This window comes from Equus przewalskii, chromosome 7, assembly GCF_037783145.1.
Source record: "Equus przewalskii isolate Varuska chromosome 7, EquPr2, whole genome shotgun sequence".
Lineage (NCBI taxonomy): Eukaryota > Metazoa > Chordata > Mammalia > Perissodactyla > Equidae > Equus > Equus przewalskii.
In genome coordinates this window covers 90,440,192-90,584,370 of record NC_091837.1, presented here as the reverse complement: position 1 = coordinate 90,584,370, position 144,179 = coordinate 90,440,192, and the positions used below count along the sequence as shown (strand labels likewise).

General features: G+C 43.5%; 3 protein-coding genes and 1 long non-coding RNA gene across 5 annotated transcripts in view; 2 read left to right on the top strand and 2 right to left on the bottom strand.

The window, feature by feature from the left end:
• DIPK1C (divergent protein kinase domain 1C) overlaps positions 1 to 7,380 on the top strand; it is a 21,480-nt gene extending 14,100 nt beyond the window's left edge. Inside the window, exons 3-5 of one of the 2 annotated variants that reach the window (XR_011542119.1) lie at positions 134 to 298; positions 4,540 to 5,157; positions 5,569 to 7,380. Coding sequence is in view for 1 of the 2 variants with exons in the window: in XM_070627901.1 (XP_070484002.1) it covers positions 134 to 298; positions 4,540 to 4,758 (384 nt within the window). In the remaining variant the exon portion in view is untranslated. Of the gene's footprint in view, positions 1 to 133; positions 299 to 4,539 lie in introns of both variants that reach the window. The other variant, XM_070627901.1, reaches the window with a different exon arrangement.
• A 2,731-nt stretch (positions 7,381 to 10,111) lies between these two features.
• Positions 10,112 to 13,552, bottom strand: LOC139084604 (uncharacterized). The gene is made up of 2 exons (XR_011542118.1): positions 12,808 to 13,552; positions 10,112 to 11,671 (listed from the first exon to the last, which is right to left on the bottom strand). It is a non-coding gene; the product is annotated as an uncharacterized lncRNA (long non-coding RNA).
• A 55,113-nt stretch (positions 13,553 to 68,665) lies between these two features.
• On the bottom strand, positions 68,666 to 98,611 carry C7H18orf63 (chromosome 7 C18orf63 homolog). Its single transcript, XM_008536534.2, has 14 exons — positions 98,350 to 98,611; positions 95,078 to 95,246; positions 93,207 to 93,285; positions 91,354 to 91,410; positions 87,082 to 87,193; positions 86,451 to 86,492; positions 84,260 to 84,336; positions 83,172 to 83,281; positions 82,229 to 82,325; positions 82,029 to 82,114; positions 80,638 to 80,821; positions 73,110 to 74,129; positions 72,832 to 72,921; positions 68,666 to 69,798 (listed from the first exon to the last, which is right to left on the bottom strand). Exons 1-14 carry the CDS (start codon positions 98,417 to 98,419, stop codon positions 69,736 to 69,738), a joined length of 2,256 nt encoding a protein of 751 aa, XP_008534756.2. The 5' UTR covers positions 98,420 to 98,611; the 3' UTR covers positions 68,666 to 69,735.
• Positions 98,612 to 106,470: 7,859 nt separating this feature from the next.
• On the top strand, positions 106,471 to 141,912 carry CYB5A (cytochrome b5 type A). Its single transcript, XM_008536535.2, has 5 exons — positions 106,471 to 107,754; positions 133,741 to 133,869; positions 135,747 to 135,776; positions 139,879 to 139,913; positions 141,669 to 141,912. The coding sequence occupies exons 1-5, from the start codon at positions 107,626 to 107,628 to the stop codon at positions 141,748 to 141,750; spliced, it is 405 nt and encodes a 134-aa protein (XP_008534757.1). The 5' UTR covers positions 106,471 to 107,625; the 3' UTR covers positions 141,751 to 141,912.
• Positions 141,913 to 144,179: the final 2,267 nt, after the last annotated feature.

Sequence of the window (144,179 nt, the reverse complement as noted above, 5' to 3'; positions counted from 1 at the left end):
CTGGCAGAGCTCTGGGGTGCCCGCAGTCTGTACCTCCTGCACCCCAACATGGGAACCCAGGGTCTGCACAGGCTCCCTCTGTGCTAAGCACCCAGGGTGTCCTTTGGATAACCCTCTGCTGTTTTGGCTACAGGTGGTGGCTATTGATGTGGACATGGCGTTTTTTGAACCTAAAATGAGGGAAATTCTTGAGCAGAATTGCACAGGAGATGAAGACTGCAATTTCTTTGACTGTTTTTCAAAGTGTGATTTGCGAGTCAACAAGTGCGGAGCACAGCGAGTCAACAGCAACCTGCAGGTGAGTAACAGCGGCTGCACGGGCTGGGGCGGACCATGTTCCCTCTGGCTGCCTCTGCCTGCTAGCCCTGTAGCGTCCTGTTAATGTACCTGAAGGTCACCCCTTCTGTGTCACCTGGGCTCCATGGGCTCAGTAAGGTCAGGGATGGTGCAGATGGGGTGGGCATTTGTTCTTCGTTGTCAACCCCATGAGGTTGTTGGCCAAGTGACCCTACGGGGTCTAATGGCTGGAGATCCCAGCAAAGCCCATTCTTGGGCTTCCCCCCAGCTATGGGGGCGTGGATAGCTGTTCTCTCTGGGTCTAGTCTCCGCGTCTACACACACACACGCACACAAAGAATGAGCACCCAGAGGCCTATCCATCAAGGATAAGACTGAAAGGAGTGCAAAGCAGTCCTGAGAAACTGGCCAAACTAGAGAGGCTGCACAGATACTACAGCTGAGGCAGGGAGGGGTGGGGCCAGTGGGTGGTTAACAGAGGGAGAAGGAAACATGTGTCACGAGTCCAGGAGATCAGCGACAAATAGGAATGGATCCTGGGTCCAGGCTTTCAGACTGAGTCTAGAGTTAGGGAAATCCCACCCTCGGTGGGTCTGCAATAAAATCATTCTTTTTCAGCTGTGGGAACAAGGTGATTTTTTCACTAGAGCATCGCCCACCTTGTGACCTCATCCCACAAGGGGGAAGCACTAACACCTGCCCTTTGCAGCATAATGAGAGACTGAGGTTACTATCCTCAATATATAAAGGGCTCTTACAGATCCGTTAAGAGGCCAGGGGGCCACTCACACAAAATTGGCAAGAGAAGAATGTATAACGAATACACAAGAGATGAAATCCAGTGACCAAAGAACCTGGAAAATTATTTAATCTTACTATTAAAAGACATGCAAATTAAAACCCAATGATAATAATTTTTCATTTTTGACTATTGGGAATAGTTGTTAAAATGCTATTAATTAACAGATGAGGCCTCAGGGAAGTAGATGAGTCCATATTGTTACCGTGATTGTAAATTTCTGCGTTTCTCTGGAGTGTGACTCAGAAATATTCACGCTGTTTAGCTGAGCAATTTCATTTGTGCATATTTTGATTATTGCCTTTGAATAAAGCCCTAGAAATGAAATTATACTTTCTTTAAGGATATGAGAAAATATGAAACATTCATTTAGTGAAAAAATGCAGGTTTCAAATCAGTATTCACCATATGATTCCATTTTTGTTAAAGAGTGTGTAATTGGAAAGATAGACGACAAAATGTCCAAAGCAATTATTTATGGGTGATAGGATTACAGATAATTTTTATTTTCTTCATCTTTTCTATATTTTGTAAATTTTCTACAGTGGTTATATATTACTTTTCTAACTTAAAATTCTACTCAAAAAAAGTCCCTGCCTTCATAAACTAACTGACAGATCAAAGGAATAGAATTTTTAAAATTTCAGAAATAGATCTAATGACATATGGACATTTAGTATGTGACAGAGTTGCATTCAGACCAGTGAGGGGAAAGCTGGGTTATATAGTGGATGGTGCTTGTAAACTGGGTAGCCAGGCACAAATGATCAAATTAACTCCTGTTTCACTCCTTACATCAAACTAAATTCCAGGTGGCTCAAATACGTGAAAAATGAAACCCTTAATGTACCAGAAAAAACCTGGGAGAATCTAAACTATCCCAGAGTGAGAAAGGTCTTTCTAAGTATGGAATGAAGCTCAGAGGCCATAAGAGGAACAAATGACAAATTTAATTACCTTAAAAAAAATCCACATGGCTAAAACAAAATTACCAAAAATACGAGAAAATTTTAAAAAGTTAAATGAGAAAATTGGCAAAATATTTGCAGTTGCTCTTACAGACCAGGAGAGTAGAGGACAGAGGGGGCCCTTACCTCCAGAGGCTGAGGCTCAGAGAGGGTCCCCCAGGATTGTCCTGGGCCCACCAGAGCTTCTTCACCATGGTTACCCCTCATCCCAGGGGCAGCATCTAGTGATTGGTCAGTGGGAGTGGGGGATATGCAAAGCCCAGCCCACTGGCCTCGATGAGGAACAGCTCTGTAGGCCATCCCAGCACCAGAAGCTTGCCTTCTCCTGAAGTTCCACGGAGGTGTGGGCCTCCAGAACCTCCCTCAATAAATCCTGCATGCAAACCACCATCTTAGAGTCTGCTCCCCAGGAAACCAACCTAAGCAAGGGGCTCACATCCTTAAGATATAAAGAGCATCTACAAATTAATATGCAAAAGGCTGACAATCTGATAGTAATATGGGCAAAGGATGTGAACTTGACCATTCACTGAAAAAGAAGCACAAATAGCTTTCAACCTGACTGATGAGAAGAAAAATGGAAATTAAACCATTTTTACCCATCGGTTGGCAAAAATGAAAGAGAACTCAAGTTGGTGAGGGCATGGGGGAAATAAACATTCTTGTTGAACGTTGCCAGGAAGGTGTAACTCAGTACCACTTTTATGGGGTGAATTTGGCAATATCTATCAAAACAAAAAAGACGCAAACCTGTTGGCCCAGAACTTCCATTTCTGGAAATTTAGTCACACGTGCAAAATAAAAATGACATATATGTAAATATTTATTTGTTAATTAATTATTATTATTATTTTTGGTGAGGAAGATTGGCCCTGAGCTAACATCTGTTGCCAATCTTCCTCTTTCTTTCTTTTTTTCTCCCCAAAGCCCCAGTACATAATTGTATATCCTAGTTGTCGGTCACTCTAGTTCTCCTGTGTGGGATGCCACCACAGCATGGCTTGAAGAGTGGTGTGTGGGTCCACATCCAGGATCCAAATGGGTGAGCCCCGGGACCCCAAAGCAGAGCACGAGAACTTAACCACTTGGCCATGGGGCCAGCCCCATATGCAAAATATTTATTGTAGCATTGTTCATAATAGCAAAAGTTAGTAAAGAACCTAAATTTCCATCAGTAGGAAACTAGTTAAATGACTTATGATACCTTCATGCCTTTGAGGTGCAGTCATGAAAACAAATGGAGTATCCTTGTACCAACTGGTGTGGAAGGCTCTGCCTGATGTTTGGTTAAAAGGGAACAGCAGCCCTGGACCAGTGTGTGTGATACGCTGCCATTTGTGTAACGTAAAAGGAAAAGGAAATGTGCACGTAGGCTCTTGTGCGGGTAGACTCTCCCTAGAAAGATATGCAAGGAAGTGGTTGCCTCTCAGAGCTGGGAGCTGAGTGTCTGCCTGTCAGGAGTTGGGTAGAGACTAAGATTACCGTCTGTCTTTCCGGATATTTTAAATTTTTGCACGTGAAAATACATTATCAATTCAAAAATGAAATAAGAGAATTTGTTTTTCAAAAGAATCCTCGCCTTTGCGGGGACTGGGAAATGGAAATTAAAGTTATGTGTCCTCTATGAAACAGTGGCTCTGAGAACGGAGGCGTTTGCTAAATGAGTCTAATATAAAGTGGGATGCAGAAAAATGAAGCTCTTTAATTATGCAGCTCCCAGTACAATTCTCTCAACAGGGGGGAAACTATGAAAGATATAAAACAAACAACATGTTTAAACTGAGCGTTTAAGGAGATTTTCACCATTAGTGAATTTCATACCTTATTAGAATTAAAGGCTGTGAGATCGTGGCTTAATTTTTACTTCTGCTCCTAAAATACAACATTTCAAAGGCTCCTTAACAGAGCCTTTCCCTTCCAATATCCCTTTCTCCTGACCCCAAAGTGCTGTCACGTTTGCATACTGCTTCTCACCACAGCATCCTTTGACCCTCAGGACACCCCTGTCAGGCGGCTGTCACTGTCACTGTGACCAGCGGATGGGTAGGAAAGCCCGGCCTCAGCAGTGTGGTGGCAGAGCCAGGCTGGCTGCCCTCAGGCCTGCCCAGGGGCCCACTCCTTATGCAGCCGCGGCTGCCTGTGACTTTCTGCTCCCTTTTCTCTTCAGAAACGTCTTCAGTCCTTTCTGAAATGTCACCCAGCACTTTCCCCATATGCTCTGAGGCTAGAAATGGAATTTTCTACCTCATACGGAGGTGGCCTTCTCCTCTCTGAGGCGGTTTCTTCATGGCGCTGAGCAGTTTAGGTCCCAGAAGGGAAGGCGCCTTTTAGAACCAAAGGAGCTCTGTGGTTCCCCCCTGCAGGAACCCAGGGCGGTGGGAGAAGCACGAGGGTCTGTGTAAGACCCTGTTGCTCCGGAAGCTTTCCAGGATGACCTGCTGCCCTGCACTAACCACTCACCTTCCTTCCCCTCAGGTCGTCTGTGACAAAATATTCCGCCATTGGTTTTCCTCGACCCTCAAGAGCTCTGCCATTTCCTTCCAGCTTCAGCGGCAGCTGCGGGAGGCGGTGCGGGAATGCGCAGACCCGGGGGGCCCGGCTGGGGACCCCCAGAGAGCGGCCCCCAAGGTGTTCTGGAAGCTTCAGCGCCTCCTCCAGGCCTCACTGAGGGAACTGCAGGAGGCGGGGAAGTAGCTGCTCCTGGCCTCCCAAATGCTGGCAGGGAGAAGCGACCTGGATCAATTTCCCCCTCAGCGTTTTACAGCAGAGATGTGTTCACGGTGCTCAGGACCGATCACTGAGACTTAGGGTCTCCTGAGTGTGGGATCCTTGATGGCGAGCCTCCCTCTCTCCCCTTCCGGTGTGATTTGTTCTGGTTTGAAGATACCATCGTGGCCTCTGACCTGTCACCCCTTTTAAAATGACACGAGGGAGGGGGTACAGAGCGTTTTACTTTTGGGGACCCTCCGTCAGTAAACAGCACAAATCCCAACATGCAGTTACTCTCTGAAGAAAGCGTGTGTGCTCGCCTGTCAGATAAGAAAGTTCCAGTTGTTCTCCCTGCAAATCGTTACCACGTTAAAGAACGTGCATGTGAGTGTGTGCACATGAGTGAGTGTGTCTGCTCACACGTGTGATTGAGTGTGTGCCCATGACTGAGTGTGCACACAAGAGACTGTATGCAAGACTGAGAGTTGTGCGTGTGTGAGCATGCATGCCTAAGTGAGCCTGTGGGTGTGAGCGAGCGAGTGTGTGAGGCGTGCATGGGCTCGGGGTGGGGGAAGGTGGATTTTCCAGCCTGGCCTAGCCAGCCAAGAGGAGTTCCCTTTCTTTTGGAGTTGAATACAAGAAAAAAGGAAAGTTGCATCTTTCGGGAGTATAATTTTTACCCGAGAGCACCTGTAAGGACAGCTCGTAGGGTTTTTCATTTTGAGGAACCCGTTGATTGGATGGATTGTGCTCTAGGCGCACGTCACCACTTACCATGGCACATCTTCCTTCCAGCGGGAAATTGTCGGTTTGGCACCGCCGGGTCGTCTTGCCACTGAAGGATTCACAGTCGAGCAAGCGCCGAGGTCGGCAGTGATACAGGCAGGATCGGAGGCTGGTGCCTCTGTCACTGAGTGAAGACCCAGTCACTTGGGCAGATTGGCGTATCAGTGGAGTTCCCGAGGAAGCCTTTCTGCAAGGGACGAATCCTGAAGGAAATGACCTTCTCGTGGCCCCGGACAGGCAGGTGAAACCGCACCCACCAGGCATCCCCTTGGAGGCAAGTCACCTCTGCTCCACCTCCGGGACACAGTGAGTGCTCACGGGATCACCACGGCCACCTTTTCAGAATCACACTCAAGGGGAGAGAAAGAAGGATGCCGAGAGAGGCTGAGGACATGACGTTGATAGTTTACAGATCGGAGAAGACAAGTTAGTCTGAAGTTTTAAAAAATCACAAATCGACAAATTCCAAGCAATTTCTCTTTTCTTGCCCAACCCCGTTCTGATCCAGACAAGGGGAGCTGCCTTCTTAAGTTCGTTTGGCTGCATTTCTCCAGGCCTCGCAGGGGGTCTGCCCTTGGCTCACGCTGAGGGAGCACGGTGAGGGACGGAATGATCTCAATTCTGTGACCCCTGAGCACTGTCGTTTGAAGGCCCACAGCGGCCTGCTCTTCCCACCCCTTCACGCATCACCGCTGGCATTTTTCCACATGACTCTGAGTTTCCCAAAGGGGCCCCTCTAATCATATATATGAACCACTCACTTTGCATTTGTGTTCTTTGGCAGGAAGAAAAAAAATCCACGTCAGTCACTCTTGTGGTAGAAGTAAATTAAAACTAAAGTTCGGTGCGCTGGCCTCAGACTTCTGGATTCTTTTTTTTTTTTTTAAACTGAAGAAACAAATGACATATCCAGGACATGACCAGAATGTCATTGGCAAGCTATTGCTGTTTCTTCTCCCCCTGCCCCACTTTTTTTCTCCCCCAACCCCCCCAGTACATGGTTGTATACTTTTAGTTGTGGGTCCTCCTAGTTGTGGCATGTGGGACGCCACCTCAACGTGGCCTGATGAGCAGTGCCATGTCCTCGCCCAGGATCCGAACCAGAGAAACCCTGGGCTGCCAAAGGTGGAGCGCTCAAACTTAACCACTCGGCCACGGGGCTGGTCCTGGACTTCTAGATTCTAAAAGAAAAGAGAGTTGGCTTCTGTTTACTGGCGGAGGCCCTGTCGTTTTCTGCCGTGGCGAGGGTCTCACTGAAGCTCAGGACCCTCCGGTCAGGTTTCCAAAGACCGGGGTGAGACAGGGGGCAAGGGAGGGTGGAGGGGGCGGGCGGCAGGGCCTTTGCGGCTTGTACCTCCAGAACAGTTGGCTTTTGCATTGTGAGGGCATATCGGACCCCCGCGGGTCGACCCCGAGATTGCAGCCCTCCGTGATGTTGGCCCTGTGCTGCCTGGCCTGTCGCAGAGCTGGCTTCGGAAAGGGAAGAGGTCTATTTTTGTTTCCACCAGAATGGAAACAAATGTTTTTGTTTATCATAGGGACTATGCAGTATGTGATTACCCAACGCAGGAGTGTTTCTATTGCTGAAAAGGAGCGGTTTTATCCCTCTGCCCTTGTGTTTGACCACCCCGTCACACGCACACACATGCACACACACACACTCGCCACTTTCCCATCCTGCCAGGAGAGTTCCCTTTAGGGCCATGTCTCTCAAACTATCTGTGGTAAAGTTCAGTCTTTGTTTTTTTGAAATTTTCAAACCCTTACAAAATAATACTTTCATATAATACAACAAATGAACACTGTTGATTCAGTATTTGACATTTTTAATGTGACAAGTGAGATTATTTCTTCCTTGTCTGATTGAGTACCCACCCTCCCCGTAGGGAGACGTGTCTACCTAAATGATTTGTGTGTTTCGTTGTAAGAACACTCGTGCTAGACAAACACCGCAGAGACGTGTGGACGGGGATCCGGGAGGAGCCTGTGAAGTCGACTCAGCAAGCGCAGGCTGGTCTTTAAGTTTTGTCCAAGTTGAAGCAAGCCATGCTTCATTCCTCTCCAATCCCTCATCAGAAGTCAATCTTCACAATCGATCGTGATAAATTATAGTTAAAATTATGTTTTGAGGAGACAATTCCAGATTTCTGCCGTTTTGGATTACAGTTGACAAACGTCAACTACACAGAAATTTTAGGCGGCTCAGGCCACGTGCTAATGGACATGGGATACTGGAACTGGTCAGCCAGGAGTTGGACGTCCCGGCAATGTCACATGGCTGCAAATGTTTCTAAACTCTCCATTCTCACCTCTTCATAGGAAATGAGTAGTAAGTAGTTTACAGATGCACCTCCTCCAAGAAGTCCTCTAGGCTTGCCTCCCATGGGTGCTGCCCCATGCTAAGCACCAGCCTGCCCAGCCATCTGGGGATGCTCAGAATGGAGGCCCAGGATGTTAAGTTATTGGAAGAGCAGCTATTTTTAAAACTTGATTTGGAAACTGTTCTTTGAGCAGCTGTGGGTGGGGGAGTTTAGCTGGAAATTTCTGAAACCAATGGCCATATAAACCATGATGGTTACTGTGCTGCCGCTCTGCAGTTGGTAAACAAGTGCCATCTGGCTCGTAACATGTGCAATTTGTCCTACATTTTGGGTTCTGAAACCTGTGTTGAAGGCTCTGGTACCCGACATGGCCTCAGTCCTGCTCCTTGTGCTTTTGCAGTGTAGTGTGTCTCATTCCTTGTAGAAATTGCTGAGGCTGAGCCTCATGGGCAATCCTACGGAAGCACGTTAAGAGCAGAGCAAACGCGTCTGCCGGGCCCACTCGGAGTTTCCTGGTGGGCCACCGCTGTGGTGGGAGGTCTAGTTTTTCCTCCTGTCTTTGGGAGGAGTCTCCAGGCTTCAGAAACACACCCCGCCTTCTCTGTGCTCTTCCTCAAGGTGCGCCAGGCTCAGCCTTTCCCAAAGCCACCAGCGTCCGCTGTGCTTCCCCTGGTCCGGGGGCTCCAGGCCCGAATCTGAGATCAGACGTCTGAAGTTCCATCTCGCTAACACCATTTATTGGTTTTGTCACAGGGGGCACGTCACTTAACCCTTCCGTGCCTTGGTTTCCCCATCTGTAAAAGCATCTATGCTTGTAATTCCTTCTCTCAGGGGTCCTGGTGAGGATTAGATGGGGCAGTGCGTGGAAGTCTGGGGCCCGCGAGGGCTCTTTGGCTGTGTGACGTGGGCGGCTTCAAGCCCCAGGCTGGCTGTGTGGCCAGGGGATCATCTCTGCGGCTTCTCTTCCCCTCCCCACTGCCCCCAAACTCCTTCTCAGCATAGGCTCCTTCCCACTTTGCCTAGTGATCTAACGCTGTGACGGCAGTCCCCAGCCCCGTCCCACCTGGGGCCATGTCACGAGGGTGAATCCTGACACAGGGCTGCTCAGCTGGGGTCCTGGACCCACCCGCGTCCAGCGGAGGCAGAACCACAGGGCCCAGGTGTGTGGCTCTTTGTAAAGTTCCACGGGGGCTTCTGATGCTCATCACAGGTCTGGAAGCCGGTCGAGAGCTCCTGTTAGAGGCTGCATGTTTGTGTCCCCCCAGAACTCCTGGTCAAAATTGTAACCCCCAGGCTGATGGTCTTAGGAGGTGGGGCCTTTGAGAGGTGGTTAGGTCGGGAAGGTGGGGCCTAAATCGTGGGATTAGTGCCTGATAAGAACAGACACAGAGGGCCAGTGCCCCGCCCCCTCTCTCCTGTCTCTTGTGTCCCTCCGTGCAAACTAAGAGGAAAGCCCTCCCCAGGAACCAAACTGGGTGGCACCTTGACCTTGACCTTTAGCCTCCAGAACTGTGAGAAGGAAGTGTCTATGGTTCGTAAGCCACCCTGTCTGGTATTAGGTTATAGCCGCCTGAGCCGACTAGGAGGCTTCCGCGCCCAAGAGCTGTGGGCTCAGCAGTGCAGGTGCGCATGGCAGAGGGCCCCCAGGGGTGAACGCAGCAAGGCTGGAGCCGCCAGAGTCACCGACTCCCAGTGAACCCAGAGCAGCCGACGATGTGCCTCCTGAGCAGAGGCGGCAGCGACTTGCTTGCTGTAAATGTCACTGGCCGTGAAGAAAACAGCCGGCTGCTCCCAGGAAATCTGAGTGCAGAGGCAGGGTTTGCCTGCAGGGGTGTTCTCCCCATCACCTCGTTGGCCCCGCATCCTGTGTTTCCCCAGGAAGACGGCGTGCGACTCCCAGTTATCGTCCACACCGCTGCGGGTGGGGAGGCTCTGACCCTGCACAGGTCCGGGTGTCTGTGCTTCCTGGGAAGCTGCGCTCCTGGAACAGCCATTGCTCTGGATGCATTGAGCTTGTTAGAGCTACAAAAAGCCATTTCAGCCAGGGCCGTGGGCAGGGGTCAGGGAGATGCTCCCGGCACGTAGCTGTGGTTAAGAACCTCGGTTGGGGCATTTGGGCTGGCTAGACCCCCACCCTGGGTTTCTTTGCCTTTATTTTCCCCTAATACAGACCTGAGGGGAGCAGAATGCTGCACACTGTAGTTCTCAAGCAAGAGTCAGGACAAATGATCAGTTCTGATTTTTAAAATGTATTAACACGAAAAGTACACAATCAAAGCATTCACAGAGTCATTTTATGGAAAGGAATACACTTACTGGGAATTCCAACTGCCTTGGCAAATGCAAGGTGACTGGTCAGCACACTGCTGGATAACAATGAAATAAAAACACATTTAGAGAACTTTCTGGGGAAAAGCACCATAAGAAACACCCCAGTCTTCATTTTTATGTGGTTCCAAATCTACCAAATGGGTAGATTTTCACAGGAGGTTTGAACTTTTTCACTTTAATTATTTTCCCTCTTTAGTCCCAACTTTATTTTATAGCTGTGTGTCAGGACACACAACCTGACCTGGCATTTGAATTTAAGTCAGCTGGGTGCTTATGGAAGGCTCCTGAACTTGGAGCCAGAAGCTCTTCTGGTTAAGGTTTTGGTTCTCAGGTTAGCTAGTTGTGTAACTTTAGATGAGGCAATTACCTTCTGCCTCGTTTTTCTCACCTGCAAAATGTGGTATAAATGTTCTTCAGGGAACTGAATGAGATAAAGTAGGTGAAAGAGTCTGGGATCTTGGCAGGAGATTAATGCACAGATGCAAACGTTTCCCTCTAAAGTACATGCATTTTAATCCACATTAACATTTAAGTCAGCCCCCTTCTGGCCCACGCTGCCAAGGGGGGCTCCCCGGAGAGCAGGAACAGAGCAGAAAGTCTGGGGGCCTGGGGGTCTGCTGGATGTGGCCCTTTATGGGGCTGGCTAGAGCAGAGCTGGGAGAGGCTTTCGTTGATAGGCATAGAAAGCATCTCTACTTGTTAGTGTTTTAACCCTTTTTTCAGATTGGCACCTGAGCTAACAACTGTTGCCAATCTTCTTCTTTTTCTTCCCCTACTTTTCTCCCCAAATCCCCCCAGTACATAGTTGTATATTTTAGTTATGGGTCCTTCCAATTGTAGCATGTGGGACGCCACCTCAGCATGGCCTGATGAGCGGTGCCATGTCCACTCTCAGGATCTGAACCGGCAAAACCCTGGGCCACCAAAGTGGAGCGTGTGAACTTAACCACTCAGCCATGGGACCGGCCCTTTTTCTTTTTAACTCTTGAAAGGCAGTTTTTCTCTCATCTTTTCAGTCTACTACTGAAAGAACACTTTCTCTAGTGTCAAGAACAATGTCTAGCCCCTAGAAAACACACTGAAAAGTTTAGCTATTTAGGATTATGTTTATGATTATTATTACAACTTCTAAAAAAGCAATATGTACTATAACTACTTTTGAGAATTGGCCCAGACACAGTCCTAAAGGGAACAATGCTACTTTGGATGCAGTCTGGCACAAAGCGGGGTCTCGGTAACAAACTTGAGAGCTGGCAGATCTGACATGCCAACACGGCCATCACGGCAGCTCCCCCTGAACGAGACCGGTTGACACAGAAAACCATGGAGAGGGGTTTCTCCACGAGCAATCCCAGAGCCCAGCTTCCGAACCATCTGGAGCCTTCTTCAGAATGCAAACTCCTGGATCTGGAATCAGGGTCTCAGGCTGCCCTCCTGTGATTCCTTATGCTCCCTGTCAACTTAAAAAGCAAATTTACCAGTTATTTTATCTCAAAATGAATTTATTCGGGAACAGTCAAAAGAATCACAACTTGGGAAGCGCATGCTATGGCAAACCAAAGGCAAATCCGGCAAACAAAGAAGGGAGCTGCTTTTAAAGAGAAAAAGGGGGAGTAGAGAGGGGCTGTTCTAAAGAAAGTCCACTGGGGGAAGGTGACAGTTCAGGGCGGCAGCGGCTTCTCATTGGCCGAGCTGTTGCCGGGTGGGGAAAGAAATCTTCCTCCATCAGTAAAGTAGTTCTGCTTCCTGTGGAAGATGCAAGGTTGGTCTCTTCCTATGTGATATAAGTGATGATGTAAGATAGGTCGTGAGAGCTTCCCCTACAGCCCTTCTGACTCCAATTTAGTTAAGGTCTCTTTAATTAATTTCCACAACGCCAAAAGTTAGAGAACAGCTGCTCTCTAGGTCTGGCTAAGTCCTTCTTCATTCTATGTCTATAATTGTGAAGGCCGTTACAGGTGGCAGGAGGAGGGTCTTTGGCTGGGGTGTGACACCTACAGCTGGTCTTTCCCCCAGTGTGCTCCCATGAGTTGCAGGGAGTTTTTCTATGAAAGATCATCTGTAAATAAAGTAATGGCCTCTTGAGCAACCACTTTTGCATCACAGACATGGTGGTATGACTTCTGTTCTTACCACTTCTACTCCTTCTATTACTTAAGGTCAACTGTCAGGAGCCCCCATTTATCGAATCCTGACTGGTGGTCGGGTAGTGTGGCTGCTCTGAACCTTCAGCTGCCTGTCTAAGCAGAGACAGTGCCATGTTGTCCCAGTCAGTTGGGAAGCGCCCCGTCTGACAGCTCCTTGTCCTCCCACGCACGTCTAAAGAGAATTCCCTTAGCTCATGGTGAGGACAGGAAACAAGCAGTCACCCACCTAGTGTGTGCTTTTTAATGGGGAAATGTTACCCACAACTCCACTAAGATCATTCTAACTCATTAGTCTCTCTCACTTCACCTTTGTTGCCAAAGCTTAATGTACCATGAAAGAAACCTCTGGTCCAGGGCAGGCAGAATTCTGGGACATTTACCAGCCACCACATTTAGAAACACATCTCGTGAACTGCGTGCCCATTTTCAATAGCTATAGAGGGGCTTACCCGTGGATGCTTTCGCTCCCCTTCTTATTAGCGTGACCCACGTCTCATCCCTCACAGTGCTCAAGACTGTTGGTGTTTTCATCCCGTCTTTCAGTGGCGATGATGAGAAACTCAGAGCCACTCATGCCCTTTTGTCTGTTTCTGCTTCAGAGCAGGGCACACCTGTGGGTGTTCTAGGAATATTTGCCTATCAGGACAGGACCTGGCTGGGATCCAGCCCGTGATCTCACCTGCCTTAAGACCGCGTCTTCCAGGCTTAGTCTTCCTGCTCAACTTTCCGAGACCCTGGAGGAGCTCACCAGGCTCCATCCATCCACCGCGCTACAGCTCCTGCAGCTCATTGACCCGAGTCCCCAGCTCGCCTCTCTTCAGACTCGCTCAGCGTTTCAAAACTTCCTTCCTTGCTACCACTTCCCTGCTCTTTAATCGCTTTTCCTTTTATCCTCTCCAGGCTCCCGGCAGGCCTTTGAAGGTAGGCAGAGGAAACTGGAGAGTGCAATCTAATAAGGAGTTGCGTAATTCTGGGAAAGCTACAAAACTCTCCAAATTAGGGCTTTCAGTCAATGCTTCTACTCGCTGTATAAATTCTTGCTTAACTTCTTCTCCTGCCACATTTTAAATTTTGCTGTTTTCTCTGAAATATTTGGCTGAAACACCTGCAAGCTGAGCCTTCTCCAAATCCCACCTGGACTCCAGGCACTTCTTACCCAGGCTGCGCTCTCTCCCAGAGATCCAGGAGCGAGTCTCCCTTGGAGTTTGCAGGGGCCGGGATGCGCAGGCTGCCAGCCTACGGGAGAGCCTCTCTGTGTGGGTGGGAGGTGGTGTTTCCCCGGCGTAGAGGGTGACTCCCTCCAGCACAGACCGTCCTTCATGAAATCACAACGGCCTGCAGCAGCTGAGGGGGTGATGAGCCTCCAGGGTCCCTCCTGCCTCGTGGAGCATCTTGTTCTGAGTGTGTGAATGCAGGCTTTCAGCTCCAGGAAGGCAAACTACGAAGCTTTGAAAAGCAATTCTGATTTACTGTGTTTCTTTAACACTCGGTTTGCACAGCTCGTTGCACCTGGGACTGTGCCCCACGCCCACGTGGCTTTCTAAAGGGGCCAATTTCTACAGCAGCGATTGAGGAAAAAAAGAGGCAAAGAGCGGGAAGAAATGTACTTGAAGAGTAAAGTCAATGCGCTCCATGTTTTTTTTTCTTCTGGTAAAATACACATAACACAAAATTTACCATTTTTAAGTGCACAATTCAGTGGCATTATGCACATTCGCAATATTGTATGACCATCACCACTATCCATTTCCAGATCTTTTTCGTCATCCCAAACTGAATCTCTGGATGTATTAAACAATAACTCCCCATATGCCCTCCCCTACCCTCAGGCACCCGCCATTCTACTTTCTGTCTGTATGAATCCTATGACTCTAGGAACCTCGTGTAGATGGAATCCTACGGCATTTGTCCTTTTGTGTCTGACTTATTTCACTCAACATAATGTCCTCAAGGTTCAGCCATGTTGCGGCATGTGTCAGAACTTCCTTCCTCTTTGTGGCAGAATAGCTTTCCCTTATATGGATATACCACTACCCTATGGTTTTTTGAGTTTCAATCTGGTTCTAGCTCACTTCATGTCGTCTTGGGATCAAATACCCGAGTTGGAGTCCGAGTCCACCATGGGCTGACTGCATGCGAGCAGGGGCACGTCCCTGAACCACCCCATCAACCTAGGATAATTCCAGGTCAGCATCAGGCCACAGGGCCTTCTAGTAAGGGTGGACTCATTATAAATCTTCCCACAAGGTTTTCCCAGGGCTCCTTCAGAACCCCAAGCCCAAACATTCATCCTGGTTTTCCCCACTTTCCTCAGCCCTGAGGTGAAATGAGATGATGTATGGTAAAGCTCTTTATAAGCTCTGATTCCCTCTTTAGACAGATACACAACGCTTCTTCTTCCCTGGCATTCTGGGTGAGCCCAGCAAGGCTGGTGGGATGATGAGGCAGGGTGGGGGCTGGAGGAGGCACTGACCCTGGGCCAGAGGACCAAAGGTGTCCAGGGCCTGAGGGCTGACAAGGTTGACATCCCCGGGTCTGACTGTGAGGAAGACGAGGGGCATGGGAGAGCCCTGAGGGCCCGGACTTTGGTGCGGCTCTGCAGGTGGAGGAAGAAGCAGGTGCGGAGCCACACTGAACAGAAAATGGACGGGATTTGGTGGCCAATTTGGTTGGGGCTGGGGCAGTATTTGGGGACCCCTACACACAACTGGGCGGGGGTGCTGTGGCTCATAAATGAGAGAAGGAGCATGAGAAACAGGAACAGCTGGTGGTGGTACCCGAGGGCCTGGAATGACGTCCGGTTCTGATCCACTGAGCTTGAAGGGCTGTGCGAATCTGGGTAGAGTGGACTTCAACCGTGCGCAAAAGGCAAAAGAAATACAGCAGGAGCTTTCTAGTTTTCCCCAAGGAAAGGAAAGACGGGGGATTAGGATGAACAGGGAGCCTTCCTTGGGGTTAGTAAGGCAGCTCTCTCACGGGAGGGGAACTTTAGTCAGTGAGACTCAGCACCATCGTGAGAAGCTGCATCCCCGACTGTCAGTTATCTCAGGCAGTGACAGAAAGTACCGGAAAGACTTAAGAGCCAAGCCACGAGGGTCTGTCAAAAACAGTGGGCAGAAGGCAGACCAAAGACCTGCTTTGTGTGCTCGTGCGTGCGCGTGCACGCACACACACACACACTCACACACACACACAGGTATAGGGTGGAGAGAATGTCTCCTGAGACTAGAAAGAGAAAGAGGAACAAAGAAATTGGCCATTACTGTCTGGGATGAACTGGACTAGATGCTGATGCCGTGCAAACTTCACAAGAATTAAGCAATTCAGGAGGCGTGTTCTGTATTCTCTCCACTTTATAGGTGAGAACAGCAAAGGTCCACGAGGCGAAGGAACTTGCTCGAAGCTCAGAGCTAGTAACAGCCAAAATTGGGACAAGGTCAGGGTGGACCTCACAGGCCTGTGCCTCCCACTCCGCCACAGTCACGACTCAGTCCCACGGCCACTTAGGTTGAATTAGCAACAGTACACTACTTAATTTGTGCCTATGTGTTTATTTTATTTTCAAACACATACAATTAGTAGCTTAGTAAAACAGGGAACCAAAAACAAAAACCCCAAGTCTTTCTTACCCTCAAGTTGCTTTTCTCTGAGAGCTAAGCGACAAGGATGACACTGAACAAGGGTATGAGTCACCCTGACGGCATGGCTGTGAAGAGAAGGGCCGTGTCCACGCATCCAGGTCTGTCACCTACTGGCCCCTCCACCTCCCAGTTTGCTTGTTTGCAAATTGAGGGTTGTGCCTGCTCTGGGAATTGTTGGGCTGAGTAAGTGCAGAGCCCAGCACGGTGGGTGTTCCACACCCAAAAGTGACAGCAGCCGTCACCTCCTGAGTGCCTACCGTAGTGCAGGATCATTCGGAGTGGGGATGCTTTGCAACCTTGGCTTCCTGCTCATCACAGCGCTTTGAGATGGGAACTAGCCCATGCTGGAGATGAGAAAACAACACGTCAGGTCAAATCGTCCGTCGGAGGTAGCAAACCCTGGGCTGCTGGATTCTCAAACCCAGCTTTGACCTTCGCCTCCACTGGATGGAGATGAAATGCTTCATCAGGTCCACCTACGCGTCATGTGTGGGGCCAACTGTGGCCACAATTCCAGAACTTCAGAGAGCTCCGGGGGGCCTCCGAGCTGACTGTTCATAAATGCTTCCCTCAGGGGGCCTCTCTTACAGCAGGGGAGTCCCACAGTAATCTCCCTCTGTGGGTTCCAGGATATTCTGACTCACAGTGCATTTGGAGGACTGCGATGAATCTGGACTCCTAGGAGGTCCAGGATGCAAGCTCGGAGCTGAGCCACCAGGCTGTGCTGGGAGGATGGGGCTGGCAAAGAATAAAGACCTCAGAGCAGCCCAGCACGGATGACCCAGGTCACACGCATGGCCAAGGTGTGTGTCTGTGGGCTGCTGGCCTGCCTCGGCTCTCCCTCACAGCCATGGTGAGGACCATGTGGGACCTTGCAAAATCATGCTCTTTTTATCTGGGCATCTTGCTCACAGCGCGGTGGGTTCTTCGACGGAAATAAAATGTTATAGAAGTAACAGATCACTGTTGAACTCTAACTATGGGTCAGGCATTAAGTAAACACCTCATGTGTATTATGTCACTTAAGTGTCACGATTCTAACAGGCTCATAACCCAGAGTTGCAGTCTAGGGCATAGAAAGGCCAATAACTTGCCTGATCTCACCCAACTCGGAGATGATGCGTTGGTGCCAGCCCCAGCCTGTCTGGCTCCAAAGCTTTCAGAGACTGAGTAGCAATAATCGCCATACGCTGCTCCTGAGATGATGGGTTCAAACTTCTCATTAGAAAACAAAGGAATGATAGGCCCCCAGTGTGACTGCCACATGGCAGGGAATCATCGCAGAGCCGCAAAGGCTGAGAACACTGTCTTGTGCTGTGCTCCCCAGTCTCAGCTGGCAGGAATGAAATGGGCCGTGTGATAACCATCTCGATTGCTTTAAGGGATATTGGTTCTGAGTTCCCTCCCGCGGATGTCGGGGTTCTAGGTTCCTCCCCAGGCCCTTCGAAGGCTGGAAGTTCTCTCGCTGTAGCCGCCCACCACAGCCCCTCTCATCACCTGTGTCTTCAGCTGGCCCTGCCATCTAACACATCGGACAGGACACAGTTATGCGCTGTGGTCCAGGGAGCAGACCAGCAAGCCCTGGCTGTGGCCCTGGGAGCTCACTGTGCAGCACAGAGCACACAGCCTGGAGCTGTAGCGCAAGGTGCCCGGGGCTAAGATGGGACATGCCCCCGCACGTTGAGAGCATGAAAAGGTGGTGTTGGAATTGGGGTCGGCAGGGGTCGGGGGTGAGGGGGGCCGTTGTCCTGCTGGGATGGAAAAGCATCATCACTCCGAGGGTTTTCTAAGACACTGAAAGAGGGTAGGCGGGAACAGGAGCACGGCCAGGGGGTACTTGTGCGCGGGACTGCGGGGTACACCGTGGAGGCCCCCTACCATCTTGATGGGCCCACATCTCCCCAGGCTTTGTTTGGAAGAGTCTGAGAGAAACGGGGGAGTGGCGCTGTGCACCGGTGAGGGTCCGTCTGATTCTGGAGGAGGTGCTTTCTTTGCAGGAACAATCAATCCCCTCTAGCTCATTAGTGAGGGCCATCACAATCATTTAGAGCAGGAGGCTTTAGCTCCTGCAGATGGCCGTGAGAGGGCAAAGAGGCGAAACTATTTATAAAAACCTGAAGCAGCGTTTACCTGAGTCTCAAGAGCTTCAAAGACAATTTGTTAATCCACGGTGGTGGCTGGGAAACCCCAGCAGACAGGAGCATGTTACAAATGCAGCATCTCCACTAAGAACAGTTTGTGGCCTGGAAAACAAATTGCAATGTTCTGCTTTCCATAATAAAGTAATTTATGCAACCTCTTGGGTGGAAAATGGCCAAATTCTCTTCTTTAATAGTGTAACAATGCATAACTTTAAAAGTGGAGTAGTCTCCATCGTTGTGGGTATTTACAATCCAGTTTGCTAAAGGCAAGAGTGTGTACCTTCTGGCTTGATTCCACTGGTATCTGGGAGCAGGCCTGTTCTCCTGGGCTCCCTGGGGAGGTTTTCTCCCTCTGCGTGATCTGCTGTGGGGACAACAGGGCCTGGGCTGGACTGGGGCATAATCACTTCCAGAAGCATTTCTGTGAAGCGTATCCTCAGGCCAGCGTCTGCAGCAGAGGCCTCTGGTCTCCCACGGGCTCTGTTTCCTGCCCCAGCACCATCATCCTGCCCTCCACCACCCAGGAAAGACGGCCTTGATAAATCCTTAATGTAAACAGCAAGCTGCAGAACAGTGGCATATTACAATTCAATTTTTTTTCATTTTTTAAAATTGAAATAAAATTGGCGTACGACATTGTGTAAGTTTAAGGTATACAACATGTTGACATGATACATTTATATATTGCAACATGATTATTATCGTACTGTTATGTAACACTCTATCACATTACATAATTATCATTTCTTTCCTGTGGTGGGAACCATTAAGATCTAGTCTCTTAGCATACAATTCAATTTTTTTAAAGAAAAAAAATCACATCTGTATATATATAAATATATACATGTGTCTGTATATATACACACACACACAAACACACACACAAATATATATTTAAAACTCTGAAAGTATACACATAACCTATCATGATTATCCCTGAGAGAGTGGGAAGAATGGATATTTACTTCATAAATTATATTCTTCTCCATTGTATATTTCTGATTTTTTGGTAATAACAATTTTGGAAACTGAATATTAATAACTATATATATTTTAAATGTCAGTGTTTCAAAGTTTTCCAAAAGTCACTTTTCAAAGTTTCCCAGGGAAACTTATTTTGAACTGTTAAATTTAATAAGATTATGGGCCAAGGCCTTGGAAAAAAATACAAGCCTATAAAAATCAAGGTTATTTTTACTCAAATCCTTGGTACAGAATGATTCCGTGAGTTAGAAAGCAGAGCGATTCCACTCTCACACTCAAAATATGTCTACCTATCTTTGGATAACATCGGATGTACACTGATATTTGTTTTCACGTGAGGGCTTGATTTCGTGTTTTCTGGAACTTAGAATCTATATTTGAGAATATGAACCTACATAAACACAGTTTCTATGATAAGTATGCTCATTCTGGGAGAAAACAGCATTATCTGAATCTGCTGCTCATTCTTGAAATGCCTTAAAATTCAAGGCACTATTTACTCAAATATGTTGACCGGATGGAATTTGACTTTACTTCTGATATTGCCTTTTTTTATGTTTCACAGTTTTCTGAAGTAATTTATCTCCCATCTTATTTTTTTATGATAAGTAGCCTATAGCCCGAAATATAAGTAGAGACAGATGGTGTGTCTTTAACATCCCTTTCTGTCTCTGAAAGAAGGGGCAAGTTTCTGGTTGCTGCTACAGCATCATTGATCAAGGTCGTCGGAGGTGTGAAGCTTTTCTTAAGACTTTCAAAATACAGGTAGAAAAAAACAGACATGATGGACAAAGAAAGTAGGTTTGTAAAACTTGAAGGGAATTCACCACAAGTATCGTTGGGGTCTTTGATACTTTATTTTGTTTTGGTTTAGTTTTTGATTTTCCTGCTGGAGGATTCTTGAGAAAATATTTTTCCTCCTAACCACGAGCAAAGGCTGTTCTGTAGCGATTTCTCTGAAACCCTTTTTGGACGGAGGAGAGGGGTGACTAAGCACATCTGTGTGGGTCCAACATTAGCTGGTGAGCAGGAGTCTGTTGGAAACGAGCTTGAGCACAGCTGCGTCTTGGCCATACCTTTGTTCTTGGATCCATCTTTGCACTCTGTTCTCCAAAGCTTCCGGGACTGTAGTCTCCCCACAGGGGGGCCATAACGGGAGAGGCGCACGGGAGGACAGGAAGCACCATGTGGTGTCTTGGAAAGTTCATGGCAGGGTGGGTGAAGAACGCTCTACTTGAGCTCAATGGTGCAACTAATTTTCAGGTCCATCGGCCAGGGCCTCAGAAGACAGCTGTTCCTGCCGCTGCATCCCAGGGTCCACTCAGGCTCATAATAAATTCCAACGTGGGTTTCCTTTGGAATGTGTGAGATCCCTGATGAAGTTGTCAATGCAGCATCTCCTCCCCAGCTTGACTGAACAGCTGAATCTGAAGATTAAAACAGGAGGCTCATTTCCAACTAATAAATAGCCAGAAGGTTTAGGAGCCTGCTCCAGGGAAATAGCTGGAATGTGCCAGGTTTGGAGAGAAAAGCTATTATCTTAGCTATCCATTGATCCATAGATCCATCCACCCATCCACCTATCCATCCACCCATCCATCCATTCATCATCTCTATCTATCTATTCTTCTGTCTGTCTATCTATCTGTCTATCTATCAATTTATCTTATGATAGTATTCCCTTAAAAAAAGAAACAGTTTGCACAGAAGTTGAATAGAAAATATTAAGTGAGATGGTACTGTTTGGGGGAAATGACATCCACTGAGACTCTGAAAGTATAAATGACGTGGATTAGCACAGGAATTGGAAACCTTTCACAGTTTCCATGCCAAGTCTTCATAAACACACTGGTGGAGCTGATTAGCCAAAAAGCTTGCAGAGCACTCAGTGTTCCTGGGAGGAGAGACAGTGGGGGTCAGGGGAATAGGGGTGAAGCCCTCCCTGACCCCTCTCCCCATCACGGAAGTCTCCTTTTAAATGCACACACTCCTGTATAAGTGAATCACGTTTCCCCCAGTTTCCTGCTTCTCTCCCCATGTGCCCAGCTGAAGAGGACGGTCCAGCCTCCCAGGCCTTTGTAAGTGGGTGTCTGACAGCTGTACCTGGGTCTCTGTGAGGTAAGGGCAGCAGCCCTTAAGAGAGGGATGTCTCAGAAACGGGTTCATTTCTCATTCTCAGCAGGCCGAGGAGGCATAATCTGAGAAGGTCTGAGGTGGCGGGGCGAGCAAATGCACTCAGCCTGAGATGCGGTAGAGCACGCACTCCTTCGTGGGCATCGTGACCTTGCAAACTGTGGAGTTCTTAGGGAAATGTTTGCCTTCCTCCATTTAGATTTGACTCTGTTGGTCCTCATTGAAGTTGAACTTGGGAGCGTGTGTGCATGTGCATTCATGTTCATGCATGCATGCTTCTGCATGTGCATGGTGTGTATTTTGTGTATGTGTGTGTGCATGTCTGCACGTGTGTGTGTCACACAAGTTGGTACCAGCTCGATGTTTGGAAGCAAAGGATGAGGAGACCTTGAGGGGGCTGCTGAGGGGAGCCCATACAGCCTAGCCTCCTATTCTGTCACCTTTAGGACATATTCTGAAGGCAAGCTAGCAGAGGGACAGGTACTGCTGGGGCAAGAATCGGATGCTGCCGGGACAGCTCTGTGCATGAGGAAAGGGCTGAAGCCTGTGAAGATCTCGGCCTTTTTTGGGTGGTCTTCCCCTGGGACCTATGGGGGTGGTGCCATCTTGTACTGTTGAGAAATCCCCCTCTTCTACCTTGTATTCCCTTTAGTTGTTGTTCTAAACCCTTGGGGAGAATCTTCTTCAACTTCATGTGGCAGTGGTGTAGACAGCGGAGGGCTGGAGTGGGAGGCAGAGGAACAGGCCATTCTTACCCTCTGCTTTGCCTGGGAGAGGACTGTGTGGTGTCGCCAAGGTTAGGATGGGGTTTCTGGGGACAAACCTGAGAAGGGAGGGGTACCAACAGAGGCTCAACTCTAGAAGGACCGAGGGCAACCACTGGTGGAATAGCAAAATTTCACATTTAGAGTGGAATCACCTGAAAACCTTTTTGGCCTACTAAAAGGGGATTCCAACAAGTCAATTAGCGACTGTAAATAACTTATAATGCTGAGTAAATTGCTGAAGTGGCCCACAAAGTCATCCATTTGAATCACCGAGAGGAAAATGAGGTGCTCATAAGTAGTTGCAGAACAAGTCATTGAAGGGATTTTTGTCAAATGGGTCTAAATAAGCTTAGTGGATAATGGGGATTCAGTGAACTAGAGTGTGTTTCTGCTTCTTGCGAGCATTTGTGACCTCTCCATAAAACCTGTCTCGCAGAAACCCGGCCACTTTTGTATCCATGTATTATAGTTCTATTGGCTCCTATTTTTTTTCCAGTGAAATCATACACCAAGTAATTATTAATAGTTCAATGTCAAGTCAGGAGGAAGTATTGATCTGAAGAAAGCACTTTTCTCAATTGCTACCAGCTTTGGAAATTGAAATTGACATTAGCCTTCTAATTCCAAGGAAGAAATAAATGAGAATCAATTAAAAGAAGATTCATTGGGGCCTAAACAAAGAAATTGGTTGGGAAGGAAAAACTTAAAAAGTAAATGAAAAATGGTGGAGACAGAGCTTGGAGCGGGCCAGTGTGTGCCATGAGAAAGACCAACAGTGGTACGAGGCCATTTTGGATGCCTAATGAAACGTGATTGGGGTCTGTCACTCCTTCATAAGGGGATGGTAAGTATCCAACAGTCAAGAATGGGTGCTGCTGTCACGCACGTCAGCTCTGACATGAAGACCTCTTGTTGGAGCTCACTAACTCACGGGTGGAACTCATCTATGTTAATAACCCAGCTCTGGGAAGCTGCTTCCTCCAGCTGGAAAGCAGGATGCCTAGGATCTGTTATGGCAAACTTGAGTGATACGAGAAGTAGACTGGAGCTTTCCTTGGGTCTGTGAAGGAGTTCTGCCGGTCCCGCATTTTGCTAAGGTAGGTGATTTGGGAGCAGTGAGGCAGGAGGGGGCTGTCTCCACGCAGCGCTGGTAGGTGCCCCGATTCCATGCTAGCTCAGTTAATCCCCATGCAACCATCTTCCTAAAACCCGCTGATGACCTCACCACTTTTCTGCCTTAAAGTCCCCATTGCCTTGAGAAAAAGTCCAACGCCGGCTAGGCTATCATGAGTTAGTGTGAGCTTTTAAGAGCCAGTCTGTGTTGAATTGAATCATCCAAGCTCTACATCAAGCCGTGCCATTAAAATCAAAATAGACTTTATTTTTTAGAGCAGTTTTAAGTTCACAGCAAAAAGTAAGAGAGAGAGAGCAGAAAGCACCGACAGTTCCCATGCATTCCCTTCCTCCACATGCACACAGTCTCCGCCTCTAGCACCTTCCCCACCAGAGTGGCATGGCGGCTGTAATTGATGAACCGGCACTGACGCATCCTTATCAAGGTCTGTGGTTTCCATAGGGTTTACTCTATGGGCTTTGACAAATGTATGACTACACGTGTCCGCTATTATAGGATCATATGGAGTAGTTTCACTGCCCTAGTGTAGGAAGGGAGGGGAACACGGGCCAGGTTAAGGATGGGCTGGAAGATGACCGAGGAGGGCAAGGGTGGACTAGGTTTCCTCGTCCTTGAGAGGAGCAGTCTGAGACGCGATGGTCAGCTCCTTTAGGGGGCTGTTCAGATTGGTGGGTGACGGGATGGATGATCACATTTAGATTCCAAAGGCAAGAGTTTTTATCTGTTTGCCTCACTTTTACAGTCCCAGTGCCTGGTGTGTAATTGGTGCTCAGTAAATACCTGTTGAGCAAATGAGCCAGACCTAACCTGGAGAATAGGAATTCAAGTTGAACATGAGGAAGGATCTCCCTGCTCGATTGTCAGCCTCTGGGACTGATCACCAGACCCTGAGTCTGGAAGGGATCCGGCCTCTGGAGGTGGGCGCAATTCAGCACACATTTCTTGAGTGCTAGAAATGCAGGGTGTTCAGAAGTGAATAAATGGTTTCTTAAACATTATCTGATCTAGGAAAGGAGCAGATGTACAGTTAGCTGTGAAAACAGAGTGAGGCGATGCTCTCAGAAGTGGATAGACGCCGAGCAGGCGCAGCAGTGTCTCCTCGGAGTGGGCTGGGCTGAGACTTTCCAAGACAGCAAATGTTCAGGCTCCGTCCAAACTTTCTAAATCAGAACCTCTGGGGGCTCTGGAATCTGCTTTTTTTTTTCAGAGCCTCCCCATGTGATTTTGATGATCAGCTGGGTTGGTCTGCCAAATGTTGGCAGACAAAAATAATCAGGTAGGACGTTTTTAAAAACTGGCTGATGAGGCCCGCCCAGTGGCACAGTGGTTAGGTTCGCACGTTCCACTTTGGCGGCCTGGGGTTCGCTGGTTCAGATCCTGGGTGCAGACCTACACACCACTTGTCAAGCCATGCTGCGGGAGGCATCCCACGTATAAAGTAGAGGAAGATGGGCACAGCTGTCAGCTCTGGGCCAGTCTTTCTTAGCAGAAAGAGGAGGATTGGTGGCAGATGTTAGCTCAGGGCTAATCTTCCTCAAAAAAAAAAAAAAAACGAAAAAAACCCTGGCTGACGCTAATCTGTTTAAAGTGATTTTGGTGTAGTTCTTTGTGGAGGCCAGGGGGCTACCTTTACACCAGGAAGCTGAGGCTGGGTCTGCTGGGCGTGGGCGAAGGATGCTCGCTTACAAATCTGCCCTTCATTCTGCTCAATACTCTGCAATCTGCAGATTAATTCCCAGTTCCAAGATTCCCCTCCACAGAAGCAAATCCCGCATTTCAGGGAGATTAAGCTATCATGGAACACACCTGCACTAGTGTGCTGTGGCTGCTCTGCCAGATTACCACAAACCCAGTGGCTTAGAACACAAACGTATCCCCTTAGGGTTCTGGAGGCCAGAAGCCCAAATCAGTTTCGCTGGGCTGGGGTCAAGTGTTTGTGAGGTGGGTTCCAACTGAGGCTCTGGGGAGAACCCCCTTCCTGCCTCCTCCAGCTTCTGGTGGCTGCCGCCTTCCTGGGCTTGTGGCTGCATCACTCCCACCTGCGTGGTCCCATCACCTCCTCTTCCCTAGTCTAGTCTCCTGCCTCCCTCTTACCAGGTCCCCTGTGGTTCCCTTTAGGGCCACCGGATAATCCAGGATACAGTCTCCGTCTCAGGGCCCTTAATTTGATCACATCTGCAAAGTCCCTTTCTTTTGTGACATAGGGAAGCGTTCCCAGGTTCCAGTGATAAGGACGAGGCTGTGGAGGGGCTCACAAGTCGGCCTACCCCAACCCCAGTCTGAAGGAAATGCAGGCCTGAGGCAAGTGCACTGACCGCCTACATTCAACTGAAACCAGCTGCACGGAGGGATGAGCACCTGTCTGGTGGGAAGAGAACCAGAGCTGAGGACCGGGCTGTGCAGGCTGCGGCTGCCACCTTCTGCTGGACTCCTGGTGGAGCAAACCGAGCCCAGGGGTGGGAGGCAGCGGAGAAAAAGGACAGGAAAGTGCCAGACCAACATCACCTGCTTCTGCAGGGCTGTATCTGAGGTCACTGCTCTGCTTAGTGCAGCATGTGATCTCAGGGCTCACGGGAGAGGATGGTCATGAATGTTTTGGGAAGAGAGACATTCAGCGACATGTTAGTTACGAGCATCACGGCTCCAACCTGTCCACAGAGATGAGTTCTATACACAGCTCTCAAGTTCCCAAAGGAAATGATCTCCACTTTGTTTATTCTGTCTTTTTAACCCAAAGCCACATGGCTCTGAGAAGCTTCATTCTCCTGCGAAGCGAGATTTCACCCACGTGAGCGACCCCGGAACGTTTCTAAGCGTTACAGCTGCAGACGTTAAAATGGGGGCTAGAGGCTCACAAGTCACCAAGAGCCTTTCCACAAGGTCTTTTGGGTGAGGTTGAAAGGAAGGGAATATTTTTTTAAAACTACCTTAAGATTTTGAATAAAACGTCACTGAACTTAAATAACTGTATTAAAAAAAAAGAGACATTCTTTTCCTTAAAGCAATAAGTGAATAATAAGGTTTTTGTCTTTAACGCCAAAGTCATTTAAGATAAAAACTCCTTTGAGCTGCTAATACTTGGAACTGACTTAAAAACGAGCATCCGTGCACCCCAGTGGGAGGGTGTGGGAATGTGTCCTTTCTCCTGCGAGCTTTCCAGAGGGAAAATGAGCTGTGGGGCCGGCCTGAAGCCAAGAGGAGAGCCAAGGGAGGCCACCGCCATCAGGGCCCCTGGAGAGCAGGGCGGGGTCTCAAGGAACCCTCTTATGTTTGTGTCGCGAAGGAAAATGCTGGAGTGATGACACTCGTAACTGTGCCCCTGGAAGGTGGCCTCGTCCCCCCCGCTGGCACAGTCCTGCTCGAACAGAGGAGATTCCATTGTTGTTACCGCTTGACGTGCCACTTGGGGGCTGGGCGGCGGGGAGAAACGCCATGGGTTGGGGCGCAGCCCGGGACCCTAAAGACCACCTCTCAGACCATCGTGGGCTTGAATAAAATGCTGACTCTTCTGCAGCTCTGTTTTTGTTCTGTGAGGCAGAATCTAGTGCCTCCAAAGTTCATAGGGGTCTGAAGGCAGTAAAGCATAGTGCTGAAGTATGCGGTGGGTTCAAATCACGTCACCACTCATGCATGTGTGCCTCAGTTTCCCTGTTTGGAATCAGATGCTGTCACCCCTGAGAGGCACTTGGCACAGAGCCTGTCACACAGCCGGGCCCCCAGGGCTTGTGGCTGTCTGTACCCCAGCACTACTCGGAGCCTGGCACAGAGGTGGCGCTCAAAGGAATGTTAACGCGGTGACTGTGTGACAGCGTTTTCCAAACCCAAGCACTCTATGCATAGAGAGGCGGTGACGGTGTGAGGACTGGGGCTCAGATAACTGTTGACATTCCCAGGGCTTGATTTTCCTATTTAGGAACGGCAGCTCCGACTTTTTCATGGCTACGCTGACCGTTATTATCTTTACACGACACGATAAAACAAGCACCGTTATTTCAACCCAAACTAAGCAGCCATCATCAGGACACCCCCCCGCCCCAGCTGATGCCAGCTCTGAAACTGAGGAACTGATGCTGGGTCCCCTTCCTCTCCTTGCCCCCCGCCTGTTGCTCTGGCTGGGGTCTGGCCTGCCGAGTGGCCTGGAGGGGAACTTGGCGTGGGGAAGACCTGCTGTGGTGCAGGGCCGCTGGAGCCCAGAGATTCGCGCTCGCGTGTGAAGTGACCTGATCTGGGCCTTCCTTCCACGTCCTGGCTCCATGCTCCAGAGGTTTTATCTAGAGAGTGGCTCCATGGCTGGACACCAACGGCAACATCGGAGAGAGGCTCTGGGGTCACGCCTGGCCCTCCTCCAAGTTAAACGGCAGAAATCAGGGAAAGCCGAGGCCAGGCCTCAGGGCCAAAGAGAAAAAATGCGCCGGGCCATCAGAGCCACTGAGAAAAGAGTGGAGGGCTCAGAGGACGTCCAGTTGCCTCCTTAGCAAGGGGCTTCCATCAATACCAGCTGCTCAGCATTGGCCAGGAGAGCTGGGGTGAGGCCCTCGTAGGATTAGAGGAGTCCCACTGGGGAAGACGTGGGGCTCTGCCCAGCAAAGCTGTGATGTGAGTAGCTCACAATACATGTCTACCTGGGAGAAGTAAACATGTATTTTGCAGGGGAGAGAGTCCGTGACCCACTTTCATCCACACACCCCGGTCCCCAGAGTGGTGAGCTTGCACCCTTTGAAATGCTCTTGACGGCACACACAGCATGGAAGATGCACACTGACAGGGGCTGCGCCCCAGATGGCCTGCCAAGGCTCAGAGCCTCAGTTTCCAGTAATGTCAACACCAACCCAGCCCTTCTAACGAGGAGGTGGGCCAGACAACACACGTGTGGCCTCATGGCTCTGGCTGCTCCATGGCCCAGGAGGCCACGGCTCTGTGGGTGCCCGCCTCCATCCAGGACCCACGCCAGCCCTGGAGAAGGCCAAAGGGACACTGAGCCTGATCCCCGGGCCCTCCGGGTGTTCCTCTGGCGACCGGTACCTCTTTCTTCAGGAGAACCCGCGGCCCAGAAATGATTTCTGTCCAGATACAGTTCTGCCCTTCCCCTCCCATCAGATGCGCCGCTTTGGTGTAAGACAGAAGGATGATGAGAATGCCCATCTTCAGAACCCTGTGCGTCCACTTCACGCCCGGTTCCTTCTTTCTAGTCTGTGTGGCACTTGGGTCAGGATGACGCAGAGAAGCCCGTTTCAGTGCTGAGATCTCAGGCTCCACGAGGAGAGGAACTATTCAGTATTTAAGTCGCTGTAGACTGGCCTCTGGAGGACGCCCCAGACAGGAGAGGGAGTGGTGATCAGATGAGGAAATTCTGTCAGGACTTTGTATCCATCTTCATCCACTCGGGCTGCTGGAACAAAACCACAGCCTGGGGGCCTGTCAACAACAGGTGAGTACTTCTCACAGTTCCGGTGGCTGGAAGCACAAGATCCAGGCAGATTCGGTGTCTGATGAAGACCCACTTCCTGGTTCACAGACGGCCATCTTCTGGCTGTGTCCGTACATGTTGGAAGGGGTGAGGGAGCTCTCTGGGAACTCTTTTATAAGGGCACGAATCCTATTCGCGGGGGCTCCACCCTCACGACTAATTGCCTCCCAGAGGACCCGCCTCCAAACACCACCACCTTGGGGGTTAGGTTTCAACTTAGGGACTTTGGGGAGACACAAACATTCAGATGGTAGCAATATCCTCTTTAAAACGTTAATCCTCAAAGCTTCAGTCCCTGGGCTGGTTTCAGGAAGGAGAGACTTCCTAAGACAGAACCACAGCGTGGCTGCCCGCCTTCCCTCGCGACAGGTGCGCCTTCCTGTTGAAAGCACATCTGTGCCCAAAGGACGGGTGGGGAGTGGGTGTTCATGGACCTCCGGGCGGCCTCCCAAGGGCAGGCTTCCCCGGGGGTTCTGGGATCAGAGCAGGTACTTTCCAACTGTTCTGGGGGAGGAGGATTACAGTAAAAACAATAGCAGTGTAGGGGAGGAGGGCATTTCCTCTCCCCAAATGGGGGTTCGTCTGGCCGGAGAACGAATTAAATTCACGTGAGACAGAATAGCAAGAGAAAATTAAACAAAGCTTTATGAGGAACCATGGCCCGGGGCCTTTCTTCCCGAAGGAAGAAAGGGCACCGAAGATGTGGGTGCACAGAGTGGTTATATAGCCCCCAAACAGGGCGTTTCACATGTGATTGAAGTGTCCCTCCCACAATAGTCACAAGATTGCCCTGTCAGCACAGTGCTTGATGGACACAGCAGGTAGTGGTCTGCTATCTCGGTGGGCGTAGCAGGAGGCAAGTCGATTGTCTGGAGCTGGGCAGTCACAGGTGAGCGCAGCAATCAGTTCCTAGCCTAAGGAAAGATGCTTAATCCTGAAAGAAATGCCAAAGTTGGTAGGGGGAGGGAAGTCAGCTACAGGAGGTTACCAGAGAAGCACAATAAAATGCAGATTTTAAGTCCTTGCCTTTGGTATTGATTAAGAGTTTCTAGAGAGAAGGTCATCGCCTTTCTTCTTCCTGGTACAGAGAGGGAGGCACCTTTTACAGATAGAGATTTACCTTACAAATGTAAAGGTGTCCTAACAAAGGGCAAGTTCCGTTCCTCCTTCCCTGTCCCAGTTTATCAAAAGCAATCAGCCTCAAATAATCCTGATGCCAAAGAGACATATCTTGCGGTGGCCAATTTCAGGTCCCCACAGCAGCAACAGATATTTATTAATAATTAGGGTTTTTTTTCCTTCAAAGTCCTTTATGGATATCAGCAAAAGAGGCCTGGAAGGGATCAGTGAAGCCTTTTGGTGCTGTCACCTGTTAGTTGTTGTTATTGCTTTTTGCTGTTATTCACTCACCAGCCTCTTGGGGGGTTCGGTGCGCCCACAGCACTGGGGTGGGGGCACTGAGATCGGGGTCCTGAGAGGGGACCAGGAAAGCGTTCCTGGCATCGGGGCCCCCTGGGGTGGAGGGGGAGGCACAGAGGCCAGGGCCCCTGGGAAGGCAGGGCTGTCGGGTGAAGGCACCCATGGAAAGCCAAGATGAGACCAAGCCAGCACAGGACGGGGCGCGGTGGAGGCCCGGTCAACTGCTGCTGAAAGAAACTGCTGGAGCTGGAATGAGCAACCCTACTCATCAAGGAGACGGCTGGACATTCAGGCCCGGGCTTTGCCCCACTTGCCCTGGGTGACTGGCAGGTCTGGCCTTGTGGTCCCCAGAGCAGGGAGCTAATCGCTCTCCTTAGATGGGGGATAATTGGCCATCAATACTGTCCGCCAAGGCCCTGAGTCAGCACATGCATAATGAGCTCCCCTCTGCAGCAGTGATGGTGGAAGGTAATTAAAATCAATTGCTGGAAACTTTTAAAAGGTTCTCTCTCTCCTTCCTGGCCCCCCTTCTCTCCTTTCTTCCTCTCCTTCTCAGTTCTTCTCCCCTCTCCTGCCTGGCGAGGTCAGGAGACTGTCACGTGGGGACTGTCTGGGGCCCTCCTGCCAAAGGTCTCCTTTATCCTGACTCCCAGGCCAGGCAGTGCCCAACGTGCAGAGAAAACACATCAGTGTATGCAGCTCGGGAACTGGATACCCAGCACAATGGATGGGCCACCCGCTGAGAGCTACTTAAAGCTATTTGGGTCATCAATTAGATCAAACGAGGCATTATAGTCCAGTGAATGGCAGGCTCTGAATAGATGTGAAAACAGCTTTTGCTGGAGTCCCAGAGTCCCAGACTCCCAGAGTCCGGGGGTCAGAAAGGACCTACAGTAGTCCAGTATAATGGCTCAGCTGGGCTGGTTGCTGGTATTTCCTCTGGCAATACCCCTGCCAGGTTATCCAGTCAATGTCTGAACTCTCCTACTGCCTGGGAACAGATCGCCATTCAAGCAGGCCTGTGTTTTAATTGATAAAAAATTCCTCATGAGTCAAAATCAGTTTCCATTTATCTTCTGTCCATCAATCTCATTTTACCACTGAGGCCAAGCAGAATCTCACCTTCCTCTTCCACACTCATTTGTTCAGCAAACGTTTAGAAGGCTCCAGAGTGCAGCAGTGGTCAAAAACATGGAGTCTGGACAGACCTCAGGTACAATTAGCAGCTTTGTGGTTTTCTAGCTGAGGGAATCTGGGCAAGTGACTTAAGCTCACTGGGTCCCAGGCCCTGCCTTTTTACGGAGGAGTTAAAAACACTCCTACTTCAGGAAGTTATGAGAATTGGAGGAGGCGTCTGTGAAGCAGAAGCAAAGAGCAGCTGCCAATTGTTTGAACACTCAGGCTGGCCCAGCCCATGCTGGACACTGGACTCAAAGGAGATGCAGAGACTGCCCCTTCCTTACAGGGCAGGGGACATAGCAGTTCTCAGGCTTGAAGAGGGAACTGCTGGCACTAGGACAGCATCCTTGGGTTTTTGTATCAAGCTGGACTTGATTATTTTATTAATTGAAAATTCCGATTCTGCCCCATGATCTCAGACTTCTGGTCAACATGATGTGGTGGATGGAGCTGATATGGGAGACCTCCCCCTCACATGATGGCCCTGCTCCAAACACATAAAAATGCTCGATGAAATAACAACACAGTTAGAAATTCAGATCAGGCTGAAAATTCCCCAGTGCCAGAAAAAAGGGAATTCAAAGCCATAGCTGAGAACCCAGAGAGAAACTTAGAGGCCTGTGGGGCTCTCAGAACTCTGCCTCCACCTGTAAGGAGGAAGGAGATAAGGCCACAGGTGACTTCTTTCTTCTGCCCATCCCCACACTCAGTGCAGGGCTGGAATTTGACATTTGTTGGGGAGCCAGGGAAGGCTGCCTCATCTGTGAGCAAGGGCAAGAAGACTTTGCCCATCTGACTGGGAGCATGGCTCAGCAGCATGTTCCTCACTCCAGATCATGAATGGAAAAAGAGGCAACAGAGTTCTGGGCCACTTGCAGGTGTAGGGTCTGAATCACACCACCTACGAGGTGCAGAAACTCTGAGCTGAGACATTAACGTGTGAATGTGGTTCAGAAATGGTGAAACCCAGGGTGCCCCTAGGGATGTCCCCACATCCCAGGGCAGGTCCAGGACTGCATTTGGAAATGGCTCATACTGAAGTTGATTTCACAGCCAAATAGCACGTGTCATTTGAAGAAACAAACTGCCACATGACAGTAATCAGATGCAGCAACTGGGATAAAGGACCTCCCAGGAAGCACCAATGACAGAGCAATCTGGAAGAGATGTCAACATAAATATGCTCCAAATCTCAAAAGAGAGGAGAGGCAATGAAACAAGGGCAGGAGGATTTAGAAAGGAATGAGTAGAAATTCTAGGAATAAGAAACATAGTTATTATAATAAAAACTTGGTACATGGGCACACAACAAGCTAGATGTCACTGAAGAGAGCATTAATGAAGTGGAAGATAAATCTGAAGAAGTCACCTTAGTGCACAGAGAGCTAAAGAGAAGGAAAACATGAAAGCGATATTAAGCAGAATAGAAGGCAGAATGAAAACTTTCCAGACAAGTCTACAAGATACATCTGCTGGCTCAGAAATGATCGCTCCTACCCAGGTTCCTTCAGAAGGAAGGAATGCAGAGAATGGGGAAGGTGAACTATTTGAAGAAATAAAAGCTGAGAACTTTGAGAATGTAAGAAAGACGTAAGTCTTCCAGTTGAAGAAGCACACAATGTCCTGAACAGGAAAAATAAAAACAACTCCACATTTAGACTCATCATCAAGAAACTGTGAATATCAAACATAAAGAAAAACAAACTTTAGAGAAAAATAATACATCCCTTACCAGAGATTGACAATTCGACTGAAGACAGATTTCTCATCAGTAATAATAAATACCAGTAAATAAGGTTGAAATAAAATTAATTGTTAGTGTGGAATTCTATACTCAGTTACCTTATCATTCAAGAATAAGGGTGAGATGACAACATGTTCAGTTTAAGATATTTGCCAGGTCAAGCCCTATCTGAAAGAATTACTAAAGTGTGTATCCCGTGAGAAGAGAATGGAATCCCTGAAGAACAATGGATGATACAAACTCAATTTGTTAAAAATGATGAATTTGGAGAAACCTAGAAACAAGGTGTAACTAAAATAATAGACACAAAATAACGTGGAAAATGGGAAGGAATTGGGAATGAAGGCATTCTAAGGGAGAGGTTTTGTTCCAGAAAATAGTAGTGATTTTAACTAAATTTAATTTTGAGCAGGAAGAATGAATTACAGGAAGATTTGATGGAGAAACCTGTGCAAAGGGAGAGAAAGGCATTTAGCTTAGCTACTAAAATTTAGAGGTGTAAAATTAGGAAGTTCAAGTCAACCAAACTTTGTGGGGAGAAGAGCTGAGCTTCATCCTGTTATTAAAATTAGAATTCCAGTATTCCATTTGGGTACTAAATATTCAAATAGGTTCTGGCCACCTGGATGCAACTTAAGGTGAATGTGAGTTGCAATTATTGAGTTTAGTTAAGGAGAATGGCAACATTCATGCTCACACTCCCCAGGGTTTTAGTGGAAGACTGGGGAGCGTACCATGGACTTTTTGCTGGAGGCCGTTTGAAACTGGAAGTCCAGAGGCAACCCATCAGAGAGTAATCCCTCCCCACCACTTTAATGAAGACTGAGACCATGAAGTAGGAAAGGGAGAGGCAGCTGCCAGATGCTGCTGATCAATGACTTTAGTGGAATCAGAGTTAGACAATAAATCACGTACAATATATCCCTATGTCTTGTTTGTCTTCTCCAGCAGTACTGCTTGGAAAACCCCCAGAAACCAGAATCGTCTGGATTGGAAAAGGCTGAAACTACTCTTATAATTCATCATTGCCTTATTGTTCAGAGCAGTTTGATTCAGAGAAATCCAGGCAGAATATTCTGGAATGTTGAGCCTGCCCAGAGGAGCATACAAATCAGGAGTTAACGTTTAGAGGCTTTGAAAAAAATCTGCTATTTAACACTGCATGTTAGAATAGAAATAGAAACCGTAACTTCCCAACCAGGAGAGGGAAAAAAAAGAGAAACTAAAGAAAATTTGATGAATCCAATAGAAAATAGAAATGAAGAAGAAAGGAGACAAATAAAAAGCAAGACAAGTAAAATACAAATGATATGGCAGAAAGAAATCCACACTGTACTGGGTGGAGGTCTGAGCCAATGCAGTAATACAAGAAAAAGAAATAAAAGTTATAAGCATTGCAAGAAAGAAATACAACAGTCATTATTTTTCAGATCATATGATTGCATATGCAGAAAACCAAAAGAATTTATTTGGAAAACTCAAAAGAATTAATTAAAGAATAAAAAGTATGAATCAAGAAATAATTATGATTAATAAGAGATTTACCCATTTTGCCAGAAGAAAGAGATGGTTAGAAAATGTAATCGATAGAGATGCTAGTTATAATAGCGACAACAGCAAAAAATAAAGTATCTAGCAATAAATCTAACAGAAGATGTGAACACCCTTTATGAAGAAAATGACATCATTTTTAAGAAAGGACATAAAGGAGGCTTCAGTGCAAAGACCAAAGAAGTTCATAAATTTGGTGACATATTATCAGTATGTCAGTTTTCCCTCATAGTTGCTACTGCTGTGTAACTAACTTACTGGCATAAAAACTAATCACTATTTTATGCTCACAGATTCTGTGGGTTAGAGTTTGAGGTCAGCCCTCCTCTCTGAGGTGGGAAGATTCATGTCCAAGATGGTGCCTTCCCTCATGGCCTGGCCCCTGGTCTGGGTCTTGCCCTGAGCACCTGCAAGTGGTGTTGTCCGGGGCTTGGACTTCACATGATGGCACTAGGTCCTGAGTGGGAGCGTGAAGATGATATTTGATCCCAAGTTAGAAAGCTCTTCATCTCCGGTGCAAGAACGTTCTCGTTACTGATATTGCATCCATACCATTCAAAGGAAAATGAAGCAGTCCTAGATAGCAAAAGAGCATGTTGTGTTTATACCGCCCCATGTACACAGCGATGAGGAGTGGTCCACCAGTGCTCAGGTACCTGCCTGAATCTCTCCATGGTTTGTTTTCAATTTCTCTCTCCCCCTTGCAGCATGAAAGATGTCTGTGTGTTGTGAAACTAGGTAGTCTATCTTCCTGATTTGCCCAGTTATTGTTTAAGCTACAGTTGTATATTTATTACCTGCCCTGGGAAAAAGACAGCATGCATGGCGTGAAGCAGCTGGAGAGAAAATGACACTGGCATTTCTAGAAAGAGCGTGATGAACACTGTGCTCGCTAATTATAGCTTTGTGGGTCTCCGGATTGCTCCCTCTTTGAGGGGAAGGCGCTCCAGAGAATCAGCCAGGAAGACAAGCAGATGGAAGGAGGCCTTCCCATTCCTTTCCTGGAAATGGAGAAAATGTTTAGGCAGTTGTTTGTGTAATAAGAAGTCCAGAGTTATTGCAAAATTGATTCTTTCTCAGAGGAAGTCATTCGCTCATGTTTCCTTCATGGTTAGGATAAATGTGCATTTGATTTGAGAAAATGTCCTCAGAAAAGAGGACTTAACTTCATATCTTTTAAAACAAAATAGAAAAACAAAAAGGAAACAAGTGGTACAGATTAACTTAATTTTCCTTCAGTTGACCTTTGACTACGATGAAATAGCAACTTTTAGAAATTGTTGATTAGAATACTAATGGCCAATAGGCACATGAAAAGATGCTTAACATCAGTAGTCAACAGGAAATACGAATCGAAATGACAGTGAGATACCACTTTACACGCATTAAGATGGCTGTCATAAAAAGAAAGGAAAATAGCAAGTGTTGGCTAGGATGTAGAAAACTTGGAACCATCATACACTGCTGGTGGGAACGTAAATGCTGCAGCTGCCATGGCAAACGGTTTGAGAGTTCCTCAAAGACCCAAACAGGGAATTGCCATGGGACCCAGCAGTTCCACTCCTTAATATATACTGAAAAGAATTGAAAACAGGTATTCAAACAAATATTTGTTCATAGGTGTTCATGGAAGCATTATTCACAATAGCTATGAGGCAGACACAACCCAAATGTCCATCAATGGATGAATAGATGAACACAAAGTGGCCCATCCATCCAATGGAATAGTATTCAGCCATAAAAAGGAAGGATGTTCTGCACAGGCTACCACATGGAAGAACCTCAGAAACATTATGCTAAGTGAAAGAAGCCAGACACAAAAGGCCCCATGTTGTATGATTCCTCCTGTAGGATATGTCCGAGTCAGCAAATCCATAGAGACAGAAAGCAGGTCAGTGGTTAGGGCGAGAGGAGAACGGGGAGTGACTACTGAATGGGTATGGAGTTTTGTTTTGGGGTGATGAAAAAGTTCTGGAACTCCATAGTGGTGATGGCTACACAACATTGTCAAATGTACTTAATGCCGCTGAATCACACATGTTAAAGTGGTTCAAAGGGTAAATGCATGTAACGTGCATTTCACTACAATAAAAGGGGCTGACTAGAGAGAGAGATGCAGCATTTCTACATCATTTAGCTCAGGGTCAACGCGTGTTCCCTGGACAGGCTTCTCCCGGGGATGGTTGTCTTAGGGCTGGGCTTGTGGCTCTGGGCCGTGCAGCTCTGGTTCAGAGGCACAGAGATACTGCCTTGGGGCCTCGTGCCAAAAAAACCCAAAAATCCCCCCCGCCCAAAGATTTGTTTTCTTGAACTAGAAAATAGTTTCTTGGAAAGAAAAACTCATACACACACAGAGACTGATTTTGGGAAGTGAGTCTTTTGGTAGCAAGGGTCCGTGGGTTCCACAGAGCAGACTGGTTTGAATTGTTAATCATTTGGGGGTGGCCTTTCCAGATGTGGCTGGGAGGAAAAAGTGTGAATTACGCCCTCTTCAGAAGAAGAGAGGAGGTGGGAAGAGAAGGGCAGGGCCGCGAGTGGGCTGGACCCCGCCGGGCAGGAGCAGGGAGGACGAGGGCGATGAGAAGGAGACCCCGAGAACTATGGTGCAGGGCTGGCCCAGAGGCGGCTGCGTGGGCTTCGCCTTTGGAAATCTACCAAGGAGGACGAGGCCAGACGTGGAGTCAGAGCCCGAGGGTGCGAGTCTGGACAGCATCGTCCAGTTTGTGTTCTTTAGTTGTTTCTCTGCAGGAATGCAGCCCCCGTTCACCTGGCAGACTCTCGTTTCTGTCTCAAGACTCAATTCCAGTGTGAGCCCCCGGGAAGCCCCTCAGAGCCCAGCAGCCAGAATCAGCCCCACTTGCCTTTCTGGTCTCGCAGAGCTCCCTGTCTCCCGCTGCAGCTTCGTCACGTTAGTAACTCACGTGGGGATTCTTGGGCTGCCCTTCTTGCTTTCACTCCTCTCCCACCCTCAGGCCAGACCAAGTGTGTCAGAGACCGCTCACGTGGGCCTCAACGGCCATTCTCTTCCTTAATAACAGAATCCTAATTTTATTAAAAGATTTGGTGCACCCTTTTTGCCCTTCACCCTTCCTAGTTCCAGCTGCCTGGGAGGCAGATGTGATGACTGGAGCTTTAGCAACTATCTTGGCTAAGAAGGTGTTCTTCTGTATGGAAGCCACTGCTTGGATAGTGGAGCAGAACACTTGAAGGAGACTGGATCCTGTCATTATGGACCTGTCATACCAGCCTTGGACCGCCTATGGACTTCCTCTCCATGAGAGATGAATACATGTCTATGTCATTCAAGACACTCTTACTTTGGATTTTTCTGTTATATGTAGCCCCAATTGAATGTTAATGATACATTTGGAGGTCTTTGCACCCCCAAATTCCCCCCAGACACCAGAAGCATGGATGAGTAGTGTTGATTTTACTGAATGCTGGAGAAGGATGTTATATCACAAATCACGTCTATTCCTGAAATCGCCTTTCAAACGTTTCTGTTCTTTCTCCAAGATTCTTTTCCCTGTAGGAGCTACTTCATCCCTATTCTTTCTCTCCCATTTCCTTCAAACCTTCTCTTAAGCTTAACCAGCCACTCTCTCCCCCAACCCGCTCTCAAAGTTTTGTCAGCCTGCACACTCCAGCCAGGTCATCTGCCATGCAGGACCAGACCACCAACTGCTCACCAAGTATGTCCTTGTGGGGCCTCAAGTCATTCTTCCACATTTTAGATTATAATTAATGACTTGCATCTTTCCAGCTACTCCACTCCCTCCCTCCCCCTCCCCCCTCGCCACCTCACGTGGTGGCGTTCTGGGGTGCACAGAACTGCTGCATGCTTCTGGGCATCCCCATTGCCCAATGTAGCATCTGGTACACTTGTGGGATGAATGATGGGCAGAGTTCAACTCAATTACACCTGGTCCTCCTTCCTGTTGCCACACCTCCCACTGCAGCCTCCAAAGGAAATGAAGTCTGAGATCTCTTTGCCACATCGGGAATCTGGCTGAACCGTGGCCGCGCCAAGCTGCTGGGAGCTCTTTATTCCTCTTGACCTGCACTTGGGGACCGTACATTACTCCTTTTTGGTTCCCTTCTAAATAGGGTGTGGGACAGGAGGACCAACTTCAATGGGTCTGTAAGCTCCCCATTTTGAAGCAAATGTCTGTCTAGGCTTCATGTACTCCTTGTGGGCTTTGCTCTGTGCTTGCATTGGCTTTATCCCAAACCTCTTGGGCAGTTATTTTTGGCTCATTCAGTGAATGGCTTTAAATCAATGTCTTCTGTTCTGAATGCTTAATATAGGGCTTGTCTGCATGTAGTATTCGTAGTATTATTGGAAAGTGTCCCTTGTTAATAAATCTTTCTGTCCCTAACCCAATTCCTCCTTGCTGGTGCTGTACACGGCCTATTTGCCCAGCCTGATGGAGAATTCTAAGTGGCTTCTTGAAGGAGGAGGTGTTTCTCAGACCCCTTTTCCATAGTGGGAGAAAAGTCTGAAAAACACTGTACTAGAATTCCTACAATATTTAGTCTACCAGGTTAGCATAAGGCCCTACGAGTCGCTAAAGATTTGTGATCAAAGATGGAAGTGAAGGGGCCAACTCCACATTTTGGTGGTGAAGAAAGCCCTTGGGCAGGGCTGCTCACACTGCACGTGGAAACCCGGGTCAGTGTCCCTCTGCTGCAGGTGAGGACAGATTACCGTGCCCAGGCCTGGATCAGGGTCAGGGGGTGGGGGACTCGGGCTGTGCCACGTTTCTCTCGAGTTCTCTTTCCCTCTGTATTGCTTTCCTTTTGCTGCTGTAGCCAAGTTAGCACAAACTTAAGGTCTTGAAACAACATAGATTTATTATCTCACAGTTCTGGAGAAATCTGAAATGGGTCCTATAGACCAAAGTCAAGATGTCAGCAGGATTGTGTTCCTTCTCAAGGCTCCGGGGGGAATCTGTTTCCTTGCTTTTGCCACCTTCTAGAGGCCACCCGCTTTCCTTGGCTCATGGCTCTTTCCTCCATCTTCAAAGCCAGAAGCACACCATCTTCACATCTCTCTCTGATTTCCCCTGCCCTCACATCTCCTTCTCTTTCCCTCTTTCCCTTAGAAGGACCCTTGTGATGACATTGGGCTCACCCCAAAATTCCAAGATAATGTCCCCATCTCAAGATCCTTAACAATCATATCTGCAAAGTACTTTATGCCATATAAGGTAACATTTTCACAGCTTCTGGGAATTAGGACAGTAGCATCTTTGTGGGGCCATTCTTCTGTCTACCATCCCTCCCTGTGCACTGTGACTCCCTGTGCACTGTGACTCCCTGTGCACTGTGAGACCCTGAAGGCAAGGCCTGTGTTGATCCTTCTAGTTTCCACCCGCCCCACCCTACATCCAGCACAGGCACTACATCCACTGGCTGGGTGGCTGGTCAAGCGTTAATTGACTATGTCTGATAAAAAGCTGTTTTTGACCATTGATTTTCCCCTACAGAATGGTGGTGGCATTGTCTTGAGAGAGCCACGTCTCTGCCTCCACCTTCTTTCGTTTTTATTTTGACTTCTCTATTAGCAGCTTCCGTCTCATTTTCACGTTTTGTAATTGCATGAGAAACCTCCAGAACTTTCCAGAGGAAAGGGACAAGGAGGACCACTACCGGAGGGGAAATGTTTCTTTTGGCTCATTCCCCAAATGCAGCTGTGGGGCGAGGCCAGGAGGTAGTTTTGTGGCAGCGGGGCAGTCTGGAACTGCCTTATCTTCAGCTCAGAAATGTGCTAGAACTTCAAATCATTTCTCGTCTGCCAGCTCTTTCCTCTTTTACACTGGGCTCGTTAATATCCCTGTGTTCTTGCCTTAGAAAATAACAGCCCTGACATAATGCTGTGGCTGGAGAGACAAGATAAGCTCAGTGGCTGTTTAGGGAATGTGAATTTTAAGATTAGGAAACCGAAAAAGAACATGTTGCTTGGTGGCTCGAGATTCCCAGCAGGACTGTATGGATGCTATCCCGTCTTAGAGGGGCGGTTTCAAAGTCCAGGAATTTTCTTTAGAAACAAACCCAAAAGCAGTCTCTTTTTCACCTTAAAAGCTTTCTTCCCTTAAATGATTTCGTTTAATTACTTTAAATACAATAAACAGAAAATATGAGGCGGGAGTGGGGATCGCAGCGCACACCACGGGTCCAGTCTGGTGCTTGACGACATAGTGAGACATGAGGGAAGCCAGGTTTAGAAGCTTCTACAACTGCTGAGGTCACTGCACAAAGACACGCCCAGCCCAGCGGTTCTCTGTGGCCTGGTCCTTGCAGCATCGCCTGGGAGCTTGTAAGAGATGCAGGTCCCAGTCCAGACTTACAACTCGGAGCACCATCCTCCTGTGCGCAATCGTGGAGTCTAGTCTGTGCGAGCCCCTGTCATCTTCCCAATGTCTGAGTCGAGAGATTCAAGAACAGGATTCCTCTTCCCATCCTCCCCCCGCTGCGGATACGTGAAATTCCACCCTCAGCAACGCATTCCTTTCTGTGGAGCATCACCTCACCTTTTTAAAATACGGGAGACTGAGAAACGCTTTCACTCAGGGGCCGCCTGCCAGGGCATCCCTGAGCCCAGCAGCTGTCATGATGGCACATGGGAAGGGAAAGAGTCACGCTGTTGCACAGGATGCCTTTTATCACTTAACAGAATACGGCCCTCTAAACAAAATTATTTTAATCTTATGGAATGAGATGAAAAAGGATGAGGAAGTTGGGATTTACCACGTCAGAGAAAAAGGATACAGGCGGTTTGTACCTTCCATGTAGGGAAGTCTACCAGGGTGAAGGGTTCCCTTCCTTGGCTGTTCATGGGGTGGAAAGCTGCAGAGGGTAATAGTTGATAACAGCTCTGTACTCAGCTTTGTGCTGAGGAAGTGCCCCCCTAAATTTTACACGAGCAGATGAACCTGGATTGAAAACTTCAAGAGTTCGGATCTCCCTCCCACCTACAATATGACTCTGTGGAAATTACCTGGCTTAACTTTTGTGGAAGCAGAGCCCCCTTTTCACCAGAGACATGCTGAGAAATAAATATCTTAAAGCACTTGCAAATGCAGGGCGCTTTAAGGCACAAATGCTTGCTAATCATTATTCTCCCCGGGCTCCTGATTTCTCCACACGCCAGAGAAATGTAAGATTAAATTAAACATTAGCAAATACCTTGAGTGCTGCGTTTTTAATGTTGATACATTAACTGCGGCATTTCAAGTTGGGGAACGTGAGACCATGAGATGTAAGCTGGAATGCTAAGTACTCGCCGGCACTCTCCCTGAGAGCTCTCGTAATAGATATGAGTTTAGCAGTGTTTCTTGAGAATGTGCCCAGAGATCTGGAACTGGGCAAACATCTTCCACATCTAAGAAATAAGAAAATATTACATTAGAGTCTTAAAGATCTTTTCTTTCGTTCCTTTTCTCCCGGGGTGGGGATCTGTCCCTCCTTCTTCCCCAGCACGCGTCTGGAGCCCAAGTCGGTCCAGAAGCGAGTGCCTGGTGCTCCTGGGGTTAGACTGTGGGCCTGAGCAGGCTCTGGGGCGGGGAGACCCCAGTACGCAGTCAGGAGGCCCAGTTTCCAGTCCTTGCTTTCCCAGGGCCTCTCTGAGCGATCTTGGGCAAACCCCAGCTGCGACGTTGACTTCCAGGCTCCAGTTACCCACTCTGCACGTGGAGGAGTGGACTTGATCTCTCCTGGCCTCAGCTGTACTGTCCATGACTCCCCCCGACCAGTGGTATCCAGGCACAAACTCCCCACCTGCCCCGGCAGTGATGCAACCTGCACAAGGACCAGGGGCTGCCAGACTGTCAGCTCTGAGGGAAGGATCCACGTAAGCCTTGTTGCCACTGTGTCCTGGAGTATGTCACATAACAAGGTGCCAATCAATATGTCCTGAATGCAGGACCCTGGCCTCCCTGAGCTGGTCTCTCACCTGGGTTAAGTTCAGGAAGGCAAACCCACTTCCGGGTTGGGTGACACTTTGGTGGTCCCCAGCAGTCCCTTTAGAAAGCTGACATCAGTGTGGACTCCTTGCCTTGAGGGCGTTGGTAAATCTGCGAGTGCAAAGAAGCACCGCGCAGGACTGGAGGGGCCTCACGTGCAGAGGCATGGCCAGAGCCAAGAGACGGCGGTGGGTGGGAGGATGCCTGGGGGCACCAAGGAGACAAGTCCTGGGGTCCAAGTTGAAGGGCAAGGCAGGCATGGGAGAGGAAGGAAGTGCAGGGAGGCCAGGAGTGTGGAAAGGCTCAGAAAGGGGCAGGAAGACCCAAGGAGAGCAAGGGGGTGAGAGCACAGAGCATGGATTGTGCCCCAGGCAGGGCCAAGGGGTTTCAGGGGAGTCCGCACCCCTGAGCAGCCACTCCAGCCAGTCGGAGGGCATGTGGAACCTGGGTGTGCCGTCTCCTGTCTTCCGGGTTTCAGTAATGCATGAGGAATAATCATCTGAAGCCACACAATGGTAAAGTGTCACAGTTAATTCACTGGAGTGAGAAGGGTTCCCTTCCTCCCTCTCCCACCCCTGCCTCGCCCTTCAGCTTGGGCACCAGGACTTGTCTCCTTGGCCACCACCCCCATCCCTCACAACATGTGGGAATTTTGTCAATATGCCCACTTCTATATCCCCCTCATATTTTAGCTTGGTGTCTTTGGGATGGTCATGCCCAACTTCAAGGGCAAAAACAAAACAAAAGGAAACAAAACAGCTTTGTGGACATTTAGAAACATTAATGATTTGGGAGATCTCTGACACTTCCTTTGTTCTGCCCGCCCCTCTCCCTGCTCTGGGCATTTTCCTGCTCTTTGTGTGATTGTGGGACACAATTAAAAGTGTTTCACAAACAATGAAGTGCGTTTGAGTTTCTGAAATTATGAGAACTGGCAACCTCAGCTTGTAAGCTCCGTGTAAAGGGGAAAGTGTAAGGCTCTCAACTGGGGTAAGGGCAGGTCCTTACACTGGGCAGGGCAGGGCAGGGGGCTGTTCTGTGCCAGGCTGTGGGGAGAACGGACAGCCCTGTCAGAGGCAGCAGAAGCATCAACTCTGACGATGAGAGGGCTGTGGCCAGCTACGTCACCCTGGGCTGGAGCTTACCTGTGTGCTGTCTCACCTCCCTGTAAATCGGGATGTGTAGGACACGTTTACAATTCCTCTTATAGGATAGAGTGGAAATAAATGTGAAACTTTCATGAAAGAACTCAAAACTTTTTTTTTTAAAGATTAGTACTTGAGCTAACATCTGTTGCCAATCTTCTTTTTTTCTTCTTTTCTTCTCCCCAAAGCCACCCAGTACATAGTTGCATATTTAGTCGTGAGTGCCTCTGGTTCTGCTATGTGGGATGCCGCCTCAGTGTGGCCTGACAAGTGGTACCATGTCCCCACCCACGATCTGAACCCAGAACTCTGGGCCGCCGAAGCGGAGCACACGAACTTAACCACTCCGCCACAGGGCTGGCCCCCTCAGAACTCTTTTGAAGAAAGGTGCTATATTAGTCAGCATCCAAAGAACAGAACCAACAGGATATATACATCCTATTATACACACACACGGAAATTTATTGTGAGGAATATGGTTCACGCAACTCTGGAGGCTGAGTAGTCTCATGATCTGCCATATGCAAGTTGTAGACCCAGGGAAGCTGGTGGTGTAGTTCCAGCCTGGGTGCAAAGGCCTGAGAACCAGAAGAACCGATGGTGTCAGTCCCAGCCCAGAGGCAGGAGAAGATGAGACGAGCTGTCCCAGGTCAGCAGGCAGAGAGAGAGAGAATCCTCTCTTCCTCCACCTTTTTGTTCTCTTCGGATCCCCAGTGGACTAGATGCTGCCCACCTGCTTTGGGGAGGGCAGTCCCTTCTATGGAGTCCACCCTCAGATGCTAATCTCATCCAGAAACACCCTCACAGACACACCCAGAAATGACGTTTAGCTAAGTATCTGGGCACCCCCTGATCCAGTCAAGTTGACACATAAAATTAACCATCACAGTACCTTCAAGAATTTTCATGACAAAGCAGCAGCATAGGACAGTGGAAGTCAGACAGACGTGGTTCCACACACTGGCTGTGTGCTTGCGGGCAGTGCTATCCTGCCTCCTTGTCTGTAAAAGGAATGATGCTAACAGCTACTTGTCAGCAGTCCTGGCCTGTTGGTTATAGGCCAATCTCAAAGTCTACATTTTGACAAAAACTTGTCTTGCTCAAGAGAAAACCTTCTACCTACCAGATCTTATTTTTTTCTGAGCAAGATTTGCGCTGAGCTAAAATCCGTGCCAGTCTTCCTCTATTTTGTATATGGGTCACCACCACAGCATGGCCACCAACAAGAGGTATAGGTCTGAGCCCAGGAACTGAGCCCTGGCCACTGAAGTAGAGGGTGCTGAACTTAACCACTAGGCCATGGGGCCAGCCCCCACATGATCTTCTTCTTCTTTTAGCCCTTCCAGCGTGAGCATGTGCCTTCTGTTCTATTCAGGGTGCAAGGGAATAGTAGTGGGAATACCAGGATAAAACTGTTTTCCCAAACTTTGCCCTTTGCCCTGGGAGGTCCCCTCCCGTTTCTGGCTTGTAAGGTCTGGGCATCTCATCTCGGTTGACATCTGCCCACAAGTGTTGAGGATTCTGGCTGTAACACACGCCGTGGGGCTTGAGCCACGCCCAGAGACAGCACCAATAAGTCATCGGGTTATGCTGAGAGCCATGTGGACCCTGTAAATCATCGAGGGGAAGGGGAAAGACATTCTGGAACAGGGAGGGAGAGTGCCGCTGGGATAAGATGACGCTGGGTTCAGCTCCACAGCGATGAGCACATTGCCTAGTCCTGGGGCAGTTTTCACTTCCAGTCTTGGAAGCTCCTCACATTCTCCAGTTCCACGGATGCCCCGAAGACGGTAAGATTTGAACGAACTGGCGATATCCTGGAACTATTCAATCCATGGTAGTACTATTGTCGTGATGAATTATGAACGCTTTGTTTAGACAACTTCGAGGTCATTTGGATACAGGTTTTCGTTTTGTCTCCTAGTTCTTATTAACATCAAAATTATGTACACACTTAGCGTGAAAGCCAAATAGTTCCAGGAAGACTGTTAATCTGAATTAATGCAGTTTTGCTATATCGTAGCATTACTCATATGAGGGTTTTTATTTGATTTACTGTCATTTGAAATGTCTTTCTCTCTCTTTAATATATTACCTAAGAGCTTGTTATCATGATGACAAGCATCACGAAACACAAATTTTCTTCAGCCGTGTCACCTTGGTGATACAAGTTATTACCCAAGCTATATGCAGCAAGATGTTCACCACAGTGTTGTGTAAAATGGCAAAAACTGCAAGCAACACAAACGCCCGACATTAGGGAGAGATGAGTGAATTATGGAGGGTCCTCACAAGGAAATCTGAGAATGTGGCAGTCATTAAAATTGTCCTCATGTCGATTACACAGGTCACATAGGACACTGGTCACCATATCAAGTTAGGTTGGAAAAAAATCAAACTGCAAGAATAGCAGAACATGATGATGAGAACAATATAAAATGCATATAAGAATAAAAAGAAAACCCACAGACACCATAATAGTTGTGTTGTGGTGGTGGGATTATGAGTCACTTTTTCCTGTTCATTTTCCAAACTGACTGTAATGCATTATATGGCTTACATAGTATTTTACACAAAGCACATATTTACTCAACAAATATTTATAGAAACTGTATTAGATGCTTAACTTGTTCAAAATGGATATTTTTCCCTTAGATAATTCCTGGTGGTTTCATTTAGCAAATCAGAATAGTCCAACCCAAAATGCTAAACCTTCCGCTCTTTGTGGTTTTTATATCTAACTAAAAGAACAGTTGGAACACGCGATAACCAAGAAGCACGCTGTCTGTGCTCTAAGAGGCCCATCGCCCGGTGTGGAGGAAGCGGGTTCTCTCGAGGCTGGTTCACCACAGCCCTCTGCTCCCCAGTGCCCTGGGCGCCCAGGCTGACAGTTTGGGGCCCTGGGGTGGATTCTGTGTAAGTTTATGCACTGCTCCCTGCAGTCCTGGGGCCTGGTTATCTCTGACTGTCTAACAGAATCTGGGTGGGCTGCGCTTGGATTCATTCCTTCTCCTCACTGTCTAGGAACACGGGTGAGAGTCAAAGATGAATTACCGGGGCTGGGGGAGCAGAGCAGGAAGGTCAAAAATAAGGGGGAAGAATTTGTTGGTGGGTGTCAGATGATGAATGGAGGAGGAACTAAGTTTCTTTGCAAGAAGCTGAGCACATGCTTCTTGGAAAAAGCCAATTTTACTACAGGAACAGACTTTGGCACGAATTAAATCCTAAGAAACTGTGGAAATCATAGGCCTGGCCTTTCCTTACAAGGTTCAGACTCTGTCACGATGAAGGGCAGGAAAGGAACAGTAAGCATCGTTTGTATGGAGGGCAGGCCCACCCTGTGCTGGGGAACAGACTTCCGAAGCCTTGGTCTTGCTGCCAAGCTGGGGATGGCAGCTTGGTGTGCTGTGCGTGAACTTGACAGGCACCCTCGCTGGAGAGCCCAGCTGTGTCACTTCCATTGCTTTTCTGGCAGAAAAATGGTCGGTGCCCCCCTAAACTCTGTGCCCAGAGCTCCAACTCCAAATTGGCACCCTCAGACTGAAAGTCAGATTCAGTAATTATATTCTGTTGGGGATTCCCAAACTAAATTTGACAAAAGAAGAGCAAACACTCTGGTTTTAGGAAACACCATCACGAAGGTGCAGGCTGCTCTGATGACCGTTGCTTACGCAGATACACTAATCAACAGAAACAGGAAGGCACCTTCAGGCCTGTTCTGTTGGGACCCGCAGTGGGTCCACACGGCTTGAATTTTGTGCACCCGTTTGAGGTGCCACCCAGCCTCTCTGACCTGTGCTGGAGTTGCACAGCATAGACGGCCCTCAACTCATGCAGTAGACATGTTGTGTTCTGAAACATTGCGTGTGAATCCTACCATTTCCCTCCCCGCTGACCGGATGTTCCAGTTTCTGAATCTGCTCTCGCATTTCCATTTATGAAATCCTGACCCTGTCTCCTAGCGACACTGCAGCCACATGGCTTCAACGGCTCTTTTCCTGCCACCTTGGGCAGCACGTCCATCTGCTTAAACTGGTCCAGGCAGGCCCAGGGGCCAGGGACATTTTCTGGTTCTCTGAGCCAGGAATTTGAAAGGCTTCCCGACCTCTTTGTATCTGGTGCTGATTAACATTCTACTGGCCTCGCCTCGTGGGTACGCCAACATATTTATATCTAACATCTTATTTATAATCTTGGTTAATAAGAAAGATCCGAACACAGGACACAGACAACACAGAAGTGTTTGGAGGACACGCACAACTTCATAGTTTGTTCATCCAATCGCACCTCCAGCCCCTGTCACAAACTGCCCCATTATAGTCCCTTGTCATAGTTGTTCATTCTGAGAACAGGCCTCATGTGGGCTGCAAACTGTCAATAAAAGGAGAGTGGCTGGCTCATTTACACGGTGATCGATACCATGCTTCTTGTGGCTGGTTGAATTAACACAAATAATAAATGACATATCTAAAAGCAATTCATATCAGGATTTCTGAAGTTCTTTTAATATTTGCTCACTTTGTGCTGGGTGCAAAAAAAGTCAAGGACCAGGATCTGCCTTCAAGAAGCTGATGACCAGGGAGGGAGACAACAAGGCTGAGTGAACTTGACATGATGGACAGCGCATCCGGCTCCACGGAAATGAGCGGACACGCGGGAGGAGAGGAAGATTCACAGAGGGACCGGGAGAGAAGGCAGCCAGCTCATCCCTGTGGTCAGAATCAGGGGGCAGGCAGTGGGGGAAGGCAGAGGGAAGAGAGGCTGGCAGGTGAAGCCAAAACCTTTGCGTGATCCCGTGAAAGCTCCGGAGGAGTCGTCCCGGCCGTCAGTCTGGGAAATGGCAATGTCAGCCTGAAGCATAACAAGGGATTGGGCTTGGAGCACTGGACTAGAGATCTGTGAGCCAGTTTGCTGCAATCCAAGTAGAATGTGGTGAGAGTCAGAACTGAGGCAGCGGGTAAACTGAGAGGAAGGAATCTGTCTGTTGTCTACAGGTTATAAATTGATTTTATATACATTATCTAATATGCTATAATTATATACAGCTATCTGTTGGTATGCTATATTATGTACAATACATAATATGTAATACTATAACCTATGTAATATTATACACTCTCCTGAGGCTCCAGCTCCTGAAGGCAGGGACAGTGGGGCTGGTAGAAGCTGCCGGCTTCCCTGGCCCTCTGCACCAGGCGGTCAGAGGCTGGCCGTGTGGGGCAGCAGCCTCCCCCAGGCCCTGCTGGACGCACACAGCTGCCGGCAGCTGCCAGTGCATGGCCCTCTGACGACCGGCTGCAGTTGCCCTCATGATCAGCCAGGAGGGGAGGGGCTGCTTTTCGGGCCACACAAAGGACACAGGCTTTGTCTCTTCCCCTCTTGTCCACCCTGACACCCTCTCAGAGAGCAAGCCAGGAGGGGGACTGCTGGGGGAAGAACAGAATGGCCCCCACTTTCCCCACCACCCCTCCCCCAAACACGTACACGCACACACACATGCACACACACATGCATAGACACAACATGCAAATCCTCTTGGGCCACGGTTCTAGCTGCATTGTGGGAGGAGAGGGCTCTGAAGCAAACCTGAGATTCACATCTTAAAATGAATGTGACTGAGTCTAAACCCAAATGAAACTTTCTAAAAACGTAAAGTGACTTCTGGGTTATGGCCCTGGACTGAGACGTCAATAAGGAAGGCTGCTGAGCGGTGGGAATGGAGAAGGTTGGGCAGCACAACTGGGAGCAGGTTTGAGGTGGGTTCGTGTATAAAGCGACATGTTGAATCTGGTCGCCAGCCTGAGTCCAGAAGGGAACAGAACCGCTGGTGTTTCTAATAACGGCCCATTCGTCACCCACCACGCCCGCACCTCCCCCTTTCGCCAGCTGCCCCTCCAAACCAGTGGGGGCCCCGGCTGACAAGCCCTTAGGAGCAGGCACCTCGGAAACAAGGAGGGTTTAGAAATGGTTTCCTGTTTACTTTACTCCCCAAAGCCAAAGCCAAAGCTCTCGCGACCCTTGAGCCGCATTTCCTCTTCCTCCCTTCTTCCCAGGGTGAGTGCCCACAGCGTGAGGAGGGCACCATGCCTCCGTTTATATTAAGCCGCTTTTGGAGCTGTTTCTGACGAGCATGGCCTTTTTGACCTCGTGCAAGAAGCTCGTCCTTGTCTGAAAACAGTTCCGCAGAAGGGAGCTCACACGCACTTGTTGCCAAGTTAGTTCATTCTCAGAGGGGACCGTGTGACCCTTGTGATTTTCATGCTCTATGGTCAGACAGCAACCACCACAGACCTGCCGGAATGCAGACGAGCTGGGGCTGAGAGGCAGGCCTGGAATGACTTGTATCCAGCCTTGAACAAACACCAACAGTACCATTGAAGGAAGGAAGACAGTCACACTGGGGCATGGTGATGATAACTCCTTGCACGGGGACAACCTTAAAGCTCCCCTCTGCTGGCCTGTGGTCCTGGCCCTGGTTTGTCCGTGTCTTCCAGCTGCAGGCAGGAACACCAGACTTTATCTTTTCCTCTTGCGGCTCTGGGAGCTCACTCGAGTCATTGGTTCATTTGTCCTCAAGATTACTGAGGGCCTCTATTGAGGCCCTGGATTACATTTCAGGTTAACTCTTGCCTGGAATTACGATTCCATAATGGACCAGTGTTCAAAGGACCTTGTACCCAGTAGGCCCTCAATGAATATCTGTTGAATGAGTGACTATAGGATACCGGGGATGTATGGTTCCCTGCTGTTGGCTCCCACTGTTGAAAATATCTGCTTTATGTTTTTCTACACTGTCATCTCTCACTTGTAGCATGACAATATCCACTTTTCTGTGGCTAGAGGGAAGGTGGCAGATGTGTGAAACAAAATCCTTAGAAGCCACACAATTGTGGGGGAAAGGAATTTGAAATGCACGTCTTCCTTCTTCCCCTTACCATTTATTTAAAAAATTTCCTGAATGCTCACTAATTATCATATAATCACTATGAATAAAATCCAAAGCCCATTTAAGGCCCCCCCTCATTGGACCTCAACCCACCAGTATAACCTTAACTCCTACAACTTCTCATCACCTACCCCCACTCCAGTCAACCTGGGCCACTCTCTGCCCGAAAAAGTAGCTGTGACTTTCTGACATCACGCTTGCAAATGCCCTTTTCCCTCTCCTACCCATTTTCCAAGGCACTCCTCAAGCCTCGAGTTCACGGAGAAGTCTTCTCCAACTATCCCAGAGGATCCTAGGAGGCATCTTTGTCCTCTAAACTCCTACAGCGCTAATTATCTGCACCACCCATGAGTCTATATTAGGTATGCTGTGTGTCAGAGTTATTTTTTCCCCATGTAAATACATCCTGTAGAATAGGCCCCATTTTTCTGTAACTCTGGGTTAGAAAAATGTAACTCTTGCCATGCTGTAAGCCCTGGGAGATGATGGTGAAGAAATACACCTGTTCCTCTCGCTCAGGTCTCTCAACCTTAGTGCCATGAGCATTTTGGGCGGATGCCTCTTTGTCGTCCGGGGCTGAGGCAACAGACTTAACGGCATCATGGCTGAACCCCAGCGTCTAGACAATAATTTCCACCAATGCTTTCTGGAAACATATTCTTTTCTGGCTTTCTTCTACGTCATCATCTTAGAATAAACTATATGACTCCTACAAAATCTTATCTTGTGCCATGGAAACTAGCAAATCCATCCAGAGAACAGATGAGTATTGCTCCACAGAAAGCCAGTAGAAACTTTTAAGGTACAAACGCAGACTAAAATTAAGAACTCTGAACTGTGAGTGTGGTTGGCCATGACATTTATATAACGATCTTATTTTAGAAAACTTGAGTAAAAGTCCTCTGTGATTGTGGCTGGGACCATGGCGACCTTTGGCAGCTGGTGACTGCTGGGTGGTGTTGCGTGAGCTGGGCCAATAGTCTAAGGAGGGCGGCAGACACTCATTTGGAGAGAAGCTGAGCTGTGGTTGCCCTGGTTTGGCAGCCTCATAGGATGTGGAGGTTTCCAATACTCATTAGAGAGACTAGAGAAATGCGAACATCTTCTCTCATTAGGCTGTTGTTAAATCCGGACTTGCGGAATTCAAAATTGGAGCCTGATGAAGAAATAAAATAAAATGTGAGGACGATTGCTAGAACAGAACTTCTCAAGATGTCAACAGACAGATGCACGACATGATCTTCTCAGATGAGGGACAAATGTGGCTAAAATTTCCAGTTAAGGAGTGTGGGTAGACATCATGGTTTCAAGTACCCTAAGAAGAAATAAACTTCAAACAAATAAAAAATGCCCCGAAGCTGTTCTATATTAACGTGGTTGCAGGCCACCACACAACTCCTTAACTCATTAGAGCCCTTTCTCGATGTGACTGCCTCTTTGAAAGTGCAAAACTCTGAATGACAGAAAAAATTACTCCTTCTTTTCTTCCCTTTAAATACTGTAAGTTCCCTAGAATTTGAGACCTTAAGGACTTACAGGAATTCAAACTACCAACTCCAGAATTTCTTCACTTATTTTCATCAACTGTTCCTTTGACTGTTAGTTCACAAGGCAGGGAAGTGTACAGTGTTTCCTGAGGATTAAAGAGGATTCCATATCTGCAGCAAGAGAAATGACCAGTGTCTCAAAACTTACTAGAACCCCTGTGTCGTAAGAACAAAGTTGAACAATCACTTTCCAGACGCTATTACAGTTAGAAAAGGGCTGAAGCTAGAGGCATTAGGAGCTGGCATTAGATACCAGTAGGCACCCACCGGGATTCAGGGGTTATTTTTATGTTCTAACTGCTTATGGAAAGCAAAGCAGAATCTACAATTCCCGTTCATGTTCCCAGTCCAATACATGATTATCTTCCTCACTGAATGATAGTAATAAACATGATGACCCTGAGTGAGACCAGATACCAAGAGATATATCTACGTGTATATATATATATATACAAGTATGTATATATGACTTTTTACATATACACTATTTGATAGATAGATAGATAGACAGACAGATAGATAGATGAACGCTTGATGAAGAGAGAATGGAGAAAAGTTATAATTTTAAAGTTTCTGCAATTTTCTGCCTCTTCAGAGCTAAGAGGTTGAAGTTATCTTTGAAGCTGGATGTCTCTTTCTTCTGGGAAGCCACCCCAATGGGGAGAAACCCTCTTCTGGGAAGGAGATATTTGAAACTATGTGGATCTGGCTCCAAGGAGCCAAACTCCTCTGCATGATGATGTAAAGGTTGTAATTATTGTGGTCAGAGTCACATTTCTGCAGATTGTGATTCTTTAATTTTCTTTCCCAAATATAGATTTGCACTACAATGTGCCAATATTTTATTGCTTTTTTTTTGTGGAGTTGGTGCATAGTTCCTCACAGGCAGTGTTGCGAAAAGACCTGCAGACTGCAGGAAATCCACACAGGCCTGACCTCCTCTGCACTGGAGGAGAGACCATTGAGAAAGAAAAAGAGAAATAAGAAGGAAATGTCAGGCAGAGCAAGGTAAGTTCAGACAAAAAAGGAAAGGAATCAACGAGGCTTGGGGTGGCTCAGTACAGAGACCACATACTGGGCTGTGAAACAAGTCTCAATAAATTTAAAATGAATGACCACAGTGGAATTAAACCAGAAAGTGACAACAGAAAGAGATTTGAAAAGACCACAGATATTAGGAAATTAAACATCAAGCTTCTAAATAGAAATCTGATATTATTTTAAACCAAATGAAAATGAAAACACATGTCAAAATTGTGGGATACAGCTAAAGCAGTGCTTTGAGGGACATTTATAGCACTAAGCACTTCTATTAGAAAAGAGAAAGATACAACATCAGTGATCTAAGCTTCCACCATATCAGTTAATCCCTAATTAGTTCTACTTCCTAAATATTTCTTAATCAGTTTCCTTCTCTCCGTCATTCTACCCCAGCCTCCTAACCGATGTCCCTGTCTCCAGTCTTGCCTTCCTCCAACCCCAAATAACCAGTTCCTTCTGTCCAGACACATCTCTCACTACTCCTTCCTCCTTGCATTCCAGCCTTACTGACCTTCTTTAGTTCCTCAGAGTTATCATGCCTTCCTCTGGGTCTTCTCACACACATTGTCCTCTGCCTAGACCACTCTTTTACTTCCAGTTCACACTACTAACTCCTACCCATAGAAATGTCTTAGCTTAAACTTCTCTTCTTTCTGGAAGCCCTGCTCCTACTGTAGCTTCCATAATAGCTCATTGCACCTCCTTTGTGGTGGCATTTAACATCTCACCAAAACTTGTTTAATTGTCTCTCTTCCCCACTGGACTAGGGGAGCAGTGATGGGGTCTTCTGTGTCTGTTAGTGTATATCTGGCCCCTAGCAAAGTTCCTGGTGCACAGTAGGTGCTAAATGGATATTTGAGAAATGAATGAGAGCCTATTTTAGTAGAAATATGACCATATTGTGGTTACAGGTTGATGAGGTCAGGACTTTGGATTACAGCTTGTGGTCAATGTTGGTGATTTCCTGGCATTCACTGGCTCTTCCTGCCTAACAGCAGCCCTGAATTCTATCTGGGGATCCATGTGGGTCCTGGTCAGTGTACACTTACCCTGGCTCCAATACTTACTTAAACGTGCACCATTGAGAAAGCTGATCTGCTTTTGTGGCTTCAACTGCTTGAAACTGTAATTTCTCAATTAAATGAGTTACTGGGATTCCCTTAAGGCTCAAGGTCCTCTCATTTCATCATCTTCCTATCATGAAAGGTGCCAGGTGAAGCTCTCCAGCAGTGCTCCTGTCATGCTTTTCTGATAAGACTATTTAAAAGGATCTGGGTGATGGTCAGTGCCTTAATAAGCAATAACTTGGCACACATCAGGTGAAACATGGCTAATGTCATGAAGGAGATGAAACAGATAAGAATAAAAAAGGAAAAGCAAAGTGGAATTAATCTAAATGTAAACAGCATCACTCCTGTGATTTTTTTGCCTATTACAAAGCAAAAGGAAATGGCTTTCTGGCCAAGAAACAAAATGCTGTGTTGTGCTTCATCCATTTTTTAAAAATAACATGAATTGCCTTTTTCCTGATAATACAAATAATTTGTGTTCATTATGGACAATTTGGACATTTAAAAAAAGCAGATAAAAGGAAGGGATCACCAAAAACAACATGCAAAGTAACCATTGGTACGATCTGATGCACTTCCTTTCAGGAGTTTGTGTACACGTCACACATACGTATATTTTCCTTTCAAAATTCAATGTGTGTTTTTGTACATTACTTTTATCTACATACAACATGACCCCAAAAAAGTGATTTTTATAAGGTTCCATTTTGTGCATATGCTACGACTTTTAAGAAATGGTTCTCCTATTGTTTAGCACGTAGATTATTTCCAAGTCTTTACTGTGATAAATTACTCCATGATGAGCATATTGAATACAGGTCTTCGTGAGCAGCTCTGCTCCAATCACAATTCGGCTTCTCCTCTCATGGGTGGACCCTCTCCTACTTTCTCAAGGATGTTCCTCCCGCCAGAGCCACCCTGCTACCTCAGTGTTTCCCTCTCTAGAGAATTCTTCCTGTCAGCACCCAAACATCTCTAATATCTTCCATCTTAAACAAACAAGTCTTCCTCTCACCCTGTATTACTCTCCAGCTGCCAACCCTTCCTCTGCTTCCCTTCATGGATCTATTCCCTTTATTGATCTGGATTACAGTCTATACCCTTCATGGATCTATTCCCTTGATTTGATCTGGGTTATCGTCTCTACTTCCTGACTTCATATTCACTGGCACCCACTCTGGTCAGGTAGTGTCCCCACCCCTCAGGCAAATGGGCTTTTTTCAAGGTTACCATCTGCGTCCGCTTGTCTGTCCATTTTTTGGTCCTTATCTCCTCATCTTATCTGATCTTTCCATTGAGCAGAACTTCCTTCCGGAAACAATCTTATCTCCTCGCTTCCATGACATCATCCTTTTTGGTTTTCTCCTGCTTCCACATCCTTTGCTGTCTCTTCTCCCTCAGCTTGTCCAAACAATGTTGGGGTACCTTAGGGTTACATCTTTGCCCTCTCCCCTTCTACACCTTCCAGGGTCATCTGAGTCTCTCCCAGGACTTTAACTACAGTGACATGCTGATGACTCCAAACTTTCTTCTCTAGGTCAGAGCTGTCTCCAGGTTCTCAGATCTAACTGCCTACCAGATACTTCCTCTGGATGTCTACTAGGTATCTCAAACCTAACATTGCTAAAACAAAAAAACATGTATATTCCCCATTTCTCCAAACCACCTCTGTGCCTCCTCTAGCCTTCTGCGTCTCAGTAACTCCAACAACTAGTCACCTGGTTTTTGAAGGCAAAAATGTAGGACTCAGCTGGATTTCCCTCTTCCTCACCCTTCATATGCAGCCCACTAAGAAGTTCATTTCCCCATCTCCAAAGTATTTCTGAGCTCAGTCATATCTCTCCATCTCCAGTGCCTCTTTTCTTATCTTAGCCTTCACCATGTCTTGCCTGGATGACCTCAGCAGCCTCTTCATTGCTCTCCAGGCTCTATGTCTTGTCCTTGTGTAACTCATTCTCCTCACCTCGTCCAGAGTGGCCTCTTTACTGGCCTCCCACTTAGCTAACCTGACACAACGTCTAAATGATCTGGCATCTGCTGCCTTTTTGATCTCACCTCTTACCACTCTCCCATGGGCTCCAAAAGCTCTACCACTTGGGCCTTCTTGCTCTTCCTCTCGCACTCCAAGATTTCTCACCCCAGAGCCTTTGTGTTTGTTGTTCCTATCCTTGGAACTCTCTGCTCCAATCTCTACATGATTGGCCCCTTTCTATTGCCCAGGACTCAGCTCAATTATCACTTTTTCCTATTTAAAATTGGTTTTCCCTTCACATATCAACTCCAAAGTCTGAGAAACTTAAACACATGCAAGTCACACAAAAAACAAGTCAAAACAAGCAAACAAAAATGCCAACTGGGAACCACCCAAAGTCCATCAACAGTAGAATGGGTAAATTGTGGTATATTCATACAATGGGCTAGCATCTCGAACAGAAGATGAGTAAGCAACAACTGGAGCACCACGGCTCATGAGAATGATTAACAAAACGTTCCAGAGCGCAATCACTTCCACGGGGGCAGGAAGGCAGTGAGAGCAGGGAGAGGCGCCTAGGAAGCTTCTGAAGTACTGATCTTGGTGTGTCTCTTAACCTGGATGGTAGTATAACGTCTTTGTTTCGTTTTTCTTCTATGAATTGCACATATATGCTTTATAAACTCTTTCGAATCCACGCTATTTTTCACAATAAAAAGTTTCTTTTAAAAGAGCAAGATGGGGCTCTGAAGCGACATAATTGTTTTTTCCTCAGAATTATAATAATAACGTGAGCTACATTTACTCCATGTATCTCAGGTCCCTCACTGTTAAGTGAAGGAACTGGCCTCGTTGGCCAAGATCGCTTTCTGTTCTTACATTCTGTTGTTCAGCAGAGAGCAGGCAGGTTTGAAGGAACCTTGAGAGGCCGTCTGGTCTATCTCCATGCTTTCCAGAAGAATCACAGTTAATTAAAACCAGTCCAGGCAAAAGTGAACTAATTTGGTTTGGAAATTCCACTCTCCCTTTCCCCAGGAAGAAATTACACGGCCTTGTTACATATAATCAGCTTTAAACGTCTGAGAATTCTTTCTTCTGACTTACACAGATGCTCTACGCTTTGGGGCCTCTTTTCAAACAATGATGCAATACATTCACAGTTGAAAAGTTTGGGGAGACTAAGTCTAAACGGAGCTGCCTGTCAAAAATGTCGTGGTTCCCAACCTCCAGATGGCCTCTCTACCTTTCCTAGAGCACAACAGGGTGGGTGCTACAGGTGGTGTGTGTGGAGAGGGGAGCAACAAGGGGTGGTGGGCTAATGCTCTCCTTGGTCAAATAAAATCTTCATCGAGTTGATAGTACGAATACAGTATTCAGTGATCTCTCTGCCTGTTATGTGTTCCTATTCCTAGATGGCAAGGAAACTCAAAACCCTATGTTTCAATATAAATATTTTCTGATAATGTAGAACAAGCATTCTGTTTCTCATTGTCTCCAGAATTGAACAGCACTTGAAATCAGGTTAACTAGCGCTAAATTTAATCATCGTGTGACCCGATTGGGTATATGCAACCTAGGGTATTGAATATCCGACTTTATGTTGTTTTTATTCTCAATTTCATCTAGCTATTTCCTTAGGGATCACAGAGCAATAGTAGGCAGCAAAGTAATGAAATGTGGTAAATCTGGTTAAAGAGAAATATGACTAAAAATTCTTTCCTTTGTTTCATCCCAGCAGCCCCATATATAGTGTGGCTTACTTTAGTTTACAAAGTACTAAAACTCGTTCTTAGGAGCAAGAAAGGCTGAATTTATCGCTCTAGGAAACACAGAGCTTGCTCAATTTTGTAACATATAAAAAGTCCTTTGTTTTATAGATGTGCCATAAAAGTCTTGGTCATAATCGTTAACGGCTGTTTATGCTGGATGTCAAAGCCAGCTCGTGAACTTCGTGCGGATCTCCCGAGGTGGGAGATCGCATGGGCTACAGTGAGCCACGATGGCGCTGCCAGCCCTGTGGCTTCACCACCCACGTGGCAGTTGCGCGGCCTGCGGAAGGCTGCAGGGACGTGTTAACTTCAGATGGTCGGTGGAGGCCTTGCTCGCGATCTCTGAGGGGACAGGCCTTTCTGCTGACGACTGAGAGTAGTTACGCCGGTTTCTCCAATGGTTCTCGGCGCTGTAAACTGGGAAGACGTCTGGGCGCCGACCCAGACCAATTGAGAGTGGTTCTCAAGGGAAACGGAGCAGATGCGGGGAAGGAATCGCCTCCTCACAACTCCGTTCTCCAAGGGCTTTTTCAAACAGACGAGCTCCATGCACCACCCCCAAATCCTCACTCGCCACCTTTAGATGCACTGAGTGAAAAGACAAATGGTCCTGGAGGAGCAAGTTTCCACGGGCGCGGGGAAGGACAGAACCTGCGGAGACTCCAAAGTGAACAAAGGTTTTGAAGGAGTCGTATGTATGCGCAGCCCACTGATGCCCAGGGAAATGATCACGTGAACACGTCTCCTAAATCCTTCTTTTGTATCACACATCCCTGAAAATCGTGAAGCAATGTGGTTGAGTGGAGAGGACACAGCACGAAGTGTCAGAGGATGCAAGTCTCTGCTGTGTTTGTCGTGGGCCAGTGGCCTGGGGCTCCGGCGGTCCGGCCTCCCTACACCGCCGTGTCCCTGGAGGCACAGGCAGGGTGGCTGTGACTGGAGTGACAGGCCTCCCGGAGCCCTGGAGCCCAGCAGCCCGGAGGGAAGGAAAGGGGCAATCACAGCACTGAGTCCTGGGAGGGGGAGGCACAGAGCGCCAGGGAGGCACAGGCAGGATTGAGGGGCTGGCAGGCATCCTGTGGGAGGTGGTGTCTGCTAGAAACACTCACGGGAGCTGACTGGGGAGAAAAGTCCTGGTGTTTTCTCAGCTCCCAGTGGTAGGAACCCGCAGTACAGTTGGATTGTGTTCCCCAAAGTGTGGTAGACTCCTGAGAAACACAGACATCCCCAGTCAAACTGGGGAATTTGGCTCGGGTACTGAGACTTCGTAGCTCCATTTCCCTTAACTGTTCTCCTCTCACACAGATGGAGAGTGATAGTGAGCCCGATATAATTTGCGCAGATATTTTCTCATGTTTTTCATATCAATGTTCTCAGGTGCTGGTCTGGCAGTTTTGCTTGTCACTCCTGCCCCTTGACCTCATTTCTACACTGTACCGCTCACTATATTAGTCCTCTACTGCTGGGTAACAAATTAAACCCAAACTCAGCTTAAAGCAACTGTGACTATTTCTCTCTCGCAGTTTCTGTGGGTCTGGAATTCCAGAGTGCCTTGGCTGTGGGAAGGGACTATAGGGGTCACACACAGCAGAAGGCCACAATCACTGGGAGCCATGCTGGAAGCTCCAAAAATCCTCCTAAGATATCAAATGAATTCCATTTCCCATCTATTCTCCCATTTGCATTATTCATACTCCCATTTCATCTGATCTCCAGTTCCTCCTGTTTGCAATACTGACAATAACCGAATTCTGTTTTCCCATTTGTTCGCAAACAATTTAGCTTTTTGGTAGCTACTTCCTGTTTCTCTGGGTCATTTTGGGGGCAGGGGACATTTCCCTCCTCTCTCTTTAAAGTTTATATAATATGTTAGGACCTGGCTATTTCTTAGCAACTATTCCTACTACACAGTCTAATTATTTACATTTGATTTTCAAGCTAATGAAGAAATAGCTTTCTGATGGGCTATGGTCCTTTATGCTTAACCCTAAAGCAGATCCACAAAATAGTAAAATCATACCTTAGGTTCATATTGGTCACAAGCAGCTTATTGTGGAACTTCCCTCCAGCTTTTCCCCTCAGGCCGAGCTCTCAGCATCCTCATTACGAGGATGAGCATTGAATTGAACCAAGTTGGAAGCAGAGAGTATAAACTATAGTCGTTTTTAGAACTCACATGATTTTAAAAATGAGGTCCCCAAAGGAGCAGTCATACAATGTGACACCTTTCTTTTCACTAACCGTTTCTAATTAAAATTGCTCAGTGGTCTCGTCTGAAGAGACCACTGAATCCCACGCCGCACTGCATCATATCCCTCTGAGATTTACAGCCCAGTTCTAATAAGCTGTGGGTGTAATGGTTGACAACCACACTTTGTGAGAACTTTGATTACTTCTGGAACTTTTCACCTCACTCGGAAGCTAGAAAATTGCATTCTCTTTCAGAGGACTTCACAGAGTCTTACCGGTGAAAGTGACTCCCTCCTTCTAAAGGAAAAGTTCCTTCTTATTAACAGCTACATTTTACTGCATAGGTAATGTATCTGGAAGACAAACCATTTCTTGTTCCATTTTCTATACTTCCAAAAAAAGGAAACAAAATCAGAAGCATCAAATGAAAAATGGTAGTGAAAATGCCTTTTAATTACAAAATATATTATAATTTAATGCATTATTTTATTGTTATATGTGTTTTTTCAGGATTTACTATAAATAACAACACTCATCAGAAAGCTATTCTCTTATGAACTTGAAAAACAATTGTGAGGGGCTGGCCCCGTGGCTGAGTGGTTAAGTTCACGTGCTCTACTTTGGCAGCCTGGGGTTTGCGGGTTTGGATCCTGGGTGTGGACCAGCTCCACTCATCAGCCATGCTGTGGAGGCATCCCACATACAAAGTAGAGGAGGACTGGCACAGATATTAGCTCAGGGCTAATCTTCCTCAAACAAAAAAAAAGAGGAGGATTGGTGCCGCCCCAGTGGCGTACTGGTTAAGTTCGTGTGCTCTGCTTCAGTGGCCCACGGTTTGCTGGCTTGGATCTTGGGTGTGGACCTATGCACTGCTTATCAAGCCATGCTGCTGTGGCAGGTGTCTCACATATAAAGTAGAGTAGGATGGGCCTGGATGTTGGCTCAGGGAGAATCTTCCTTACACACACACAAAAATTGGGAAAATAGAAAAAAATTTTCTGTATAGTGAATAGAAATTTAAAAATAACCAAGGTCTAGAAATGCCTGGAAATGGTATAAATTCCATTTTCCAAATGCAAATTATCATTATAAAACTACAAAGTAGTGCATTTCACTTAGTTTATATTTCTTTTTTGTTAGTTTTTCAAAGTAGAAACAATCGTAGCGCATCTCAGTTGCTCCAAGTTCGTTAATTTACCAGCAGAAGGAAACACTATTGACTAAAGCAGTAGCAGTATCAATGTATTTTTAAAAAATAAAATAAAGCATTCACTGTTAAGGTTCTGTAATTATTCCTAGTCTTTTCCCAGCAGCAGCAGACATAACAGAAGAGTCACCTAGAGAGAGTGCACATCCCACCTTCCCACAGAACCTGGTGATTGCTCTCATCACAGATGGCCCTTGTCACCTTACACTTATAATGTCTGGCCCCTAATAGAGGATGAGCCTGGCCTCTGGGGACTTCTTCTGCCTCCTCAATGCTCAGTAGGATGGACTCCACTAGACGAAAATGTTGACTTAACATCTAATGGAGGAGTCCTCAAACTCAATAGCTTCTTGAAGAGCAGGATAAGAAGAAAACAGAAATTATATTTCGGCATCTTCATATGGTGAAAATTTATACATTTTCTAAAATAACAGCTTGGAAGTGAATCCAACAACATGGGCGTGGGGTGTATAAAACAATGCTAACTGAGAAAAATCAGGGTACAAAACAGTGTGCTCTCTATTTAGTAAAAATAAATACATGTAGGTGCACATGCACATGAAAATCTGAAAGGAAGAAAGCAAGTGTGCTAATAATTCTTTCTGGGTGGGGAGGTTTGGGATGATTTTTTTCCTTCTTTACATATTTCTGAATAGTCTAAACTTTTCATTATTAGGATGTGTCTGGGTTATGATTCCTTGAGTCACAAGGGGCAAAAAATATCCAACCCAAATCAGCTTAAAATCAAAGGGAATTTTTTTGTCCGCTGTAGCTGAAGAGCAGTCAGGGCTTCCGCCTGGGGCTGTGGGAGGCCCTACCTGAACTGCCTGGGAGCAGTGGTTTCCCAAAAGATCACAGGGCACAGACTTACAGAAGGCTGCATGGCTGCTGGATGGTAAAATCACCAAATGTCTATGACAGCATGTGTTACTTTTATAATTTAAAAGGAAACGAAAATTCTCAAGTGTTGGATAGGCAGCTTGCCAACAGAGCAGTTGTGAACTTGAGAGGACAAGATTTTGAAGCTGGTGTTTTCACCATGACCGGGGAGCTTCCCCCGAGTGGCAGAAGGCATGGTGGTTAAGAGCACAGACCCCCCGAGCCAAATCGACCGACTTTAAAACCCAGCCCCACCCAGCCCCTCCTGCTGGGGCAGTGAGCCAGCTGCTCAGCTTTCCCTGCATGCGCCCAAGATGCAAAGAGCAGTGCGCGTCTTCCAGGGCCGCTGTGAAGAGAAGCGCATTATTAACGTAAAGCATTTAGAACATTGCCTGGTCCAGAGTGTTCGGTGTACACTGTGGTCTGTTACCACCTCAAACCCACTGCAAGGAGCAACTCCAAAGGAAGAAGATCCTAAGAGAGCCCCAGCACTTCCTAGCACATCTACAGAAACGGGCTCCTTGAAGCCCCTTTCACAGGTGGGAGCTTCACTTACAAACTGCACCGAATGACAACAAAACATATTCTTTTGATTCCACAATAGAAAACTTTTCATTATAAAACACCTATTTGAAAATTCAAACAATTCAGACATATATAAAATAGAAAGGGGCAATCATCCGTATTTCATCCTTTTTAATAGTTCAGCATATATTTCTCCAGATGTTTTCCATGCCTACATAAACACATATACTAACATAAAAATCAGTACATATTACACATATATGGCACCTCCACATACCTGAGTATCATGGCCATAATTTTCACTGGTGGGGAGGGATCCACTGTCAGGACACAGAAGTGTCTGGATGGATGTTTGTAGTGTTTCCAAATTTTTCACCACTATAGACAGTGTTAAGCAACCATGTATATACATAGTTGATTTCTTGTCCAGTCATTTCGTCAGGATAAACCTCTAGAAATGGAATTGCTGGATGGAAAAGCATGAAGAAATAGCCTACCCCACATCATTCTGGGGAGAAAAAGATCAGCTTCACGGTCCTACACCCCTGGTGAATCCCATAGCTCGGGCGGCGCATCTGCTGCCCTTTGCCTCATACACGTTCCCACAACACCCCACAATGCCTTCTGCTTTCAAGCCACAGTGACATTCCGAGAGCCCTGGCCGTCCACCATCCTTCAGAGAACATCAGAATGCCATCGCTACAGCCCCATTTCACTACCTTATGGCCCAAAATATAAGTCCAGGCTTCTACACTGTATGAGGGTTGGGTTTTATTTCCATTTTATTTTTCCCTTTAAAAGAAAACCCTTGTGAAATATAAACACACACACTGAAAAGCACATCGATGTGTAGGTAGGGTTTAACGGCCAGTTATAAAGTCAGTGCCTGTATAACTACCACCCAGGACAAGAAATAGAACAGATATTAGCACTGTTCTAGAAGGGCCTCCCTCCCATCTACCGCCCCATCCTAACCCCTTCCCCTTCTCACCAGGCACCATGCCACTGAATTTTTAGTAATAATTTCCTTGCTTTTCTTTGTAGTTTTACACTGTTCTTGTGCCTGACCTGACGAGTTCATTGCTTGAACAGATGATACGTTTATTTACAGCACATTAAAGTTTCATAAGAAAACTATTTTTTTAAAGCTACAATTGAATTATTGTCAAATATTGCTTTTTCTCCCCCAAAAAGAGGCATATGTAGGCTGCAGAAACCTCAATCATCTATATACACATTTATGTAATTTTAAAGGATTATATGGTTGTCTCCAGGGAATTAACTATGTTATCAAAATTTCTTTGTCTAATATGTTGGAGACTTTAAACAATGTTGAAAGGAAGAATTAAATATTAATTAGAGCAAAGAAAAAAGTCCCTAAACAATATGGTTGAATTTTTCCTGTTCTTGAACTTCACATGAATGGAAGCTCACTCATGTCTTGCTGCTTATCATTGTGACTGTAAGATTTATATGGCCATTTAGATTGCATTTGAGCCAATATGAACAAAAATAGTATGAAATTTATTATGTATGGGTCTGTTTCTGGACTCTATCCTGTTCCAGTGGTTTTTCAATCTGAATACCGACACCATATTGTTTTAATTATTATAGCTTTGTATAAATCTGATATCTGGAGAGCAAGTTCTCCTTGTTTTTCTTTAAGAGTCTTTGTTTAGTCTTGACTTCTGCGTTCGCATATCAATTTAGACTAAGTTTACCAAATTCTAAAAACAAACGTTGAAATCTGGATCAAAATCGCATTCATTCTTTCTGTTATTGAGTTTCCACTCTATGAACACAGCATAGCGATATTTACTTTGATAGTGTTTAATACCATTCAATAAAGCTTAGTTTTGTCCCTAAAGTTTTTGATATCTTTTACTTTTATAGTTCCGGTATTCTTTTACACTGAATTCTCGGTTGAGGTTTCTTGGGTCACCGTGCTGATAGGACTCTGGGCAGAAATGCGCAGGGGGCCCTTTCAGGGATGTTGTTCCTTACTCTTCTCACGCTAAGGCAGTGTCCCCCACGGCCCCTGGCGTGGAGGATGGAGCATTACTGATGGCTCACCTTCATCTTGGGGCTCGGCCTTCAGGGTCTCAGCACAGCGGTGCGCTGCAGGGGGCACGGGCATCTCCTCAGGGGCGGCCCCGGGCATCTTATTTCTGTCCCCCTCACTCCTCGCTGTCATCATAACACAGCTCCCTTTCAAGTCTGGGTTACCACATATCTTAAGAGCAAAAGTGATTTTGAATTCTCCGTTTACCTTTCTGGTTTTCTCTTAGGGTTTATACTGGTAATTCCTTACATCAGTTTGGTTCTTGGATGTTTCTATGAACTTAAAAAAATTTATCCAGCATTATTAGTTGTTTTCCATGAGAAGGTTTGTTTGAATGACCTAGCCTGCCATTATACAAACAAGAACTCCTACAAGGTAGTTTTCAAATTCTGGTTCAGGCCAAAACAAGTGTTTACCAAATTCAGTCCTGAAGAAGAAAAGAGGGTAGTGAGGCTGTCTTCGCTTCATAAAAGTCCCATATTTATTTATTTATTTCAGTATGGCAATATCGGTTACGAGCAGAGCTGGGAATGGATTTGAGAAAAACAATTTAAATAAAATCCTTATTCTCAGGAATAAAAGTTTTAATGGTTTAAACAGTATTGTGTAAAATTCCATTATATTATTCATTTTAGCTAAATGATCATATTGATGTACGTTCCAAGTGCAGACCCAGGATTTTATTTTAAGGCAGGTTAATTCATGTTCTTCAGAGACTTAAAGATTTTATTCAGAAATCATTTTAGTGGTGAGATAAGTAGATATATAATAAACCACAGAAGCATTTATGTTTTGCCAGATATCTCCTTGAATATGATTGCAGACTTCTACCTTTTATTTAGGAATACAGGATACCAACTAGAAACAATTCCTATTGATGCTCTGGAAAAAAAGCTAGTGGAACAAAATAAAAAATATATTATGCACATACTATATGTAATTTCTTTCATGTCTGAAGTACATTGAATGTCAATGGCAAAACAGTCTTTGAATATTTAAATTCAGGAATTTAATAATATAATAAATATATAGTAGTAGCCAGGATGATCTTTGTGCAATACGATAAAACATCAATGCATTTTATTTTGTGTGAAAACTAGGAAAATTTTCACTGGCAAAAAACCGAGTGAAAGATATATGTAATAAAATCAGAGGCCAGCCCGGTGTTGTAGTGGTTAAGTTCATGTACTCCACTTTGGCAGCCTGGGGTTTGTGGGTTCGGATCCTGGGTGCAAACCTACACACCACTCATCAAGCCATGCCGAGGTGGCATCCCACATACAAAATAAAGATTGGCACAAATGTTAGCTCAGTGACAATCTTCCTCAAGCAAAAAAAGGAAGACTGGCAACAGATGTTAGCTTGGGGCCAATCTTCCTTACAAAAAAAAAAATCTATCACGAGCATTCATTTCAAAAACAAAAGCTGATAAACTAAGATGATTACCGTTTGAGTTTTTCTGCCAATATTTAGTGGTAGCAGTTTCCAGAAATTTAAAGCTTAAAATTCAAAAGCCCTATCCATCTGCTATATTCTCACCAGGTATTTTTTTCCTGGTTATATTGATGTGTTTTATCCTTTTGTTTCAGATCGCAAATGTTCCTTTGATCTTGTTGTCCCTTCAGAGTGTGGTCTCTGTCCTCCCTTCACAGCCATACTTCTCGTGGAGGACTCCAGCACTTTCCTCCTGCACACCTGGCCATCCTCTGTTTCACCTTTGAGCTGTAGCAGCCACAGGGATCTGCGACCCCAGCCCGCGGTCTCTCAGGCCTCCTTCTCCTGGGCCCTCACTAGCGTCGCTGCCCCTACAATCTCCTTTTCCTTGGCTCTGGGACTCTGCAAGCTCTGTTTTCTGACCATGTCCTGACTGCTCTCCCTTGCCCCTATTCCTTAAGCATCCATATCATGTACTCACAATTGTCATTTGTGTTCTCCTCTTTGCTCCCACACTCTCATGCACACCTTCAACGACACTTCTACGTGGACGACTCCCCACACTATCCCATGCCCTAAGTCTTAATCTAGTTGTCTGTTGGCCATCTTTACCTGGATCTGCTACCACCACCAACCTGGGTTATGATGGACTGAATCAGGCATCTTCCTGTCACATTTTCCCTACCGCTCCTCCATTGCTGTATTTTTAAGAGGGAACACTTTTCTTACAGTGGTTCAAGATTAAAAACCCAGCTTCATCTCTGAGCTCTCCAGCACGCACCATCTACAGCCAACTCCCCTGACCAGCCATTCTTTGTCTGTCAGTACTGTCTTATTTTCCATTCTCTGCTCCCTGGATTGGGTTTTTGGAACAGTCTCCAGGTGATTTCTACCCTGCCTATAACTCTCCTTTACCACTGAGGCCTCGTCTGCGGTCATTCTGGTGCCCGTATGAAGCACATGCTAACCACATCAGAATCACTGTTCACTGTTCCCTAAACAATGTACCACTTCATGCCTCTGCTCATTTTATTTCTTCTCTTTCGAATGCCTTTCTTCCTGTTCCTCTTGTGTCCCAAATGTGTCTGGCATAACAACTGTTCATCCTTCAAGGTCCTTGGAGGTACTCAATGCCAGTCAGTAAGGGAGACAGCAAAATTGTGTCCAGAGATGTAAGATTATAGAGGTCGTGGGAGAATAGTGTTTCAAGAAGGAGATAATCAAAGGAAAAGATTAAGGGGTAAATGAAAGTAAGGTTTAGAAAAGTTCACTAATGACTCTTCTTCAAAGAGCTGTCTACACCTGTGATTTCCAAATCCTCCCCCTCCTTTCTCTCTTAAACCCACGCTGTTGGGCTTTGCCTATACCACTCCATGGAAACTGCTCATCAGGGTCATCAATGACCTCCACATTGTGAAATCCAGTGGCCAATCCCCAGTCCTCCTCTTACTCCAAAGCCTGCTCCTTTTCATCTCAGTTGATAACTCCATCCTCCCAAGTGATCAAGCTGAAAACCTTGGAGTCATCCTCAACACCTTTCTCTCAGATCCCTAATCCAGGGGACTCTACCCTTCACAATATATCCAGAATCAGCCCCTTCACATCTCCTCCACTTCTCATCTCCTCCTCCTCATCTCGTCTACCACCACAGTGACACCAGCCACTTTCATCTTTGCCTGGACTGCTGCAATGGCCTCTTAGACGGTCTTCTTTCTTTCTCCCACTCTCCTCTACCCCCGGTCTATTCTCAACATGGCAGTCAGAATGATCCTCTTGAAGCCTAAGTCAGATCACATCACCTCTCTGGTCCCCACACCATCTCACTCAGTGTAAATGTCCTTGCCATGGCCAACAGGCCCAATATGATCAGATCTTATGTTCTAGTCTGTCCTCTTTGGATCATTTTACACTCTGGGCTCCCTGATGCCTCTTGAACACACAGGTCATTCCTTATGCCTAGAGAGCTCATCCTTCAGATATCCACGTGGCTAACTTCTTCACTTCCTTTATGTCTTTGTTCCAGGAAGCGTACCTTAACCATCTCCTTTACCTTGCTGTATTTTTTTCCCTATACTTGTCCTGTTCTAATACATTACATAACTTTTTGTTATGTTTATTTTCTGTCTCTCTCTGCAAGAATGTAAGGTTAGTGTTAACTGGTATGTCCCAAGCATCTATAATAGTCCTTGGCACATAGCAGATACTAAGTAAGTATCTGCTGAATGAAAGAATGAAGGACTGTTGCGAACAGAAGTTCTATGACATGGTGAGGACCTAAATTAGTTTACACGGGTCCAGCAGCAAATGTCTGTGAAGAAATGGAATCACAAAGGCAAAAGAATTTGTAATTCATCTAAGCCTTTTCATTCAGCCACTCTGACATATGAAAAATATGTCTATTTGAAATACATTTTTTAATTCAAAATAAGACACTATGTAGGATACAACAACATGGACATTTTAGGCATCAACAAATAATGACCATGACATCTTTAAACATTTATAAATACTGACCATTCTTAAGTATCAATAAATAACCAATATATTGTGAGTTCTAGCATAACACCAGATGATGTGCAATTTGAGAAAGAGAGCAAAAACTGGCTAGTGAACTGGTTACTCAAATAAAAGCTAATCAGTGACAAACCTATATTTTTTACCTATTTGCTACAGTAAGCCACAAATACAAATAATATATAATAATGTATAATAATCATAGTAATACATAAAAAATATAAATAAAAACATATAAGCAACAAATATTGTGGAATTTAGAATATGAATAGTACACAGAAAGTGTTTTTACATTGCTATAAAGATGATTCTTAGCATTAATTTTGGCATTTGCTATAGGTTTTTAAATGCAATAGCTGATCTTTTGAGATTCTGGATACAGGTGAACATAAAATCATCTATTTATAGTTTTAAAATTGTAATGGTTCTAAAACTAAAATACAATTGGAATGTGAAGAACAGGGGTGGGGGTGGGGATCCACAATGCATATAAACCACCAAAAATTTAAACAAGGAACGACAATTTAGTATTCTTAATTAAATTTGAAATTATACTGGCTTTCAAAATTGTACTCTTTAAAAATGAACCAAAATCTTCATTGATTTCTCCAGTGAATCTGAACACTGCAATTTGGTGTGGAACCTCCTCTCTAAACATGGAGTAGTAAATAAAAAATCAATCTGCCCATGTGTCTCTATAGTAAATCATATATATATTTTTTGTAAAGTTCCACTAGGATAAATATTGTAAGATGAAAAATAAACCTACTTTACATCAGAAAATAGACTGATCCTAACATAAGCAGGCTTTGCCATGTAGATTATCATTTATGTAAATGAAATACTATATTATAAATTCTAAGTTTTAGACACTAATGGAGAGGAGGAGGGGCTATCAATATTATTTATACAAAGAACTGGAAGATATCACACACTACTTAACTGTTTCGCTTAGTTGAATAATAAGTCTTCATTACTTAAGGCATGATGACTGAGCAGTGGCAGGAAGGCAGCCTGGGAATACACGAAATGGGAGGAAGACTGGTTTCAAGAATGAGTCCATGCTGTGGACGACTGAGTGACCAAATAGACATTCTCAACAGCACTTTCATAAGCAAACATTTTCACTGCAGCCTCACAAACAAAATGATATACCATTTTTTACTGAGCCTACTAATTATCTGTCACACTAGTTTTAGAATGAGAAAGGCACACTCAAATTGCGCTTTAAACCAGATGTATTTCCCTATGAAAATGGTAAAATAATTATAAATAGAGATAATTCTGGAAAACAGAAATGCTTGCAGTAAAGGTAAACAGTAAATTAACCAACCAGGCACAACTTCAAGTGCAAGAATTATATTTACAGTTTTGAAGTAGAGTTTGAGTTCATTTTTGCTTTTAATTACAATAGTATAGTGAACTGGCAAAAACAGCAAATCACACTAAAAAATCAAAGTTCAACTTATACTTGGCTCTCTGCTAGTTCTTTTTTATTTAATGAAGGATTATTTCAGCGGAATACTAATGAGGATTTTTGGTTTCTTTTAAATATCACAATTATATCATATTTTATAAATTAAACATCTAAAATGTTTGAAAGCCAGACTACTACTACTTAGGTGAGAAGCTCTATTTCTATTTCTCTCTTTTCATATGTTAGATAATCTATCTGCAATATGGACCGAAAAGTCATTGTTGACATCTGCTTCAATACATATATACTCCTACGTCTCCACCAGGAACCCAGAATGGGTTTGCTAGGGATTAGACTCCACTGCCAGTGGCAGTCATCATTTCAGTAAGCCAGTGCTCAGCCCACTGCCTGGCATGCGGTATATGCTTAATGAATATGGTTGAACATACAAGTTTCCACTCCAACATTTTCGTTATATGACTGAAGGCTCTATCTAGTTCTTCTGTGAAAAAGGCTTTTATGTTTATTGAGGGCTTCTTGCTAATTTGCATGTTAAACTAAAGTGAAATTTAGTGAGTCTATAAAGATACAGTAGAGACCCCAAAAACGCAATGTAAATACACACTTTTTTTTTTCTTTAAAAACATGCTGTAGCTTATCTGTTAGAGATATATACTAAAGTGTTTATGGGTAAAATTATATGATGTATAGAATTTGCTTTAAAATAGAACAGTAAAAAAGTCTATATGTGAGAACAGATGAAACAGAGTGGCAAAAATATTAATAACTGTTGAAGCAGGGTGATAGTACTTAGAGGTTCTTTATACTATTATCTGTACTTTGTGTGGTTTGAAAATTTCAATAACAAAAATAATGAATTCAAATAAACTTTAATAAAACTAGTAAGGTCAAAATAAAACTACTACATAATTAGATATTCTGCAAAGATCTACATAAGACTGTTTACATGACATTGTCATCATAGTGAGAAGTTGGGAACAACTTAAATGTCAGTCGGTAGGGACAGTTAAATACAGTACACCCAACATGCAATGGAATTCTATGCAACCATGAACAAGGAAACTGTTGAGTGAAAAAGGAGGTTCCAGAGCAGCGTATGGAGCCTCATTCCATGTTCACAGGCATGAGTGTGAGTGTCCATCTACGGTTCCAAGTGGTTATCCCTGCAAAGAGGAATTACAGTCTTTTTTTCACTTTTTCTTGAAACTGTTTTGTATTACTTAAATTTTCATAGGAGTATATATTAGTATTATATTTGCAGGAAATTATTTTCTATAATGATATCTATAATTTTTCTCATTATGTTATTCTTTGTAGCTCATGAAATGATTTTTTATTTTTATTTTTTCTGCTTTTTTTTCCTCCCCAAATTCCCCCAGCACATAGTTGTGTATTTTTATTTGTGGGTCCTCCTAGTTGTGGAAATTATTTTTTTTTAAAGATTTTATTTTTCCCTTTTTGTCCCCAAAGCCCCCCAGTACATAGTTGTATATTCTTTGTTGTGGGTCCTTCTAGTTGTGGCATGTGGGATGATGCCTCAGCATGGTTTGATGAGCAGTGCCATGTCCGCGCCCAGGATTCGAACCAACGAAACACTGGGCCGCCTGCAGCGGAGTGCGCGAACTTAACCACTCGACCATGGCGTCAGTCCCTGGAAATGATTTTTTAACTATAAAAATTGTGCTAGGTCTTAAGTAATTCAATATGGGAAAGTGCTATACTTCTAGAACAATATGAAATCTTGAGTAAATTTCACTGATGTTTAAAAATGAAAAAAATTCTAAGGCAGCACATACTTTTTTTTTCCTTGACCACCTACTGAGTGCATATAGTAAGACATCTATATGAAACTACATGAAACCAACATTACAAAATATATGGGAATACAGTTAACTACCTTTTGGTTAATTCAAATCAGGCTGGAAATTCTATTAATTATAGAAAGAAATAGCATTTGGAAGAGAAGAAAATGTTTTCTGGGTTGTTCATAAAGAACTTGAATTGAAACTATTCCAATAGTTCTATGCATAAAGTATTTGTGGATATTTTGGTAAGCTTGTTCTTAGACTAAAACAGATGGCAGAACAGAATAAAATGTAATTTCAAGATGCATGGTTTGTGAATTCAGTGCTGCAGACTCAGCATTAGCAGCTAAATCTCAAGTTTTAACTTTAGCCAGCACTGCAACATTTTTTGGTGTGAATTTTAACTTAATGATTAACCTTTGAAACATCATTGAATTATCTTGGATAACAGTCCCAAGAGGTCTGTGTTCTAGAGGTTGTGGAAACCTGTCTTTAGGCAGTCTGCTGCTGCTGCACCCTCTTCTTAGTCTGCAAAGACCCCAGAACAGAGTGGGAGGAGCCAGCGGTGGGGCCTCTCTCCACCTCACCCCTCTTCGGGGCCTCTACTATGCATAACGGTTGCCGCGTACAGTCCTTGGTCAATGGCTTTCTGTTCCTAACATTTCCTTTTTCCTTGCTGATTTTAAGGCTTCAAGGAATTTAAAAGTAGCTCCTTCTCACCAAGAGGCTGGGGATCCCTAAAATCAGCAACTGCAATTCTGATAATGTAATGAAAAATAAATAAAAAGATATCACCTAAGTTACCTGGTAAATATTTCCTTCTTTCACATCCATGTTATAAGCTTTAGGAATGATGCGAGATTTCTTTGGTTTTGATTTGTCCAAGTTATGTATCTGTAACCAGATTGAAGAAGCACACTTTGATATAAATTAGCTGTAAATACTTGCCATTGTGTTAGGGTAGATATTCTGTTTCTTAATACGTTTCTAGATGATCTTGGGAAAATCATGTAAATCTTTGTTTAGGGATTTTAAAGGTCTACCATATGATGAATATCCCCAGATTAAAACTGGTTTTTTACCTGGTTCCTAGAAGAACTGGATTGCCTACAATGGATAGTATTGGAATGAGGCTTCTTTGAAGTTTCTGAAGATTCCTGCCATAACTTTCTTTTAGACCTGTGGACTGTTCTGCTCACTACCAGTTGGTGGTCACTTACATCAACTTCTTTAGTTTGATTTCCTGATTGCCGCTGTGGTAGTTGGGGATCTTCCATTTCTGTGCCTGATTCAAAAATGTGTGGTTGTCTTTTCACTTTCAGTGACTTGTGGCCTTTCCCTAAAGTTTGTGTTATATATTTGCTTGTTAAATTTTCTTTTCCATTAACTCGAAAGTCAACAGCACTTTTTATTACACCTAAATTGTTATTTAACATCTGAAATACTGAACTATCAGATAGTTTTTTACCTACATTTAAACTCACAGTCCATTTTCCATCAGAAGGGGGATATTTTGTCATGTTTTCATAGGACTCAGTGTTTTTTTCTTGCAGAGGTCTAGAAGTCTTCTGATTTAAATTTCTAGCATTCATCTGAATGTTACTACTAGTTCTCTTTTTTTTGGTTGCATCTAAAATCAGTTTTTCATCCTGGATCACACTAGTTTTAAGTGAAAACAATTTAGATTCTGTAACAACATGCTGTTTTCTTTTCAGGCTGCCAGGTTCTAAGACATTTTTGTTCATCTGTAACGACTGAGTTTTGAAAACTGGTACGAATTTAGGGGTGCTATTACTGCGGGAGCTAAAATTTGTGTCTTGAGCTTGAGTATTTCCTCTGTTGGGCTTTGGTACTTCCAAACGTACGTGTGGTGTCTTATAAGACAGGGCTTTCTTTCTGCTCTGAACAGATTCTGGTTGGAGGTGCAGAGCTGAGGATGTGCAGGGCTTTGGCTGGCTGACCGAAAGCTCCACCTTGTGGTCCGTGGCTACTGAACATGGTAGAAGACTCTGAGCCAGGGCGGGTCTTGTGGAAGGGGCCTGAGTCAGAGAGGACCTGAACATTTGCTTAGTGGTCAGATTGGGTGGCTTGACTTTATTTTCCTGAAAAGGTAGAGATTAGGAAATTTTTAAAATGTAGTAATATCCTTAATGGAAAAGAAATGATACAAAATATCATCAAAATAAGAATATAAAGTAACACTACAATATATAGAACATATAAAGAAAAACAAATGAGTCTTCGTGAGGAAATGTGTACATCTCTTATGGTATGTAACCTTCTTTAGATACCACCTTTTCAAGATGAAGATATGTTCTAAATTCTATATAAATCCACTATGAAAACTATACACTGAGCTACCCATTGTCCTTCAAACGTGCTCTTGCTGCTGACTTGTTCAGAATGTCTTTCCCTTTTCTCTCCTTTTCTTGCCCCCTTATCTCCCCAAGGATCTGCTATCAGTATTTATTTGTCAGCCCAAAATAGTACAAGGTAGTGCCCTTACTTTCAGTGTGCATGTTCCATCTCCCCAAGTAGATACCAGACTCTTCAAGGGTAGGAACCAAGACATTTATTTTCATATCCTCCACATTCTTAAATCTTTCTCACAGTTACTACAAAATACTTGTTCAAAGAAATTAAATTAATGGAGGAGGTGGTTGCATCTACACTAGGCCTTTAAGAATAATAAGCAGGATCTTGACTACTGGGCAGCGACTGTGTAAATAATTTTGTACTCTCATTTCCTACCAGAGTGCCTGGTACCTGCTAGCAATGCAGCAAGTATTTGTTAAACTGACTTGTTAGGTGCATCAGAGAAACAAGTGTATATAGTCTTTTTTAAAAAGTTGTGGTAACATACACATATAGAACATAAAATTTACCATTTTAGAAATTTTTAAGTATATAATTCAGTGACATTAAGTACATTCCTCATTGTTCTTCTGTTGTGTAACCATCACCACTACGTATTTCCAAAAATTTTTCTTCATCCCAAACAGAAACTTTGTAGTCTTTAAGCAGTTAACTCCATTTCCCTCTCCTTGCAGCCTCCGGTAACCACCATTCTACTTTCTGTGCCTATGAATTTGTCCATTCTTAGTACCTCATATAAGTGGAATCACAATACTATCTGGCCATAGCGCATCCCCAGTGAGTCTTGAGTTGCGATACTGGCCTCGAACAGACCTTCTAAGTGTGCACGTGGCTTTGGATCACCTCCACCTTCCTAATCGCATGCAACCCTAAGCCAGAACTATGTAGAAAAAGGAATTTAGGGAAACAGACTCCCAGTGTTCTGAAGCTGACATAATACAAAGTTATCATAGAGTACAAGAATTCCCCCACCTTGACTATTCTTGGGAGAAGGCGGAAGACCCCATGAAAATCTTGGGTGAGGTTTGGGGTGATACTGAAAATAGAGCTCACTTCTTGTCTGTAGGCTTCTAAAGTTGGAGGCTCACCCGTGTCAGCAGGGCAAGAAGACACCCCTCCTTAATTCCCCATAATTTTCAGAGGGCAAAACAAGGACTGAGCCAGGTTTCCTGACCCTGAGTGAAGGGATACAGAAGCTAACTAAGGAATAAGAGCTGACTGATAACGCCTGGAGATTGCCAGCCTGAGTGGAAAAGTGTGCATCAAGAAGGAGTTGATTTAGCTTGACAGGGCTGCTGTAAAAAATACCAGAAACTGGGTGACTTAAACAACAGAAATGTATTCTCTCAATGTTCTGGAGGCTAGAAGTCTGAAATTAAGGTGCTGGCAGGGTTGGGGCCATGAAGAAAGGATCTATTCCAGACCTCTCTCCTTGACTTGCAGATAACCATCTTCATATTCACATGGCATTATCCTGCCATATGTGTGTGTGTCCAAATTTCCCCTTTTTATAAGAACACTAGTCATACTGGATTTGGGGGTGCATCCTATTCCAGTATGACTTCATCTTAATTATATCTGCAATGGCCCTACTTCAAACAAGGTCACATCCTGAGGTACTATTCAACATATCAATTTTTTTGGGGGGGGGGGCACACAGTTCAACCTGTAACAGGACTTGACAGGTACCTCTGGAGAGACTGAAGAGGGGATGCAGCTGCTCTTCTGAAGATCATCTGTACAAGGCAGCTAGGAGAAAACCTTGAACAGCATCTTTGTCAAGATACCATATGAGCAGACACTACCACCATCAGACCAATCCAAGTCAAGAAGTGAATGCTCCCCGACCCCAATCCCCAGCTATGACTGTGTGATGGACATAGTGGACTGATGTTCAACATCCATTGCACCCTCCTTCTTAGTGCTCTTCTAGAGCCTGGAAATCTAGAATGGACATTTTCTCCTTCACAGGTAGGGTTCAGGATGTGATTTAGGATCAACCGAGCAGAGGCACCCACACAATACTTGGAAGGAAGAAATGAGGTAGAGCCACACTTCCACAGTTTCTGCTGAAAAGCTTACTTATGAACGTCTTTGGTTTTTCGGTTGCAGAGTTAGCAGGAGTCCAAGTGTCCACTCACCAGCTTTGCAAGTGTCCAGAAACAGAGCTTAGGGCACTGATTCTCCTGATGTGGACCATATTTGGCAAGCACACCAAATGCACTTCATCACACACCACTGCCCTCACCCTACACAGACTTTCCCCTGTACATAGATGCTATCACAAGGAGAAGAATGATTCTTAAATTTGAATGAAATTCTACCTCAAAGAGATGCTTTGTCAGAAGTGACTGAGTCATCTTAAAGTGTCTAGATTGAATTTTTTTTCATTTGATGATACAAAAGCATTCAAGAACTAAGTTGAAATCAATTATAGAAAATCAAAGAATAGCCATTTTTTGGACCCTTGGGTTTCATAAACTGTAGTAACTTTTAAGCAACATACCTACTACTTGAGATACCAAAAGAAAAACTCATTCTAGGCAGAGTCATATAATAATAGATAACTTATATTCTGAGATAAAACTTACCTAGAATATGTGCCTGAAATATGTTTATATTCATACCCCCCTTTCATCTTCATCTGTCTCTCAGAAATATACATGAAATGAAAATAATTTCCATGAGTTTGTTTTGCCCCTAGCCTGTCAATGTATTATTTACTCATTCTTTGAATTTCTAAAATATATTAAATAGCCCAAAGGAAGAAACCTCTAGGTTTATATTCAAAATGTATAAAAACACTACAAAAAGGGCCTGTGTAAACAGCAGATGAGATCATAAATAATTCACAGAACTTAAAATACTTAAATGCCAACAATCCAAAGCTTTGTGAAGTTATAACCCAACAAAAACATGCTTTACTACATTATTACGGTTATTCTGCCAGGTGTCACTGGCAAATGTGGCTTGGTTGACTTCAAATTTCTAGAACTTTACATACAATTTATATAACTTTGTACATTAACATAAAATTATAGAGGAAAACTAAAGCTTTAACCTATATTTAAATATGAATGAATATCTAATGGAGATCTAGAATTAAGGTAATGATTAAATGAAACTTGAGGATTGACCAAAATAACTGAGCAAATACATTTTATCTATTAAAATCTGGTTCTGTGCATTGTACCACTTGAGTGTTTCTTGATTAAAGCTGAACCAGAATTCAGTTAAGCTTAGACTTAACCACAGGTTTATAGGAAATACGGAGATTAGAAGAATACGTTAACTTTAAATGACATGACACAACAAGGAAGCAATCATTCAAATCGAGAATATGGGACATTCTCCAGGGCAAATGATCCAGTGTTTCCAGCAAATAACTGGCAAAAATAAAAGGGAAGGGGGTTTGGATTGTTACAGAATAAAAGAGATCTAGGAGATATAACAACCAAACGAAATTATGTGGGTCTTGCTTGGATTCTGATTTAAACAAAACCTCTAAAACAAATCTTTGAGATAAATAAGGAATCACAGTATAAACTGGTACTGGATGATATTAAAGAATTACTGTTAAATAATTTTTTCAAAAGTTCTTATCAGATAGAGATGCATATTAAAGTTTTTACAGATGAAACAAGACCATATCTTGGACTTGTTTTAAAATTCTCCAGTTTATCCTCCACCGAAAAATATGTCAAGGAAGAGCTAGATGATAGGCATATGAGTTTATTATATTAATTTCTTCTTTGTGTCTTTGAGAATTTCCATAAGTTAAAAAAAAAAACCTAGTTTGGCTAAGCACTCCTGCTAATTTAAGTTGGCTGAGTTTTATTAAGTAGCCTGATCAATTTATTTTTCACTTTTTAAACTTATGCTTTTAACACTGCATGAATCTTAGAGCTAACATGTGGTGTAGCAAAAACAGGAACTAACATTTACTGAGAGCTCACTGAGTACAAGGAACTGTTCCAGGTATTACCTAGTCCTAAAACAAAATCCAAAAAACCCTGTCAAGTACTGCAAAGGACATGGCGATGTGCTGCCCAGACCCCTTCAAGGAAGGGCTGTTGGTCCCGCCGCCCCAGGACATGCCTGTCTCTCTGTGGCCCAAATCCACGGCAGATGGAGGAAGGGGTATAAGGCCTGCCTATTCTGGCCACTGTAGAACCACCGTGATGGGTCATTTTAGCCTCAGAGCTCCACAGGGGGTTGACCATGACTATCTGGCACCTGCTTTGCTTTTGACTTCTCCCTTCACCCAAACTTCTTTCCTATCCTTCACTAGCGTTGCTTTCAAGGGCAGACCCCAACAAACATCACGTGCACTGGACTCCAGAGTTGGCCTCCTAGAGAGCCCAATTTGTGACAAGTGCTGTTATTAACACCACTCCCATGCCCCATTGTATAACTGAGGATGCAGAGGCACAGGGAGATCAAATAACCTGCCTAAATAAATTCTGCTAGAAAGAAATCCTTACTAGGAATGTGCAGTAAGGGTTTCTAGAACCAGAACTCCTAACCACAGATCTACACTTTTTCTAATTTCAGAACTCAGAATCTGACTCCTGGGTTTCAGTTTTAATTCTGCAATGTATTTAACTGTGCGGCTTTGGTTAAATTACTTGGATGTTTTGAGCCTCAGTTTCCTCTTATGTAAAATTGGGAAAACAATTCTTCATCTCAAAGAGTCTGTTTTGATGATTGAAGGAGATAACACACAAAAAAGCAGCTGGCACACAGAAGGCGCTCAATAAAACTGAGCAGGATAAATTCTTATTGTCACGGTTCCAATCATCAGCAGCAATATAAAGACCAGAATTTCCAATTAAGTGTTATCTTACATTTAAGAAGCAAATTTTCACATGTATATTGTCCAGATTCACTATTTCATAAACAGACATGGGCTGGAAATATTAAGTATTCAATAAATATACTCAATAAAAATGCATGATATAATCACATTTCTTCTTCTAAATTCCTCAGATTTGAACTTGGCCAGAAACTAAACTTTTAAAAATGTTATGTCTGGGCAAAATTTTAAGGTTCATTATCACACTGATGTCAACTGCTATTTGTCCACCTACACTGCCTTCTAAGGAAATAACCCTGCCTATAGCCCCTAATGTCTAGGCTCTCATGTTTTTATGCCATTTATATGAGGTGTTGGCCCCTGTGACCCAAGGATATCAAATCCACATGCTGCTAGTGACAGATTATGCGACCTGGCCTACAAAGATGAATGGGCCTATCAGATATTGGCTCTGGTGAATTTTAGTTGAGGATTATATAGAGAATGAATCAAGCAGCATGGCAGCAAAAGTTGAAAAAATGCCATTAGGCACAGTGCTTGAGCCACAGCAAGTCAACATCATGTGAAAGTCTAAATCATTGGAGCAGTGGAAACTACAATAAACTGAGGAGACTAGTAAGTCAAGAAAAGAGAGTGAGCAGACACAGAAGTATTCATATAACTCATATTATATTCAAACTATTCAAACTTTTGACTGTCCTTTTGACGAAAACACAATTGTCATTTAAAAGAAAGATCATTGTTGAAAAATTTAAATTAAATTTCCTTAGATTTATTCTTTAAAACTTTCCTTTTAATTTTGTTTTCTTTTGACAAAGAAATCTTATTCTAGTGAATGTGAAGATAGGCCACCATATTTTCTTCATTAATATTGCTTAACTGCTACTTCTTTTTCATAAATAAGATTTCACTTAGCATATCATCTTACAAGGAAAATGGTATTGAATTAACTCAATTTCTATAAATGGAATTATTCAAAGGCTTTTTCAATCAATCAGACTCAAATGAAGTGACAGAAGTTCAAAGTAAACTTAGATTTCTATGAGGCAATGTTTCCAAACTATCCTATAAGATCATTAATTCATTGAAGAAACATTTAATGATACACCTATTATGTACCAGGCACTCAGGATAAGAAGATGAGTATGATTTCTGCCCTTTAGGAGCTCATGCTAAATTAGAAAAACAGCCCAGCAAACAACTACTACTATAATGCCACACTGAATACAATAACAACAACAAATGGCAGTGACAAAGAGATAAGTATAAGAATAACAAACAGTATTAGGAGGATACTGAACTGACAGAAAAGAATTATAGCACAATGGAGTAGGTAGTCCATCAGAGAAGGCAAGAGGTCCAAGTAAGGTAGGTGCACAGCACGTTTGCAGAACTCATTAAGACATGAAAACTCTTACCTGTACATGAGGTTTAGTTAGTTCTTGTGTGTAGTAGCATGGTTTAGTTGTCATCTTTATGGGAAATCCACATATATGGGGCAGTTTAGATTTTAAATCTGAAAGAAAACTTTTCAACACACCTTCCAAATCTACCCTAGGAAAGAACTGTATGGGCTGACTTCTGATGCAACTGAGAGGGTATTTGAACAACGTTAAAGAACAATGGAACAGTTTTCATACATAAGAGATAGAAATTTTTATGGAACTAAAAAAGTATTAAAATAGAAACTGTTAAAAAGGCACATTTAACTAAATCCTATCTTACATATTGCTTATTCCCTATTACCCAAAGCTAAAAAGCATGTATTTTCACAGGGATCTTAATTTCTTCTATTTTAACACTCACAATCAAGACAACTCATTGTACCCTCATTATATGGCTCTTCATATAGACTGGCAAACTAAGATACTCCAAAAGTCATTTATAAGAAAGACGCTATGACCTTTAGAAATTATAGAAATAAACGTTTACAGTCAACAATAAACAGGTTGCATCTCCAAAAACAGGAAAAATTCAGTGCAGAGAAACAACACACATAGACTGTATTCACATTCCAAAGGCAGTTCTTTGAGAAAAGCAGTTGCTTTTCTGATGAAAAATACTCTGCAGACGTGGAACAATGTCTTTGCATCTAATGAAAGGCAGTTATTGAGGTCTGACAACTTCAACTTTACATTAAGATTTGGGTTAGGAAACATAGAATTCAGAAATAGTACATTATGGCTCTTCCTTCCTCCATTTTGAAACTCTAGCTCGTCAGAACAAAAAGAGACAGGAAAGGTGCAATCAGTACTAATTAAGCTCAAGAGTTTCACCCGAGCACTTGTGTGCTTTTTCGTGTTTAGATTTTTTTAAATAATGTTAACAAAGATATTTTATTAAATCAATAGGGTGCATTAAGTATAAGTCAAATCCTCTAAACTTGGCCTGTAAAATTAAATAAGTTTTCAAAAAGAAAAATCTCTGTTAAACAACTAATTCTTTTAATTCCACTCTTTCAATAATATCCAAAATGCCACCAGAGGGAGCCCTTGGCTAAGCACCATCTTAGGATTATTTTCTTACTACTAGGAATCATGTAAACTTTTTTCCTACCTAAAGTTCCTTTTGCTGTCTAAATTGTTGCAATAGCGTTTAAGGAAAAAAAAATATCATTAAGCTCATCGTCAAATAAAAATAGGAAAACACCAAGAAAGACAAAAACCACTCATGCAGATAAAAAGAAGTAGGGGGAAAGTGGATTCACGTGGACATAGAGAAGGCTGAAAATGATGACATCAGGGCAGGAGCAAGACTGGATCATAAGGTGGGCAGAGAGCATCTGTTACAGGTGGTGTGTAAAGGATATGTGAAGATCCTTCTTCCTATCATTTTGAAGTAGATGCTGCAGTATATTTTAATATTTCCACAATCTTCTGGAAGTTTATAGCCATACTAAAAATTAAGAACAAAGCTGAAATTCTCTTGGGACAAAGCTAAACTTAGGTTAAATTACAAGAAGCAATATCAATTAACTTATCTAACAGAATACATATTTCTATTCCTTACCAGATCCTCCCAGTGCATCTGGAAATCTTCATATGATTGAAAAGGACAGTCAGGAGGTGTGGTGTGAAGAATACTTATTATCTGTCCCATTTTCATACTATGGAAAATAACAGTTGGTAAAATACTATGAGCCAATGCTTAGATACAGTTTAAGTTAATTATACAATTTAGAAAGTGTTCAAAAACATTTAGAAACTATCTACACATAAGCAATAAACTAATCATTTGTTTCCAGTTCCAAATACACATTGTATTAAATCTTAACAACTAGAATTGTTAGGAAAAACTAAACTGGATTGATGCAATGTGTTAGTTATAAACAGAAAATAATGACTAATAAAATGTTGCCACACAGAGGTATGCGTGGTAATTGTTAGACTTTAGAGAAAAGGCTATTAAGAGTTGAACGAATCACAGTCAAATCTATATTCCCTACCTACCTCTTCCCTGCTTCAATGATTAAATTAGTATGCATATGCTGCTAGTTAATTAAAGTTCTTTTTCCTAAGCAGGTTAAAATTTCATCTCAGTAGTACTATTTATATTAAAAAGGAGCCATTATTTTTTCCTGAAGATAGTACAAACTTAAAACTCAGCTCATATCAAACGATAATGCATCATTAATTATATGTACAAGTTTATAAAGTTTTATTGATACTATTATAATAGTTGTAATTTCATAGTGAAATAGCTAGAAATTTTTTTAAAGCTAGATCTAATAAAAATGAAAATGTATAATAAAATTATTTTAGCAATTTGATAAAGGAAATTGAAGGCTTTTGTGAGTATAACAATATTGTTTTAATACTTTTTATAAGTTAAAATTCAGCTTCAAAAATTCACGAAAATAATTTATACTTTTGCACATACCAACGTTGAGGCAAAATCAGAGAAAACTACTATTTCTTGACTCTACCCTAGATTCTACAAATTGCAGTCTCACCTTGGCAAAACATAGCACCAGTTGTTTAAAATTGAACGTCCCTCAATGACGGCGTTCTTCTTAGTATCAAAATCCTTTATAATACTCTGAGAAATGTCAAATTCTCTTAGCTTTTAATAGAAATAAGATTTTTATGCATAAGTCCTCAAAAGAATTTGGCAAACAAAAAGAAACAGTAAAAAACACATATTTCTTACACACACCCCCACAGAGACGGTTATAAAGTAGTTTAAAGGCTTAAATTATATTAGATCATGCATAACCACTTTAAACAATATAATCAATGTTTCAGTTCACCCTATTTCTCCTCTATACAGTATATCAAGTATTTCATGCTTCCCCTCTTATCTTCTAAACCAAAAGTCCTATTTTATACTTATTTTAATTGGTTTTCAGTTTCTTTGTTTATGTTGATTTATAGGAAGTTGAACGCCTTCCAAAGGAAGGTATTTACATTTTGTAAGAATAACATCTTAACCAAATTTTTTTAATTTTTTTTTTTCCCGGGAGGACGCATTAGGGAGTTATAACTCTATTTGGTCTTTTGGAGGGAAGAGAACCAAGCTGATAGCCCCACTCTCCTTTTGTAAGCCTCTTCCATCTCCTGGAATGCTTTTTCCTCTGGTCCCCAGGTGCCCTATGTGTAGGGTATTTAAGCTCGTAGATAGCCAACAACAATTTACCACTTACAGTTCTCTCACCCTGCGAAATACTCCTGTGGGACATTTTCTTATAGTGAGTCAAAGATATAGAGGGACCTCAGTGAGGTGAAAACAAAGTACTAACGGGTGAGAAAACACTGTATTAAGATTAGAGAGAATGGCTCATAATCCCTTGCCCTCTTTTTACATCTTTTGGGAAAGGATTAATATGATCAGATCTGTATTAAACTGACAGAATGATGTTTTCTTTGGGTAAACAGATTTAGAACAGTATCAATATATCAAGCATTTAATAATATGGATTTTGATTAAAAAAACTTTATCACTCTTGGTTAAAAATTAAACCCTACTAGCATGTTAGTAATAATAATAAATATATTAAGTGAACATAATAAAGCTAATTATAGAGATCAAAATATGTGGTACCTTAGGTGGTGGCAGTCTGATTGTGTAAGCTTCTATACTTAGACAAACTTGAGTTTCTGTTACATTGATGTCTAGTACTGAAAATAAAATATTTCACTGAACTTTCTGGAATTATTAATCCATCCTATCAAATTAAGTACTTTAGTAACAAAAGAAATTACTTTAATTTATTCAAGTTAGAAACTGTTAAGAATGGATTTTTTTTCCACACATGGTAAAATTCAAATCATCACCATACAATATTTGACAATCTGCAGATGAGACATCAAAAAGAAGACAAAGGTAAGAAACAACACAGATATGTGGGTGTGTATGTGTGGGGGGGTGGGGCGTCACAAGGAACGCTTACAGTAAGAAAAACAAGTCATCCCACAGTTGAGAGGAAAACTCAACAAATACCTTTTACAAGTCTGATATCTATTATATGTAAAAAATGGAGACTATCTTCTTCTTAAATCAGGAGAGGTACCATCCCATACTTCTGACTTCAGTAGTCTTTTACTAACAAATGCCCTCAAATACACTGGCACATATATTACAGATCACAGAGCTGCAAGTCTTCTCCCTTGCTTTCTCATAATTAAAATTATTTATACAAGTAATATAGTGGTTATCTTGGGAAGGCGTAGTACCTGGAAGAAAGCATGAGGGGGCTCCTGGGCTACTGGTAATGTTCTGTTTCTTAATCTCAGGACTGGTTGTAAGGATGTGTTTAGCTTGTGAATATTCAATGAGCTATATACTTACGGTTTGTCAGTTTTGCTATAGAACATCACATTCAGTAAAACTAAAAGAAAAAATTCTAACAGAGGAGTGAAGAATTTTGCTCTTCCAAACTTTTATCTTTAATATCCTACAGCTGTGTCTCCTCATAGTATTTGGGGATGGAACTAAATTTAGGTAATGAACCCATTCTTCCAGAGCTAGAGCACACAGTGACTGCCACTGTCCAACTTAAACATAAAACTAGCCCAAACAGGGCAAAGAGGCTTCAGCTTGAAAGTCGACTCAGACCGAATAGCTGTGGATTACGGATGCTAGCCTAGGATTTAAGGCTATGCCCAAATGGTGGTGAAAGCACCATGTCTGATTAATAATGTTTACTCAGGCTCAGAAATTTCACCTAGCAGCTATCTCTGGACTACTGTTTAGGAACATGTCTACCTGCAATACAGTCATGCATGCCAGTGAATGAATTATATTAGAATATATTGTAAACTGTGTATTTTAGGTCATCTGTCTCTCTTTAGAAAATCTTTTCTTTTTTTTAAGGAGAAAAAGAATCATGTTCTTACAAGAAATAAAGCTTTTATTTACAACAGTACTAAAGAATGTTTTTCTTTTTAAAATTTTTTTTATTGAGGTTATACTGGCTTATAATATTGTGTAAATGTCAAGTGTGCATTACTATATTTCAGTTTCTGTGTAGACTGCCTTGTGTTCACTACCAATAGTCTAGTTTTTATGTGCCACCATACATATGTGCCTCTTTACCTCTTTCACCCTCCCCCACCCCCTTCCCCTCTGGGAACCCCCAATCTGTTCAATTTCCAACATACATAAAGAACTCATACAACTCAAGAACAAAAAAATGAACAACCTGATCAAAAAACAGGCAAAGGATATGAATAGATATTTTCCCAAAGAAGATATACAGATGGCCAACAAGCATATAAAAAGATGTTCAACATCATCAATCATTTGGGAAATGCAAATCAAAACTACAATAAGTTATCACCTCACACCCATCAGAATGACTATAATTAATAAGACGAGAAATGACAAGTGTTGGAGAGGATGTGGAGAAAAGAATTTTTGATGATATGATTCTGGAAACTATACACTATAAGTTTCCAATGTATAAACTTATACATTATAACGTATAAACTTATAATGTATAAACATTATAGCCTATGTTTGAATTAAACTCCTTCATAGTTATATTTTTAAGTAGAGAAATTACAAATATAGCTTTCATTCCAATTAGAAGAAGTGAATTTTTTCTCATATAGGTAGAATATATATTTTAAACCAGAGGTGATTTCCCAGGTGAAACTGTGATTATAATAATATCTGATTAAATTCTGATATAACCCAGTCATCAAAATTATAAGCCCACAATCTGTAACATTGTTTTTTTAACAACTGTTAATGATATTGTTTTATTTACTGACAATGCATTTTTACTTACCAACAGCACTTTGCTTTCCCATCTGAGAAAGAAATTCTCTTCCTTAAAAAATTCATAGAATATGCCATATTATTGTAACTAATAAATCATGCTTGATATATAACTTTTTATGTGAAATTACCAAAGCTAAGGAAAATGCTTTAAAATGCAATTTTACACAAAGGAATATCTGATGCCAGCTCAGAGAAAAAAACACAATCACTCAAAAAGTATGCCTTCAATTAAAAGTACAGAAATACTCAATGCTTCCCTCAAATATTTATTTCCTGGTATGAAACACTTAGAAAATGGTCAGACCTCAACACAAAATGCAAAATAGCCTTTTGGTTCCAACAATATTAGTAATTTGTGTTCATTTTATTATAATTCTCTATGCTTACATTTATTCCTTTCTAGCCATCAAGTATTGTATAATAAAAATCTTTCTTTAAAGAAACCTCAGCAGGCCTCTGGACATAATCCCAAAATAAGGAGACGGCATTTATGTTGTGGGCTTGCTTGAGAATGCTTGGTTGGGCTATGCTTTAAAAACTATTTCCTAAAAATAACATATCTTGCAATTAAAAACAGATGCACATAATAGAAGTAACCTAGCTCAGAAAGCCCCAAAGACTAAAAGAGATAAAGTCACCTTGCACCAAGAGATGGCCAGTTTTATTCCAGGCTGGAGCAAGTCTAGCTGTGAGTGAATATGAAAGGCAGTTTTGAAGAATTACAGGAATTACTCTTTGTGGAGCTTCCACCTAAAAACATTAAAGGGCAAAATGTGGGCAAATTTACAACAATTGGTATGTCCCTATAAATTCAGAGAAAATGTCTGTGTGTTTAGATTACCAGCCAACAAACTGGGCTGTTGTGGATATAAGTTATAGTCACCACTATAGCCAATCCTATCTGGTTCTAAAGTTAGAGAGGTGTTAAACTATATTCACTTTGAAACCATGACTACTATCATGCTATAATGGCCAAATTCTACCTACTTATCCTGGCCCAATAAGCCTAAGCTTTTAGAGTTTCCATGCTAAAATCTTAAACTTTACTTTGTATTCTGCTCTACAAAGAGGAAACCAGACCAGAACTATATTGTAATCTTTTTCATTATTGTTCACTCTAGCTCAACATCAGAAAACAATTAAATACTTACATGGCACACAAGCAACCAGCAGAGTATCTTGTAAAAAATTCTTAAAAATCAGGACTTTCACTTGTGATATAAGAAGGAACAGAATCTAGATTTATCCTCCTACTTGAAATAACTAAAAAACTGGGCAAGTTATATGAAATGATGGTTCACAAGATGTTGGGCATCAAGCAACAAAGAAGAGCAATTCCTAAGGAAACCTATAATTACCCAATCATATTGATTAAGGAGGGTTTCCAGGCTGTGGTACAGGGAGGGGGAATCCTGGAAGAGCCAGTGGGATCCTTGGGTTGAGGAGACAGAGCTGAGAGTCCAGGGAGGCCACAGAAGCTAGATATTTTGGGGCAAAGTATTGGAGAGGAGAGAGCTGTACAGAGACCAAACTCAGATCAGCAAACTCAGATCTTGAGTATTCAGCTGAGTATGGATTAGCACTTGCATATGAGGAAACTACCCAGGACTGGGGAAAGAACCAAGGCTGTTTGCTATACACACATCCTTGAAAATATAGTCCAGAAGAAAACACTGCCAATTGCCTCTGCCAGCGAGACACACAGAAAAGTGAGAGAGCGAAGAACTGCCTCCCAATATTATCTACCCCCTGTATTTGAACCATTTTGACTTCTGGTGAATTTTCCCAGGATGCAAGCAATTAATCTGTTGGCAGAGGATGGGACTAGATCTGTTCAATTTGTCTTATAGAGAATTTAATTAAGGTTACTATCAATAGGACTCTAAGCAGGAGGATGAGGCCAACCTGAAATGTTGACCTCAAACATACCTCCAGGGTCCCAGACCCAACCAGCTGAACAAATCTCAAAAACTATCAGGATCTGCCTTAGAAAGCCAAATTGCTTTCTCTTTTATTCTGTATTGATTTTTCCCATAGCTTGAGGTATTAACCCAGATACAGCAGGAAGTATCAGCACACACTCAGCCTTGGCATACAAGGAAGAAGTCTGGGGCAAGCAATTCTATCATCCATAACCATCCTGATTGGTGACTTGGATGCCTTCCAGGACAAAGATGGTGTCATTGATCACTTCAGCTAATGTCAGGGACAAATTCTGTACCATATTTTCTCAATAACTGATACAACAGGTAGACAGAAAATAAGCGAGAATATAGTAGCTTAACGATACTATCAACCAATGTGACTTGATTAATATTTCGAGACTATTAACACAACAGCAGCAGAATACACACACTCCTCAACTGGACAAGGGACATTTACTAAGATACACCATATTCTGGGCCATAAAACAAGTCTCAGTAAATTTTAAAAGATTCAAGTTATACAAAACATGTTCTCTTAACAATTAAATTAGAAAGCAAAGACAGAAAGATTCCTGGAAAATCCTCAAATATGTGGTAACCACATAACACACTTCTAACTAACTCATAGATCAAAGAAGAAATCAAAGGGGAATTAGAAAGTATTCTGAACTGAGGAAAATCAAAACAAAACATATACTTTGGAGGAAATTTATAGTACTAAATGTCTCTATATTAGACAAGAAGAAAGTTCTCAAATCAGTGGCCTCAATTTCCACCTTAAGAAACTACATAAAGAAAAGCAAACAAAACCCAAAATAAGCCTAAGAAGGGAAATAATAAAGACCCAAATGAAACTCAATAAAATACAAAACAGTAAAACAACAGAGAAAATCAATGAAACCATAAGCTTGTTCTCTGAGACAAGTAAGATTGCTAAGCCTGTAACACGACTGATCTGGGAGGAAAACAAAAGATACGATACACATTACCAATATCAGGAATGAGAGAGGTGACATAACTACAGATTCTACAGCAAAAGAAAACAGGGGAATATGGTAAGTAACTTTATGCCAATAAATTTTATAACTCAGATAAAGTGGACATATTCCTTGAAATAGATAACGTGAATAGCTCTACTACATATTAAAGAAATTAAAATTGTAGTTAAAAACCTTCCCACATGAAAAATTCCATCCCAGATAATTTGATGGGTGAATTTTACCAAAAATTTATGGAAGAAGTAATAAAAATTCTACACAAACGTCAAAAACTTGAAAAGGAGAGAATTTTTTCCGACTAGAAGATTTCTGACGGCAAGGAGTTTACGTGGTTCATAGCTTTATATTCAGAAACAAATAGTATGCTCAGTGTATCACAGATATTCAATAAACATCTGCTATGATTACTATTACACAGAAAGTATCCATATAAAAAAAGCTCAGCATAATCATGAAGGCTCAACAAGGCAGAAAAGCAAGTCAGATTGGAAGAAAGTTCACGAATAACAAAGAATTCAGGATCTGGAAGTCTGGTGAAGGGGTCAAAACAAGTTTATTTAGTAGGAATGAGGAACTGGGATAAGAGAAAAAAGGGTAATATTATAAATAAAAAGATTTTAAACATTTTTGACATGGGACACCCTGCAGTAATAAAGTCAAAGGTGTGAATTATAAGACTAGAAGAAAGACCACAAAGTAAGCGTTTTCATTAGAATATGAGGATAAGGGGTGATATGTTTCTTTTCATTTTTTCTTATAATCTGAAGATATATATATATACATAAAATTATGGTACTTGGTATAAATATTCTTTTATTAAATCAATGCTGAAATGCTACCTATTCTTACAGACAGAAAATAACTGTTTTGATCTTTAGAATTCATCTCTAAAATCATATTGTCTCTATCCTTTTGCTAACAGATTTGTCAAAAAATAATACAATTTTGACCTTGAAGTCAACATATTAATAAGAAGATTAAATTCTCCAAAAGCAGGCCAGTAAGACAGCAAAGGGCTCTCCACTAAACTACGAGATACTTTCCACAATAAAGGACAGAATTTTGTAGGGATCTCTGGAAGACCCCAGGTTCTAGTTCTAGGTGAATGACAAACTGTAAATTAGGTTCTCACAGTACATACATGGCCTTTTCAGGACAAGTAGAATCCTCAGATGACCAAAAGCTTGTCTCAGCAAAAAGATTCAACTAAAATCATCCCTCGTTGTTCCCAAAGAATACTGCTTTGTGACTGGTTGTGACTGATGGCCAAAACCATCTTTTGGGGTTATTCAAAGATTTCTCAAGGAACTGCAAAGCACCTCTGGTTATTGTTGAGACCTTAACATCCTCCTAGAACCTAAACAAAGTATCTCATCTTGGAGATGTCCAGAAACCTCATTATTCTGAATGTCATGAGATCTAGAAACAGAGGCCAGCACTAATGCCTAGACAGGGTGCTAGAACGACCAAGGATACAGTGTCTCAGCGATATATGCAGAGAAATGAAGGGAGCTCCAGGCAAGTATCCACGACCTGAGTAACTGAGACACGAGAGGTGCTCAACCCTATGTATTCATATTTTCCTGGCTAAGATCCAGAAACTCATCACCATGTAGAATACAATCTATAGTGTTTAGTTCCTCCACTTACTAGCTATATGATTATGAAAGATATTTTTATCTCCTCGGTTTTCATTTTGCTCATCTGTAAAAATGGGGATATTTACTTCCTGGAAGATATGTATGGTAAATGAGAGTATGCCACATAAAATGCCTGCAAGAAAGTACCCAACAAAAATTAAGCCTTTGCCCTTCTTTCTAAACTAAATGTGCACAAAATAATTGTTTGGGAAAAAATTGTTGGGTTTTTTCACTGCATAGCAATGACTTATGAGAAAGATACTCCAATTTTTGTTTGCTGACAAAAGAAGCTGAATACAAAATCACTATACACAGTATCTGGAACTATTAGTCTCTTTAAAACTTACCTTAGCTCCATGTTTTTCAATATAGGTATTAAGTTTTCCAGCTTTATAAAATGGTATCTATAACAAAAATGCACATTTACAAAGTGACATAAATATATTATTAAATAACGCAATACACAAAGAATTTAAACATTATACATCAGAGGGCACAGAATCAGGCTGTTATTCTAACAGCTTCTATGCCTTGGAGAAGCAAGTGATGATCATTCTCTCCCTGAAATAGAATCTGTGGGTACAATCTCGAAGTGAGGAAAGAACTTCTGGGAGAGACATGAACCCAGAAACCATATAAAGGAAGAGGCCAATAAATTTCATATAACAAATATTTAACTCCTTTATTAATATAAAAGTTCTTAGAAATGAATAAGGAAAATGGACAAAAGTGGAAGATCAAGAGAAAGTTCAAAAGACCAAGGTGCTGCAACTCAAAGAAAGAAATACAAATTAAAAGATGTTATTTTTTACCTAACAGAGTGGCAGATATGTAAAGGCTACTAATATCCAGTGTTCGTGAGATGTGGAAATATAGGCACTCTCATACACTATTTGTTGAAATGCGATCTAGTACAACTTTTTCAGAGAGCAATTTAGCAGTCTCTGGATTATAGTTAAAATGTGCTGCAATCCCACTTCTAAGAGTCTAACCCATAGAGACCACCAAATAAAAATGACATAATTTCACTGATGCTTTCTGAAGCATTGTTTATAATAGCACAAAACTAGAAACTCAGATGTGCATTAGAAATAGTCAAATTATTATACACCTATACAATGAAATACTTCACATTTCAAATACTTTCTCTTAAAATGAGAAAGATACATATACTGACACAGAAGAATATCCAAAGGAGGTCAGTAAAGGGGAAATGAAAGGCAAGCTTCAAAATAGTACGTATAATAATCCCATTTTCTACTTTAAATATTTTTGTAAATTTTTCTTACAGCTTGTAATATCTTTTTAAGAAAGCAAAATATATTTTTAGATGGTTACTTTCCTCTTCTCATTCTTGCTCAGATTAGGATACTTGAATTTATGAGAACTCTAAAACAATGTCCTCTTTGTTCCATAAATGTTTCAGGTAGAAAAGAACACAAATAAGAAGCATTAGTATCTACTTATTCACCAACATCTTGTCTTTCTTAAAAACCGTATTAAAGATGAGAAGATAAAAGATGTACCTGTAACCACATAACCTAGAAGAAAAACAAGACCTGAAGATTTTGGATGGCTTACCAGCATTGTCAATAAATGCTGATTTCACTGGATTTTGGGGAATTAAAATCCCAGAATAAGAGGATTTTCAGAAAGATTTTGACAAAAATCTCAGAATATGGTTTTTATAAATATTTTTGGCATGTCATTATCATTTCTGCTTATATACAGCGCTAGGAAATATGTTTCTTGATCTAATTTTACTAAGTGTAGAAAATTTTTTTAAATAAAATTTCCAAATTAAAAAAAATGTTGATCTAAGTTGTTTAAAAATAATTGCAGATTTGTTGGAATGAGAAACTTCTTCCTTTATATTAATTCTAAAGGACAAAAATATGAGAAACGGATTAAGCCCATTCTATTATAAAAAATTATGCTATAACATTTTATTCATTAATAGTTTTTATATTAACATTTATGACAGAGAAACCTAATTATGAAATTATAACCACAAAAATAGATTTTAAACATCAGGTATATCAAAGTTAGTCTGTTAATGGTTCAAACTACAACACAGTGTAATTTGTCTTGATAAACCATCTTCAATTTGAACTATACTTAATACCTAGATTATCAATATTTCATCAATATTGCTCCCAATAATTAGTAATAATACTTTATAAAATGTTAAAATACTAACCGCCATCACTACCCAAATTTGGCTAAATATTCCAGGCACAGGTGATGCAAGAATATCTTGGTGCAAAAACAGCAATTGCCTGTGGAGATGAAATGTATTAATTTTAAAGTGGACTTGCCTACTTTCTTCTTACATTATCAGAGCATTCAAAAATGGCTTAGCCCCAATCAAAAGTTCAAGGTTCTTCTAGGCAAGGACTGTGTTATAGATTTCTGTATCTCTTAGCATGGTATCTTGAACACTGAGGCACTCAGTCAAGATTTGAATTAAAAAAATTATAAAGTTTTAGATACTGACATTAATATGAAAACTTGTCCCTGCATCTGAGTTTCCCAACCTCTTTCATCTGTGAACCTAAATTCCTCATTTAAAACTCCACTTCTGTCCTAAGAAATGGAGAAATCTAAACACTGTGAAAAATACAGCTCTTTTAAGTTCTATTTGTTCCATTTTCCTTTATTTTTAAGTGATGATCCGGGGGCAGTGGAGGCAAGAGTCCAAGGATGCACCTATCAGTGAAGTTATCAAATACTTTAATGTTAGAACCATTGACTAGATTCTTTTCCTTCAAAAAGAGATTTTTTTCCAAGCCACAATGAAGTGGGTAGTGGTTTTAGTTTAATATTCAACAGTCAAATGAATTTACAACAAAAGTCCTCACAATTCAAATTACCATCAATTTTGTTTCAAAGGCCAAAGAAAAGGTGGGAAAAACACAAAAGAGAATAGAACTGGAAACATGAAAATTTTCAAAATTACTCATCATCAAGGAAACAAATTTTAAAAACCACAAGTGTGTGTGCGTGGGAGGTGTGGGGGGTGGTTACCTCAAAAAGTAAGATGGGCCAACCTGTTTCTGGTGGCCTCATCTTTGTCAAAACCCTGGTGCAGCAAGTACTTGGTTTTGCAAGTCCTGCCTTTGTCTGGCAGCCAGGTCTCTGCTCAATCTGTTCCAGCCTCTCTGTCAGTTATTGGGATGATGAGTCAAACACCTCACTCTGTGGGCGTAGCCACCATCCATTTGAAGGCAAATAGCAGAAAATCTCATTTAAGGTTTTCTACTTATTTGTTTCCCAAAGGGGTCAGAGATAAATTCTCAATAGGTATCAAATTACACCTTAGCAGGAAAGGTACAGGCTGCTGGATCACTTGGGTGGGAAAATACACAATGGGGACAAGAAAAGTTTTATAAATAAGAGCAAAATGGAGGACATTCTAAGAGTGTCTTTCTTACTTCTGGCCCTTATGCAATCTTCTAAGTGTCTGTTCCTCTCCATGAAATTCAGGTACAGATATAATCTTGTCCATGTATTCTAAGTCCTTCTTTGAGTGCCTCAAACAATTTAAGGAACTAATACACGGTGAGTGCTCAGTAATCATGGAGTCATACTTTAGGCTTCACCTAAGCTGTTTTTCAAAGAATTCTTGGGTCAGATATTTTAAGATAGTGCTTGGAGAAACTCTTATGTTGATCTGAAAATTAAACAACTATATTAATCTAAAATGTTTGCAATATCTCCTAAAGACCCTCATAAACAGTAGGTACTTGGTAAATATTTATTAATTACTAGCTCTAAGATTTTGGGAGCCTGATTTAATTCATCAATGTGTGTAAAAATTTTAAATTAAAAAGATCACACAAGAAGTCGCAATATAAAAACTCAACAGTGAGATATTATATTTCAAGTATTTTCAGTCCTACACTAAATGTAATCTAATACACAGTCTGAACAAAATTGAATTCCTTTATTTTAAAATTATGTATATAGATTGAGTGAATGAGTATTTTGCTTTAAAGGAGATGCTTCTAAAACGGCTCTTATAAGTCTCAAAAAGTTTAGAAAGCCTTAGTTATAAAATGCATTTTTTACCTGCACATCTTCATTTGTGTACTCCTAATCTCGGTGTCTGCCTCCCCACGACTCAATATTATCCTGACGGCACAGAGTTTGTGTAAGTCTGGAAGTGTGAGGAAGAACAGCGACTGCTGCCTAGAATCATTCATATTTTCCTGTTGACTCAGTGTCTCAGCAATCAGGCCTTCAAAAACAAACAAACAAACAAACAGCAATAAAAAGGTAAACTATCTGATCAACAGGGTTTCAATACCAACCCATCACAGAACATTGGATATTGTGGTGGAATAAGAATAAAATCAAATTAGTTTGCACACATCAGCAGTTAAATATCACTGACATTTCACCTTTGTTTTCTAATGATAATCTAGAATTTTTTTGGTACAAGTTTTACTAAGATGTAATTCACATAACATATGATTCACCCATTCAAAGTGTGTGATTCAATGGTTTTTACTATAGTCGCAGTTATGCAACCATCAGAATACATTTTATATCACTTTCATCATCCCAAAAAGATAATCTAGCATTTTAAACCTGCAGTTCTATACTACAAATAGAAAACTGAATACAAATAATACAAAAATCCAGCACTGTTTATTAAATGCCTACTCTGCTCTAGGTACTAACTACACTTCTACTATACCGTCTTTATTTAATAAACTTCTTCCAAAGTTTCTGGCTACTCTTAAGTTTCGTTCTTTTTTCTTTCAGGCAAACAAAATGTTTCCTAAGACTAATAATTTTTTAAAAATCAAAATGTAATAATTTTTTAAAAATCAAACAGAAGAAGAAACAGTCTTCTGCTGTTTCAGTTTCTCTCTGTAAAGCACTCCAAGGTTGAGAATATCTTTTTCGTCATTTTACATGGAAGAAAATGTTTACTGAAATCTCTAAATTGTTATTTAGTTTCCTTTTACACTAGTTACCTGGCTTTACAACTTCTATTTGGGATACATTCTACAGCTAATAATTCACAGGGCATACCTTTGAAATCCATCTTATGTATTACAGACAAAAAAAAAAGCCTGGAATGTAATTTAAGCTCAACTTCCCTAATGTGCACAAATACATCAGGGGACGTTAACTGAGATTCCAACAAACTTTTTCACATCAACATATTTTCTCTTTAAGTAGAAAAGTAACCACCTATTAGCCCAGGAATCTGGAGAGTGGCCTGCCTTAAGTCTCATCTCAGTAACCAAACGCCTTTGTGGCGCCGTCTGAGGAATGCTGGCAACGCCCTCGGACCCCACACTCTTCCTCACTCAAGAACCAGCGTGGAAATTTTCATCGCTAGAGAACACTGGTTCTTTTACAAATGCAAGTACTCTTAGAACAGCAAACACAAACAAACCCACACGAGGTGTTGACCACCTAATCAAATGCTTCCTACCATTACAAACAAAAACATCCCTTTCTTCTGCTTTTCTGCTCCCTCCTACGTAAAAACTTACTGTTGTGAAAAGTTAAAAGGAGGTACAAGTGAACGTTTCTATGGCAAACGCAACCTACTTCACAATTTTGCCTAAAATTCACTCCTTCTGAAGCATATTAGCAAAGGGCATGGATAATGAATGAGGTAAAACATGAAGCAAAGAATGACCACGGCTTGGGCCCAGAGGTACAACTGTGCATATTTTAAAGAAAATGCATCAAAGACATGGGCAAAAGTTTGCAATTTGTTACCTTCATTTCTAAAACACATTTCCCACTAAAATTCCTTTCTACCTCATTTTTCCTTTAACAATCTTACAGCAGAGTCACCAAGAAACTGCTGTGGGCAGTCCTCTCCTGGTTTTGTTAATCTTCAGACTGCTCAGGACATCGTGTTACAACATTGATCTGTTCAGGAAAAGGCAAGAATTTATCTGTATTACTTAGAATTACCTTAAAACTTTTTTGAGTTCATAATTGGCTGAATTTGCAGATCAACAGTTTGTTTTCCTTTCCGAGATTGTATAACAACTACACTGTAAAGTGGGAACCCTGGCAGATAGAGCCTCATGGCTGACAGACAAACGGCCATCAACAGGATATACTGGAGCACGGAGGAAGCCATCTGGGGTAAACCCAATTCGGCCTGACCCTGCTCTTCCAAAAGGGCCTGCCATGGCCCTTGAGCCTGCATTGCACGTCTGCTTTAAGCATCTGCTACGTCCCAAAGGACAAGAACAAATGGCCTGAAGACAAAGATGCAACTTCCCCCGCACTGGCATTTCCTTAAGGATAAGCATGTCTCCCCAGGTAGGAATTGACTGCCACACCCACCCTGTGACCACCGCTGGAGACAGCAGACAGGCTACCTGCTGCGTCCTGAGACAGCAGACCTGCTACCTGCTGTCATCAGTCGCTGTGCTGACAGGGCAGCCCGTGACTACTGTAAACGGGACATTTCAACCAAATGCGAAACATGCCCTTTGAGGGTACATAACCACTCTGCACACCCCACCTCTTTGGCGCCCTTCCTTCCTTGGGGAAGGATGCCCAGGGCGACGCTAGTCCTCAGATCGGGCTCAGAATAAGCTCACCCCAATTTCCATTTATAGACTGGTTATGGATTTTTTTCGTGGGCATCACACACACGAGAGTTCTGACCACGAGGCTCAGAGCCCACTTGGGCAGACTCCGTCCTGCTGGTGTGCCACCAACAAGCAAGGGGTGCCGACAACACTCCAGATCCGCGGCCTCAGAGAACCCAGCCCCCAGGGGCCCCAGGCCGTCTAGCCGCCACCAGAAGTGGAGCCCAGAGCCGTGCTCGTCTCTAGAGGGGACGCCCCAGCCGGAAGGCCTCGTCCATGCTGGCTCCAGGGACCAGGCGAGTGTGCGCCCCTCGCGGGCCTGTTTCCGACTTACAGCCAGGGTATTGGGTGGACACGTCTCCGAGGCCTTTATTTCGCCTAAATAGGCGATTCCATAAATTACTGATAAAAGATGCCCTAAAACGCAGCGCCAGTGGACCTTCAGAAACGAATACACACGTTTCCGCTGCAGACGCCGGGAGCACCCCGCGCTGGCCGCCCGCACAGCCCCCACAGACGGCCGAGCGCCCGGGGCGCCGGCTTCCCGGCTCCGACTGCTTCCCGGCGGCAAACAGGACTCGCAAAACGTTCTTAAAAGCGGTAAAAGCAATGCCCCCCAAGCTGCCGCTTCTCGAGGCCGACGCACCAGGCTTCTCCTCGCGTCGACAAGCGGCGGGGTGGGGGGAGCAGCGGCTTCCCGCGCTCCCTCAGGCAAATGTCTGAGTTCCCAGCCGCCGCGCCCCACTCGCCTCAGCCGCCCCTCACCTCCCTGAGGCGCCAATCCCGGAATGCCCCAGGCACGACATGCTCCCGGCATGCCCCGCGATCCCGGCATTCCCTGAGCGCCCCCAGCATGCACCGGGCGTGTTCCCTCCAACACCGCGGACGCCAATTCCTGCCAGAAGGCCCCGGTGGTTCCCCAAGAGAAAAGCCGGCTCGGCGCCGGGGGCGGAGGACCCGGGCACCAGGCCCATGCTGCCCTCGAGGGAGATGAAAGCTGCGTCTGCGCAGACGGCCGCCAGGAGCCGCAGGCGCCAAGGCCCTGCGCTGAGCGCGCGCTGGGGCGGCCGGCCGACCTCAGATCCACGAGCGCGCCCTCTGCGTCCCCGTAGCCCCGCGGTGGCCCAATCGTCGCGGAGCCCGGCGTCGTGCGGCGTGGCGCGAGCAGAGGCTCGGTGCACGCGCCTCACAGGCGCCTCCGGTTCGTTTGACAAGTATTTATTAAGCGCCTGCTGTGCGCTCTGAGCTTTTCTACGAGTTAGTGATGGAGCATCAAGCGAACCACGTCCGCGGCCCTCGTGGAGCTTACGTGTTACTTGGGGGTCGGAGGATAAGATAAACGAGCAAAATATTAGTGTGGTGGGTGGTCATAGGCGCGCTGGAGGAAAATAAAGGGGGACAGGGAGACAGGGAGTGTTGGGAGAGGCCGATTCAGGGTCAGGAGGCATCCTGCAGGAGGTGACCTTTGAGTAGGACAGGAAGGATACGGGATGGGCTACCACGTGGTATCGGGGGAAGACGAAGCGAGAGGGAGTGGCGAGGACAAAGGTCCGAGCCCGGAGGGTGGCCAGTTGGCTCCAAACCTACATATTTGGTTACTTATAACCACAGCTGTGCGATCATAGTAAATGATTAATTATCACAAGGTTGCTGAGCAAAATCAGCCTCCTCCGACAAACATAGTTGACAACGTGAACAAAATACAATCTTCTGAAACATTGTAACAAATAGAATGTCCTGAATTTAGCATGTACGGTCTGAGGGTTTTATGTTAGCAGTCAGTGGAAGTATTAAAACAAACCTTTGAAGATTACAGGAAAGCTCTTTATCCTACTTGGTATATACACATAGCGGGGAAAAACTGAAGACAAGGTGAAAAATAAAGGTTCAATCTAAATTTTAGGATATTGTAGATATTCACTAGCCTGCCTTATCTGTTTAAATAAAGGTAAAGCCAAGTGGTGTTGGTTCTGAAAAGCACACGAGTCAACACTTCCTGTTCTCAGCGTCTCTGCTGTTGAGGTTATGGCTTCTGGCTTCCACAATTCTAACAAGGCAGAATTAAAGATATTTGAAGTTTTTAATTATGCCGAAGTCACCAAACACCCAAATACTAAATAGTCCAGTTCTATTCAGATAAAAGGTGAAACGTATGGACCTTATTTGGATTTTGATTTGAATAAACAAACTATAAAAACTATGTATGAAACAGAAATTTGCAAACTGTCTATTTAATTGTACTAGGAATTATTTGTTTTCTAGATGGGAACACTACTTTAATATTTATACGATCCTTTTCTTGTAGACATATATATTGAAATATTTATGGATAAAATTATGTATCTGAGATTTGCTTTAGAATGATCCTGTGGGAGATGAGGGTGGTGATAAAGAGGAAACAAAATTGGCCATGTTTTGATAATTGTTGAAAATGAGTGAAGGTTCACAGTATTATTTGCACTTTTATGCATTATACTATCTTCTCTACTTTTGTATATGTTTGAACTTTTCTATAATAAAAAATTTTTTTTTAGGTAAAGAAAGTGAAAATACAGGCCACAAATTGGGAGAAGAAATTTTCACAAAAATAGTCCACAAATGATTAGTATCCAGATTATATAAAGAGCTGTTACAAATCAATTAGAGTAAAACAGTTACAGAAAAAAGCACCAAAGTCCTGAACAGGCCTTTTGCAAAAAAAAAAAAAAAAAAAAAAGGAAAAGGATGACCTATAAGCATATGAAAAGGTGCGCTTCCTAATTAATTATAAAATCTAAATTAAGACCACAGTGAGATACCATAGTATTGGCAAAATACTGAGGTTTAGTAACAATGCAGAATAGCATATCTCATACACTGCTGGAATGTAGGAATGTAAATTGGAAAATGTGATATAATCTTCTGAAGTTGAATATTCACATAGACTTAGCAATTCCTTATTCCTCATATACACTTCCCTTAAAGAAATTCTTGTGTATGTGCACCAAGAAATATATAGCAGCATCGTTTGTCAAATAAATATCTGCCAGAAACAAAAACTCAAATGTTCAGTGACAGGGGAATAGATAGATAAACTGAATTATATTTACATAGTTGGATATTATACAGCAAAGAAAAAAATAATAAACTACAGCTATATACAACAACACGGGTGAATCTTTTAAAATTAAAACGAACAAATCATAAGTACCATCGACAGTTTGATCATTTTTCAAAAATGACCATCCTTGTATATCCACCAGCCAGATCTAAAAACTGAACATTACCTGCATCTTCAAAGTCCACCTTGTGCCCTCTCCCAGCCGTTTACTCTCTTCCTCCAAGGTAACCACTGTCCCAACTGCTAACACATAAGTTGATTTTATTTGTTTTGAAAGTTTATATTAATGGAATCACATAACACGAACTTTTTTGTGTCTGGCTTCTTTTGTAAACATTATGAGATTCATCCGTGTTGTTGAGGGTAGCAGTATTTTATTTTCATTACTGGATAGTATTACATTATGTGTATGTACTTCAATTTGTTTATCCTTTCTAAAGTCGATGGACAATTAGCTTCCAGTTTGGGATTATTATGAGGAATGCTGCTAAGAGCATTCTTCTTCATTTATTTTGTTTTTCTTTCTAGGCAACATGGATGAATTTTAAAAAACATAATTTTGAATGGAGTAAAAGTCCCAGGAGACTATACAGTATAATCTCATTTTTATAAAGTTCAATAGTTCTTCAAGAAAAGCTGAACGATAAATTGTTTGCTGATATATCCATATGTGCAAAACTATTTTTTTATAGGCAAGGAAATGATAAACACAATTAAGGATAATGTGACTTTGAGGAGGCAGAAGGATGGGGTAATGGGAGGAGCCCACAGTCCCTAAGTCAAGTGAAGGGTTCATTGGTGTTCATTTATATTACTATGCTTCAAAACATATATGCACATCCATTTATATGTATAAGACATTACATTATATATATATATTTTTTAAAGATTGGTCGTGAGCTAACATCTATTGCCAATCTTTTTGTTTTTTTCTTCTTCTCCCCAAAGCCCCCCCAGTACATAGTTGTATGTTCTAGACGTAGGTCCTTCTGGCTTGCTATGTGGGACGCTGTCTCAGCATGGGCTAGAGTGATGCCATGTCCATGTCCAGGATCTGAATAGGCAAAACCCTGGGCCACAGAAGCAGAGCATGCGAACTTAACCACTCTGCCTCGGGCCGGCCCCTACGTTATAGTTTTTAATTAACCAAAAACACAATGTCATCGGGCCACCCAGAATTTTCAGCCCAGGAAAAGCTTTCCTCACAAGATACATTTTGAAGCTTGTGGGCAGGCTGATTCAATTTACCAGGGGTATGAGTTACTTATGTTTCTCTTTACTTCACTTGCAGACATTCAAGACGGGGGAGAATCCTCTTAAGGATTCCACCCATCAGTCTGACTGTATGTATCTCTTTTATGAAGATTAAGATTGTTGCCTTGTGTTAAATCATGTTTAAACTGTCCAGACATGCAAAGATTAGGCAAGTGCGACATAAAAATGAAGGTCATTTCTGAGAAAGATTACCTGGGGAAAAGATCTTTAGACAGGAAACTGGGACTATGATGACAAGCCGGAGGTGGGGTGCGGGTGGGTTCAGCATGCCCCCTGGCTTGGACTTTGAAGAGTCTGGATGCCTAAGATTGTATCTATGGGTAGAGTGTAATCAGCTGTCTGCAGACATACACAGGGAGACTGGACTCAGAAGGACAGGTCCCTAAAAAGGGTCCTCACTGGGTAGGCACCTCACATCACTTAAGGAGATTTGGGAATTAGACAGACTTGTTGAGTTGGCATCGCTGCTTCATTTATTAAAGGTGAATAAACTTTGTCAGGCTCTAGGATCATTGTACATGTGGAAAATTCATTTTTGCTATCATTTAGCAAGTGAGTGTTAAGTAAGAAAGCAAAGAAAGGGCTATTCGTCCACACTTTTCCCGAGCGCTGAAGAGAGTGGGGTAGTGTTGGGAGGCAGGGGGTGATATCAGTAATCAGGGAGGGAATCAGGGAAAGAAGGATGTGGGGGATGCAGCCACACACCTGGAGACTAACTTCCTTCTAGTGTCAACCATAGAAGTCCTAGATGCTATGTTTTGTTTTGGGGGTTTTTTTTGATGAGGAAGATTGGCCCTGAGCTAACATCTGTTCTCAATCCTCCTCTTTTTGCTTGAGGAATATTGTCACTGAGCTAACATCTATGCCAGTCTTCCTCTATTTTGTATGTGGGACCCTGCCACAGCATGGCTTGATGAGTGGTGTGTAAGCCTGTGCCTGGGATCCAAACCCATGAACCCCAGGCCTCAGAAGCTGAGCACGCAAACTTAACCACTATGCCACAGCTGTTGCCCCTAAATGCTATTTTTATTCAGGTAGGTAGCTGTGTTTCTGACATGGGGTTCCCAGCTCCCCAGCTTGCAGGAACTCCACTGCCCTCTCCATTGTTCATGTTACTTATACACTTATGTGGCTGCGTCAAGCACCTTGGACTGGTCATAGATCTGCACACTTGTTCATTTAAAACTATTGTCATGCTGCTGCTACATTTAGCCTCTCTTTTCCCCTGCTTCCTAGACTGGGATAGAAATAAAACAGTTTTACTTTAGTAGATGTCCTGGGAAAAGTTCAAAAAGTTGGCTAGTACTCTTGCTAGAGACAGATAAGTAAACTAATCCACATTTCTCAGTCTGGCTATAGTATAATCATGATTTTTCCAAGTACTTACACGCCATCCTCTATATCACATTTATATCCTTATTCATTAAAAAACATTTATTGAGCGTGAGCTGAGTGCCAGGCACTGTGCTAGGTGCTGCAGACACAGATGTGACTGACTGTCCCTGCCCTTGAGGAACTCTTGGTCCAGTGAGACAGACGGGCATGTAGACTGATGGCTTAGTGAGTGTGTGATAGACACAATCAGGGAATCAAGGGGCACTGAGAGGGCACTAGTGAGAGGGGCGGGTGAGCACCTGCCTCCTCCAGAGCTGACTCCTAAGCTGAGCCAAAAAGGGTCCTGAGCCCTTGGCCAGGATAAAGAAGTGGGAGAAGGGAGGTAGGGAGAGTACTCCGGCAGAGGAGAGGCCTTGAGCAAGGGTGTGGAAGTGAGGAAAGGATGCTGAGTCTCTGGAGATCTAAAACTAGCTCACTGTTGCTAGGCTATAAGGTTTGAGGTCGAAAACACGAAGGATGACGCTAGAGAGAGAGGCAGATTTTGAATGATCGTGGATGCTCTGGTAAGAAATTTGAACTTTAGTTATTGGGAGACATGGGAAGGTCTTCGGCAAGTAGGGATGTCATCAGGTTTTAATTTTGGGTCCATCCCTCTATGGAAAATGGGTCCAAGGAGTTCAAGACTAGAGGCAAGAAGAGCCTGTTAGGAAGTTACTATAAGCAGGTAGGTAGGCAATGATGAAAGGAAGATCTGGGGCAATGGTACAGGGGTAAAGAATAGAGCACTGATTACTGAGACGTTTAGGAGGAAAAATCTGTAGGACTTCATGATGGTTTCAATTTTGAGGATAACCTGGATGCTTCCCAAGCTTCTGACTTGGGTGACTTGATGATAACACCACCAACTGTATTTCATGGAACTATCTAGAACCCCGAACCCTTTACAAAGTTAAATAGGATATCTGGAATTTTCCTTGTCTATACCATTTTACTCTTGCTCTATTTATTTTTCCTGGGGACAAAAGGAGATCTTTAAAAAATAAATTTAATATTGCAACCATGTCCTACAATCAAATATTTGCTTCCCTTATTTGTCTGCTCCTACTTAGAGATGGATATACAAGGAAAATGTGCCTAAGAATGTATTTACAATAAGATATCCTACATATAATTAACTTGTCATTGTTTGAAGTTCTGAGGAAAATTGCCCCACCTCAGCAATGAGCTTTATGATCAGATAATATCCATTGCTCTCTGCTCCTCATGTGTGCCTCTGCAATCCAGTTGATCAGAGATTCTCAACTTGCATTCTGGTGTGTTATAAATACACATGGGTAAAAAAAACTTCAAGTCATAAATGCTTTATTTTAAAATGAATAAAAATTTTGAAAATTATTGCTAACAGGGAAACTTTTGGAAGGGAAAAGTTAACCTATGCTAACACGATATTTAAAAGACATAGATATAGTGCAAATTATCCATGTAGATATTTGAATTGGAGTCCATCTTTGTAGAAGTGCCATTTGTTGAGGGAATCAGCTCTCTCTGGTTATAACTATAGAATGGCAAATATAACTGTTCACCAGTGGGCAGGAAAGAGCTGTTCAAGTGCGTCTTATGCACGAGTGGCAAAAGGAATTAGAAAAGGAATAAAAAATGTAATAATGTTTGCTTATTTTGGCCCTATTGTGGAAGAGAAGACCGAGCGCTTTTTACAGTATATTTTTACCCGAGGAACTTTAGGAGTAGAGTTGGTTTTCTAAATGTTTATAAAAATTTCTTTGCTGGAGGGGAAGTCAGGAGGAGTTTGTAAATACTTGTGTTCCTTTAATTTCTCTGGTTTGTTTCTAGATTTGTCTCACCTTGGAGCACCTGGCAGATGGGATAGGTTCCTCATACCTGTGTTTCGGAACAAGGAAGTCTCGTTGAATAATAATAATAATAGCTCCAGCTAAAATCTATTACTGCTTTCTATGCGCCAGACCCTGTGCTAAGCATCTCAGAAGCAGTGGCTTAGAACAGCTAACTGACTAGTTCATAGTCGTGCATCTGGCAAGTCACTAAGCCAGGGATAGGATCCAGGTTGCTGGCCTCAAAGTTTAGTTTTTAACCACTTCTGGAGTTATTTGGAACTGGGACTGAAATCTGAAACAGTCTTGACATTGGATTATAGAGGTGGCCACGCACTCCAGAGACTCAGTGCACTGCTAGGAGTCATGGGAGATTCAGCAGTCCTGGGAACTGTTAGGGAAATAATATAATCTGGTTTACTATTTTTAAAATGTATAGGAAAGATTTAACACTAAATGCGTACATTTGAAAAGAGGAAATATCTCAAATCAATACAGTAAACTCCCACCTCAAGAAATGAGAAGAAAAGAGAAAATAAACCCAAAGCAAGTAGAAGGAACTAATAAAGAGCAGAAATCAATGACATTCCAAAAAAGACAAATAGAGAAAATCAGAGACAAAAAGCTGGCTCTTGGAAAAGATCAATAAAACAGGCACACCTCTAGCAAGGCTGAAAAAAAAAGTGAGAGAAGTGACAAATTCCTAATATCAGGAAGTGAACAGAGGGTATCACCACAGACCCTGCAGACAGCAAAGGATAATAAGGGGCTCCTGGGAACAACTCTACACACACAGATTTGACAATTTAGATGAAAAGGACCAATTCCTTGAAGAGTACAAACTGTCACAACTCACTCAGCATGAAACAGATAATTCGAAAAGTCGTATAACTGTTAAAGGATATTGAATTCATAGTTTAAAACTTCTGGAAAAAGAATTTTTTCTATGGCTTCCCTGGAGAATTCTACCAAACTTTTAAAGAACAACAGCAATTCTACACAATCTCTTCCAGAAAATTAAAATAAAAAGGAACACTTCCCAATTCAGTCTATGAAGCCAGTATTACTCTGATACCCAAACCAGGCAACTACAAGGCATAAAAAAAAAAAAAAAAAAAAAAAAAAACTACACGCCAATATCTCTAGCATAGATACAAAAAATCCTAAAATATAATTCAGCAATACGTAAAAAGAATTACACACCATAAACAAGTAGGGTTTATTTCAGAAATGCAAGGCTGGTTCAATATTTGAAAATCAATCAGTGTATTCCATCATATGAAAAGGCTAGAATATTTGGAATGCCTGGAAAAACGTTTTCTTCTCGATGGCCATGCATCCCTATGGAGGAGGTGAGCAGGGCGGCGGGGAGGACTAACATCCATGAGCACCTGATGTGGAAGAACCGCGCTGAGTCCCTGGGAGGACGATCTACACGTGTACCTGCTGCGTAGTCCATTTTGGAATTAACTACCATTGCTGAAAAGGGCCTTAATTAACATCGGATGACTTTTTAATAGGAATTCCCCATTGTTTTTTTTCCTGAAACATCTGTAAACCTGAGTGCCTACCCGGGTAGGTACTCTTCCAGACTCTCTGCCAAGTGCTGTCAATCATTTAGGATTTACCTTAAACAATACCGTGTCGAGAAAAGACAGAGAAGACACTAAGACAAGGACTCGCCTAGTCGGTGGTCAGTCGCGGAGGAGCACTTCAGGATACGGGAATAATTAGAGTTTGCTTTTCAAAGAACAAGTAATTTCCCTGGGTTTGCGTCTTCTGTGAGAACTGAGCAAACCTGGGGGGCCAAGGAGGGAGCGTTATCAAGCAAAATGAGACACTAGGCTCCGGGCGGCGCCCTGGTATCACCGAAGCTAAGGGATGGCGCTGCGTGCTGGGCGTCCACGAGGCTCGCTGATGTCTCTGGTCACGCTAACAGTTTACCCGACACTCGCAGCGGAACGACTTTGTTACAAACTAAAGTCCAGGTCTGGCTGACCCGACCTGTTGGGTAATCGCGCGGTTTTGATGTTGCGGTCGCTGCCCAGCACACACAGACTCTGCACTGGCCCCGGCGGCCCCACCTTAAACCACCTCCCCAGCACGCCCGGCCTTCTCAAGCACACCGAACTCGGGCACCCCCGCGCCCCGCCGGTTCTGCGCAGACGCAAGCCCCGCCCCGCCCCAACAGCTTGGACTGTGAAGGGCATCCTCTACAGCCAATTAACACCCGCGCGCTGGGCGGGGCGCGCTGGGGCTGGCGGAGGGTGTCTGCCGAGGGCGGGCCCCTAGAGTGACACGAATTCTGGCCAATCATCGGAGGCCCTGCGCCGGCCACCCGCCTCCCCTGCGCCCGCCGCCCTGCCCCCGGCGCCGGGCCCCAAGTCGGGGAATGTCCCGGGCCGGGTTCGCTGAGACGCCCTGTGTGCTCTGTCCCGCTCGGCTGCTGTCTGTAGGGCCTGAGGCTCGCCGCGTTGCGAAATGGCCGAGCAGTCGGACAAGGCGGTGAAGTACTACACTCTGGAAGAGATCAAGAAGCACAACCACAGCAAGAGCACCTGGCTGATCCTGCATCACAAGGTGTACGATTTGACCAAATTTTTGGATGAGGTGAGTTGGTGAGGCGCGACGCCGGCCGGGCTTTGGGGCTCCCTTGCCCTGACCTGTCGTTCGCAGCACGGCGGGGTTGACGTGCGCGCCTCTGTGTGCGCACCTGAGTGTGCTCACACGTGCGTGCGCGCCCCGCCCTGCACACCTGGGAGCGCTCCCTGCGTCTGCACAACTGTATGTACGCTCCTGAGTCTGCACACCTCTGTGTGCGCACCCGTCTTTGCACAACTGGGAGAAGTCTGCTTCTGCACGCCTGTGTCGGCACACCGGCGTGTGCGCCCCGAGTCTGCACACCTGTGCACGCACACCTGGGAGCGCCCCCCTGAGTCTGAACACCTGAGTTTTCGCACCCGTGTGTGTGTGTGTGTGTATGTGTATGTATTGCCTGAAAGCGCTCCCACGCGTGCGCCCCCGGAGTCTGCACACCAGTGTGTACACACCTGGGAGCGGCCCGAGGCGCGTCGGCCAGCCTAGCGGCCGGGTGAGCCACTTTTGCAGCCCGCAGCGTGCCGGTACGCCAGGAGCGGCCTCAGGAGACCCTGCGGGGACGTGTGGCAGACCTTTCCCTAGCGGTTAGTGGGAAGCAAAATCGCGTCTGGAGCTGCTCTCCTGGGAGAAGGCGCAGCTACGGAAGGATTTTGAAAGATCTCCTTTATCCCTGAGTTTGCAAAGACCGGGTCTCCCTCTGGGACAGGGGTTGTCCCTCTTCTGTTATTCCGGGAGTGGATTCCTAATAGGAGCCGGTTGGAGATCACCCACCCGAGCTATGGGATCACTCTCAGAAGGGACTGAGTTCGGAGGTTGAGGTGTGATGCAAACGCGCTGTCCCCGGCACCGGGCGCCCACCCGCTGTTCGCCTGGAAGGAAGGAGCACGGTGATGGTTAACTCCATCCAATAACGACGGTGCCACCAGGGCAGGTGCCGCCTTCTTGGGACTGAAAATCAACCCCGAGGGGCGTGAGGCGTAGATGAAGTAGGAGAGAAGACGGATAGATGGAGTAGTAAAAACTGCCAGTGGGTCTGGATCCTTAAACAGCTTTGGAAGTTGCAAAATAACTTTGCTTTGCTTAAAGGAAAACATTCCTTTGATGAGATTCTTTGCATTAGGTTATAACTTTTGCAGTTCTAGGGGCTTTTCTTTGCTGTCTCGGGATGTGTTTGATCCCTCTGGGGGAGTTTGAATCATAAATCTTAATACAACACTTAACCCTCCTTCATCCACTGGACAATAAATGAGAATGTTTGGTGATGGGAATTCTTTACATAGTTTGAGGGGAAAATGAAAATAGAGGCCTGGTCTTAGCTGGGTCACAATTTACATTCAAGGACTTTTGTTTTGCAGAGAATTTTTTTTTTAACTTTTTTAAAAAGTTGAAGTTGATGCTTATTAGTAAGCTACTTTACTGTGAAATTGTCATTTGGTGGAGTGCCAGAAGATAGTGTTCTGATTTAGTTAGGAGTGGTTTATGGTAGGGAGTCAGCTCTGATCCGTCTCTTCTGCTGAACTTATTTGCTGTTACAGTTTCTTGAACCAACAACCCTGCATCATAACATCAGGTCTAATTGACACCAAATATCTGAGTGCAGCTGTTCCTTCCCCCCTCCTATACTGTGTGTGATTCTGGAGTTTTAAGCTCCAGTGTGTGCTTTATTTGTGTCTATAAAAAAGAATAGCATTTATAAAAGAACAATAGGGACAACCGGAGGCACTCACAACTAGAATATACAGCTATGTACTGGAGGGCTTTGGGGAGAAGAAAAAGAAGAAGAAAAAAAGATTGGCAGCAGTTGTTAGCTCAGGTGCCAATTTAAAAAAAAAAAAAAAAAGGAACAACAGGACACATTCTCTTAGGAAGCATTTTTCCTTTTCTGTGGGTTCTGCCCTATGCATTGTGTTCTACAGGAGGCCTCTCTGGCCTCCCCCCACCAGATGTCAGCAGCACCCTTCCGCCCGGTTGTGACAACCCAAAATGTCTCCAGATATTGCCAATGTCCCCTTTGGGAAAAAAATCACTCCTAGTCGAGAATCACTGTCCTAAAATGTATTTTGCATAACTTTTAAGGGTAAATTTTTCAGAAAGAGATAATAAGGAAGAGAAGATGATTAAACTTTACCGTAAACTATGTACTTTTACATTTCATTCTTATGAGGCAGAAAAGGGGGAATTGCAGTGTTCTGAGTAAAACTGGAAGAGATGGGAACAAGCTGTTCAGTGGGTAAATTCGCTGACGACAGTTTCCTTCATTCTCAGTTTTCAATACTTTCTTTGAAAGTAGCTTGGGGAGAATGCCTCTCACATAAGATGAGATGAAATGAGTTCATCATTAATATTTGATAACATAGCGAGATAACTAAAAACTACTATTTATAATGAGAAATAAAAAGTTTACAGTGGCTCCTGTATACTTTACTTTTCTCACTTGGCACTTGGTTAAGTGCTCCTAGAACAGCCTACCTGAGACTTGAGTTTGGGGCCTCTCTGCTCCCTGGTGTTCACGCCCTTCCTTTTGATCAGTCCATCCAGTATCTTGTAGTGAAGACTGGAACTCGAGAGGAAGAGACATCATTTCTATTTGCAGAAGCTTCCGTTAGAGGAAGCAGGAATAAGACAGAAAGCTGTGAGTCCAACTGGAGTCTAGTTCAGCAGTCGGGAGTGGACCCAGAGGGCAGTGTGAGGCATTGGTTGTCGACTTGGGTCAGTAGAACCTGAAGTCAGCTGTGGCAGGAGTTTGAAGGACGAGACCTGCTCGGTTAAGGCAGAAGAGGAAAGTGGCTGCCACTTTGAAACTGACCGACTGGAAGGATGACAGCATGTAGTGAGGAGGAGGCTTGCCAATGTCTTGTTCTAGCTGGTCAGCAACGGGACCAGCCTTCTCTTTTGGGACGTGTTTTCTATTTGCCGTTTTACTTTCCGGGAGCATCTCTGCTTAACGTGGTATCCTGGTCTTTGGCTTCCCGCCCCGAGCAGGGCCATCCAGGATTCCCTGCAGGCGGCTGCCTGCAACTTAAACAAACACAGACTTTCTCGTTGAGAGAGCTGCTGCAGGACGCTCCGCCAGGGCGTCAGGGCTTTTCCTTCTTCCCGGGTCCCTCCTGTTTCCGTGACTGTCTTAGACGTCGCTGTTTGTCTCATCCCTACTTTTGAAACAGAAGGGAGCCCTGAAGATCTCTCTTCCTCCCTTGCCAAAGCTCCGGAAATTCATGCAGCCTTTGCATGGCAGCTAAACAATAGTCTACTTTCCCTAATTTACCTAAGTATGTACTTTTTTGGGGGGAGGGGGCTTCCTGTCTCCAAAGTGAACCTTCAGTTACTGTGGGCTAGGTCTCCTTATACTAGGAATTCACCCATCCATATGGACAGCATGATTTTTTATGGCTTCTTCCAGAATATCATAGATTTACATGCACTTCGGCATTCATGTGCAGAGAATGTATACTGTGATGCGTGGAAGGGGGTCCTGGTCTGCCACTGACACTCGCTAGGCCTCAGATGCCCTATTTAAGGTAAAATGGGAGGATGATAATAGTGCCTACTTCACGGGGTTATTATAATAAAATAATGCTGGTTAAACACGTAACACGATAGCAGCCGTATCGTCTGTACGCAGTAAAAGCAAACTCCTACACTAGTGTGGGGTCAGGTAGGGTGGTGGCTTTCTTTCTATAGCATCCTGTGTAGCTGAGTGCTAATATGAGATTTTAGGTAAAGGTGTAAATCTGGCAGGTGATGTTGAAATAGGAGAGTGTTGTAAAAATTATAGCCTTCCACTCAACACAGGTGAAGGTTCTGAGTTGTGCAATGAGCTCTGTCTCCTGAAATAATAGCCTTATTAAGCTGTTTTGTTGTTCAAGAGGAGGTTTGACACCTGAGAGGGAAGGCTGGCTTGTTATTAATGGCAAGCTAAATAGAACCAGGTGTTTAGTTACTATCTGATACTGACCTACAAGATTATGAGCCTTGTTGCCTATATATTTTGAGCTAGATTTTTTTTTGTTTTTCAATCCTGAGTCCTAGTTTTTTAATTTATGTTTTGGCAGTTGAGTCTTATCATATCTGATTATATTTTTAGTAGGGTTAATGATTATAGAACTTTGAGGTGCAGTCATTTGAAATGAAAATGTAGATGTTTGGGGTCAGGAAGAAACCCGGTTTGCTTTTCCCTTTCTGTGATTCAGGCAGCAGCATTGATTCAGTTTTTAGAAGAGCTGTAAAATGGGAAAATGTAGAAGGCAAGAAGGAAGTATCACATAATTGATGACCGTTACCTTAACTTGCTTTCAGTTCAAGTCAGTAGATGTTTAAGTCTTGAAATAGATAATCTTCCTGAAAAATGCTATGAATCAGAATGCCTTTGTGTCGAGTTGCCCCGCTGCTTTACATGATCAGAATGGAAACCTGTTTCTGTAGAACATTTCCTGTGATCCCGGGGTTCCGACGCTCTGGATCTGTCTTGGATGCTCTTTAACAGCATTCTGCCTCCCAAAGCTGTTAACTCCTGACTCACTTTCACTTTTAGAGTCTTAGGCAGTGTTCTTTATAGGAAGTTTTGTTGTAGGGACATACTTCTTGTTATTTTCCTTGAACATGGCTGCCTACTTTGCAGAGACCTGTGGTTCTGAGCCTGGGAGACCTGACTGCCCTGGGGATCTGGGAAGAGAGTGTGGGTACTTGAGACTCAGTGTCCTTAATTCTGAAAAACACAGAGGACCGTGTATCTTTACTCTTGACGGGTTGCCATATTTAGGGCTAAAATCCTAAATGCATTTGCTTTTTTCAAGGATGTTTGATAATGTTCCAAATCTCATACTATTAAAAAGTTGCAGTTGGAAATATGTCTTGGATGAATGTAAACTGGGAACATTATTAATTATTATTTAACATACGTAGTTTGGTAAATAAAACTGAGAAAATGTGAAATCCGTAGGAGAATATAGAGGGATCCTTGATGGTAGAGGTGGCTCAGGCATCTTGGGTAAACAGGTGGCACAGCCACATCTCACAAGGCCACCCTGGGAATGTGAGCCTGTGGGCAGGACCTCTTTTATATATTTCTACAAATTTTTTTTTTTTTTGGGAAATTTTTGCTACTTTTGAGAAGAGGTTCCAAGAGTACTTATGAGGCTACTTTGTTTCGAAACAGACAAAAAAGAAACCACTTAAGATTAATTTTTGCTTATTGTTTATCTTTAAGGTGGATGGAAATTCTAAATAAGGAAGGGGGAACAGATTATACAGGCCAGCATGGGTAAATCAAGGAATAAATAACCCTCCTTTCTACTTAATGCGGGTGTCTATTATTCTAAAAGTCCTCCAAAACCACAGAAGTTAACCAATAAGTACTTTTAATATAATGAAGGCTGAATAACCCTGGTCCCACTAGACATCCGTGGGAAGGCATTGGATGGTGATAAGGAAAGGTAGATCCAGTCCTAGACCTGTTGTTGAGGTGACCTCGGCAGGTCAAGTAAATTCTCTAAATCATTTTTTTTTTGTTCTTAAATGGGGAATATTCCATCATCTGCATCTACTTCAGGTTTTTGAACAATCCTGAAGAATAATGTGTGTGAAAACACTTGGAAAAGTATGTCAATATTTTGATTAGGTTAAAGTTTTCTTATAAATTGTTATAATTATTTTTTGTTATTGGGTAGGTCCAATATTTATTTAATGTTGGCCAGTGAACAAAAACAGTTCAAAATACAAATATTCACTTGAAGTATAGTTTTTCAGGAAAGATGTTCTATGCATAATGGGTTATCATCTCTGGAGCTTTTAAAAATACAACTTTATTTTTTTGGGGGAAAAGAATACACAATTATTATAAGGAATTGGACATTGTGGAAAAGTACAAAGAGGAAAATCAAAGCTGCCCAGAATTCCACTGCCCAGAGCTGACCACCATGGACGTTTTGATGAACGTTCTCCACACAGCTCTCTGTGCATCCACCCTCATGCATGGATTTGTTTTACATAAATGGTAAAATACTACACGTGCTGTTTTACAATCTGCCCCCGACCCCCTCATATGTGGAAGGCGTCATTCCATTTCAGTAAATAGTAATTTTCCTGGCTGCCTCCTTGTTATATAGATATATCATAATATATGTAACCATTCCTCTCTTCTTGCACATTTTGTGGTTTAATGTCTTACCTGTGATTATGTCCTAGGTAAATCCTTACAGGTGGGATTGTTGGATGAAAGGCTATATATATATACACTTTTTACTTTTTGGTGTGGATCCCGAAGTGCCCATGGTAGTCATTCTGGTGCTGTGACCCCTCACAAGGGCTCACACACTAGGGAGTGTTTCCCCAGGTCTCGGCTCTCTTTAGTAGCTGAGAAACTGGGGTGACTACCCACTTCGTCTCCTGAGTTATTTGGTGTGTATTTTTGTCAGAAGGGGAAACACAGGGCGACGTTTCTCAGCCCCTTTAGTATATAAATTCTCTTAAAAGTGCAGCTGCAGCAAGTAATACCTCATTTATCCTAAAATTAGCCCTAGTTGTCAGTGCTAGTCCATTTCAAAGCACTTAGAAAAGGGGCCTGAGGTAGCCGCAGACTAAACAGCGATTCAAAATAGCCGGGCTCAAAGCCATTCTCTACGTCTTAATAAATTTCCTTTTTTCCCTATTACCATTGAACTGGGTTGTCTTGGGAACATCCACTTACATGTATTTATTAACTGGCTGCTTGTCTCTTTTCCTAAGTCCTGCGTGGGGACCAAAGAGTGAGTTGAAGATGTGGAACTCAGTTCACACTGGGTGAGCAGCCTTTGGCCTGTGTAGCCTGTTGCTAAGTGACCTTTGGTTACTGAGAGCTGACATCTCCTGGATGATGGCAGGAGGTAATTTTCTTACAGCTGTAGGATTGTGTCTCTAATCCGACCCGTGGGTTCATCGTGTCCAGAACTGGCACTGAACTGGTACTGATGCTTGGGGGCACCTGGAAGCAGAGTGGACGTGAGGAGGAGGGCGAGGGCGTCATTAACTGCTTCTGGGCTCCGTCAGGGTCTTCTGTGCCTGGCTCGCTGGGGTGGCAGCCTGTTGCTCTTCTGTCATGAAGGCTTTGCATGTGTCAGTTTCTACCTGTTTCTCTCAGGGCCTGCTGTTGCTTGTCGTTGACCAGCTGTTCACTGAGCCTTGCACAGCCATGTCAAAAATTGGCCAGGACACAGAATATGTCCGGCCTGCTTTCCCCTCTCTCTGTCTTCAGCAAGTGTTAAATAAATATCATTCGTACTCCCTCTGCGTGTGGAAATCTCCAGTGGGCTAATGGTAAAAGTGACAGCAGTCACTTCTGAACATTGACTGACATTCAGTCTGTGCGGCGAGATAGTGTGCTAACTGCTTTTTGAGCATAAAACCCTCCCTGCATTTGTGCTTTTAATCCTCAAAACAGACCGCTCAGGTTGGTGGTCATGGTATTCTCCTTTGGAAAGGTAAGAAAAATGTGGCTTAGGAGGTTCGGTAACTAACTTGAGTCATTTTATTGTGTTGTGTTCTAGAAGGTGAAGGAAAAGCCCATTCCAGTTTCTCAGAGGGAAATTTTTAAGTAAAGTGAGTCCTGGAAAGTCTTCAGGGCCTTAGTTTGTTCCTGACACATCTGGCACCTGCATTGCCTTAAGAATCAGTGTGGATTAGTTTAAGAAAGAGAGTGTTTACAGACGAGTTAGGCTTGTGTGAGGAGGTTAAGTGGCCTTTGGAAAGGCCTCCCTGGGAGAGACTGCTCTGAATGAAATCCAGCGAGGTCAGTGCTCTGATAAAGTCCCTTCTGGGTTTGCCTAATTCCTTCCTGGCCCTTCCCACACCCTCTCTCATCGCCCGCAGGTCCTGTCCTCTCAGCTGCAAGAGGTGCACAGGACACCCTGCCTTTCCTTGTCTGCCAGCATCGCCATTTCGTGTAAATAGCCCCTCCTGGGGAGCCCCTGGGGGAGAGTCCTTCCCTCCTTTCTTGTTGCATCTGTCACACGATTGCAGGAGTTGTTACACCGTCCGTCTCTTCAGAGCACGTCCTGACGCGGTCTTCGGGATTTCAGTGGTTCCATCTGATTGGTAGTGCTTCGAGTTTTCAGTTTGAACCATGTATGTTATTACACGAAAGAATGCTAATTTCTAGAAGAAACACAAAAAACATCGTCTTGTGGGAACAGATTGTTGTTTCTCCGCTTAGTTCCTTTCAATGGCTTCCCAGTGTGGGTGTGTTTACAATAAATCCCATCTCTGTCCTGGTTTAAAAAGCTCTGCTGATCCGGTCCCCTCCCTCTCCCACCTGGGCTGGTCACACCATCCCCTGCCCTCCACGCCCAGTCGCCTCGCCTCTGTTTCTCAAACAAGTCAGACTTGTTTCTGCCTGAAAACCTTGCACTGGTACCCCCTGTGCTTGGTGTACATGTCCTTGATTACCACCCTCTTCAGGTCACAGCTCGTTGTCTTTCTCCCAGAAAGGGGAATTTTCCGTCACATCATCCTGTGTTACTTCTCTCCCAGCACTTTCTTCAGTCCGAATCTGCTGTTTTTCTTGTGTTAGCTCCCTTCCTCCATGACACAGTGGGCTCGCGTCCATCAGCTGTGCCCCCTGCCACATGCCCTGGCACACAGTCAGCGCTCAGTAGGTATTCCTTACGTGGGTAGCAGAAGAGAGTCCGATGGAGGAACGCAGACACAAACCCGTCCTCTGTTACTGTCTTAGTTACCTTTTCCTTTTTTCACACAAATGGCACGTAGTGGTATTATTAAGATGCGATGTCTTCTTGGTCCATAGACGTTTGCCAGGGATTCTGGTCCAAAGGATTGAACACTGAGGAAATAGCGGGACTTCTCATGACAACTCAGATTATAACAGAGCCTCAGAGTGTGGAACCGAGAAGCCATTGAGCAAGGCTCCTGTGAAGTAATGGAAAGAAAGGGCGAGTCAAAGGTGAGGGAAAGACTCTTGTGTTTGCCAGTGTAGCCCTGCACAAAGCTGTGCCTCCACTTCTGCCTGCTCCTGGGTCCTCTTTCTCACGCAGACATTGCTTCAGCCACTCCCCGTTGGTTCTTCTGCATCAGCAGGCCCCCTCCTCACTTGCACGCCGCTGGATTATTCTCATCAGTATTAAAGCATGCTGTTGTTTCTCTTAGTTTGTAGCACATGTGCGTGCTCTCGGGCGTGTGCACTCTCTTGACTCCTCTTCCCCTCCACTCACTCCTCGTTTTCTGCTCCCCTGTGGCGTAAACCCGCTGGAAGGGTGTTGAGCCTGCTGTCTCCAGTTCGTATCCTCCATCCTCTCTTGAACCCCACTGATTTCCCAAAACTGCTCGGTAAGGTCTGCAGCGATGCCACTTGTCAGTTCTCAGCTTTCACGCCTGATTGGTCAGCACAGCGCCACACAGATGATCGCCTCTCTGGGAAATACTTTTTGTGCTAGTTTCCAGGAGGCCTTTCTCTCCTGGTTTTCCTCCTACCTCACTGGTCATCCTTCTGTCCCCTTCTCTCTGACCTCAATGTTGGTATGCCCTCAGCCCTGGTGTTCTACTTTCCCTTGGCCATCGCGTCTAGTGTCGTGACTTTAAATGTACTGACAACTCCTGAATTTTTATCTCCAGGTGAAAAAGACCTGTCTCCTATCTCCTAAACTTTGTATTCTTGTGTCTGCAGTCCACTTCACATCTCCACTTAGATGTCTAATAGCCTTCTCAAACCTAACATATTAAAAACTGAACTGATTTTCCCTCGCAAAACTTGCTCCATCGTCGTCCTTCCCCATCTCAGTTGATGACAATTCTATCCATCCAGTCACTCAGGTTAAAAACCCTTGGGTCATGCTTGACCATTCTCTTTCTTTCACTCCCCACATTGAATCTACTAGGACATTCTTTTGACTCAACGTTTATAATGTAGTCAGAGTCTGACTAATTTCTCCCACCTCTTCTGCTGTCTCCCTGGTCTGAACACTGTCACCTCTTGTCTGATGTCCCTTGCCCCTGACAGTGTACTCTTAGCACAGTAGAGAGACATTTTAGAATGTAAGTCAGATCATGTCACTTTCCTGTTCATACCCTTCAGTGGCTAATTACACCCCAATTTTAATGCTTAGGATATAGCTGTGGTGATCAAGAAAGTGTGGTCCTGGCAGACAGACATATACGTAGATCAGTGGAACAGAGTAGAGAACCTAGAAATAGACCCAGGCAAACATTTCCAACTGGTTTTTGACAAAGATGCAAAAGCAATTTGGTGGAGGAAGGATAGCCTTTTTAACAAATGGTTCAGGAACAGTTGGACATCGATAGTCAGAAGTAAATAAATCTTGACCTAAACTCTACCCTGTATACAAAAATTAACCCAAAATAGATCATAGATCTAAATATAAAATGTACAATCTTTTGAGGAGACTTGAGATTAGGCAGAGTTCTTAGACATGACATGAAAGCATGATGTGAATAAGAAAAAATGGATAAATTAGACTTTATAAAAATTAAAAACTTTTGAGCCAGCTCTGATGGTCTAGTGGTTAAAGATCGGTGCACTCCAGGCACGGAACCACACCACTCGTCTGTCAGCAGCCATGCTGTGGTGGCATCCCACATAGAAGAACTAGGAGGACCTACAACTAGAATATACAACTGTGTACTGGAGTTTTGGGGAGGGGAAAAAAAATTGAAAACTTTTGTTCTTTAAGAGACCCTGTTAAGAGAATGAAATGTCAAGCCACAACTGGGAGAAACTGTTTTCTAATCTCATGTATGATGAAGGACTTATATCCAGGATATATAAAGAATTCCCTAAACTCAACAATAAGGAAACAAGCAGTTCAGGTAGAAAATGGGCAAAAGACTTGAATGGACATTTCTTCCAGAAGGATACATGGATGGCAAATAAACACATGAAAAGATGTCCAACATCATTAGCCACTAGGGAAATGCAAATTAAAACCACAAAGAGATAGCACTGCATACCTGTTAGAACAGCTATTAGAAAAAGTACGAGTAACACCAAATGCTGGTGAGGATGTGGCAATATTGAATCTGTCGTGCATTGCCAGTGAGAATGCAAAATGGTGCACTCTGGAAATCAACCTGTTCATTTTATGGAGTTAATCAGACACTTACCGTATGACTCAGCAGTTGCATGCCTGGATGTTTGTCCCGGGGAAATGAAAACTGTGTCCACGTAAAAGCCTATTCACATATCCCAGTGACTAGAACAATGCTGGCACACGGAGAGGACTCAAGTTGGTTGATTGAATGAATAATTAAAAGTTGATAATTGTAAGATATTAGAAAATTGATACAGAATGGCTATTGGACGAGGTTAATTTCCTAACAGCTTGTTTCATTTCTCTCTTGCCCCCAGCTGCATGTTTCAACCGAATTTATTATTCTTAACACAAGACGTAAAAGGAAAAATAGTCCTAGCTATTTGGCATTGAGGGGGAAAAAAAGAAAAGACAGAACTGGTGCCACCATCAACCGCCCCACCCCACCGCCCAGCCACGGTCTCAATGCAGCTGTTCCCATCATCTCTTCATTTGGCCATTCTGACTCAGGATGGGTCATAGATAGACAGAGTACAGCCCCTCGTAGATCATAACACATCTGCCAGTGGGCCTTCAATTTTGGTGGCTTGGTTTATTCTTCTGAGGAAATTGGGTTGAGTTTGGTTGCAAGGCAAGCAGTGCGCTGTTCCAGCGCGTCGCCTGGCCTCACTTCCACAGCATCCCCTGCCCTGGTGCCTCAGAAGTGGGCCTGACCCTGCCTCTTCCCTCTACCCCAAGGTCATTACCTCACAGTCAGGGCTTACATTCCCTTCAGACATCAGAGGAGTAGTTGTGTCTCCAGTTAACTCACTTGCTTTATTTTTCCTAGTGAGACGAGTTTAGGAATGGAAGAATTAAAAGTATTGGTCAGAGCATCCTGACCAAATGTGGAATTACCTTTGATTCGTGGTACATTTTAGGCCAAACATTTACTATTTCAACTCTAGAAATAACCAAGAAGGATTTTGTTTCTCTTTTTTCGAGGAGAGAGTATCCTAACAGCATTCTGCAGGAACTCTACAGCCCACGGCTGCGTCACCTATCTGTCTTCATCCCAGTGACCTCGAAGAGTTATCTCGTGTAGAAAATACTTGTCCTTACGGTATCTTGTTTCTGTTAACTCTTGTCTTTTGCTTCTGTGGCTTAGTAGAATCAGGCTAGTTGATAAAATCCATAGAAATCACTTGAAGGTAAAGGGTGGGTGGAAAGAAGAGGGTCCCTTGAGATTTGGTGCTGGACTTGGCCTGCAGCAATTTAAAGGGCCAGGAGCTGTGCCATGTCTGTACAAGCTTCTTTGTGGCAATATCACATGGGGGTGGGGAGGAGCGGGAACTAAGTTCCTATTGCTTGAACGACTATCGTATGCCAGGCCTTCCACTAATTATACCATGTCCTCTTCTCTGCAGTGTAAGATGGGGGAGGTATTTAATGATGGGGAGATGGAAGCTCAGAGAGATCCAGCACCTGCCTGGGTCACCCACTAAGACGTGGCAGAGCTGGACCCTGAATTCATGTTCCTCCACCTCCAAGCCTGTGCTGTTTCCATAACACCGTGCTGCCTGGACGGAGAAGCTTTGCCAACTGGAGGACAAACTGTAGCTTCTAGAGTACTTCTAGAGGATAATGCAGTAACCCGAGGAGTGCAAGGAGGTAGACGTTAGAGCCCCTGAAGGGATCAGGGAGGCATCACAAAGGCGAAGGGGCTGGCAGTGGCCTTGGGCCAAATATGTGATTACTGAGGGGTCTAATTTCACATTTTGATAAATGACATGGGAGAGGGTCGTTTATAAAAGTAGGTGGGAGGTGCTATATACTTCGTTCTCCTTTCTAATTGCTCCCCCCAACCCAATAACAAAAACAAGTGAAAAAACTGCCCAACAATGCATTTTTATACGCCTGAAATCCGGTTATTTTCAGAACCTCCAGTTCCTCCGAGGAGCCATTGTGTTTCTGCCACTTGGCTTCGTCATGTCCGTTTCCTTTGCTTAGAATGTCCCCGCTTGCTCTCTGGGTGAACAGCTGCTGGGCCTCTCACAGTGGAGTTGGAGCCTTCCCTCCTTGGTGACCCCTTCTTGGCCCCCGGCTCTTGGAGAGTTGATCCCTTCAAATGTTGTGCCGTGGCTCCTGTATCTGGTGCTGACCATGTTTAGCTATTATTTGTCTACATGTCCGTTTGTTCATGAGACTGTAAGTCCCTGGGTGTGGGGGCCATGGTTCACCCACCCTGGTAACAGCCCAGCTTGGCATGGCACTTGGTGTATGTCTGAGTGAGCAGATGGGTCTCAGAAGCCAGCTGGCTGAATGCACAGACAGGCCTGGTTCAAGTTTCATCTGTGATCTTCAGAGTGAAAGGGAGAAGTAATTCAGGTGATGCCCGTGAGCCCCTGGTCCCTGAGCTTTGAGGATTCCATGAGGGTGCACATACTGCCCCTTGGCAGTGCAGATGTGGGTGCCAGCTCCTTCACGGAGTGGATGATGGAGGCGGAGCAGAACGAAGTCTGCTGAACCCTGCCAGTCTCCAGGCTATCACCCTCTGCCTTCTCGGAAAAACAGTGTGTAGAAATGTTAGAAAACATTTGGTCAGACTGTCTTTTTTTTTTTTTCCCCTAAGTCTTATATAAATTGTTCACTCTCCAAACTCATTTGAATTGTTTTCATTTTGGGTTAACCATTGAAGATACTCCCCCCTTTTTTTTGGTGAGAAAGATCGGCCCAGGGCTAACATCTGTGTCAGTTTTCCTCTATTTTGTATATGAGATGCCACCACAGCATGGCTTGCTGAGTGGTGTGAGGGTCTGTGCCTGGGATCTGAACCCATGAATCCTGGGCTGCTGAAGTGGAGGGCATGAACTTAACCACTCTGCCACTGGGCCAGCCCCAAAGATACCCTCTTTAAATAAATTTTTTTTTTTTTTTTTTTGCCTAGTCATTGTTTACAGACAATCTGTTTACTCCACCTTTTTTTTTTTGGCAGTGTTAAGTGTTTGGATTGAAAGATACTATTTAAGACTCCAGACCTGGTGGACTTTGGGTCCACATAACATTACATTTAAGTGCAAAGGCATTTTTTTGATGTTTGTTTTGGCCTGGTTAAGCAAGCCCTTGGAGGGAATGACTTTGACCTGACATGTATTATGATGCTGTAGTCTAGTTCTTCATACCTTTCTGGGTTTGTTATAGGGACAACCTTGTAGCCAGCTAGAGCCCTGAGATAGAAGAGTGTGTGTGTGTGTCCTCTGAATCTTTCTTAGTTGGAAAGGCCCAGGAAGGCAGGGCAAATGACAAAATTTCTCGAAGTCTAGATGAAGTGAGAGAGATTTGCCCCCAAATTCCCAAAAGGAAAATTTACGAAGAAACCTTATTTCTAAGGCGTCTTATCTAAAGTCACTTTGTTCAGAAACATAAAAATGGTCATTTAATTTACATGTTTAAAAAAAAAGTGGGGAGGCTGAACTATAAGTCAGACACCAGGGTGCTGGTCCTGCTCCTCCATGAACTGTCAGTGTCACCTTGGGCTTAATTTCTCTGGGTCCCAGTTTCTTTATCTGTGAATTTAAGGATTTGGGGCTCTGAAGGTTCTTTTAACCTCTGAACTTCTACGATTTTAACCTTCAGCCTACCCTTTTGAGCCGAGATCTCCACTTCAGTTTTATGCTTTTGATGTTGGGCTCATAGATGAGGATGAGGCCAGTAGCACTTTCAGGAAGCCTCTAGAGAGTGGTTGATGAGGAAGGCTGGAGCCTGTGACGGGTAGAGGGGAGGCGAGGGGCTGGAGAGGCCCAGCCTTTCATCCCATCACTCTGCTTGTCGGGAGCTCACAGTGCTCCTTCCTGTCTTCCACTGCACACTGGCTCTCAAGGCCTGATGTAATTTGGTCCATTCTAACCATCTAGCCTGTGTTCGTCAGGGTTCTCCAGGAGAGAGAACCAACAGGAGGTACACACACACAGACACACATACATATGTACATCCATCCATATATACATATATATATATGGATGGATGGATGTATAGGAAGAGATTTATCATGAGGAAGACCCAGAAGTCCCAACATCTGCCATCTGTGAGCTGGAGACCAGGCGGGCTGGTGATGCAGTTCAGCCCACGTCTGCAGGCCTCAGAACCAGGGGAGCCAAGGGTGTAGACCCCAGGCTTGGAGCAGGAGGAGATGAGATGCCCCAGCCCAATCAGTGAGGCAAGAAAAAGGGGCAAATTCCTCCTGCCTCTGACTTTTGTTCTGTTCAAGCCCTCGATGGATTGGATGATGCCCACCCACATTAGAGAAGGCAGTCTCCTTTACTGAGTCCACCGATTCCAATGCTCATCTCATCTGGAAACACCCTCCCAGACACATCCAGAAATAATATTTATTCTGGGCATTCCTGGGCACAGTCAAGTTGATGCATAAAATGAGCCACCACGCAGCGTTATGTATTTTGCTTCATTCAAACTTATCTCTTCACTGACCGCAAGCATGCCATGCACATTTCAGCCAGTAAGCCTAAACATCTACTCTCTGTCCAAATTCTGACTCTCCTGAAGAAGCCTCAATTATTTTTTAAAGTCTCCCTCCCATCCTTCTAGACTTCTACTTTGTTCAGTCAACAATTAAGATGGACCCTTGGTATTTCTCTAATTGTTTAATGTCTGTGAAGACCATTGTCCTAATTTGATTTTAAGTCTCTTGACCCTGGGAACTATGTTTGTTTGCATCTTTTATGTGCTTCTGGACTTTAGTGTTGTACCTGGCACGTGGTACTTCTTGACAAAATGATTGATGTCGTAATTAGAATTAAGCGTAGAAGAGCCCCAAATAACTGTGCTTAAACAAGATAGAAGTTTATTCATCTGTCATAAAGAAATGAGTTTCCAGTCCAGGGCTAGTGTGCCAGCTGTGTTCCCTTAAGCCCTCTGAGGCCGTGCTTCCAGCTCACTTCTCAGCCATCCCGAGTGTCCGGCCCCTACCTTCATGTTCGAAGGCAGCATTCCCTTTCCAGACAGGAGGATGAAGGAGGGGATGAGGAGAAAGGGCAATGAGGGTGCACCACTCTAAGGGAAGATTTCTGGAAGGTACTCCTGACGCTTCTGCCTACATTGTATTAGCCAGAATTTAATCATGTGGCATACCCAGCTGCAAGGGAGGCTGGGAAAATCTCTAAGTAGCTGTTTTCCAGCTGAAAGTTTAAGTGTTCAGGGGAAGGAAGAAACACACACTGGAGCAATGATCCGTCTTCGCCCCGGCTGATTTGGTTGTTCAGCTGAGGGCATCTCCTGTGCTTTGTAGATGTTGAAGCTCTTTGTTGAGAAATTCAGGAGGCATTTATTTGAATGCAGAAATTCACCGTTGTAGGTTTTTGAGTAGGTACATGGAATGGTCAAAATGATATTTGAGGATGACTATTCTAAGCAGTCATGTAAGATGGATAAGAATGGGTGAGGGGCTGGAGAGAGGAAGACCAGCTCGGTGCCTGGAGCCGTGAACTCTGTGAGAAGCCCTCCTGGGTTTTATTTATAAGAATGGAAGTCTTTCCTGTTACATGAACACGACCTTCTAACCTTTGACTTTGAAATTTTATAAGTTGTTTTTCCAAAGCCACTAAAATGTGAGAATTCTAGAAGTTAAGGTCAAAGGCTAAGCAAAAATATTATCCTATATCAAGCCTAAGGCTATCTCATTTATGAAATTATTTGTATTAAAGGGGAACATAACTAGCAAAGATAATTCCAAAAATATAATCTATACCCATCTTTATTTTCTGGGTAGAGAATCTAAGGCATTGTAAAACAGCCATAGAAACAAACAGTAAGAACAAAGAATGGACCTGGAGAGCTTTTTCCCTCGGTAATCAGTTTCTGAATTAATAGTAATTGCACATTGCCTATTTGAATCTAGACTGACTTTGATTTTATTCACATTTTCTTTCTCCTTAAGATAATTGCATACATATTAAGAATTTATTTATTGAATCATCTGTATCAGGAGTGGCATCTCAGTTTGTCTTTTTCATCTTGCCGGTTTTTATAGGTCCATTTTTAGTATCTGCTGTTAAATATGAAATAGAATTTTCTTGCAATTTAAAAAATCCTAGATACTGTGGAATCTCTAATAATGCATTTATTCCTTTATTTAGCATTTCTCTTTGGCCTCATTCTAAAAAGGATTTGAGATGTCCCTCTCACTGTGTTGATTTTGTAAGCCTTGGCCTCTTAACATACAAAAGTAAGCAAAGGTCGCGCCTTCATTGATTATACTTATTCCGTACCTGACCCTTGATACATATGAACTGTTCTGCTCTGGTAAAGCATCTTCTGCTGGTTTAGTCTGATGTTTGTTTGTTTTCTCTGTATGGGACGTTGGACTCTTATTTTCATTTGGGAAACATTACCTGCTGTGTGTGGTATCTCTCACTACTCGTTTTTACTGAAGTAGAGACTGTCCGGGGGATAGAGGTTAAGGTGTGAGAAGGCAGCCTCCTAGGGACTGGCATTTGCCACTTGAACAGTCCTGGGGTGACGTCAGCAGGGCGTGGGAGGATTGCCCATCAAGTTTGGGTCCTGTTCTTTTTTATAAGGACCGAGGGTGTAAACCATTGAGCGCTGTGGCATTAAACAGGCCATGTGTCTTTTCTGGGAGGTTCTTGGAACTTTGGTTATGAATGAAGCTTATCATATGGTCTCCGAGGGGAGGCTGTGAGTGCGGGTTAACCCTGATAACCCTGGTATCTCTCCTGAAGGAAGCAATCCCAAGAGGACCAGAACTCCATCTGCACTGAGTGTTTTCAGATTAAAGCAGATTCTTACCCAGAGGGCATGTTTGCAAAGACGTAGGGTAGGTGGGGTTGTGGTGAGGCCAGCTCTGTAAGTGAAGAGTGGCAGCTGGTCTTTGGTTTTAAGTGTGTGGATTTTTCCCAGCAGGTAACTCAACAGTGTTTACCTGAAAATACCAGCACGGCGCTATTCATTAAAGATGAAATGAGAATCTGAGCTTGTTTCTGTTTGTTACCATTGTCCAAAGGACTGTAAATATTGCTTATTTCTTTATGGCTATTTGGTGCCCAGTGCAGAAAAATTTGTCAAGTTTGTAGTATTTTCTTCTTTTTTGAGCTCTTAACGTTTTTTTAGAAAACAGGGGGTATATCTTTCAGACCACTGAGTACCATACAGGCTCAGTGAGGGCCGTTAATTGGAGTGACCCTTTAGTGGGGAAGGGGTGGCCTCACCCTTCCTGTCAATTGTTCAGGGTATTGAGGGTTCCTTTGTTGTCGTCCTCCAACCAAATGACCTATCCTTTCCTTGAACCTACTGACACTCAATTTAATACTTTTCGTTTTCTGCCTTAGTATTTGTATTCCTCTCATTCGTGTGTGTATTTGGCAGACCCTTGACTTTGATAAATCCTCAAATACACAAGTGCAATTATAACTATTTCTTGCATTAAAGTGTAACTGAAAAGCCCATGAGGCCGCTTCAGACCTGAAGTGATTGTAAAACAAGGACTAAATCCATAAAACTGTTAATTTATGTTAAATTGATATAAATAAAAAACCGAAATAAGCTATGTCATGCCAGCCTTTATTGCTCTGTCGTCATACAGGCAAGAACTTCTTAGCCCTAGCCTTCAATGCCCTCAGGTTGGCAAACTGGTGAACTAAGTCACACTGGATCCTAAAACCTGCCACACAGCCGCAGAGAAGAATCTTTCGTCCTTGGCCATCTTTGCCTTCTGAGTTGGCCTCTTCTTCTTAGATGAGTCAGGTGAGAAAAACGTTTTCTTTCAGAGCAGTTTGGTTTGTGCTGAACTCTTGTTCTACCAATGACCTCACTCAGAGCCTCCTCACCTTGACAGGAAGGGCACCACCAAAGGGGTTGCCTGATGCCCCTGCCACTTTTAGCATCATACCACATAAGGGAGCACCCTTCTCAACGTGCTGAGCTCACCTTGACTTACACACACACAGTATGTGTGTGTGTGTGTGTTTGTGTACATGCACACATAATAAATGCACATTTCTTTCACTGCAAATGAAACGCCTTTTCACTTTTCGCCTAGGTTGTCTCTCTCTCTTGAGAAAGGTTTGCATTGTTTGTGGCTACGCTCAAGAGCTAAGTGACTCACCTGCTCCTGCCTCGCAGGGAAAGTGATGCAAGTTCATGCTTCAGTAGTACTATGCATTGCGACATGTTTAGGACCTGTTGGGTAGTTCATGAATAGTCAAAACCATGGGGCTGTATGAGTGAAGGCCAAAGGTCTCTTCTGTGTTATTTCTGTAAGCTCAAATTAATTGCACACTTCTTCAGGATCAAATCACATTGATTTTTCATGTACTTTTGTGTGTCCCACACAATGCCTTGCACATAGTAGGCACTCAGTAAATCTTTTGGTTAAATAAATTAGACAGCAATTAAATACGAAATTATATGATCCCTGAATGGTTAAAACTATTCCAGTTCAGGAAAAGGAGGGCAGTATGAACTGGAATAATTAGAATGAGAAAATTGTCCTTAACCACTTAACTGGTTATATATAATAGTTTCAAACCAACGTGTAATGATCTGTGCTTTTCTCATTTATTTATCCAACCGTTACTTACAGATACTTCTTTGTATCTGCCATGTGCTAGCAATGGTGATGAGCAAGACAGACAAAAGTCTCTGTCCTCCTGAATGTTACAAACAAGTTATATAAATATAACTTCAGGTAGTAATAAGTGCTGTGAAGGAAAATCAAACAGGAAGGGGCGGGAGACCTGTGTGGGCATATGGGGCGGGCGCTTTTAGATGGGAAATCAGGGAAGAGCTCTGAAAAGCTGGCATTCTTCAGAGTTTAAACGAGGTGATGGACGAAACCATGTAAAGGTCTGGGAAGAGCATTCTGAGCAGAAGGCAGATGTGAACGTTCGGAGAAGGGGCGAGTCTGGCGAGTTTGAGGGCTGCCAGAGACTGTGCACAGAGCCGAGGGAGAGAGGACTCCTCTTCGGCGCTTTGGATCATTGCAGGTGTGGGGGACCGTCATCTTCCTTCTGTCACTGAAGCAGACCTGTTTTGCTGTTCTGCTTTGCCGTCACCTCCTTTCACTTCCGCTACAGCCAGCACCCTGGACTGAGCTAGCACCGGCCCTTTCCTAGATCACCGTCGTCATCAAGGAAAACTCTTCGGAGCGTGATGCCGTAAGGGGAGTTGATTGTGAGAATGAATGGGAGGAAGCAGGAGACCGGTTAGGAGATGGTTGGAGTTGTCCAAGAGATGTTGGTGGCTTGGTCCAAGGTGGTGGCGGTGCAAGTGGGGAGAGGTGGTTAGATTCTGAGTATCTTTGAAGGTAGCAGCTGGATTTGCTGATGGATTGGAGTAAGAAGGAAAGAGGAATGAAGTTTGACTTCTGGTTTTTGACTTCTAGCAACTGGGTGCATGGTGGCAACATTTACTGAAAGTGGGAAGATTGGGAAGGAGTGCATTATGGGGGCAAGTCAAACCTTAAGTTTTGGCTATGTTATGTCGGGATGTGCGTTAGACCTTGAGTGAACGTGTTAAGTAGGCTGTTGCCTCAAGGGGGAGTCTGGAGGGATCGTTATTTGACTGTGTTCATTAGGGAACAGGTGGCACATATTCTAGGTCAGAGACTAGATAATAGGTAAGATCACCAGGAGAGCTAGCACAGAGATGGGAGGTGCTCCCCTGTTCAGACTTCAAGAAGATCAGGAGATTGAATAGTAGGAGCCAGTCAGGTTGAAGGGAAAATAGCAGAGGCTTTTGTCCTGCAAGCCACGTGAAGACAGCACTTCAAAGAGGAGAGATCCACTGTGCCAAAGCTGCTGCCAGGGTTTGTGCCATAGCACTGGACAGCCAGCTGTGATTTCAGGACCTGGTAGCCAGCGCTACTGTTTATGTCCCAGGAATTTACCGTGTCTTCCTGAAAGTGTCCTTAGGATTGGGTAGCGGTTGTGGCAGTTAATGTCTTTTGAATTATGGACTGTGCCCGTGTTTCATCTTTTCAAATGTATTTCTTATTATTTACCTGAAATTATAGATGCAAAAAGTGAAAGCTATTTCCAATTATTTTATTGGTGTTCTCTGGTTTGTACCTGGGGGTTCTCATATGCTGTCAGAGCAGCATATATTTGGGTAACTTATAAAGTGGAGATTTTGCAGAAGCAGACAGAGGGAATTATTGGCTCACTGACTCCTCTGAGATCTCAGTCCCTGCAATTGGCACCATCATCCATTCTACTGCACAAACCAAAACCAGAGTCATCCTGATGCGTGTTGTCTCTCATTCACCATCTTCACTCTGACAAGTCCTGTGTACATTCTGTCTCATCTCCATGCCTGCCACCATCCCACCCTAGGCTGCTGTCGTCCTTTGCCCTGATTTCTGTACTGGCTTTAGACTGTGTTCTTCTCAGATCCTCTCCTGCCTTTGTATCTGTTGTCCACTCTGAAGACCAGGATATATTTTTAAAACTAAATCTGATTTTGTCACCTTCCCTCCTTAGATCCTTTCAATGGCTTCTCATTTGTTCCCAGGATGATGATACTAGGGCCTGCGAGCCCGTGTGGCCTGCCCTGCCCTCTCCAGCTTGCCCTTTCTCCTTCCTACTGTGGCAGCCTCTTTCTGCTCCTGAACTTGCCACGCTCCTTCCTCTACTGGACGTTCCTTCACTCAGTCTCTGCCCCTCCTTTACTCTGACTCCGTCTCTGCGTCTCAGATCTGAGAAGCCGTTCCTGAGTCCTCAGGATTATACGTGTTCTTCGTGGCGCTGTGCTGTTTTATTTCAGAGCATCGATTCTCACTTGCAGACGTAGAGTCGTGGATTATTCGTGTTGGATCCCTGTTAGATTGTGAATTCCCCAGGGCAGGAGCTGTGACCTTCTGTGCTCACTGTTTTGTCTGGCACACCTTGGTGTCTGGCACATGAGGAAGCTGGGTATGTGTGCGTTGAGTGAATTAACTTTCTCACATAATAATACAAATGGAAAATGAAATCTTCCTCTGGAAAAATGGGAGGCTTTATGTTAGAAGGATGGCTCTGGTGCAAATGGCTTGTTTTCCCATCGTTGCTCCAGTTCTGTCCTTCCTGGGTCCTCCTTAATGTCACCCCTGACTTCCCCTCCCATCTTTCTCTCTTTGGGTTCTGCAGCCGCTGTTGGCCACCACAGGGTGGGATGGGTGGCGGTCCTAGGGAATGGTGCTTGGCGAGGACAGATTTCTGATACAGACTTCACCACAGTTTAGCTCAGACTCTTAAGGAAAATTTCACCCCATTTGTTACCTCCAATCTTGCCTGCAAGTGACAGCATTTTGGTCTTTTCCTTAAATCTTTCAGAAAATCCTCAGATAATTTCGCTCGCCTGTCACATTTCTGCTTTCCTTTTTCAAAGCCTTGCCTTTTCTTTGAGTCATCCCCAAATTCTATAATCTGCTCCAAAGGTAGCAGTAAGTTTTTTGAGAGTTTCTGGACAAAAATCGCTGACATACACCATCTCTGGGAATAACCAAGATGGCACCAACGTCTGGCATTCTCAGTTCTTTGTCATTTACGAGTGCTGACAAGTAAGGCAGATCACCTCCTTTAATATTCAAATGTGATGTGTGCTTACTAAAGCTGCAGCATGAATTTGCTAAGAGAGTGAGGAGAGAGCAACAAGATGAATTGCTTTTTAAACCATCGCAATTCAGACTTGATTTACTTGGCAAGGTGTCTGTCTGTCTCTCTCCCTCCCCTGATCATAAATATATTTCAAGGAAAATATTAGGTACTGTGATAAGGCAATCTCATATCTTTTACTGTCTTATCAAGATTTGCATTATTTTGTTCCAAAAATCAATTTTTAGTCTTTGTTTTTCTTAACTAATTGTTTAAAAAATCCTTAGGGCAGGACAAAGGTCTTTTAGCATCAATTTGTTTATTCTATACTACATTTTTTCTTAAATAGTGGTCAGTGAAATTAATATAACCCTGGATATTTCTTTCTCACTCTCTCTTTCCCTTTTTTACTTATAAAACTGCCTTACAAATGGTTTAGGCAAAGTTTAAATCATAAAAACAGACACACACACACACACACACATATCCTTTTTTTTTCCTGTGCTTCATCAGAAATTAAGTTGAGACGTAGCCCTTTTGTTTCAGGTTTAAGACTGCTGTTTACCCTATGAAGTAGAATGTTTACTTTCTCCATTTTGGCACTTTAAAGATCAGAATTCTTATTTCTAAAACTTATCTAATTTTATGACTCTTTGTAAAAGGCCAGTCCATGTATTTAACCTCATTTGAAATTTTCCTTTGAAGCTAGGCTATAACCGAAAAATAATAGTTTACTCACGGAGGTTTGTCTGTCTTCACGTGTCCTTACCAGGCACGAAAAGCTAAGGAACGCCTGAGGTGAGCTGCCCACACGGAGGGAACAGCAGTCTGAACTGACATGCGTCGTGGGTGCTAGGTTAGTCATTTTATATCTCCCACGTTGTTGCTTCTGACTCAGTCTGAGCCCAACAATAAGCAGGCTGTTCCAGAAGCAACACATCCTGTTTTTCATTGCCACAGACGGGGAGATGCATCAGGAAGCTGCAGGCTGGTTTCAGAGTGAGACAGGCAACTGCCTATGCCTCCTGTACCTTGAGTGTGGCTCCGGTGTTTGTTTAAAGTGGGCTTCTAAATGCCCCCAATAGAGGAAAATTTAATGAAGTTTGGAAATGTCTACACAATGTAACATTTTGTAGCCATTTATAAAGCCATATTGAGAAAAGATAATGACAGTAGAAAATATTTAATAAAAATGCTGGATAATAAGGGAAAAGGGGGGGTGGGGGGAGGGTACGGAGGGGGAAGTGGTGTACCCACAACATGACTAACAAAAATGTACAACTGAAATCTCACAAGGTTGTAATCTATCATAACATTAATAAAAAAAAAAAAAAAAAAATTCCAGAGGACAAGTTATTGAGATGCTAAAAAAAAAAAAAAAAAAAAAATAATTTTACAGCATAAACTGTTGGAGCTCATTACCAATGAAAGACTTAAAATGCACTTTGAAAATAATGCATCATTGCTTCATCATGTTAAAAATGAATATCCTTAGTATGTAGAAATTATTTTAAAATCTCTTCCATTTCTGTCAGTTTACCTCAGAGACACTCTACTATGAATGTTATTACAACAAAACATAGGCACAACTTAGATATACATCATCTCCTATAACATTATTAACAATCCAACCTGGATTTGTCAACTAAAAGCTTTAATGCTGATAAACATGTGTACATTCAAAGTGTTCACATAGGCATTTAATATAGGGAATCACTATTTCCCTCATAACTTTGGTTAGCTATGATCACAGAAGAAAAAAATTTAAGTGTACAGCAATTTCTATATTAATCATCTATATGAACAGTGAGCGTGTTCAGTTTTTGTACCTTTTTTCCTAGATGATGTTGTTTTGATTTTTTTCAATAAAATGTAATTTTATGTCTGTGAATTAAAAAAAAAAAAATGCTGGATAATATTTATTGGTCATATTTTATGTGTCAGACACCTATATTAACACATTTAATCCTCAAAAGCGATAGGAGACAAGTACCATTATTTTCCCAAGTTCACATAGTAGTAGTGACCACTAGGCAGTACTGTCTCTGTACTGTGTGTTGTTATCTGCTTTTTGTCTAATGAAACAGTGTACTAAGGTAATGATCATGGTTTTCTTTCTAAAATTTTCACACATGTACATATATGTGTGTCCAGCTCTGTCTGGATGGCAAGATTATGAGTGATTTAGATGATTTTTATTTTCTTTTTGTGCTTTCCTATTTTTCAGTAATGTGGATGGATAACTTTTACAAATAGTAGAGAAAAAAAGTTGATTTCTTTAGCACTAGATTGGTTTAAACAAAAGAGGAGGAGAAACAGGTTTCAAAACAGAATCATTGTCCACCTTTCTAAAATGTTAGGTGCTTTTGTGTCTTCCCTTACTGGAGGAAATTAAGAGACCGCAGTCCGTCATGCAGGGGAGAATTAATCAGTTATTGGACTCTTCCAGGTGATTTGCTCAGGGTGCGGTGAATTTGATCTAAGGAAATACTAAAGCTCAATTTGAGAAGGTTTTTTTCCCTACAAAAGTATTTAGGGTGGTATGACCAAGCACTTACTTTCTTTTTACGTGACAGAGAACTCCTTCCCTTGCCTGAGATCCTCTGGACTTCTTCAGATATCCTGTGACTGGGCCCCACTTGTCAGTCTCCCCTCCTGCGTCGTGACCGTCCTTGTTTTACCAGTTAAAGCAGCTGGCACTCTAAAATGCTTCCGTTATGCAAAGGGCTCTTTCCACCCCTCCACCCGATAGAATGAACTCTTCCCTCTGCCTCTGTTGTTCCCTGTCGACGATGGATCCCTATGGCAGCTTCTTGAGCAAGTCGCTCCTGCACCTGCCTGCTTTTCTTTTCGTTCCTACGAGAAGGTAAGTTCTGCAAGAGGCAGGGGACTGGCTTGCCTGTCCAACAGGCTATACGCTGCCTGTACTTTGCTGGCACGCAGGGTGCTTTTCAGAGGTGAATTATCACCCAAGGTGTAATGGTGTCCATCCACACTGAGCCCGAAGAAGTCGGAGGTCAAGGTATAGGACTCAAGAAAAAGTAGACTGGGTAAAGATTAAGAAGAGCAATTTTGAGAGCTCTATGGAAAAGCAAAGAGGACATTCCCAAAGAATCAAAAATATGTACCTGATGCTTTTATTGCCATACGAATAACCTGGGGAAATGACCTCTTTCTGTTAGCAAAAGGTTCTGCTGCTCTTCCAAGAAGGAAATTGACTACGAAGGACTATGATCTCCTTATCCACATTATGGATGACTTATCCTCATGCATTGCCATCTGTGACTTCTGGAGTAGCCTATTTGGTTAAAAAAACTGGCCACTTCATTTTAATTCATTTGCCTGGGAAAAATATTTATTTTTTATGTCTATCTTTTGAACAGCATCCTGGTGGGGAAGAAGTCTTAAGAGAACAAGCTGGAGGTGATGCTACTGAGAACTTCGAGGATATCGGGCACTCTACAGATGCTAGAGAGTTGTCCAAAACGTTTATCATTGGAGAACTTCATCCAGTAAGTACCTTTTTGGGGGCCTTTACTTATTTCTCTTTAAAGTTGTTGGTTGACCGTATTCAAATCTGTAGACTTTCATGTTACAGAATTTAAAAAGGGGTAAAGCAAAGACAATTTCTCCTGATCTTAAAACAGCGTTTTCGTCATAAACAAATTGACCGGAAATTTCTTTGCATCTCTCTGGTTGCATTTTTCGCTGGCACTTGGAGTCAGAATCCTTGAATCCCAAGGCCGTGTGCTGAGGGCAGTGCGTGTCAGACCCTCAAGTGCCGGGAGCAGCAAATGGTGGAAGGTGGGGGATATCAACCGGGCATAGTTTTATTTTTTTTATTTTTTGACCAAAGTATTTTTCTTAAGAAGCTCCCTTTTTCTTTCATTAGTTTGAAGATATTTTAATTCTAAAATATAATTTAAAATTTTTTTAGAAATCAGCTATGTTAAATGAATGAACTCTGCCTTCTGTAAAACCCACACATTGTCCTCATTCCTCTCACTTCTCCAGACCTTTGAGAACATCACCCTTGGTGCCGATTCATGGACTGACTTAAAAAGAACACAGGCCTCATTTAGCTTTTATACAAATCTAGGGCCGTCATATGAATTTAGGCTCTTCTGTGGCGATTTGAAATGAGCATGTAAAACTTTGCAAGTCCGTCAACTGAAGTTATCAGGAATGTATTTGAAAACTTGGAAAGAAGTAACTGAGCTCTCCCAGCATCCCGAGCAGACAGGCGGATCCCACGCTGCACGTTAAGCTCCCCTCCTTCCCTCTAGAGAGCGCCTGGACTCCTCAGAGCGATGCCCTCCCTCCTGCTTTCCCAGCTTGGGGTGCATTCCCAGTAGCCAACCAGAAGCGGGTTGAGGTGCTACTGGAAGGGGGCTCTCTAGCCAGAAAAAAACATTGGCAAACAGCCTCAACCCAAGTGAGCACATGGAGAACAAAATATAGGAAAAGTCCTGTGTATATATGATTGATGCTTCTTGTACTGACCATGAATGAGGGGAAGCTTAAGCCAGATTTTTTGTGGGAGGCCTGAAGATAGGAAATCCATTGTAGGACAATTTCCTTTGAGTGGGGAGGTCTTTTTTTTTTCGTGGTAGGAGATGATACTTTCAGAGAGTAAGCTTCATTTATCTGGAAAGTTTATTTGCCGACATATTTCCTTCTTCATACTTCAAAAGTGAAGTGGTTTTATGGTCATCAGAGAGGCCTGCCCTTCAAATGTTTGATCCTTTCCTTATTCTTTCCATTTCAAAGCTCGTGGGGTAGAGCAAGTGGGCTTGCAGGCCAGCACTGCAGCATTTCTGCCTCACCTGCCTGCTGGGCTTACCTATGGTCAGCCTTTAGATGTGCTTTATTTTGGACCACTTTGGCCGGAGGTTTAAGTACATTATGACCCTGTAAGTGGGAGATTGTGGGAATTCACTGAGGTTATCACACAAATAAGATACACATCACACACGTATACATGCACATACACACACGCACATACATGCAGACACATCCCGCCAAGGGAATTTGAGAGGATGGAAGGGAAGAATCTAATTAGGTCTCAGCTGCTTCCTGAATTAAAGATCACAATCCAAGTCTAATCGATGTAAATATACATCAGCATATAAAATATGACTACCATGGCGCTGTTCTCAGCTTTGGAACTCTAGATTGAAAATCTCTGTCAACACTTAATCTGCTACTAATTTTTGCAGTCAAGTCACATGGATCAAACTTTGCTTTTAACAACCTAGATAGATGAACCCAAAATGCTAATTACTAAGTAGTAAGGTTTTTAAAAATCTCAGTAAAAGCAAGCACTTTGAAAATGGTACTTTTTGTAGATGTCTTTCATTCCATAATGTGCCTTATTTTTTTATTATAGGATGACAGATCAAAGATCGCCAAGCCTGTGGTAAGTGTGACCAACTCAAATGCCCCAGTTGCTATAGTTGTCTTCACTGTATATCACTTCTGTCAAACTGGAAGGCAAAGGCCAGCATGACCTTTCTAGGTTAGATGAATTTGTAACCTATTGGCTCAGCCAAGTTTATTTGTATAGAGTAGTCATTACGTTCTGTTAGGATAGCTTGTGTGTTATTTTCGTAAGGCTCTCAATACTTAAAACAATTTTTCATCATAGATACCTTCTGAAGAGCTACTTTTTATAAGGAGCATTGTGCTTCTGATCTGAAAGATTTGACACAAGTCGTATTTTCAGAGAACTTAAAATATGATTGAACTGAGGTCTTATTGCTTAAACCTTTGAGGACACTGCCTATGTCTTCTTCATCTCCATGTCTCTGAGACATAGTAGGTATTCCAAAAATATTTGTTGGATGAATTTAATGTTAATTAAATAATGACATTTTGATGCATTTTCCTTAGGAAAGGAAAATAATTTTAGCAACGCTTGGTTTTACCCTCTGGTTCCCTAGCCCTTCTCTCTGAGCTGATCATGTCACTTATATTTGAAGATAAATCTTAGCAAGAATTGGTGACAGCAGCCAAAGTTCCTGAGAAATACAAATAGGCAGAATAGTTGCTGGCCTGTAATTAAAAGACTGTGGAGGAAAGTTTTCTTAAAACAAACAACAGAAAGAGCGTAATTTTTCCATTTTGGTTGATGCGCTCGGTTTTATTAGAGAAAGTACAGGAACAGGCTTGACAGAGCGTGCGTTAAGAACTGGGGAACTCAGTTTACTGCTGTTGCTGGCAGGACATTGTCTTAAATCTACAACAAAATCAAAGCAGTTAACTCAACAGAGTATAAAGGCCGTGTTTACCTTAACACCCTAGACAGTACGGTAAAAGTCGTGTGTAAGGCTGCTTCGTGCAGAGCAATTTCTTTTATATTCTCTCCTGTTTAAAAAAGGCTTAAGCTCAACGTTGGTGATCTGAATCCTTCAGGAAGATGAAAAATGGACTTCAGAATTCTAATTGCCTCTGTAACGATTGCTTAGAATCCTTGCTGTTAGTTCATATGACTTGAGCACTTTCTTTGAGGCCACTTTTTGGCCCCCTGAAATTCTGTGATGTGTGACGTTTTTGCTTTTTCTCCAAAGTCTGTCAGGGAAAAAGTATATTTTTTCCTGTTAGGTGTTCGGTATGTTTATAAGGTTGGTGCAGGTCACTCAGCTGTGGTAAAGCAAGGACAGGATGAGGCTCATGGCATGGACTCAGATCTAACGTAGGTCCAACCGCGTCCCGAACCACCATGCCCACAAGCAGAAAGCACGAGTTAGGGCTGAGGCCTCTTACCATAACTGCTTTATTTTTGAAAGACAGACTCTTTCCTCCATTATTTGCTTGTAGGACATATGTGACTCTGCTTACCTTAGAGCAGAACTGGGGGAATGCGGGACAAGAACTTGGTGTTTTACCTCAAGGCCGTAAGCAAATACCATGAAAGAAAACACATGACCACTCTTCCAGATTTATCTTTCTTCTGCTTTTAGTTTACCAGAAGAAGAGTGTTCTTAGATGTTTCTTTTCTTGTGTGTGTCTGTGTAACCATCGATCTCTCTCCAGGCTGATAAAACTATGCAGTGGTCTGGATTTTTGACACGTTGCCTACTTACAATATCTAGTTGAATTGTGAAATAAGATGCAGCAAAGATGATTAGCTTGAATCTGCCCAAAGGAAAACATGATGTGAGGTTGCCAAATTTTAAGGTATTTGTAAACATGGAAGTGATGCATTTGTAATTAAACAAATCCATGTCTGCCAGATCTGCTTACATGGAGGATATCAGTAGCAGCAGCACCTTTTCTTGGTCGTAGTTTTCAAAGCATTGCTGTGTAAATGACTTTATTTGATTCTCACGATATTTCCGTGGGATCTGTGGACGTTCCAGGGAAGGTGAAGACGGTGAAGCTCAGACCTTATTCCAAGCTTTGCCCTTGTTCAGGGTCACACACTGCAGAACCACAGCCACCACCCATTTCAGGCTTGGCAGTTGCAGTCTCTTAAACTTATATAGGCTCTGACTTCGCATGAAAGGCTTCATTCTGTCAGTAGTATTTTTAGGAGGGCTTTCCAATTAAGGAATGGACTAAGTTAGATGAGCTTACAAATGCCATGACTTTGATTTGCAAAAGCTTGATGGCGTTACATGCTTTTGTATAGAGTTCGCCCTGTACTGTTTTAATTATTAACCTTTTCCTTCTTGAAACTGAACCCCTCAAGGTCACGGAGTGAACAGGTGGCCGAGCCCATAATAAAAACCATAGTCTCTGCTCCCTGTTTGTTGTTAACATATTTGTTAGTTAGATATTGGAAACCCAACTCAGGTGCCTCAGGGCGTTGGGCAGGAAAGACAGTTTCCTTATTCATCGGAGTGCTAAGTGGTAATTCAAACTCGCTTTAACTCTCAAGCATGCCGAGGTTAAGAGCCTAACAGATAATAAGCAATCAATAATGTGTATGATCTTCTGAAGTTCAGCTCTTTAGAATATCATTGTTGTTGCTGGTGGCCGTGATGCAGTGGCAGTGTTTAGTGTTAGCACTCATGGCAGTGATGAAGGTGGAGGAAGGACAGGCCAGCCGAGTTTCCATAAAGGGCTGTCAGCATGTTTGGTAAAATGCATGTGCTCGATGTAACAAAATAACAGATCCATGTTTGCCTCCTGTTTACCGTTTCAGCCTTAACTGGCTAGTGTGGCAATAATGTTTGGCCCTAGTGAGATGTTGTGTTTCACTTTCGGAACTGATTATGTCTTTCTTCTAATAGCTAAATAATATTTTTGCATTGTCCAATTATTTCTAGTAATCCGTGTTAATTTTATTCATATGTGCAAAATTTGAAAAATCTTGCAGTAGTTATGAATACTTTTCGTAGTTGCTAAGATTTAACATTGCTTAAAAAGATAATAAATGTGCGGTTTTCTTTTTAAATGACTTATTTTTTTCCCCCTACCGTGTCAGGAATCTTAAAGGCCGTGTTTCCAGGTTGGTGGGTCCCCTAACTGCTTTGCTTGCTCCTCCCTGAAAGGTCCCTGCCCTTTCATGGGAGTTTTGTAACACACCTTGCTGAGTGTCGCTTTGCCTCACTGCAAACCACTGACGGCTTTGCTGGCGATCAGCCTTGGGGAGCTGCAGAGACAAGACTCTGATGAAGCTTCCTGACTGATTCGTGGCTGCCTTCCTCTGAGGCACTAATACTTTGCTGCGTGGAATGTCAAAAGAATGCTTCTTAACATGTCTTCAAGCCCGAAAAGTTTATATTTCGCTAGGCCTTAGTTATTCAGCTCTTTGGGGAAGTATGCATTTTTCCAGAGCTGTCCTTAGTTCACTTTTGTGATACTGACAAGCAGAGCTTCTCTCGGAAAGTTCTGGAAGGTAAGACAAGCCATAACTGTGAAAGACCCCGCACACAGAGTGTCCTCATTTGGAGGTTTCTTGGCTGCTGACAGTGTGAGGTCCATCCCTGAGGCCTCTAGAGTCTTTCTAGAACTGTCCTGTCAGAGGTAAAGAAGGCCAGGAAAGGTGGTTCAGAGTGTTATAATTTAAATGACAGTTCTTGATTTTTTTTTTTCGTTGATATGTCTTTTAATATAATTTGAAGACACTTCATATAAGATTTGAATGAAATAACTGGTGTTTTTACTGAATGTTTCATTCATGCTTTTGAAGAATTAAACTGCTCTTCCTAAAGATAACGATGGGGTTGTGTGTATAGGTAAATGATATGTTTTCAGTTTCTACATTAAAGTATTTGGGTGTCTGTTGTGTGCAGGATATTTTATGTAGCCTAGTAATTTTTGATATTTTTTCAAATTATCTACATTATGTTCACAAGGAATTTAAATATAGATAATTCTTTAAATTTTTTCATCCAGAAAAATGGTGAAATTAGGCATTTTAGTGAAAAGAAATTTGATGTGATTTTCCCTTTCAACATTTTTTGAAGAATGCATTGAATAAAATATTGTGTTCTTATTTTAAAACAGGTTTTCAGTCAATTGGCTAGATGTTCAGATGTTCCCTTTAAGTTACTTTTTCTCTTGTGTTTCAGGAAACTCTTATTACTACTGTCGATTCCAACTCCAGGTATGTGGTAGTTTTCTTTCCAAGTATCATTGCATTGGAAGGCTCCTAGAGTCAGAGTTGGACCGGGGGCCTCACCCCGCATCTGAGGTGCCTCTCTGACGCTTGAGCTTCCACCGTGCCCCTCTCTGTGGACAGCCCAGTGGTCTTCTCGGCTCGGCGCCTCAGACCGCTTGGGGCATTCCTTCCTAAACTGTCAGACAGCTCAGGCTGTGGACGCTCTAAGAGTGACCCCAGATCTCACCCTCCAGCTACGTCCGCCCTAAGGAACATACCGAACAAGTTGAAGCTTCTTTTTTCCGCAAGGCAGTTCTATGGCCTGCGCAATCTTTTAATCCCCAGGGAAACATTCCATTTCCTTCCTCATTTGATAATTGATCAGTTTCTTAATTGTAGTGGTTATATCTTCCTAGGCACGGCTCACCTCTCCTCTGTCCCTTTTATACGTTGGCCCCCAAATTGAACCCAGTAATCTAAGAGTGGTGTGAATCACTTGCTCTAAGGACCAGATTTCTTCATTATAATCCAAGATCATATTAACATTTTTGGCAGCTCTACTGTATTGACTTGTGTCATTGCCATCATATGTTTATCTTTTTGGACCCAAGTTCAAAATCACACATTTATGCCTATTTTATTTCACCCTGTCAAATTGAACTGCCCCAGTCTGTTGGTGTTCTGGTACATTCCCTGCCTGCAGGCAGTTCTTCACCTTACTTTTCCCTGACATGTCAATCTCCTTCTAAATGGAAACTGAGAACCCCACCAAGATGAAAATTACACTTGTAATCCTTTTGCGATTTAAATCTTTATTTGAACTTGATCTTTGAATGGGTTGATATGTACAGAGTATTAAAGGATAGGAAGTTTATGATAGAAAATAAATGTATTCATAGGCATTATCTGGCTTTATTCTGAGTCTAAAACCTATACATTATTTCTGTTTTCTATGAAATTACAGGTTCAGATCTAAATGGAGGATCCTCCTAGCTCTGTCCCTGATTTAATCCATAATCTGTCATTTATTCTTCATCAAAAATTCTATGCATCAGGACTGAACAGTGTGTAAGTTAGGGATTTTCGTGAATTTACACTGATGGACCGCAGATTGAGTAGTTTGGGTGTGTTGCTTCATAACATGTTAAATCCACGCACGTGTGAAGACTAGACTTTCAAAACAGAATCCCAGAATTCAGAGCTGTGGTGCTGATAGCACCCTTAGTTATCATGTGGTTCAAAACCCTTAACCTTACAGCTCAGGGGACATGATTTGCCCTTGGCTATACAGCTTGCTGATGGCTCTCCCAAAATAGAACCTTGGTCTTCTGCTTCTTAAGTTACTGCCATTTTAAATTCTTAGTTAATATATGTAACTAGAGTAAACCCTGTCAGGCATATTCACTTTCGTGAACTTGACGTAACCCAGCGTTGATGCCCTTTAGAAAAGTCACTCATCCTAGTAGCGTCTGTTGGGGGAGTGATTCATAGCTGTTTGTATAAGTTATAGGGATAGATTTAATTGGAACTGGAGGCTCATTAGTCTTCTCATAAGGCCAGGAGGATAGAGAATGGCCGGTACACCAGGGCACGTGCTGCACTTGCATCGCTTTTGGCAACTCAAGAGTTGTCTTTTCATCCAAATAGGTTAGAAGGGTAGTAAAAACATGCCATACTGGTTTTCATGGTAATCAGAAGGAGCAAACATTTTGAGTCCCCTGCATCGAACACCATACAAGCATCATTGCTGTTTCTTTCCAGCTGGTGGACCAATTGGGTGATCCCAGCCATCTCAGCAGTGGTCGTAGCCCTCATGTATCGCATCTACACGGCGGAAGACTAAATACGTTCTCAGAAGCCAATGAAAGAAAAGACTGCTTTGGACCAGGGAGAAAGAAGCCAGTGTTAACTGCTTTGACTGACAGAAACCTTCACCCGAAAAATAATTTTAATACACCTGTTTGCCTTTCCTCCTACATTTAGAAATAAAACAAACCAAAAAGAACTGTCGTATTCCTTCTACTCCTGAGCTTTTAGAATGTGCCTTTTTATTCGTCAACTTAATTTTGATGTTCTATCACTACATAGTTTACTTAATGTGAGCATGATCTTTTAAAGATATGTCTGGCTTTTAGCATTTACCACCACGTTTGCCTGTCTCTTTGGTATATAATTGTTTTTAACATTTAGAATCTTTCATTTTTAGCAGAGTCATGTAATGTGCTAGTTATTCAGACCCGAGTCGTCTGTGCCTGGAGGACGGGAGCATTTTTGGATCTCTCCTTGTGCTTCCTGACATCTAACTGAGTAACCAGCATTGCGTGTTTCCAACGTAGTTCCTTTTTCAAAGAAATTAAGAAAGGCTCAGAAATTATAGCTTAAAGATTTCTAATAATTGTTGCACTTGAAATAGATGATAAAAGGAGAAAGTGGCCTATAGGACCTAGAAAAGAGACTCCATCTCTTTTTTGCTGAATAAACACCAGCAGCATAAACAGAAACCCGTGAACCACAAGAGGACATTACAACTGTCATTTCTCTCACCTTAAAAATATTATTCTGAAGAAGGTCTCAGTTATATAGGTTCTGAAGTTTTAAAGATTCCTCATTCAGAGGTGAAACTCTTTATGTACTCTTGTGAGGAAATGTTGATTCTCTAATTTGTAAAAAGACCAATTTGAAAGAGATTGGGACATTTAGAGTCTGATTTTTGAAGAAATTCCGCTGCCGGCGATGAGCCCTGAGGGATTGGTACGGCTCTGTTCGCTTTCTTGTTGGAGCTCCAGGGGACTGACTCAGTCACCCTGTCTTCATTTGTTATTCTCTGCCCTGTGCCTTTTTCCTTTTAAATGTGGAAACTTGAGGTATGAATTTTTAGACTGTAGGAACTTTGTAGTTAGCTAGGACTGCACAATTCCGATGGCATGCTAGCCGACTGGCGAGCAGTGGAGTTCTTCAGAAATAACTGAAACACATTGGAAAGGAATTTTTTTATTATTTCAGAGTATAGATTTTTATAATCAATGGCATATATCATCGTTTGCCTCTTTTGTCACTGAAACTTAGAGTATCGTGAGGCTGAGGTGGGGAAGGGAGGCTGTGTCACATGGGAAAATATCTTGCAGAGGAATCTTGTGTTCAAATTTTAATAAACGTGTGCCTGGAACAAAATCATGCCTCTTGTAATGGACTTAAAGTGTTCTGAAATGTGTACCTCTGAGGTTTGACACATCCACAGACAATACAGGTCAGTAGGCACGCTGATATATGCACGCTCTCATGACTGTTTAATCATGGATAGGTCAGTAGATCACTAAAAATGACTTTTGAGACCATCATTCTGCTTTTTGATGCTTACATATCAAGGATTTCCATGTAAAGTTCCTCAATTTTTTCTCTAGGATGGGAGAGCAGTTGGTTAACTGCTCAAGATGTGGCGTCATTATGAAGGCTGTGTCTGGGCAACAAGCAGTTCAGTAGTCTTTCTTCTCGTGGGGGATACATTCCAAGACCCCCACTGGATGCCTGAAACCACGGACAGTAACGAACCCTGTTATAGTATGTTTTTTTCTGTGCATACGTATTTGAGGTGTGACAGCAAAGTTAGCATCAATTTCTTTTTCCATCAGTTTCATGGATGGAAGACTTGTTCTTACCATTCATCTTAGCAGCCTCAGAATATGATCTTTTTAAGTCAAGAACTTTCACCTTTTACTACAGGAAGCACTTCACTTTACAGCTTCTCTGTGGCACATCTGAATTGCCAGCGTCACTACGCTTGCACTTTAGGGCCATTATTAAGTAAAGTAGTGGTGACTTGAACACAAGCACTGCGATACCGTGACAGTCGATCTGATAACCGAGATGGCTGCCAAGGGACTAAGGGTGGGTAGCTTACACAGTGTGGATCTGCTGGACAAAGGGATGCTTTGGCTGGAGGGAGCAGGATGGTGCGAGATTTCATCGTGCTACACAGGAGGGCAGCATAATTTAACACTTATGAATTGTTTATTTTTGGAGGTTTCCATTTAATATTTTTGGGTTGCAGTTGACTGTAGGTAACTGAAACCACTGAAAGCGAAACTGCACTTAAGGGGGGAACTACTGTATAACTGAAGAGGTTAAGGCAAGAAATTAGTGCTTGCTAGGGCCGGCCCCAGTGGCCTAGTGGTTAGGTTTGGCATGCTCCACTTTGGTGGCCTGGACTCAGTTCCCAAGCATGGACCTACACCACTCGTCTGTCAGTGATCATGCTGTGGTGGTGTCCCACAT

Excerpts from the sequence above, each read along its gene's own strand:
- C7H18orf63 (XM_008536534.2), bottom strand. The coding sequence starts at position 98,419 with ATGCCGGGATCGCGGGGCATGCCGGGAGCATGTCGTGCCTGGGGCATT. Across the intron at positions 83,282-84,259 it reads TCAGACTGCCACCACCTAAG|CTAAGAGAATTTGACATTTC; the intron begins GTACCACATATT and ends TTCTATTAAAAG. Across the intron at positions 74,130-80,637 it reads TAACTAAACCTCATGTACAG|GAAAATAAAGTCAAGCCACC; the intron begins GTAAGAGTTTTC and ends CTACCTTTTCAG.
- CYB5A (XM_008536535.2), top strand. The coding sequence starts at position 107,626 with ATGGCCGAGCAGTCGGACAAGGCGGTGAAGTACTACACTCTGGAAGAG. Across the intron at positions 133,870-135,746 it reads TCATTGGAGAACTTCATCCA|GATGACAGATCAAAGATCGC; the intron begins GTAAGTACCTTT and ends TTTTTATTATAG. Across the intron at positions 135,777-139,878 it reads CAAAGATCGCCAAGCCTGTG|GAAACTCTTATTACTACTGT; the intron begins GTAAGTGTGACC and ends CTTGTGTTTCAG.